This window comes from Falco biarmicus, chromosome 1, assembly GCF_023638135.1.
Source record: "Falco biarmicus isolate bFalBia1 chromosome 1, bFalBia1.pri, whole genome shotgun sequence".
Classification (NCBI taxonomy): domain Eukaryota; kingdom Metazoa; phylum Chordata; class Aves; order Falconiformes; family Falconidae; genus Falco; species Falco biarmicus.
In genome coordinates, this window is record NC_079288.1 from 112981788 (window position 1) to 113125966 (window position 144179).

Here is a 144179-nt window from a genome sequence, read left to right on the forward strand (position 1 = left end):
GCTGAACACATGCAAGAAATTCTATGGGGTTAGCTTTGCGCTGCTGGTACAATTTATCTTTTCTTTCTAACACAGGATGACAAAACGTCTTAATTTAAAAAAAAAAAAAGCTTCTTGTTATTATTTTCTTTCCCACCAGAAATAAGGCAGTTACGCTGCGAATGGTCGAGACAACACCCCCACCCCCCTTTTTTTTTTTAAGAGCGAATTAGGAGCGGGTGCAGGACTGGGGCAGCGCATCCTCCGCCCGCACCCCGCCGGCGCGCAGCGGGGGCACCTTCCCCTTTGCTCTGCCCGGCCGCGCGTGTGTGTGTGCGTGTGTGCGCGTGTGCCCGTGCCCGCCCGCCGGGGTGTGTGTGTGTGCCCGTGTCCCTGCCTGCCTCCCGCCGCCTGCCTGCCTGCCGCCCGCGGGCGAGCCGTGAGCGCCGCCGCCGCCGCCCTTTGATCCCGCCGTTAGTGTTAGTTAGGGGCCGGGAGGCGCGCGGGGCGCAGCCCTCGGCACCGCCGCGCCAGCCCTCGCCCCGGCACGGCGCCCGGCGCCCGCCCGCCCGCCGGGAACACATCCCCGGCCGCTGAGGGATACTGCGACCGGGGACAAGCCAGGTGCACGACCGGGTTGGGGGGGGGGGGAGGGGGGGGGGAGAGAGAGGAAAAAGAAAGAGGGGGAGAGGGAGCCCTTCGCGGTGGCTCCGGGAAAGCTGGCTTCAGCCCCCTTTACCCCGGCGAAGAGGGAAAACCCGCCCCGGTTAGCAGCTCCCCCGGGGGGCCCGGCTTTGTGCCTGTCTGTGCCCCCCCCCTCCCGGTCTTATTTGATCTCCCGTTAAACCAAGGAGGAGAATGTGAAAAAAGGGGGAAAATGCCCAGGAGGAAGCAGGAGCAGCCCAAGCGCCTCTCTTCACGTAAGTGCCCCCTCTTTTTGCCATTTTCTCCTTCCTCCTCTCCCCGTCTCCTTCCCCTCTGCAGCCGCCTCCGTCGTTTCGTGCATTAGTTTAGGGTTACAGAGGTGAAACTGACAAAGACACAGCCTGGGTTATTCCCTTTTAGGTCTGAGCTAAGGCAGCCATGTTGGTGATGAACAGCCTTGTGCCCTTTTAATTTTTCCTCTCTCTCCTTTCCCCCCTTCTTTCTTCGCGTCTCTCGCCCTTTCCTCCCTCTCCCTCCCCTCGCCCGTGATTGTGCATTTGTGTTGGGGGGGCGGTGTGGGGGGGGGGGGGGCGGTGTGGGTTTCTCTTTGGGGCCGGAGGGGGGGGTGTCTGTTTTATTGGGGTGGGGAGGGGGGCTAGCACCGGAGGGGAGGGCGGCGAGAGGGGAAGCGGCTGCTGGCGTCTTGTGCGGAACCAGCCGAGAGGTCCGTCCCCGGCTAAAGGTTGCGGCGGGGCTGGGCGGCCCGGGAGCGGGGGGAGGCGGGCAGCAGCCGCGGCGGGGGCCGGCAGCGGCGGGGGGCGCCCCCACACCGACCCCACGGCCACCCCGCAGGGGGCTGGGGCCGCCGGCGGCGGCGGGGGAGGGGGCGGCGGGGAGGCAGACCGTGGCAGGCGAGGTCCCTGCAGAGCAGGGAGAGGCGGCGGCGGGCTCCGGGCTCCTCCTGGCCGCAGTGAAATGAAGGGTCAGGCGAGCCAGGCGAGACTCGGGCTTCGGCGGCGCTGCCCCAGACGAGAGCAGCAGAGCACAGGGCTAAAGTGCATCCCGATCCTCCGCCTGCGGGCACCCCGTGCGCACACGCACACATCCCCTGACACAGCTCACCCTGCCCTGCTCCTTCGCGCTCCCTCCCCCCTCCCTGCCTATTTTCTCCCCTCTTTGCAAAACAGTTAACTTTTCTCCCGCTCGCCCCCCCGCCCCCCCCCCCCCCCCTTGTATTAAGTGCGAGGCAGCTGTTGAGAGGGAGGCGGAGGGGAGGGGTAGGGACCTAAAAATACCCTGCCCCTGCTTGGCCCCAGGGTTGGTTTAAGGAGAGCGGGGGGTGGATGGAGGGGTCATTTGTCTGCCTCCGGCACATCTGCTCCGAGCGTGCCTGCAGCCCCTCCGCGCTGGGCTCGGGGCAGGGCGAGAGCTGAGCCGCCGGTGCCGGAGCCGTGCTCGGTCACCGGGAGTTCACCAGGGCAGCCCCGGCCTCTGCCCCCGCGGGGGGGGGGGGGGGGGGGGGACACCACCGCTGCAGGCGGAGCGCAGCCCGGCTCCCCCCCCGCTCCGCTATGCGGGCGAAGGGGCTGAGGCAGCGCTCCCCCCCGCCCTTCCAGCACCGCCACACGGGCCGGGGATGGGGGGACGGCGCGGGGGGGCGGCACTTGCAGACCCGCAGATATTTCTCTCTCCTTTTCCTTTCCGCCGGAGTCAAGGGCCTGAGTTGCGGTGGGGTTTGGGGGGGGGGTGTGTGTGTGTCGATGGTGGGTTTTTTGGTTTGTTTTTTGCCCGCCTTCCCCCCCCCCCCCCCCCTTCCCCTTTCCTTTGCTCTCGCCGTTTGCCCCCGCTCAGCCCTTTCGCAGTCCGCCCGCTAGAGGAGACGAGCCGGCCGCCCCGGCGCTCCTTCCCCGCGCAGGGCGCCGGCCGGGGCGGCTGGCACAGGGAAGGCGGCGGGGAGCGCGGCGGCCGCCTCTGCAGCGCCCCGGCCCCGGCGCGGCGGGCGGGGGCAGGGGCCAAGCCCGGGCGCGCAGGGCCTTGCGTGGCCGTGGAGGGGCGCTTCGGGGCGGGAGGGGGGGCGAGCGCCGCCGCCCCGGTTTGGCAGGAGCCCTGCGGGAGCGGGGAGGCGAAAAGGGGCTGGCGGGGCGGGAGGAGGCGGTGGGGCGGGCGCTGCGGCCGGCCCGGCGGCTGACCTTGCCCTCGCCCCCGCCCCGGTGCGGCTGCCCTCCGCCTGCCTCTCGGGCTGACATCAAACCTGGGTTCCATTTTAGCTCGGTCGGGCGTGCCGCTCCGGGCTGGGCTTCGGGGGCTGGGCTCCGGGGGCTCGGCTCCGGCGCCGGGCTCCCGCCTGCCCCTGCCTCCGGGTTGCGGCCGAGGCTCCCCTCGGCCCCGACCTCCTGACCGCCCGCGCCGGGGGAAGTCACGGCTTCTCCTGGGCCAAGGAACAATTGCCTTCATTGTGCAAATGGAGTTGTGCATGTGCTGGTGGGGGGTGTTGTTTTGGGGTTTTTTGTTTGTTTGGTTTTCGTGGGTTTTTTTTCTTTTTTTTTTTCCTTTTTTTTTTTTTTAATTTTTAAACGCACGGCCTAATTTGCAGTTCTTTTGGATAATTTTTAAGTTCAATTCATGGGATTGTTTTTCCCTGATGTGCAAAACATGCACATGCTATATGTCCCACACGAATGCTACTTTTTAATGGGATTTGTTTATTTTAATTTCTTGTACAACTAGATTGCACTAGATCAAAAAAGCTATTATTTGACAACAATAATATATTAAATAATTCAGGAAGAATTGCAGGAATAGTGTTCTAGTCTGCAGTCCTGCAGATTCAGAAAATGCCTTGGAATCCATTGTATTCAGTGTACAAACGCTATAAATAGTGATTTGGATTTTTTTTAGCGACATGTTGCTTTAATGGGTACTCAGTATCAAATACATTTTTATTCTACGGTTCTTGCTGATTTTAGCAGTACGTTTCTTAGAGGCACAGTGTGTGTATTTTTTTTTTTTGTATTAATGATGGCAGAAGAATGTAAAGTGCACCATACGCAACTGGGAAGAAGATGGCTAATACTGTATTCACCTTTAACTCTGCCCTGTTGTGGGTATGGCGCTGTGCTTTGCCCCTAAGTTACACTACAGGTTGCTGCTGGTGCCTGGATGCTCTCCAGTACACCTAAATGATGTAGCATCTTCCTGAACCACCCTGTGATATTTTGGATTCTGTTGCAATTGTTTGGGAAATAAGTAGCAAGATGTTGATATACAGAATCATTTACCAGTGTTACATTGTAACTGAGCAAACTTAAGTTAGTCTGGCAAGTCCCGTGGAGCCTAGCATAGCTTAGGCAGGAAGCTGTGTTCTCAGGATCACTAGGCCTTAATTAGTTTCTTCTAAATTGTTACATACCCTGAAACACACCTGAAGAACACTGTCATGCTATTTGACGCAACAGTATGCAGCTGCTGCTTGGCACCCTGATTTTATACTTCTGTTTGTTGACTTCATTGGATAAGCCCTAGTGTAAATTTAGAGATCATTTCAGAAGAGAAGACTGTGCCACCAAAATGCATGCTGTGGTGAAGAAGTTATTTGTCCAAGAGTTTGCTAGAGATATATCAGGCTGTTGCAACACTTCAGTTTCAAGGGAGTTGCTAGATACTGATACTTCAGCGACTGAAGAAAGAAAGGCTTGATATTATTAGATGCAACAATACTGTGTTTTGGTGGCATCTGCTTAAAAGGGCAGAGCTAAGGTTGAGCTTTTAGTCGTTGGATTTGTTTACAACATAATATGGTTTGGAAGGGTCCTTTGGAGGTCCACTGGCCTGGCCCCCTGCTCAAAACAGGATGAACTTCAGGACTGAGTCAGATGGATGGGCCCTTGAGACTCCAGCGTTAACATGTATTGTAAATGGAGTTTCTGTGTAAAGAAGTTAGGTTTTGAGAACTGTTTAGCACAGATGTCAGTAGAATGTCTTCTTTCACACTTGGTGAAATACAAGAGAAAGTGCGTTCTTTTAAATTTAAGATATGAGTGAATGAGGAAAGGCCTTCAGGAGTTCCTGGATAGACAGTGGGTAATCCATATCCAGACTAAATACTGTGGCAGTGTAGACTCAGTTTACGATGACAGAGTTAGGTCCATAAGTTAAAAAATTGGCCAGTGCACATGTGACTTATGACTACTTTTGGATGTGACTGACTCAGACAAATCAATTCATTTTCACTGGAATGTTTAAAGGAATTTTGCTAATTCCTTAGCGTGTGTGTGTGTTAGGGGTTTTTTTCCCCCTTCCAGCTACTTAAAAATTTCATTTTTTTCCCTCATCTATTCAGTTATCATCAGAATCTTTAAAAATACATGTATAAATACAGTTTTACTCTGTTTTTCTTCTTGTTGTTGCCTTACTTTCTATCCCACTTCACACTATTATTTTCTTTTCTGAGAATTCCTGAAAGTCTGTTTCCTCTGAACTGCACAAATGTGACTTGGAAGAGTTCAGCCTGAAAAGTAAAGGTTTTGGGGAGTTTTGAGGCATTTAAATAGAAGTTTAAAACTTAGACCACTGCATTGCCTTAAGTGTAGCAATCAATACTACTTGGGGTTTGATTCTGTCTCAGAGGCTTGTAAGCAATGCAGTTTGTGAATGAATGCCACAATACCATTTATACAAAGCTTGCATTTGTTATAGAGTATCAGGCAGAATTAGATGCTACACTGAGAAGTTTGAACTACTACCGCTTTCTGAAGAATGTGTTTAATGCAGGACAAACTGCAGTGTTTTTTTCTGTTGGATTTATTTTGTTAAAGGAGATGCAGAATTGATAGAATATTAGTTTCAGTATCAAAAACTAGATATGTGATAATGAGGAGGGCGTAACTCTTCTTGCTTTCATGGTCAGGTATAGGGTTAGAAATTCCAGATACTGTGTTGGCATGTTTAGCTGTTTCTATACAGTAAAAAAACCAAACCACACACCAACAAAAAACCACCACCACAAAAAAAAAAATCACCCTTAAACTTTGTGACTCTTTTTATTATTTTGGGTTTTATTGCTGGATTATATCATCAGAGTGTAAAGAAAATAATGTCAAACAGGTAAATTAACAGTGATTCAGAGCTTCCTTCTTTTTTTTTATTTTTGCAGCTTGCTTCATTTGATACTTTCTGATAGGAAGACAGGATGTGTTGGATGGTTTTTCCAAAAATTTTCCCAATGTTAGAAAGCCCTTTACTATCATTTGGTATTGAAGAGTTGCCTTCAAGACAAAAGGCTTTTGCCAGGAACAGGAATCTTTCTCTTTTAGTAGAGTTTATTACCTTACTAGCAGACATTGCATGTACAAGGGGAAGCTTTTAACATATTTTCTATTTACTATTTTTAACCTCTTACCACTGCAGGGATCATGATATAGCTCACTGTAGACAAGAGGATCCACGTAGGGAAAATGACTATTCTTAGTATGATTAGGTTAATAATTTCATTGCTATCATCATGGTTGTCCTGGTGGTTCTGTAATGTACTCTCAAACGAACAGCAGCCTTTTGGTGGATGGAGTAACATCCACATTATTCCACCTGAAAACACTGTTCTTATTTTGTCCCTCTCATGATAGTGAGTCCTCGTAGGCTTTTCAGAGACACCTTCTCCCTTGCTGGGGATTCTCACTGACATGTAAAGTCTCTGTCTCTTTAATATTCCAAACCCCCTTATATAGACTAAGTCACTTGTATAAAATCATTTAATGATCAACGTCTAAAGCTATTCAATGGTAGGCTAAGTCTTAGTGTTGTCTGGTAGTACAAAATATGAATAAATCACAATGGGGTATAAATTGGACTACTGAAGAGTCAGTGTTGTGCTCATTAAGCTATTTAAGTCTTTAGGATCTTATGAATTAGATTTTAGAGGGGGTGGGGGTACAAAAGAATATAGAGCAAACCCACAAACTTTTTAGCTGGCCAAACAGGAAAACCTGCAGGTAGAGCAATGGAATGGGTAATGTGAGAACATGCAGACAGAATGCATTTTTACTTTTAAATTTTAAAATGGATGAAGAAAGAGTATGATTTAATCTTTGTAACAGAGTAGTTGTTGTCTTTTTCATATGTAAGAAGGCAGGAGGAGGAGGAATTAAGTTTGGGGAAGAAAAAAAAAGAAAAGCCAGGAGGAGCTGGCTGTTCAAAGTGAAGTATTAGTAATTTCCTATAATTTAATCAGACCAGATCCCAGAGCAAGATAATGAGAGCATGACCTACAAAAGAGGACTTTTTGGAAGTTAAAAGGATTTCTAACATGTAGCTTCACAAGGCATGTGATTTGTCATGAAGCACCATATAGAGAGGACTTTTTTTTTTTTTTCTTTCAAATTGCTAAGAAATCATAATACAGGCATTAGTTCAGATGGTTAGGGAGAGCTAATGTGGCTTGTGCCTGGAATCCTGTTACTGTTACAGCTGTTAAAGTACTCCAGGGTCGTGCTTGAAGAGTGTATCTTCTAAAGAATATTTTGTCCTGGTTTGTAGTATACCATTTTTTGTTGGTTAGTTTGCCTGCAGGATGTATGGAGGCTGAAGTATTGTGTGTTTTACAAAAAAATAATATGCAAAAAATCTGGACCACAAAGTAGCTAGCAGTATGTAATAGAATCCAGTTTTCAAGGGGGTTGGGGGAATTCTCTTCCTCTCTCTTTCTGCCCCCCCAAAGTAAAACTTTATTTTTATTCTACTTAAAAAAAAATATTTTCTATGAAGAATAATAAATTATATGGGCTGATATAGGCTTGAAGAATAATAAGTGATATTGGGTTGAATGAAAAAAAACCCACAACCTTCAGAAAGGTGGATAATATCCCTTTCTTTAAGCATTATTATTTTTTTTAATGTAGGTAAATAATAAAAACTGTGACTTGACCCATACTTCAGTTGAAACGATCAATGCCTCAGGGTGCAGTCAGCATTGGTTCTACACATATACACTGCATTGTGGCTACTTTAACGAAGGATTCAGCAACATGTATCCATAAGCTCACATGAGAGCTTGTCTTTCAGTTTTTCTTTTTTACAGACTAACTTAGGGTCACAATTATGGAAGGCTATGGTCCCAAAGACAATTTCTCTTTTCCTCACACACCTTCAGTAGCGTTTACAGGCTGGTATACTCTTTGGTCTAGACTCCAAATATTTTGACTGTTCGGTCTGAACCTGTTGGCTTAGTAGTTAGTTATTCCTTAAAGTTTCTCCTGCCTTTCAAGGGATTTCCTGCTTGTGGTGTAATTACACTGAGTAGTAGAATCCCAAGTTAAGCCTAACAGTAAGACAAGCCTGTTCCGTTTTGCAAGTGAAGAATTTGCACAGCACCCAAGTTTCATTAATTTGGAATCATGAAAGAGTTACGAGGGACATTTTTTCAGAGGCGTGCAGTAAGGAGAGAAAAACTGGACTGCAGAAATAGTCCTTTCCTTCATTCTTTTCAGTCCTTTCCTTCATTCTTTAGGCAGCAGAGATGGAAGCTAGGGGGAAAGAATGACTAGTACTGATGGTACAGTAGACCAAGAGAGAGAAGTTTTTATACAAGACTGATGATTTAGCTGCTGTTTAGAACAAATTGTGTTAAAAATGAAAGGGTTACCAAGTGGTCTTGTAATGAATAGTTTAATCAGCCATTTCAGAAAGTGAAATTAAGTTCCAAACATCTGCACTGTTTGGTTTCTTTTATATGGGACGCTCTCTCACTAGGGCAGAAATAACATTTTTTAAGCAACTCAAAGCGAGCTATTGTCATCATCCCTTTGAATTCTGCGTGGTCCTACCTCTAGGGATTCCTTTCCTCAAGGAAGGTTTATAGCTCTGCTGGCCCTCATCTGGGGTTTGCTGCTTGGATGTGTTTTTCCTCTGTTGGGGAGCTTTCTATGCAGGTACGAAGAATTCTTCCCTGCATGTTCTTAAGTTTTTTTCTGAAAGATTCTGTAAGGAAGGAGATTTGGCACAAGCTTACTTTAAAATTACAACTTCCTATTTTAAGTGAAAGTTTTGGACGTATCCTGAATCTTGGTGCCTGTTAGAATTTGTAAGATGCTGTATCGGGGCAAAAAGGAGAATTCTGGTAAATTCTTAAAAATAAATGGCAAGTAGCTTTTAGAAAAACACAGTAAAAAAAATCAATGGCTTTAACAAGTATGTATTTAGCTTAATGAGTGATCCCCATGTGTGACTTCATTAATGAACACAGATGCTTTGGAAGATACTTCTAGACTTCACTTTGACTTGTGTAGTAGTACAAATAATTACTTATCAAAAAAAAATAAAAATAAACCACCCTCAAAAGTTAAGATAAGAACAGATCTTCAGATAATCATGTAGTGAAAAGTAGGTAAGGAATAGAGGTGGTGGCAGGCAAGCGGATTTAGATAGCAGTTGGTGGTCGTGGCTGTTTGTTTGCTTACTTTCCTGAAGCACAGCCAGAGTCTCTCCCCTTATAGACCACTGTGCCAAATCAAGACCTGGCAACTAATGACTAAGGATGCGTTTCTTTATCTGTGTTTGGAGCAGAACTTCCCCTTATCTACCTCTATATTTCTAGCACTTTGAGTCCATGAAGAGCCCTTCTCAGGTACCAGTGTAAGCGTAACAGCCTAGAGCTGCTCTAATTTCTGCTGTCTCTAGGCTCTCACCCTGCTCCTTGTTCTGGAAAGGAAGGGCTGACATAATCCTTTTGTCAATTCTGCATTGCCAAAGGGAGTTCTTTGTACAGCGAATAACTCTGAAGGGAGCTCTTCTGCCCACCTTGAGGTACTTTTACATTGCCCATAAGGTCTAAATAGACTTCACCATAATTGCTTATATTGTCTTCCTGCACAGTGCTGGGCCACGTTGAGATAACAAAGCAAGCTCTAAATAAGCTACCTTGTGTACAGGAGGCAGTTATCACAGCAGTCTACCCAGGTTAATTCAGCTATAATACTTGTGGGTATACTCAAACTGGCTCAGATATCACTACATAGCATTGCGTTATTTAGTATAGACATAATCTCATGAGAATCAGAGTTGTTGTCTTTGAAAGCATTTACTGGCCTGCATAAAAAGTGTTGGTAAAGCCCAGAGTTTTCAGCCAGGAAATGCACTTTGGAAAAATAAAATCAAATCCTACTGCCATTGGCACACTTTGTTTGTTCAGCAGAAAAGCCAGCAATGGACATGAACACAAAACTTCCTCTTAGTGTCTAGCTATTTCTCTGCATCTGGATTTTAGGTGAATTTTTAGGCAGAATGTAGAAATAGGTTGCTGCCATTTATGCTGTGTCTGTGCCCTAAGTAGCCATAGCATTAGTTTCTTGTACCAGGAGCTTGGCACAGAATCCTAAATCTCTTTAAAATAAGATAAGGTTTGAGGAATGTCCACTTTTTATTCAGTACTTGCACATTAATTATATGACCTCTGACTTTCCTCAAGGTTGAAAGCTGAGGCAGTGCCTTAAGCAGTGTGTCTAGGAGAGAGGAGTGCCTGTTCCACATGGAAAGGTCTGCTTCTGTGTGTTCACCTACCACTACGAGTAGCTTCCTAATCCTCTCTCATTTGGCTTTGCTTGTTAACCCCAAGCAATCCTCTCAGGGACAGAGAAAGCTGCTGTCTTTGGTAGCAAACACAGCATGACAAAACAAACACTTCTTGAAGCTTCCCTTAGATGCGTTACTGTAATATCGTCCTTGTGGGAGAAATTAGAAACACAGAGAATATAATTTGCCATGTTTTAATCTGACTTTGGGAGAGAAAAAAAATACATTATAGGGAACTAGATTCCTGTGACACAGGAAGGAATAATTTCAGTATCTGAAACCTAAACCTTTTGTTTCTGAACCAGTCGGGAAGCTAATGTGCATAAAGCACCTCAGGTGAGTAACAGGGCATGGTAAATCAAGAGCACATTATTTACCAAAAATAGAACAGGAGAAGCTGCATGTAGCAAAAATAAATAGAAAGTAGTAAAAAACAAAGGAGACCTTTGTTAAAGCAGGTATGTTGGTCTGATGTCACTTGCTATGGTTGAATATTGTCCCACATAAGGTTTGTGAGCTCTTCCCTTCACTTTGTGACCCCTTGATAGAGGTTGTAAACACAGTTGGGATAATTAAAGGCACCGTAGCGGCTTGATCTGAGGCTTCCTATGTTTTGTTTATTGCATCCTACAAACTAAGGCAACAGGAATTTCTGGTTGATTTTGTGGTTTCTTTTGCTTTATTGATCACTGGAACAACCTTCATAAATGTGTTCTAAAGTGGCAATTCCATATATTTTAAGTCTTTTTCTATGAGTCAATGTTTTGAGTGGTTAGTGTTGGGTTTTCTCTTTCTGTATGTTAATAAAAGGGAAAGTTCACAGTATTTGCTGTCACTACCTTTCCAACTTCAATATTTAGAATAATTTAAGGTGATTTCACTCAGTTCCACTTGACATTATTTTTAAACCAGGACTTAATGTTTATTGTCATCAATGGGCCAATTTTGCAGCCATCCTCGGATCTCCCTTGTGCTGCTAGGGTGATGCAAATATTATGGAAGCTGCCTTGGCCTTCCCAGACAGGGATTCTCATTGCATGGGGATTCTAGGAGAGAAATAATACTGTTGTTTAATACATCTTCATATCACTGCAACTTAGAATAGACTCTGCATCAGAAATGGAAAGGGTCAGAGATGAAGCCACAGCTGGAATGCACTTGGATCTACTTCTTGCTAGTTAACAGCCATTTCCAGCTGCTATTGATAAGCCAGTCTCCAGGCTGAGTCTACATTAGAAAACGCAAGGGAGAACCGGAGCACTGTAAAGGTTCATGCTGTGTTCTTCCTTTGCCAAGCACTCATATCACACAGGAGAGAACATGTAAACTGAACGGAAGTTCTGGATTATTTGAATATGTAGCGGTAGTGATTCGTCTGAGTGAAGTGAACCAAATTGCTTTTGCCAGAATGCCACTGGGGCTATTGGGAAGTTGAGATGTCTTATTTGTGCTCAGAGAAGGAAATAATGAGTTGACCAAAAAAGTCAATGTAAGCATAAGTCAGAATGTACAACAGTACATCATATCATCAAGGCAGGCAAATGAAGCCACTTCTTTGACAGGTTTTCAAACTCCTCCAGTGTGTCCTTTATATGAAAAACAGCCAGCCAGCCTCCTGCAGCAATAAAGAGATAGAGACACGGAGGGAGAAGCTGTGTTCTTCCTTCCTTCCTTAGAAGCTAGCTGGGCTAACTTTGTGCTCAGGAGATGAAAACCTCTCTTTGGCAAGGAAGAATTTTTCTTTTACTATTTTACTGGTGCTGTAAGTTATAATTGTTCCTTGGAACAGTTTTTGTGTGCGAGAGTTCTAGATTGCAATGGCAGAGCTATTGAGTTGTATGATATTTGTGGAGGTGTTTGGAGGCTTGGCAGGACAGTTTACAGACATGAAATCTCCCAGCTTTTTTGGGTTCTTTTTTCCTGTGGCTCAACAGGAACTTCTCTTCAGAGATTCTTCACACCTATTGGGAGAGCTTCGCACAGCTTTTTTTCCAGCTTTAATCATTGTGTAGTGCTACTATACTGAAGACTAGTTTTCTTCCTTTTTCTCCAAAACCACTTGTGATATAATCACTGCTTTTATCACTGATAATTCTTCTCTTTTTTCACTCTTTGCCAGTCAATATTTGTGGTAATTTTTCTGACCAGCTGGAGAAAATAATTAGGAAAGGTAGGAAAGTAGAGTAATACCTGTTTTTCATTTTGGTGACATCACTGCTTTATCAGTGTCACTCCCTGAAGACTACTGGCAGTTTCAGAAGTTGATAGAATGAGAAGTTATTTGGAACTGGTTCAAGAGAAGACACAGCATGTCTTTAATCCATTGGAGAGAAGAGGAAAAGTGAAGGTTGCCATTTTATCCTCAACGTTGTTGGCCTGGCTTGGGAAATTAGAGCCGGTACATCAGAAATGCCATGTTCTTCTGTAGGATTTCTGATTACCCTTTCAGCTGAATGTCTCCGGGACTTCTGTTTTCTACAGTAGTGATTAGACATCAGAAAGTGCTCTCAAGGATTAACTTGTGCATGAGGGAAACAAGGAAATATTGTTTCTATCTCCTTTGTTATATTTGTATAGTGCATAGGAGTACAAGCCAGGAAGTCAGCCTGCTGTCTTAGGCACGTGTGATCCAACAAAAGATAGTTTCGGCCTGAAAAAGAGCCTATATTCTGATTAGATGTCCTGTAGGAAAGATGGACTTGGCAGTTTCTCAGGGAAACCAAGGTAACAGTGGTTGAGGTTGTGCATCTGTAGTGCAGTTGTCCCTTGGAAGAACAGAGGTAAGTGCGGAAAGAGATGGAAAACATGCTTCTTGAAATGACTAGATATGTTCTGGATGTTGCTGTACGTTTTTACAGTGCTGCTGAAACCTTCTTAAGAGCTTTCCTCGAGTACTGATGCTATGTTGGGCTTACATTAGTCTGCCCCTGTACAAACCTTGGTGGGAGTTCTCTGCTTCTCAGTTCCAAAGTTTGACTATACCTTTGAAGAGATACAGGAAACCAGGTCTATTGCACAGTCTTTCGTATTTAATAATTTCTGTGTGTAGAGGAAGCATGATGATACATCATTATCCTTTTGGTTTCAGCTTCTGTGTCATCAGTCAGGTATTTTCTGGAAATCCTTTGCTATTACCAGTGAGAGAAGTATGGAAAGGGAGATCTTACCTGAGATCATGTGCATCGACCATGCCATAGATTTAATGTTCCATTTTGAGCCCAAACCAGCTTGCTGGCAAGGACAATGGCCACTGTGGTTTTCCCATACTCTCTTGGCATCTGTGAGGATTGGACTGTTCTTTAGATTCTCACCAGCAGTACTAAAGCATCTGTGCTTTGAAGATGAAGTAAGTAACTGCAGTGCTTCAGTAATATTTGCTTATCTTATCTTATTCTGTATGTTATTTTTTTCTATTTTATAGGAGTTGGGGGAGTGTGTGGCTTGGGGAGGAAGGTGGTTTGGACTTGATAGGAGAAGCTGAGGGTAGACTGGGAACTTCAGGCCCAGCGTATATGCTTGGCCATGCAGGTGGTATCGATGGAGAGAGAGCAGGTGCTCTTGCTGTGGCATTCAGGTAGGCTGAGGGAGCACTGAGAGTCATGCATGGAGTAGGAGTAAACATGGAGACAGCATCCTCAAATAGTGACAGCAAGGGAGCTTTATCTTCTGGAGTTATCACTTTGGTGTTTAGAAACCTTTTTTAAATAAGCCTGCTGTAATCTTGTTTATAGTAATTAAGGATTTGCTAGTAATTTAAATAGTTGGTTTTGGCAACATACAGACTGTCTTCTCATAGGTACTGGTAATGTAAGCATGAAAACATTTACACAAGAATAAAAGTCAAGGAAGCAGGTAATTGACTGATTTATCAACCTTAGCAGACAATTTTTTCTGATACATCGTGGTAGCTATAGTAAATTTACTCTGGATTGCTTAAGGGCATGATCCTATACAGTGTGTGCAACACATGAGGGCAACTTCTTGAAATGAATGGATGAAGGAGGAAGTAATCAGCCAATGTGGTTTTGGTGCCTTGGTTAGCCTTTTGGTCAATGCTTTGTCCCCTAGGAAAGTTTGGAATTGCCCTGCATAGCACAGCTCACAGTATAGGTGATTTATGGCATTTTCCTGGAGCTTTTAGATCAATTGTAGTGTTTCAGGTAATATAAGAACTTTTTGTAAACTTATGGCTGTTCCCAGGCCATAACGCTAAATTGCAGTTGTGATCAGGGAGTTATTTATTTTAATTGCAAATTGTTTGTATGCAACAATGTAGCATGTTTGAACACTTTTCTCACTTTAGTCAGTCCCTTTTGCCAGCTGAATTGACACTTGCAACTTCTCATCCGCTTCCTTTCCGAGTGTAAGGGTGACTAAAATCATGTTTCTGTGGTGACCCTGTCAGTTTTAAATGGCTGGCCACACTAAAATGAGTTGTGTGTGTTGAGGGTAAATCAGTGTTACAATAATCTATAGCATAAACAGATCACTTTATTCTTGGCTGCTGTAAATTGTGAGGAACATGTGAGGATTCTTGTGCCTACTTTTTACTGTTGGGATTGTGACTGTGGCTTGCAGTGCATTTTTGGCAATTAAGATGCTTTTTTTTCTCAGTAAAGAATTGAGACAGTTATCACTGCAGCCAGTTCTGGGGAGGTGGCATGTCAGGTGCAGGCCTTAATTAGGATGTTAGCTGATGAAGGCACTAAGTATGAGCAGGCAGTTTATAGATGTAGCTCAAAACCAGAGAACGTAGGTAGGCAAAATAGAGAGTGGACCACCAATTTTTGTTACCAAGTTAAATAAAGATTAGAAAGCAAAGCTTTCCTGCATTTTTTGGCACCTAGATCATACAAAATGTGATGTAACAGACTGAACTATTCATGTTTAATGCCTTCAGTTTTGCGATTGAGGCTTCTTTTCTTTCAAAGTGCTTGCTATATAGAAGTGATATCATTAAGCGTGCTTCTCCCAGTTTTCTTCCGGTGTCTTCCAAAGCCTTGTGGATACCACTGACAGCCAAAAAGCAGATAATCACTTTAAAATGCCTTGAACCACCCGGTCAGCAAATAGATTCTCTAAACCTTGTCTTATGCTTAGTCTTTGTCTTGGAGACTGGTCATCACAGCACCAAAAACAATTGTAGGGTATGCAGAAGGAAATTCTGCTTGTCTTGCTTGAGCTGTTCAAGGCATAGGCTTACCTCTCTGAAAATGGAAACATTTCCTTTATTTGTGAGCCTTTTATTCCAGGTCATAGGTCAAGTTTTTGTCTAGTTCCATGATCATTCACGTGTGCCAGCCTCCTTTCTTGAAATCCATTGCTTTTTAAGGGATGAAAGGTATAAAGAACTGACGTTGGTTTTTTTCTTTTAGATATCTTAATAACATTGTATGATCTTTCCATTTTCTCAAGTAGAATTGTCCAAGTGAATAGATCTTGTCTTCCATAACACCTGAACAGAACCATATGATGATGGATTGAGAGTGCTGAGTTACTTCATTGCTTGAGCTCATAGTGATTGTAGTCTGACCATGGTTTTCCTTCCATCTCTTTTTCTTTTGTAAGTCAGGGATAATTGCAGTCTGAGATTTCATCAGAAAAAAAAAATCTGTATTTTTAAGTCTTCTACCTCAGATATACGATAGAAGACTATGACCTAGAATCCAACTACTACAAAGCAACTAGCCATTTGGAAATGAGTAACCGAGCCTCCGGTTTGCAGATAGAGGATGTTTAAGATAAGGCAGTTTTGTGTTTCTGCTTTGAATTTCCTAATAGAGACATTAGTTCTGTGTTCCAGCCATTTTTCAAAGAAGACTTCATTAATGACATGCCAAAGGAATAAAATCTCCTCTCATTCATGGAGTTAATTGTAATTCAAGGATGACTTTGAAATATTATGGATTCCTATATTGACCATTTGACATTCATGTGATTATCTTCCACAACAATTTGATCTTTAGTGGAAACTTAGTTCTCTCATTTAGGTATCTTCTGGTTGTAGCCAGCTTTTCCAAATTGTTTGCTAGAATTGTTTGGGGTTTCCTTTCTAATGAAGGCCCATGGTGGGAAATCTTGAAATATTTCCCCTCCTTTATGAAGCAGATGGAGATGAAAGGTCTTGACTCTGTATGCTAAGGATAATAGAAGTCTTGAGAATAATGTTTAACTCTTCTTATTTTTGGAGATGCCAGCATCCCTTTTTGGCATTTGATGCTTTTTACTGCATCAGCCTATTGCCATAGACATCTATCTAGAGCAAAACAAGTGAACAATGAAAGTGAATTTTGGCTAACTAGGAATAATCTTAAGGAGTTTCTAAACTTCCTTATAACTAAGAAAAAGTAGAATTTCTAATCACTGCACTGAACTTAACATGTTAAGTGAGGTCACAGTGGTAAATGTGCATTGATGTAAATGATACACGGCCACTCCAGGTAGAAGTTACAGAAGAAGGTGCAGGGAATCTCTTTGGGTTGACTTGCACGTGGACCACTTGAACCATCAACGTTTGATAAAGTTGATTCCTATTTCAAATAGAGCTGTAGGAATAATGGTTGAGCTCCCACATACTTAGTTTAGCCTCAAATTTATAATACTCTATCAGAGTCTTAATGTGATATTATAGCTAGTTTTAAAAGACCCAGGGAAGCCTGAAATTCCTGGTAAGAGATCTAGCTCAGAAGCTGCTGCTTTAAAAAGTGTTTAGTTTTATAGCAAGTAGTTTATCACATTCATTGTTTTCATCAGGCAAAAGAGGTGTACACCTTTGATATGTTAATGTACAGACTTGAAGTTTTCAGTTGGCCATATTCCTTTAGTGTCAGTCTGATCACCATCTTGTGCTTTGTGAAAGGTATGCCCAAACTCAGCTATAGGTCATTATAGGATGTTCACAAGGGCCTGTAGGAAGAACTTTCAATAAGGCTGGCTGTGGTGTTTTGCTAAGTCTCTGTTAAAGTCTTACAAGAGCAACATTGGTACCATAAAATACGTCCTGTAAGGAACATGATTTTCTATTGTTATACTGACACTTTGTGCGCTTTATGAATCTGTCATGGGGCTACTAGTCAACCTTTGCAGCATAAGCCGACCAGAAATATCCGTTTATTCTGAAAACCTCAAACACAAAAATTAACTGCCTTTGTCTATCTTCTCTCCAGGAATTTTAGGTAAGTCAGCTGATGAAAGCTTTTTGTGTAGGATGCTCTTTTGTGGCATACTAGTTGAGACATGGTCTTCAAAAATATTCTCCTCCTCTAAGGCCGTGTGTGTTCCATTTTTTCATGTGCATACCTCAAGTACTTCACCTCACTGAGCTTCAAATAGTGGCAAAATCCAGCTAGAACAAAGTAATTCTAAATTGTAGTGAGATAAATATTATACATGTATTATTATACACATATATGCGTACCTATGTATGTATATCTAACATTGTTATACATAAGTATTATGTATTAAATGTAATAGTACATATTACAATATTATCTGTATTACACTATAAGACATACTGCTCTGCCCATCTACTTTTCACAGTTGTTGATTACTGGGCCTCACTGGTAAGGTATTATTTCTGGGTCTTTAGGGCTTTTCCTCTCCCATGAAGACACTGACAATCAATTCTAGAGGAGATTTTTTTTTTTTTTTTTTTAATTAGCATCAAAAGAGTTGATGGTGTCCAACCCAGCTGCAGATGTCCCAGATAAGGCTTCTAAAGCAGCCTGCATGATACTGACTGTGTGGCCATCCTGACTGCACAGACCAGCTCTTCTGTGAGAGGTGTAGTACATTGTTGAGATTTGGGATGGGAGGGGAGAATCCTCTGGTCTTTTTCATTGACAAGACATGATATATTTTGCACCCTAGAAGACCTCAGGAGATAGGTGGCTTAGATTGTTGACTCCTCCTTGTGCTTCCCCATTCCTGCCTCTTTCGCATCAGTTTTGTTCTGATTTCTTGGCAGAGTGAGTAGTTTTATGCCAGATGAGCAAGTTGAAATTGGCTCACCAAGCAGTCAAACAACAGAGCAAATGTAAGGGAGGGCACAGGACCACCACTTCCGTCAGTCTTGAGCTTTGAGCTTAACAGTGTCTTCTGACTGCGCTTTAAGGCAACACCTGTTTGTTTGGTGCTCAAGATCTCTGAGTCATAGTGGAAGCAACACTCCTCAAACACTGATTCCACAGCTACTAACTATAACCTCTTGCCTAGAACAGAAGAACAGTTAATCCTTCTTGGAGGCAAGATGTCCAACATCCATCGTACTAGAATTTATCTTTTGAAGAACTTGTTTTGGGGAAGATCAGACTTGTTGCTATAAGGTCCTATCTTGTGATCTTTCAATGGCCCTGATAACCTTCATCAAGTAGTGACTGCTCATCTCAGGAGAAACCATGTATTTCAGTCCTCTTAGCTAGTAAAGGAAGGGTCTTTTTGGCAGGTAATGAAACCTACTTGACACATTTATTCTGGGGCTTGTGGCTGAAAGAAAAAGGCCACTGTCTCTGTTTCTTATCTACCAAAAAATTCTTGTCCTTTGAGGGAAAGGAAATAAAGGCAGATCTGTGGTGTCTGTGACAAGCTTTTTCAGTAATCTATCCTGCTTCCCTTCTTCCTCAGAAGAGTCCATCACACCTGGATTCTGCCTTTGAGAGGAAACGGAGGTGCTGTACATGCATTTTGACCTTCTATGGTTGTCTAGCAGTTGGCTCACCTGAATGCATGGTACTTCTGCACATTCACAGTTGCCTGTGTATATGGGCAAAGCATCTTGAAGAGTTCTAGTTATTGCAAGGTAATTAACTTTCTCTAATCTTGTTAGACTTGGAGCCCTTTTTTAAAAAAACAGTATTAGAGAGATTGCTGGGTGAATATTCTGGGGGTTTCTTGTAAGTGGATTTTTTTCAAAGTCACTTTAAGTTAGGGATAAAAGTAGAGGATATATGGCTTGTCTTTAAAAGCTGTGTCTTTCCTTTCCCCTCTCCTCCTTCCCTCCAGTTAGGAAAATCATTATTTTAGAAGATGTGGAGATGAAATACCGAGTCCTACCTAGGGCTTCTTTTCCTGTCTAATTGTGTGAGTACTTTCACACATCTTAAACACAGGGGAGAAGGACAGAACAGAAGAGCTATGGCTTTTTGGCAGTTCCTTTTTGCAGCTGTGCTGCTCTCTCTAGGTCAGCCTGCAGTACAGAAATTTGGTTCAAGCACCAGCAACACTGCTAAACCATTTTGTGAAGAGGTCAAGAGTTGAATAATCATCCCGTTGATAAGTGAGCGAGCCAGAAATTCTATTCAAAGAGGACAGTGACTTCCTGTGCTGCTTACCTATTATAGGTCACAGAAATCATGAAGGGAAAATGGGGGATTGAGAGTTCTCTAGCACATGACTGTTTATGTAACTGTGACTTTTAAGTTTTATTTGCTGCTATTGGTATAATAAAAGGAGTTAAGGCAGGCATTCGTGTCTTTATTAAAATTATTTTTTTACAAGCATCCCTATTGGAAAATCAACATAGTTGCTGCTATGGGTATATAGTCTAATTGGATGTGGCTGTAGGTGCTTTTTAGTGGTGGACCCTGTGGGGTGTCAGCGGTCAGTGTGCCCAGCTTCTCAGAGGTAGTCCTACAGCACACACATCCGTGTGGCGCTGTGGGTGTGGGAACCCGTGGAAGTTGTTCAGCCCAAAGAAAGGGCTCAGCCCAAACATTCACTCTTTTTTATTTGAAATGCTTAAAACCCAGCCTGAATACAAAACAGATAGTTTGTAGGCAGCTAGACTGAGCAGTTTATATAGGATACCACAGAATAGACTTTCCAGATATGACTGCCATTTTTAGGCCTGTGCATGTTGCTTTCTGTAGTGCCTCATGAAATCAGCAAGGGCTTATGTGAAGCTGACACCCAGAGACAGTGTGAATTAGAAAGTGATGTGATATTAGCAAGTGATCTTTTGTAATTATTTTTTACCATTGCTGAAATGATGCACTTACACAGTGTACATAGTTTACCTAAAGGTATCTACTGTATTCAGTCCTTAGCTCCTTCATTATTTTCTCCTCTGTATTATGGTCAGCACTAAATTCTGATGTGACACTCTTGTGGCTGGTAATTCTCACTGAATGTGCCATTTGCAGTTAGGACTTCAAGTTCCTTTCCTCTAATTTCATCATGGAGCTTCTCCGGTATGGCTTCTGCTTTCCTTGTTCCACTAAAACTGTTCTGCCCAGAGTGGCTAGCAACCAGTGTCTGGAAAGTTTCAAGGCTTCTGTGCCAGTGGTACTTATGGGGCTCAGCTGAAGGAAGTGAGCATCCTTCCATATTGCATTTCTAAAGGGTGTAAGTTGACTCACTGTTGCTGAGCTAAGACGGAGACATTGTGGGCCTGTGTTCTTTTCCTGGATGCACAGCCATTGGCGGTGATGGGAAGCTCCTCTTACCTGGATATGATGCTGATGGTAATAGCCATGATGGAACCTGGATTACAGCACCTGTAAAGAGAGAGTATTCTGAAATGAACTGCCACAAAAGCAAATTTTGGCTGTGGCCTGATCCCTAACGTCGTTTGAGGGTTCTGAGAAAGCAGGCAGGAGGGAGTAAGACATGAGAAGCCACCCTGGAGGCCAAATATGAGCACACCTCTTCCTTGTCCATGACTAGTTGAATGCCTTTATAATTGTCCATGCCTTCTTGGTTAATGCCTTTGTAGTTGTCCATGCCTTCTCAGTTGTCAGCTGCTGCTTCTTCTCATTCACTTGCCTTGTCTTACAAGTCTTGCTAAAAGTCACACAAGGCTAAGTTCTAGGTTGCTCAGGTGTTGTCTCTGCCTTAGTTTTGATGCATCTGCCTATTTACTTGGCCTTAAACTGATGGCTGCTCTGAGTCAGTCTGTGTTTCCTCGGAACTTATGGGTGGCTTACTGCTTCATTTAAGTTTAATGCATCTTTTTAAATTCTTTAGGTATCTTTGCAGAGCTCCTCAGTTCCATAGCGTAAACATATTACTTAATCCTAGCTCTTTCAGTAGCCCTAGGTATAGTGTTTAGTATAAGATAATACGGAGAGAATTGTTTATGGTGGGCATTAGAGATGGAATAAGATAAGCTGTTGGGACAACAAATTAGGAAGATGACCTGGGTGCCAAATAGTCAACAAATGCAACTGTAACTTTATTTAGATTGACACAAACTTGAATGATCATATCTGAAATCCTTATATAGATGAAATCATTTGATATCAAGATAATAAAAATGAGGTTTGCTCTCCTATCCCTTTAAATCCTGGTACTGTAGATTCCCAGATTTTTCTTGAAATGTAACTGCTGAGGTTAGGGTAATCTTACTTAATTCATCTCATCAGCAATTTTTCTGTATGCATTTCTTTGATATTATTTGACTTCTACCTGCTTTATATTTGTTTCAATTTTCATTCTGTAATCCCATAATTACAACTTCCTTATGTTTCATATCAATGTAGCATATGGATTTGCAATGTTTATTTTGTATTGAAGTTCTTTAATTATTACAGTGAATGATTAAAGTGAAATTTTATCCCTCTTAGTATGAAAATTCGGTCTCTTTAGGGTGGGTTCATTAGTTGTAGCCTCTTCTCAGACAGTCTCTGGTGATCCAAATGGTGTTCTTTCAACCATGTTCTCATTGTCTATGTCTGTCACTCAGTGCCACAATTTGGAGACTTCCCTTTTACATGTGCTGCACAGGCTGTTTCTAGATCTAGCCTGCTACATTCCTGTTTCTCCACTCCAAGTCCTATGAAGTGGAACTGTGGATCATTTCACACTTGCCGCTTTGAGGAATAGCATGTGTACATTATTTTGCATACAGTTAAAGTTTCCAGCATCTGAATTGGGTGGCTCAGTATATGAATCAACAAACATGTTAGTCCTTTTCAGTTTTCAGATATAAGTAGTTTGGGCAAGTTAATATTTACATTTCTATTGATATCAGGGTCAAATTCTAATCACCACTCCTAGTAAAAGGGCAGATGCTCGCAAAGTGAAATAACATACTTTGGGATCAATAAACTTTGTCTGCCAAACTGATCTCTTGAAGAGGAAAGAGAACTTTTCCATATTTGAAAACAAGCAGATGAGTGGGTGAGCAAGGGAAACTGGCGCTTCTTTGAACAGTGCTTCTGCACACATTTGGGACTTTGCCAGAGATTGTCTGCTACTGGACTACATCAGTGGCAGCAATCACCCAACAGTACCTTGGTGCCTTTTGTCATTGCTGACAAGAGCATGTAGTGCTTGTGTGAGGCTCCTGGATGTGTGTGGTGGGGCAGTCCCAGATCATGCAGGGCACCTGTAACTTCCACCAGCATCTGCCAGTGGCAAATGGTTTGGGAAGCTGTTCTCCTTCTAGAACTGCCAAGGAAATCAGGGAAGTGCTGACAGGTCTTGACCCTTGAATCATGTTGAGAAGAGGCAATGTGATGAGTGGGTACTCAGTAAAAGCTGGTGAAATTTCCAGCCAGGTCTTGTTCCAGATGAAGTCAGTGATAATTTGCCTCGAACTCTGAAGTTACCTTTTCCTGCTTTGCAACTTCCACGTTGTTTCTTACCCATGTTTAGCATTTTGGACTGTAATAGAAATGAAATGCCGGTAGCTTAGTGTTCATAAATAATTCTGCAATAACAAACTATGGTATGTTTATGGTGGAGAGAAGAAATTTAAATGTGGCATTACGTTTCTGTTCCTAGCTTTCAAGGGCTTCTCACTGGAGCTTCTTAGCTGTATTGCAAGAGAAAGGAAAAACATGTCATGCGGATCTTCTGCCACAGATGTGAAATACAGCTGAAGCTTCTTGACAGACATGGAGGTTGACTCCTGTTTCTGACAAACCTGATCTGGGTGTCCCATGAACCATAAGAGTTGTGAGGGAAGGTTTTATTTAATTCAAAATCATAAGGAAGTTGGTGGATTGGGCTGATTTCTTCTGGAGTTCTCAAGCTTGTTCAAACTCACAGGCTCACAAATCAATGGGAATTAAAGTCCTGCCTTGAAGGCTTTGGATGGCAGCTTAGCTTAGAAATGAAATTGCCAGGCTTCACCATTATGCTTCTAAACCAATTCACCACTGTTTAAAAGGATGCTTGACTGAGCACATGATAAGACACTGATGCTGCTTTTTTTGGCATTAACCTTACAGCCTGCAAATACAGTGGGCTTGATACTGCAGCAACTGAGGGAATTACTGAGAAGAGGAAAATTAGAACTGTGTCAGCAGTTAAAGGTCTGGTTTCTGGTTACAGAAAGAAACTGCACTGGTGGGGGAAAAAAATCCAGCTGGCTTTTGGGATAGAGATGCTGCAAAGGAAATTTGCCCTTTGTCATGGAGACTGCTTGGAGATTTGAGCATCTGAGTGGTTACAGGTAGACTAATAACAGGAGGGGGAGCTCTCACTGCATTACCCAAAGAGACGGGAACTTCTGGACTTGGTTGCAAGCCTTTAAATGAAGAATACTGCACTTCTGCGGCTCCCTGTCAATAAAATGTCGTGACTGCTCTTCATATAGGCAAGACCAATGGAGAGTGTGCATGTCTGGAAAAAGAAAGGCAATTTGTGTCCTGTCCCTATTTCTTCTTCTATTGCTACCTTATTTTTTTTGGTTCTGTGCATAATATAGTTGAGCTGTGTTACTTTCAAAGAAAGCTGTATTGCAGTTCTGCCACAGCAGATGTAGTTCCTTTCCCTGCATCCTTACCATCAACTTCGAATACTAGCGTCCTGTTCCTCAGCTACTGTGAGTGTTCCCTGAGATGTCAGCTTTAGAGAGGAGGGATACATAGTGGAAATATATGTGGGACATAACTTTTATGGTTAGAGCAAAAACTGGTTCAGGTGAGAATGAAGACTCCATTTCCAGTGCAAGTAGGATGAACAAGATTGAGAGATTTGTAAAACAGTGTTGTTTAACTGGTGTTTTAAAGGCCAGTTACAACTAGGAAACATATCAACATTAAGAAATTGAGGTACATGGCAAGGAACAGAGAAGTTTGGGGGTTTAGTAAGCTGGAGATTTCTCTAAAACAGAAACCCACTTCCTTTTGTAACCATTTACACTTAAATATCTCTCAAACTGTAATTTTTGGATGACATGCTGACTGAAGGGCAATGCAATTCTCGCTCCCTATTTATGGATGGGGAGCAGACACTCAGAGAGAGAGTAGGATTTGGGGGGTGGGGTGTGGGAGGAGGTGTTGTTTAACACAAAGAGATGTCAACAGACATATGGATGTAAGTGGTAGGATGCAGGCTAGCTGTGGCTCAGGAGCTGTATTGTGGTGTCAACTCTAGGCTGTGTCCCAGAGGGTGTTCACTGCTCTTGGTGTATTGGTTTGGGCAAAATGCCAGCAAGACGCTTTGTTGGCTTCCAATCTAGAACTTGCTTGCATCTGGGATGAGTGGACGGATCTCTCATCTGAGTGCACCCAACTGTACAGATATGCCTCAAGTTACTTTTTAATGTTCAAGGGTGAAAAGGGAATACATTCAGTTCTCCTTTAACCTGCGTAAGTGCTGGTTCAACTGATAAGCACCTATCTTCTTTATTTGAATGTGCATGGTATTGGCCTTTATGCACATGTTATTGTTAATAACTGTGTCTATGATGTTAACTTTGATAACGTAAAAATAATTCTAGGTAAGTGCTTTGGGTTTTGCTTGGCTTTTGTTTGTTTTGAATAGGAAAGATGAAAGATGCTAGCCCTCTTCTGCTTGAATTACTAATCTAAGGTAGCTGAGTGGTTTTACTGTGGGCTCTTAAAACATTGGTGAATTCTTTTCTGAAGGGTTTTGAGTAAAAGGAACTTACTGTGACAGACTATTCCTCATATTCTGTACAACATTAAAGAAATAAATCTTTGCTTTCAGTGTATGTTGGTATCTCTACACTCATGATACATTTGGCTGTGTTTTTCCTCCTTAAATTCATTGGATCAAAGCAATAATATAAATCTAAGTTTTTATTCATCAACTTCTCTCCAGGTTTTGTAATTTGCTGGAATTAAATAGGGAACCTGGGAATAATACATTATTATAGATACAATACATATCATGCAGCCTTATTTCCAGAATGTCAGTGGAGGGTTATATTAAATCCTTTTGTTTTGCTGTAGTATGATTACAAAGATTCTTTTGTAGCTTGGGACATGGAGTCTAAAAGCAAGAAATGTGAGAGGTATCTGTCAAGTGAAGATAACATGACCTTAATTTGAGCATTGCTGCTGCTGTTAACTACGTTCTGGTTGGTCAGCAAGATCTGCAAAAAAAGTCTTGGTCATGTCTGTATGACTCTGAATACCTATCAGGAAGAAGAGCAATGCAGGGTCACAGTGCTTTAAACACTGTAAGTTAGGTCTCGGGAGAGACTAAGACGTGTTGCAGTTACTGGAGAGGAGAAAACATAACTAACTGCATTGAGAACAACACTTTTTTTTTTTTTCCTGCTGAACTAAGTTCAATTTAGGATGGTCTTTAAAACTTTAACGAAGAGTGACAAGCAAATGACAAGCTAGTAGTGTCTATATAAGAAGAAAAAAACCCCAAAGTTTAGTGCTGTGTGTATATTCCTTTCCCAAATAGCTGGAGAGATGAGAGCTTTAGCCTGCATTAATGTATTAGTCGTTTCAGCTGTTCAGGAATGAATTGTGTATTATTGGTGCAAATTTTATTTTATTTTAGATAGGGGTTACTGCAGGACTGGGCTGAGATTTGAAGTGACTGGAAGAAACTACTTTGAGTAGCTACCCACCTGACTGAATTTTGAAGCATGCCTGTGCTAGCTGTACAAAGACACAAGTATCCAGTAATTTTTGGGCCTGTTAAATCTCTGCTCTACACTACAGAGTTTGTAATATTTTGCAGGTGTACAGACTATACCAATAATGAAATATTTTCAATATATGAACATGTGTTATGTATATTTCTATTGTTGCAGTTTTAGCTGTTTTAGTTATGCTGAAAGATGACAGGCCTGTCATGATTTTGTCTTCAAAGAAAGACTGACTTATGCTCCAAAAACTCTTTCCTGGTCGTTCAATCCAGGCTGATGCCAAGTCTGTGCACTTTAGAGAGATGTTAGGTGACTGTTCAGGAGGGTCTCACAGATTTACACAAATTTGGGAATAATACTGTTGTTCTTGGTTCCACACAGATGGTACCAGACAGGAAGAAGTGGAAGGTGAACTTAGTGAAGAAGAACGCTGGTTTGGAAATTCTTCAGAAACTCCTTCAGAAGCATCATATGGAGAAGTCCAGGAGAACTTTAAGTTGTCTCTTGAGGACAGAATCCAAGAGCAGTCCACTTCCCCAGATACTTCTTTGGGAAGTGCGACTCCTAGCAGCAACACAGCAGAGCTGGGATCCATTGAAAGTGAGGCGCAAAGAGACACATTACAGAGCAAAGAGCACCTTTCTCCTGATGTGTCATCTCTGTGTGAAGAAGAACCTCCTGGTCCAAATAAGCCACTGAGTAGTAACCTGAGGCGGCTGCTGGAGGCTGGCTCCCTCAAGCTGGATGCTGCTGTTACAGTCAATGGCAGAGTCGAGTCCCCTGTAAATCTTGGCTCAAACCTCTCCTTCTCTCCACCTGCTCATCATGCCCAGCAGCTAAGTGTTCTTGCCAGAAAGCTTGCTGAGAAACAGGAACAAAGTGACCAATACAATGCAGGTAGTCACTTTATATGGAATCAAGGTAAGTGGTTGCCAAACTCAACCGCTACCTGTGGTTTGTCCCCTGATTCAGCTATCCTGAAACTGAAAGCTGCAGCCAATGCCGTTCTGCAGGACAAATCTCTCTCAAGGACTGAAGACACTATAAGGTTTGAATCCTTTTCCTCACCTTTTAGTTCTCAGTCAGCCAGCTCCACGTTAGCAGCTTTATCTAAGAAAGTGAGTGAAAGAAGCATGACTCCTGGGCAGGAGCACCCACCTCCGGCTAGTTCTTTCCTTTCTCTGGCTTCCATGACCTCTTCAGCTGCCCTTCTCAAGGAAGTTGCTGCAAGGGCTGCAGGCACCCTGTTGGCTGAGAAAAAGAAATCGCTGGTTGCTGAGGATCCCCTGCAGCTTTCAGAGATGAAGCAAGAGAAAGCAACTCCACCACAGTCTTTGGAATTATTGTTACTTCCAGTCCCTAAGGGAAGAGCATCCAAACCCACTAGTACAGGTATGGGTAAAGTTTAAGTCACTAAGTAGAATGTATTTGTTTTGCTACAGGCTTATATAACATCTCTTCAATGGATCCGGATTTGGTTTGATTCCATGTGTTATGTGAATAAGAAATAGGTACTTTAGGTAAATAATAGAAAAGCTTCTTAAAATACCACTTGAAGACCAAACCATCACAACTGTTTCCATATTTGAAAGATATGGGTGTGTACAGTTCAGTGCTTTTTTTTTTTTTTGTTCCATACAATGATATTTCCCCCTCTTACCAAGTTCAGAATAAGTCCACAAAAAATATTTAATGGAGAAGATCAAACAATCTCTGTTAGGAAGCTCACAGTATCAGTGAGCCTGTACAAAACTAGTGCTTTTGAAATATTGGACAAGGGAGAATTCTCCTTCCTGCTGTCTCTGTCACAAATAGACTTTTGTATAATCGCTTACTACCCTGTCCTAATTTACTAGAGTATGTTATTATGTTGTCACTTTTCATTAAATTTTTTTGCAGCAGTTTGGTATTTTACAATCCTTTGTCATTAAAAAAAAAAAAAGTGAACTGAATTTCTCTAATTTCCTCAACAAGAGCCATTTTACACTTCTGACTTCCCTCCACCAGTTCCAGCTGTTGGCAGTCAGGGAATCAGGCTTATAGGGAATAAGAAGAAATAGTCTTGGTAACAAAAGCTTTCAAAAGCAGGCAAGCCATGCAGGGAAATTTAAATGATCCATCTTCAAAATAAGGAAAAATAAGGTTTCTTTCATCTATTTCTATACAAAGTTCTCATCATGGATTCTTATTTCTGGTAGAACGTACAGCTTCAGGTGTTGTCAGTGTTCTCCCTTGAGTGGCATTCTGATGCAGAGGGGAAGGACATGTCAGCTATCCTCACAATACACACAAAGTCTTTCAGTATATTAGAGCTGAGTTTTTACATTAGTTTTTGAGTATTTTATCAGGAATAGTAGCTTGACTGTACAGGTGTAGCAAGCCAGTGTACAGATATGAAGCCTGACATGTTGTATAATTGCACTGCTGTCTTTCTGACCTAACCTTTTTGTTTAGGGATATTATGAGGTCTGATCTGTCCCTGTGCAGCTTTTGGTAAAAGCTCATAGGGTAGAAGCTATTAGATGGACAGCAATACTCATTCCTCCCTTGGAGGAGGAGGGAGAGGGATGTGATGAGATGCAGCCAGTAGCAGTTTTTTTGCTCTGAGTTACATGTGTTCTACAAATGCTTTGCTGGTGTGTTTTGCAAAGGCAATTAAAGTGGCAAACAATTCTTGGCATGTGTCTGGCCTAAGGTTTTCATTAGTTCAGATAAAGTCCTTTTTGGAGAAGCATAAGCTAAACCAAAAAAAAGGTCCTTTTGTTTGGGAAAGGAGTACCCACACTGGTTATGCCAGTGTGACTGTGGGCATTAATTTAATCTAACTTTCCCCGTGAAGACTGGCTTTCACATAAGAAAAGCAGCAATGTATAGAAAAGGAGTAAGATTAAAATTTATTTGAAGTTATTAGTTTATTTTCTGCTAGAGGAAAAGCTGTTCACATCATAAGTTTTTACTGGGGAAAGGTTGTAGTAAAGTCCAGGTTCTGTGTTTTACCAACAAACTGGGGATTTTTCTGTGTAGCTTGTACTAGGGGAGTGCTCTGTACCAGCGTGAGAGTGTGCTGGTAATACTGGCACTTTATAAACTAGCTCTCATGCAGCAAATTTCTAGCAACTATTCTCTTTGCTGAAGGCTCAAGCATAGTGTGCTGCTAAAAGATAACAATGGGGGCCGACTGCCTCAGGTCCTTGGTAACCAAGGAACAAGTATTCATTTTTTATAATATATGAGACTAGTATCCCAAGAGGAAGGGTGTTTCCTTTCAGTTTATACGCGCTGGGCCAATGCCAGTTGGCATCCAAATAAACTTTATAGTGTAATGTTCATAACAAAAGTTACTTTAAGTCCATTTTCTGATATACTATTAAGCTTTATTATTATTTATTTATTATTAACTGACTGAAAATAAAAAGCAAGCTGTTGGTTAGCATATCTGGATGTTGATTATGGAAAGCCAGACTCCTTGGTTCCTTCAGCCATGGAGAAAAGCAGCTTACAAAAACAGGTCACTGTTTAGTGACCTTTGATTGAAGACTTCACTTTTGTAAAAGTTGAGTAGGGCAGCTGAGTGTGTATATTTGCCATGAAAATAAATGTCACACATTCCTGATTCCTTTTGCACATACAACCTTATGGCACTAAAAGCAAAAAGCAGTATTTCATTTGATAATGTTTTGTCTTTTTATGTCTGTGTGATTGCTCCTTGAGTCATGGGTTTTTTTCTGTCTTGTTCCTGGAGAGAGACACATTTTCCCAGTAGGCGCAGCTTGAGAAGTGGGGTGTTTTATTTCCCCTCTCATACTTTGAACTTTTAAAGACACTGGTGAGTTTACTTTATTGTTAGGAATCTGATTCACCCACCAACAACATCTAGCTTTGGTTATGAGATCAATACTCTGTGAGATTAATTAGATGTCGACAAGTAAGGAACAGCAAAGATGGAGTCTATTTAAAGAGGAATAAGTTAATAACAAGAGTATGCCTCAGCTCTTTTGTCCACCATGCTGAACTATTTGCTCAGAATTATTTCAGGCAAGAAGCTGGAGCCATGGCTTATCTGAACAGTCACCTCTGAAACTGCATGTCAGGTTTGGTGGACCTAATCATTACTTGCATAGGTTATAGTAAAGTGATACAGAGAAGATTAACTTTTCTAGCAATCTGTTAATAATGCCAGTTTTATACAGAGCTCATGTGTTTGGAATGAAATTTAGAAGGAAGCCTGGAATCTCTGTTAAGCTTCTGATGTCGTTTTTGAAAGCGTGTGGTGGCAGACCCTTCTTTTACTGACTAAATGCTTGTTTGGTGTAACTTTTTTGCCTGTGATGCTTGCAGTTTTGTTCCTGGAGCTTCTTTGGGAAACACTGGCTGATTCCTTGCTGAAGTCGCTCTTTCCAACTAATTGACATCATGTGACATAAAATAGACATCAATATAAATGAAGGAAAGCTGAAGCCCATGATTTTGTGGGCTGAGGTTTATGTAGTATAGTAAAGAGCTAACATGTTTCAGCTTTGGAGAGCGCTGACAAATTCCTGTGTACCATTCATTGTCATTGTTACTGGTGAAGTCACATGCATTCAGTCCAGTTCTTTGCATATTTTTTAATGTGCTAAATTACTGTTGATCCATCTTGTTTGCAGATTTATTTTTAATGGGGCAGAAAACGGGTAATAGCTTGGTTACATGTTACTTTTCTGGATCCTTTGTGATGATAACCAGAGACTGGAGAAAAGCTGTGATAGAAGGAAAAGAAATGATATGTAAAAATACTACCAGTATTTTTTTTCTGTGGTTTATCTTTCTCCTGCCTTTTGTGAAGAAGTAAGTAAAGATATTTAAAAACTGGAACACAAGCAAATAGAGCGTCTTAGAGGTACAGAGGGGAACAATTCGATAATACATATAATACATTAAGTGTGATAGAATATTTCACAAGGAGAATTTCTGAACTTGCAGAAGTGCATGCTTTGACAATGTGTCCTTTTTTGTACTTACAAAATGACTACATAATCAGTTGAATTACGGTGGTTTTGTTTCCTATCTAATAACAAGAAATATATTTTAGGATATGACAAATATTTCTGGAGGTTTTTATCATTTAGTTCCTCATCAAGGGAATTTGATGTTTGCTATATCCTTATCAGTAGGAAATACCTGATAATAATGAGATTAAATATTCTGAGAATTTCTAAGTAGCAGGATGCACATTGCTGAGGTCTGGATATTTGAAAATAGTCTGTCTTTTACAGTGAGGAGGAAGGCTTCCAGTTTCACAGTAACACTAGGCCTGTCTTTATAATAAGCAGAAGAAATCCTGGTGAGAGGATGGATGGATGGATGGATGGATGGTTAGTTGTTTAAAGTCAGCAGCAAGGAATTTCTCTTTTCTTCACCCTTATGATGATTCCACGCTCAGCAGACTAACCATATTTGCTTGATAAATGCATCAAATCCTTTTCTTTTCTTAGGTGAATTGGGCAGTAAAGCAGAATGCAAACATTTAGGAAGGCAGTAGATTTAAAGCCCTGGCAGCTAGAGGAGCAGAAGGAAATCCATGACCCAAAGACCCCTGATGGCTGAAGTTGCAGCAGCATCTGCTTAAGCCATAACTAAACAGTTTCAGCAGCAGGGGTTCTGAAGTCATTCACTTCTGGAGTTAAATATATCTGATACACAATACTAGCATGCTTTTCAGTTAAGCTGTGGATTGTTCTATGCTTTATATCCTGCTTCTCTGCTTGCTAACTATCAGAATACAGGACCAACAGATACAGGAAATGTATCATTTTTTCAACAGTTTAGCTTATTTTCCATACCCTGCTACAACTGGCCTTTGATAGGAAATGAAGCTGTGAAGTGATGATTATGAGAGACATCCATCTCAGTTCAGTTAAATTATGAGGAACATTAGAACCAGGTGAGATAGAGTACCATCCCCTACTGATTAGCCAAAGGATGTTTGGGACATTAACCTTTATAAATTATGGTGACCTTTCTCAAAGGGAGAATAACTAGATTAAGGGGAAAAGGGATATGCAGAGGGGAGGAACTGAAATTTCTGGTACATGTTGTTTAACTGATGTGTCTCTTTGCAGATTAAATTCTAGCACTGAAAAATGGTATCTTGAGTGTGTTTACAAGGGGAAAGTATTCAACAACTAGCTATAAAGGATCCTCTCTTTTTCTTCCCTCTTCTGCAAAGCTTCAGAAGAAGAAGGAGGAAAACCTTTCCAGTGTCCGATCTGTGGTTTGGTTATCAAGAGGAAGAGTTACTGGAAACGGCACATGGTGATTCATACAGGTTTAAAAAGTCATCAGTGTCCACTCTGTCCATTTCGCTGTGCACGCAAGGACAATCTCAAATCACACATGAAGGTAAGGGAAGTGTCTACTGACAACCAAAACACTTTAATCATCAATCAGAAAATGATAGTATAACAAACCTATTTACTTGCAAGAACAAAATTTCCTTAGTTGTACTACCAGTGATGCCTCTATTTAAATAAAGAGACCGTAAAAAGAGAAAGAAGAAGCTTTTTTCCCTTTGCTTCCTTTTCCATTTTATACAATGTGGAAACTACCTTGGGTTGTGTCAACTTAATGCAGCACAAGCTGTCTGTGACTGGTCTAGTTCTAGACCTGGAACCACCAAAGCAGGGATGTTAGCTGAGATGTGACATCATGCAAACACAGCAGTGCTGCTTTTCAGGGTGCCAGCTAGTGTCACTGCATCACACTAAGTGGGCATACCAACGTGGCCAGCACTAGCAGGGGATGTCTCCATTAATTTCTGCAGATAGGCCTGCAGTTTTAACTCTTCTTGCTTTAGTTTTTAACTGCAGCACCTCAGCGGTGAAGCATCCAAACCAAAATGAATGACACATTATACTGTAATGTTTCATTTTCAAGTGTTTCCATTAAGTTTAAAGTGTGCTTTTAACTCACCCTAAGTTTTAGGCTCAAATTGAAGATGACCTTTTGAAGGAAGCAACATCTGTGTTGATACAGAAAAATATATGAATGTAAAGAAACTCTTTGCTTAGCTAAAGTGCTACATGGTTACATCATACAAAGTGCCTGGTTTTGCAAGCTGTAGAACATACTTGAAGTAAAAATGGTACCTGTCCCATTAGCCCATGGATGAAGAAGCTGAAGTGCAAAAAGTTTCCCTTGTTAATGCAGTTGAGTTTTATAATAACAGTGAAATATTTGATTATAGTTAGTATTTTGTCTATTTTAGACAGATGTGTGTAAGAGTACCAGACTGGTGTGGAGGGGGACAGAATGCCTGTTCAGCTTTTATGTGTGCTATTGCAGAATTGGAGATCGCTAGACAAGAGTCTAACATTGCTTCTTATACCCAAGTAGCTATTTGCTTCACTGTAAATGATTCAGATGATTCCACTGATCACAACAGCAGATCTTGCTGTATTTCAGGTCTTTGCTAGGTCTGAAATCATCCCCTTAAAGTCTGAAGGCTCATCCCTTAATGCTCCTACTGTGGATCAATGCGCTATTCCCAGGCATCCTTGGTGTATCATGCTAATCCTTATCAGGTACAAGTAGGTTTGGTGTATATGGCTCCCGCTTTTAAGATTTGGTGTTCCATGTTGACTGCGGGGCACAGATTGCCATTTCCAAGCAGAAGATGAGTACAAAGAATTGGAACACAGCATGCTAAGAATGGTTTTTAGTTTTCAGTTGTTGACAGCCTGCACAGAAGCATGCATCACCTAAAAACTTGCTATTCCTTGGCGAAGACCTGTTGTCATCCCCTGCTTTGTAAAGGACATCCCTATTATTCCCTGCAGAAATTCTTGCTGTCTGCTTTTTTTGCTTTTTTTTTGGAAGAATTATTTGCAGGTTGAGGGCCTATCTCTTCCTTTTTGGCATGGTGATTTCCATAGGTGGCCACAGGTAGGATATTGGAGAAAATTAGGGACTTTTTCACTGTCTCTGTGTGCTATCAGGCTGATGGTTATCTGAAGCCATTGTGCTCTTTTTTGCTCCTCACTTAACATAAACCCCTTCCTTAACTGAGCCCATGTAATCTCAAAAACAGACTCCTTGTACAAACGTAATATGTAGTGTTAATTATTTGGTAATATACTAATTATTATCAAGTAATGCTCATTTAGACATCACTGAGATCAGAGTCAGGCCCAGAGCTGCTTGACACAGTGTAAGAGATTGCAGCCTCCTTTAGCCTATGGAGATAAGATTTGATGTCTCCCCAGTCAATGCAGCCCAGTCATGCAGGTCATGATGGACTTGGTTGGTAGCGTTTGCTGGTAAAGCTGCTGCCTATTTAAGATGAAGGCAATTGTCTTACAAAATTAGATGGCCAGTATTTGGTCTTTTGCCCTTGTTATAGTCTTATGGACAGATGTAAAGAATCACAAGCATGAGAATCTGAAAGATAACGTTTTACCTTAATTTCAATGGGTTTCATATATTTTTCTCAATTGAGTAAGCCATATGTAAGAATACTTTCTATCACATAAAATTGAAGCAGGTGAATAAGGGGGTGTGTTAGTCATGTGTCCAACAGTATCAGACATAATCAGAATTCCCTTTCGTGAAAGTATAAATTGATAACAAGATTAAAAATAAAAACCATCAGATTTCTAATTATAGAAAAGTGCTGCTTTTAAATCTGTGTGTAAGTAAGTATGAGATTATAATAACTGACACATACACAAGCCAACAGTGTTCGAATTGGAATGAATATACATCAGAAATGATACTGCACAGCTGGGACTTACTTAGGATGCAGCATTCTGGTTATGCCAGTTGGATGTTTCAGTTCTCTTCATTGTCCTAGGATCCTTTGGGAGCTACCTGGCCATATCTGCTTCCTGGTGGGCAACCCACGTAGGTAGAGCTGCTCTAGCTCTCCACCCCTCTCTTACTCCCTGTGAGTCAGCTGTGGCTACAGGTGAAGACATGTCTTTTAAAGCTAAAAATGCTACTCAAAATTAGGGTACTAGGCTGGTGTCTGTCATTCATTATAAACCAATTTTTATTCTAGGATATTATCACAAGCCAAGCTTTTTTCCTTTTATGCTGCTGGTGCTCTTTGGTTTTCATGTTTTAAGTTCTATTGGTAAGGATCACAGACAAAACCTGTTGGGGTGTTTTGTCCAGCTGCAGTCCTCAAAATCTAATAGTGTTGCCTTTTTTCCTCCTAGGCAGCATAGCTGTGAGCTGAAGCACCTCCTCTTTTTTTTTCTCTAGGTTCTTGTACACATTTTCCATTGAAACTGGTCATTTAGAGAATTAATTTCCATGACTGGTTTGTGTGTGTCCATATGGATCTTCCTTATTGTGTGTATCTTTAGGTTAATGAATAATAACTATATAATACAAATAATGTGTAATTTTATGGTAATTATAACATGTCAAACTGATTGACCCAGAACGCAACATTGCCAGCATTTTTGGTGTCTTGTCCTCCCCTGCTAGATAAAATCTTTAGAGAGCTGGATTAATTCCAGCCCTGACCCATATTCAGATCTACATGTGCTACCCACCATGTTGATGAAGCATTCTTCCAGTAAGGGCACTTTGCCAGGACCGACTCACAACTGGAGGCAAGGAAGTGAAAGGCAAGAAGGGAAGCAGAAGGAAAGTTTCCACACAGGCACACAATGAACAAGGGAGGCTGAGTAGACTGCCTTTTAAGGCACGCAGTGTTATCTATAATTGTTACATTGCGTTTAGATTTCACAGTGGTAGGCACCTTATAAAAATCCTAAAATAGACACAGTATGGAGTTTTATTATTCTGGTTTGGAGACAAATTATAGTACATGCATAACCACAAGTTTTGGCCCTTATTCCCAGGACTCTGGGGGTACCATTTCAGGACTTTATTCTGGTATCATAGCTTGGTTTCCAAGGGTGCTGAGAATACTGAAAATGAAGCTGGACAAAATGAATGGGTAACTGAGACAGGTGTCCTGTCCAAGCAGGCAGCAAGGGTTGTGCCTGAGTCCTTCTCTGTGTTTATCTAAACATACATTCAGTTGGAATATGTTGGTTTCTTCTTGAGCGGGAGAGTCTCTTACGTACTACTTCTGCAGAAAGCAACAGAAAGGGGTGGTATAATCCAGTAAGATGTATTCAGGCTTTCCTATTTTTCCTGCTAGGGAGGTAGGGATTGAATTTACCTCGGAGCAATACCACAAGCATCAGTCAGATATGGCCAATTGGTGTCTTTGGATCATGCACATATATTCCTCAGCAATCGGTGGACGGCTAGGCTGTGAGATCATACAGATATGTTCCAAGAAAGCAACAGGATATTAGCCTGAGCGCTTGGAAGGGGGAATGAGGAAGAGGAGCATATGGCCAAAAATAATATCTATAAATGTTCCTTGTGCTGCTATATAGACATAAGGCAGAAATGGGTGAGCCAGCTTTTCTAGCAGTGGAAAAGTTTGGCATTGTGAACACATGCTGAAGCATGATGGTATGACAGAAAATGAGGAAAGGGAAGATTAAGCTTAGCAGAAAAGTTAGATGCAATGGCAGACAGGTCATGTGATGGGCAACCATAGGATCTTCCTGCTTCTATTGCTTACGAAGAGCAACCATGTAGCGAGATCTCAGGGTAATGTTCCTCTGTAATATGAAGAGTGTTATAATCAGCCTCCTGATTAGGGAGAGGCTATTAATTACGTGACAGTGGGAATAAAGAAGGGGCTTGAAGAATGTAGCCTGGTGCTTGCTACCTCTTATGATTTGCTTTTCCCTCTTTCTTCCTCAGCTAGGGTCAGACAACAGAATAAGCATTCCTAATCCGTTTTGGTGAAGTACAAGACAGGTTATTTTAAAGCATCTTCACCATATTGGGAGAAGGAGGTTGACTGTATTTTATGGGAGGGGTTTTTATTTAGTTTGGTTTAAGCTAACCCTTAAGAGCCCTGGGAGGCACCTGTGATTCCATTCTCTCTTCTCAGCGGAGGGGAGGTAATGCAAACTTGCACAGCTTTTCAACAAGTGAAATCTGTACCCTGCATCTAAAGACAGGTACCACAAGTGACTTCAAGTATCTGCCTTTTAATCTTGTCACTTTTCGCATATGAGACAAGGATAATAAGGGCTATGCATTGATACCTTAAATCTTAAAGAAAAAAGAAAAAAATATTTTTTTTGGAACACTAGTCCAGTCCAGCCCTGCAGAGAGGCTTTTTTTCCTCTTTGCTTTCAAGCAAAGCAAGGAAATAGTTTCAAAAAGAAAATACTATATAAATAATGTATGTATCCTGAGGGTGAGGATCATATCAAAACTAGCACTGTAGCACTAAACTTTTGAAAGTGCAGTATTTTAAAAATGAGGGAACTTGTAAGAAAAGAGCATGGAATAAAAAAGCAAAGGGCACAAAATAGGTGCAAAATGGAGACTTCTCAAGTGTGCTCAAATGCAGTTGCAGAAGAAGGCATTTTACTTAGAGATTTAAAAAACAACAACAAAACAAAACAAAAGCCACATCAAACCAAAACCCAGAAATTAGTGGCTACACAGGTTTGACACAGGTATGCCTAAGTGGCCAGGTTGTAGTAGTGGTTGATTGTAGTAGTTGCTTAAACAGATGCCCCTCATGGAAATGTTAATCTACTTGAAAGTTGGTGAGAAAAATAAAACCTACAGTAGGCAAAGAAAAAAGTGATAATTAGGTCATAGAAAGTAAGTAAAGAGTGAGTAGCCAGAGGCAAATTAGCAGTGAATGGATTCAGCCCTCTAACCCTCTTATGTTCTGATTTTGCTTAGGGATGAAGTTTCTCAGAAAAAAAACACAAACAAAACGAACAACTTTCCTCTTATTCTGAGTGTTTAAAAAATAATAGCAAAAAACCCCTGCTAAGCCCCACAAAAGAAAGGTGAATGCCAGTCCTTCCTTTCCTGTGCCTCATAACTGGAAGGAAGAGTCTGTGCAAAGCATTACCCCAACTTTAAGGGAGGGGAAAAGAAAAGACCTACCTTAACAGTACTACAAAATTGCAGGACGTACCTGTATCACTGTTGCCCTCACCCTACTCTCCATTGTATCCTGTTAGGTGAGATCACGTGTATTTGTAACTGTGGTACATCTGTATGGGCCAGTGTGTACTTCCCATGACTTAAATTTCCTGGTAAATAAGCAGAGATGTTACTTTTAAGTATGAAATGTTGATTTAAGAAACTGATTATGATACCAGAAATGTTAGTATGTCAATACAAAACATAACAGAAAAAAAATGCAATGATACAAATTATGTGGTATGATAGGGACGTGTGGTTTCTGTAAAAGAAAATCATGTGTTCTTCGACTAAGATGTTTTGAGCATGTCAGGAAAATCATGGACTTAAGAATCAGTTTAAATTTATTTGGTCTTTAAAAAAGCCTTTGGCAAAGCTTCTCACTGAGAAGCTGCCAAATAAATTAAGCAATGTGATGTACTATGGCACATTAGAAATTCACCAAGAGACAGTAAAACAAAGGGTAGGATGGAATTAGCAATTTTAAGCATGACAAAAGGCTAACAGAGGAGTGTTCCATTACTAAGGGTAGAATTGTGTATGTTTTAGCAAATACAATCTGCACAAAATGATGACTGTACGTAAGAAAATTGTAGATGATACAACCTTATGTGCGTGAATTGAGATTAGAAAAGGCAAAGCTTGAAAGGGAATAAAAAGACGCTGGCTGACAGGTAAACAAGGGGGCAAATGAAGTTATTGTTGACAAATGCAAGGTACTGCACTTTGGAAACAGGAGTCTAATAATAATAAAGCACCTGGCTGTCTGATATAATGAACTGTAACTACTCAGGGAAAATATCTGGGTATCATTGAAGACAGTTAAATGAAAACCTTTACTTGGCATGTGCAGCAGTGATTAAAAAGTACAATTAGATACTTGAATGTCTGTAGAATAAAACAGTGATAATACTGAAAATATTACAATGCTTTTATTAACATATGGTATGCTGCCAGTTATGATAGTCACTTCTGGTCACTGCATCAAAAAAGGTGTATCAGAAATAGAAGGGATTTTAAAAGCTGGCAATGAAAATGATTAGTGGGATGGCAAGAACTCCCTTTGAAGAAAGAAGCTGTAAAGAATGGGACTGCCAGATATAGAAAGGAGGTGTGATCAAAATAAGGTATGTGATAGAGAACATAAATTGAATGGCCTCTTTTTTTCTTTCTTGTAATGTAAGAATGAGGAGGCAGTAAGAGAAACTGAAAGAAACAAGTAAAAAAATAAATAAATTTGACCAATAGATAATTTGTATGCAAGTCCTCAAACTAGGCCTAAGGTTTGTAAGTATTATGTAGTTCTATTGAAAATTATTGTGTACGTCATATCAAGCACACACTGAAAAGAAACTGTAGAACCACAAAATACTATGAGACTGGGAAGACTGTATGGTTAAGAGAAAGGTGTTACAAGCACTTTGCACAGTCAAGGAGAACATCCACAGTTAAATGAAATAACTCAGAAGGCAGAAGTCCTTAGTGTTTCTGACATAAGTCAAACAGTAATTTTGTAAGATTTTGAAAGAACCGTTCGGTATGAGCAGGTTATGTGCTGTGTTTGGTTGCAGCATAATTCAGAGACCTGAATCTGGCAGCAGCTGGGCTCAGACTAGGACTTTGGAGAAAACTGGTTAGCTGTCCTCTTATCTCTTCCTGCCTGTGGTTCCTGCAGGAACATCCTAGCAGAGTCTGAAGAGGGCATCTGCCAGTTTCGGTAGCATTAGCACAGTGTAAGAGCCATTCTCTGTCTCATGGAGGGAGAAGGCAGCTTTTTGGACTGCAACATTGCATGATCTGGATTTACCCTGTGGCTTTCTGTGTAGCTCTACAGGGTTTCTTGTTTCTTATTCTGTGCAAATAGTTGCTGCCTTGACTTTCCCTCCAAACATCATAGAATGGCAATTCTTGGCCCTTTTAGCTGCTGTCAAGTGAGAAAACAAGGGATAGTTTTCCCTTTAAAGGGACTTTAATTCTTAGCTTCTATTTCTAATAGTGTTCAAATTTTAAAATAAATATTATTATTTATTTATGTGAATTAAAAAAATATTAATAATCTTGTGGTGAAACTGGACCCAGGATTTTGGGGGGGCTAAGTACTAGGCTTGATGTTGTTTCATATGGATTTTTTGTAGGTCTAAAATTCTTCTTTTCAAAACTGTAAATATTTGGGTTTGAATTCTATCATTTCTTGGTTGCAAGTTATAAGTGTACTTTATTTTGTGAGAAATCTATTGGTGATTCTGCTATTGTCTTTGGGCAGGAGAAGAATCCAAATCAGGTGAATCACACCACACACACCCCTTCTCATCCATTCTCAAAAGATATTACAGGGGTGGCAGTATCTCTTCTGGGGAGAGAAGGGTTCACACACAGACTTTGCCACCTGACTGCAGCAGTGACAGCCTTCAGAAGGCATCGTATTGATGATTGTGATAAGGGGCTTCTAGAAGAGATGGTTAAATATGTAGGCAGGGAAGTGTTGATTGAAGGGGATCCTGGAGAGAAACCCTGGCACACAGAATCTCGGTGGGTGTAAGAGATAAAGTTGCCATGGTGAGAGTGCTTGCTACCATTAGTACATCTCAGTGCTCTTCATGAAGAAGAGTGCTTACATACTGCTGTGCTCACAGACCATCCTGTTTCCAGTAACGTAGACAGGCAATCTGGTTGGCATTTTTGTTGTAACCTCTTAATATTTAGAATTTATTGGGCTGCTATTCTTCTGCAAGCAACAATGCTTTAAAACTGTCTTAGGTTAGCATTAGCTTCTAATGTTTTTTGTCATCAGGTGCAATTATAAGATTCCAGGATTGCTTTGTCTGCAAATATCATATTTATATGATACTGAGAATGTCATTCTGTAAAGCAGCCGAGCAAGAGAAATTCTTTCTTGCTATCTGTTTGTTTAGTAACTGATCTCCAGAACCCTTGAAGAATGACTGAATGAGAAGTTATACAGCACTAATGAAATGAGTCTTCACTGAATGCAAAATGAACTAAAAGAGGGACATCTCCCATCTTCACATTTTAGCAGACCTGAATTCAGGTCCTGTGTATGTAGAGCTGGGAATGCTGATATGAGCTTGTGACTGAATTCCTCTTACTATATAGAAAACTAATCAGACCAAATCTACAATCATGGGAAACCCCAACCTGAATTTTGACAGAGCTGTGTTTGGGAAATGCCACTGTTATCCTAGAGCTTTGCAGTGTCTGCACCAGGACTCTCAGGATCTAGATCTCAGCTCTGCAGGAAACTGGAAAGTGCTGAAAGCCTTAGCTAAATCTAGTTTTTCCAGGCTCCCTGGTGTAGAGCTGAGCTTTGATTAGAGCTGGAGCTCTCAGGGCTTTTGGACTCCCAGGCTGTAGCAGTGAGCCTTGGATCCCTAGCACAGCTGACTGCTTCTGAGCCAAGCCCAGGGAGCAGGGGGTAGAATGCCACTCAGTAGGGTAGGGGAGTCACACCTCGTTTGCCAAGAGTTCATCAAACCTCTCCATGTTTCAGGTGAAATGTTTTGTGTTCAACAAATTGCCTTTTTCCAACAAAAATCTGTCTCACTGAAATGTTTCCAACCAACTCGAGTCACAAGTGAAAGTGAATGTGTGGAGCTCAGTCTGGTTCCAGTTTGTCCTGATCACATGTTCATCAATTAGTAAGGAGCAAATGTATGTATTTGCCAGTCTTTCTACAGGGAGTAGCCTGGGGTGTGCTACTGTCAGGATTTAAAAATCATTTGTGAAGCTACAGCAAAATATTTTTCAATATATCTGTCACTATTATGCTAAGCTCAATTATTCCTCCTCTTTCACAAGTATTGTGTTAAACAAGAAATTGTATAGTTATAAGTATAGAGTTCATATTAATGAATGTTTCTGTTCAAATAATTGTAAACCATTAGATATGGATGGATAGGTAGAGTTCTTTTTTTAAAAGTAATCAGAATCGGGCCTGAACATGCTAGGCGTTGTAGTCATACTGGACCATACCATCTCTATGAGAAAGAGCCTGCAGGCAAAATACGAGAGTACAGTAACTATGATCATTAATTCACTGATGAAATAGAATAAATGGCAACACCATCTCTCATGTTTGTATTTTATTGTAATGGAACTGTTTATTTTCTGGTAGAATTAATTTGCAACAAGCTGTTTCAATAGTGCCTTGGTATTGCCAGGTGCTGTGTTTTTACTCTAATGATACTTGAATCAATGCAGTTTGGTGTTTTGCTGGGTTGCTCTAAACAATTGTTATTTATGAGGTTGCACAGAATGATGATGCTTAGTAGATCATGTAATAGATGGGGGGTGTGTGTGTGCTTGTTTTTTTAATCAAGCAAGCTACTAGTTATAGCTTGGAAGTCTTTTTATGCACTGGCAGGTCATCAGGATCTGGTTGTAAGGACTGTTTGATCCAAAGCAGGCTTCATTATTTCCATGATGTAGAAACTGATTTTCCTGATACTTCTTTTTTCTGTAGTTGAGTCTGATGTTTATGTTCTTTGACTTATGTGTGAAAGAATCTGACTGCCCTTAGTGTCTGACCTCTTTCCAAGTGGTCAGAATGAAGAGTTCACTCATTAGTTAACATTTTTTTTAAAACAGTGTGAGAAGTGTGGAGTTGGAATTTCTATAATGCTGGTAGACTGTTTTGCTTAATACGTGCTTTTGTCTTTCACTTCCTCAACCAGGTTCATCAGCACCAAGACAGGGGTGAGACCTTTCAATGCCAGCTATGCCCTTTTACCTCCTCCCGCCACTTCAGCCTGAAACTCCATATGCGTTGCCATCAACATTTCCTCAGGACAGAATCCAAAGTGAAGGAGGAAATACCAGAAACTGATGTGAAGGGGTCACCACAGCTAAATAGTGACTCCTGCCCAGGACCACAGAGGGAAGGAGGTGGACCTGACCTTACGGGATCAGCATCTGTATCTAAAACACCTGATGCAGCTGGGCAGCCTAGTGGAGGCATTCCACCTTTACTAGTGAAAGAAGAGCCCAAAGATGACAATGGCATTTCAGCTGCACCTTTTGCTCTTAGCACTGTTGACAGAGCCCCCAACAACACAAAGCTGAAAGACTCCTCTGACTTTGTGGCCAGTACAGCATCAGCCCTATTCAACCAAGACATCTCTGTCAAGATGGCATCAGATTTTCTTATGAAGCTGTCAGGTAATTGAACAGCAAGCAGCAGCTGCTCCTTTCTGGGCTAAGAAATGTTTTGCTTTGGGTTTGCTAAGTCATGGAATTGCAGGGAGAAAAGCGTTGCAACTTCCTTAACTTGTCATTTCTTGTTTGTTTTGATAAGGAGAGGTGCACGATGGAGGGAAGAGAGGAAATGGTGAGAGAAGAGAGGGATTTTGCTGTTTAATTGCTGTAATTGGGAGTGAGAACCTTTTCTGCAGGCTTTCATGTTCATTGACAATTACTTTGGCAAATCCCATTTGGTGTTTTTTTTCAGGTATGCTGAATACCTGTAGTTCTGGTTTGAAATCACTGAGGGTCACAAGAGCATAGCAAGTTAGACAATTCAGTTCTTAAGTTCTCTGCCTTAACTCTTCTATTAAATAGGACCAATAAAGTATTGGTCACCTTCCTTTCAGAGTAGTATTTGAGGTCCAACTAGTAGATACATGTGAAGTATGAATGTTACTGCATTTCTTGATTATTAACACTTAAAAAAAGGTAGTCCTGGAGATTCATGAACAGCTTTTGAATTGTTTTACTATTTTAATGGAAATCCATATCTAATGCAAAGCATGTGTGTGTTGTGATTTCTTTCATTGTGAGATTGTTGCTGTAAGAATGGTATTTGTATGTGAGACTGAAGCAGATGATGTGTTTAGGGTGAATCTATTATATTTTATGTGCTTTTCTATTGAGTTGACTGAACGCTTCAGAATTGTGGACGTGCTGAAGGAATGTTGTATACTAAATGTTTTCAAAATTGACCTTAATTTTTAAAGATAAAGAAGCCAGGAAAAATTTCACTTAAGAAACTTCTGTTTCACAAGGACTTGGCAGTTCCTATGGCAAGTTTTAGACTTTGGAGATAGTGCATACTCTTTTCAAAAGAGAATAATTGGTCACCTTTTTCCTTTAAATGGAATGTAAGTTGCATTTTAGCAAATTTTATTGTCAGTTAAACTAAGGAATTAGCTCTATCCTAATGCCATTGCCTCAGTGTAACCACAGCCATTTATTTTGAAAAGGCTTGTGGTCCCCGTCTGCCCAGGCTTTTATACCTCTGGGATTGCAGTTCTGTGGGGAGTCAAGTAGAATGGGTAAAGGCAAGAAGTCATGTCTGAGGGTTCATGGAGCCAACCAGTTAAACGGAAGAGAACTGAGGGCAAGCAGGAGATGAAATGGGCTGGCATAAATGGTTTGCTGTGTGGGCTGGAAGAAGCCACAGAAATCTCCTCTTTTAAAAATAATCTGTTGATACAAGTTGTTATTATGCTCAATGAAAAAATGAACAACATTGAATGTTGAGTCTGTTTTGATTTGCTTGTACTTTTTTTAAATTGAGTTTCAAATTTGGACTCAATATGAAATCCATTTTTTTTATGTTGCCTGACAGCTGTCCCATACGTGTTGTCATTCTGATGTCTATCTTAAATTTGCGTTGCTGCGATCTAAGTGGCTCTACACATCAACTGTACTGACCCATAGATGGTAGCGCTCAGGATGGCTGCATGTAGCAGAATGAGAGCAGAAAGCAGGAGGTGGGGAAAGACTGAAAGCTGAAAAAACAAATAACATTTTGATGTGTTGTTTTCATGTAGCAGTTGATGGGGAACTGTTTATAGTTTGGCAGACGGTCATGTTGTCAATGTCTAATCTATTGGCATCAGAAAAAGGATACAAATGTACATTATTCATGCAAAAGGCCTATGCAGTTATTTTATGGTGACTTACTAAAGGTCTTGAAACCTGACTTGTATGCACTGTTACCTAGCAACATGTTATAAAGTCACTGGGGGAGTGAGATGTATCTGTAATTTTGTATGTGTGCATATTTGGATGAAAATGTGCTGCCAGTCACCAAGTTTACTACACAAGAAAGGCAATGTTAGAAGGAAAGGAATTTCTTTTCTCCTGAGATTTATATCGTGTTATATACATTTAGCTCATGCTTTCCTCCATACACCGTGCATAAATTTAGAGTAGAAGTAGTTCTCTTTTAGCAAGTTGGCTAAGTATTAGCTGCGTTTTTTGACTGCTTGCTGTGCTGAACCCAGTTCCTTTGAGTGATTTCTTTATTATGACACTCTCGTTAGGCCCATTGGAACTTCAATTATTGGCCCTACCTTTTCAAGGATATAAATCTTTTGACATCTCAAATTGTATATGCCAATTGTAACAGCCAACACAGATTTGTTGAGACCAAATTATGTCAAAATAATCTAATTTTCTTCTCTGATGGGCCTTGTGGCTAAGAAAGAAGCAATAGATAGATATATAGACTTAGAATTTGGCATTTATTCTTATTGAATATTGATGGTTTAAATGAACATTTATTTTTGCTTGCCAATGTTTATTGCTCGTCTTCTTCTTGGTTGGTATCAGTTTGTATGCCTCCAGTTTCATAGTAGACCTCAGAGCCTGTTGGTTTTCACTTCTGTGCAGTTTCAGCCTTTTGTTTTTCCATGTGTGGAACTCAAAGAAGTGCTTCAGACCTAAGAGTTATAGTGTCCAAAGTTTAACTGGTGCACCTAGGGTGAAAGGTGGTACAAAATTGGTGGTTATTAACTATTATGAATTTGAAAATGGAATCTTAATAAGCATGTTATATAATCTGGGCTCTCAGCATTATTTCTCATTGTGCAGTGCAGTACCTTTCTAGTCTAGATGAAGTGGATATCAGATGGTTGGAAAAGAGTACATTGAAAGTAGTTCACAGTCAAAAGAGAAGAGTTGCAGTCAAAGGAGATCTGTAAAAAATGTGCAAATGTTCAACAAACAGTTGCACAAATACAAACCCAGGAACAACTAGCTGTATACAGAGAGAAATGGCCTCAAGGAAGGGGGAAACAATCCTGCTGTTCTCAGTTTTGCTGAAGTCCAAGATTTTGGCACTATAGTTTATGAAGAGTGTGGACAGTTGGAAAGACTTTGAAGGAGGAGAGCAGCAGAAATGACCAGAGGTTTAGAAAACATGTCCAGTGAGGATGGATAAAAGGGGTGAGGTTGTGAAGGCTATACAGAAGACTAAGGTGAGTCATTAATAAGTGTTTAATGCATTAAAAGGTTTGCCTTGGGGAGAAGGAAATAAACTCTGGTTGTTCATTGTAATTAGGCCAAAAAATAACAGGTTTATATTGCTGTAGGGTTTAAGTTGGCATTAGGAAAACCTTTCCAAAAGTTGGGGTCGTTAAACCTCTATGATAGTATGGCTGGAGAGATTGTGGCATCTCTGCCACCGGACAATTTTAAAAACGGATTAGATAACTACCTGTCAGATGTGGTTGTTCACATATTAGACAGTAGGATGGACTAGATCTGTCTATCTCAGTCAGTGAACCATAGGACATGAGAAGCAGTTGAAAGAAATTTCAGCTGAACAAAAACAAGCAGCCAGCTGTAAAGAAGCAAAGTGGGGAAAAAATTTATAGGTGTTCAAAGTTAGACCTGATTTTGGCTGGGCCAGGCATGAATTGTGATGACGCTGCTCAAAGTGGCCTCTGAATTTTTTCAGAAAGGCTTAGGGAGGCCTTAGATTTAAAAAGGATGAGAAATACTGGTATGGGTGACTTTTTGAGATCCATTCAGCCCTAATTCTGTGCCATTGCTTGCCAGAAAGATTTTTAGTTACATGTTTTATGAAATAAAGCATAACACAAATCGCCCAATATAAATCTAAAAATAAGAACAAATCTTGATTTTTTTTCCAGATTCCATTCTCTAGACCCTAGTTTAAGGTAGGAGATGCTTTTAAATTCATAAGAAATTCAAAAGGATTCTCCAAAATGCTATTTAAATTTGGAAAGGGCTATTGTTTGTAAAGTTAGTTAGCAGATGTCTCTTTAACATATAAACAGAAGAATATTTAAGCATTGGCATGTTTTTACCTTCAGATCTTCCCCCTCTTACTTCAGTAGGACTGTTTGTATGCTTCAAGTTGCAGAGTACTTTGCTGGATCTGTGCTTTGCCAGAATGTTTTCTTCCCCCAGTCCTTTATTTTTGCTTTGAAACTTTATAACTGCATTCATATCTTAATTTGCAGAGTATTTGCTTTTCCTGTTTCAGTGGCAGACATTATACAATGCATCTTTTTAAATACTAATGGCCTTCCACCCACTTCTAAGGCTTGCTTTCTTTTGTAATAAAACCTGAATTTCACAGTGGTCCAAATTACAATGGCTGGTGTTACTCTAGTGAAGTTATTACTGTGGCTGTGTTATGTGCTGCAGTTACTTTTCATAACATTCGAAAATAAATTAATCCCATCAAAATGAATGGGATTCTTGCACTATTGATCTCAAAGGAATTCTGCGCAGGAACAGTAATTGTAAAGTGTAATTCAGTGCTGGCCTCTCTCCCCTACCTCTCTGTGTTCACCAAGTGCATTACTCTAGAAAGCATCTCTTCATCTTGTGACAGTGTATATTACCACGTGTGCCCTGCTTCTGCAGTTCTTTTTATGTCCCCCAAGTTACTTGCATGGAAAAACTTTAAAATAGAGAGGAGGAATGAAAGAGAATGTACTGAGGGTTTGGGGCTGGCCATGTTAAATAAATGAGAAACTATGTTTCTCCCAGTTGAAGTCCTATCTGTTGTCACTATCACATGAGGAGTCAAATCTTTGTTTTGGAAAATAATGCCACCATGGGATTCTGGTGACTGTCCAAAGTACTTGGACTTTGCATTCATGTTTTATTAGCTGATTCCATTAATGGAATAATGACATAGTAAATCATCAGACAGCTACATACAAAATATTAGTAGATAAGCTAAGTAATCACTTAGATTATTTGTTCTGTTTGGCTCTTGAAAATTACTACACTCCTTAAAGGTAACACAAGTAATTTGAAATGTTTTAGCATTTGCCATTGACAGTACTAAACTGACTGGCTTTAAGTCTTCAAACAGCTATTTTTAATAAAATAAAAGCATGTCCAATTAAATTGTCATAATTGATGTATTTGTATAGCAAGTTCCAAAGAAAAGACCATGCTGCCTATATTTAGGATTCATTGCTTATGCAGAATGTAAAATTTCAATTAGAAGATGTAAATGCACAGGACTAGCAATTATTGAGCCATATCCTTAGTTTTCAAATACTGTGAATTCCGTAGTGCTTCTGTCGGTGTAAATACCCTGATGTCATCAAGATCTCCATTTGAAGTGTCTATCTAGATTCACGTTTTCGTAATTTCGTTATAGACCTTTAATTTAAAATAAAACTGAAAAGGGGCAATAGCATGGCTAATTAAAACCTGGGCAAATAAAAGCCTGTACTAATCTTTGCCACTGATTTATCACCACCCTTACAATCTTTTTTCAGCAATTGCTAGTCTTACATCCACAATTATCTGACATCCTTAAAATCATATCCATCATGTTTTAAACCTTGAAAGAATATGGAGAATTTAGCAAGATAAAACAGTGTAGACTCTGTTTTAATTCAGTCATTTAAAATGCAAGATAACAAACTGCTTTTTTGTGTACTCAACCCAATACAACTTAAAAGAAGACATGAATACGATTCTGGACCAGCTCTCTGCTTACTATTTAGCTTTAATACTTGCATGAACGCTTACATTTGGAGTATAAGACTAGACTAGACTGATGGCTCTTTTGCGTCCCTGATTACACCATTACTCTGGGCAGAAGTCCTAGCTCATGAGCCTTCTCTCACATCTGTCCAAAATGGGAATTGAACACATTGGTAGTTCAATCATCTCTGATTGTTTGTTTTGGTTTTTGTTTTCTTAAACAAATACAGAGGTCAGTCTGGTCCTGTTTCTGTTCCTTTGTAGAGAGAAGAAATTTCTATACTGCAAACAATTATTTCCTATCAGCAGCAAATTTCCCTTTGCTCCTCTCACTCTCCTCCCCCTCTTTGCTCCAGCTTCCCCAGAGTTTTACCTATGCTGTTGTTTTGATTTTTACCCTGAAAGGAGAAGATGGTCTTGGGAGACAGTGCAACCTTGTTTAGCAGGTGGGACTTTGGCTGTATAACAGACATCTTGGGGTGTGTGTGGATGTATGGTCCTACAGGTGCCCTAGTAATTTGCCTAATTCCTCCATTTCACTTGAACTGGAACATTGTGATTTTTGAGAGAACAGTGGCAGGACTGTGCTGTGTCTCATTTTGCTTGACTACAGCTCCTTAAAAGCAAAGCGGCTTTAGAGACGATCAGGATAGTTAGCTGGACTTTTCTTAACCTCTGCTTACACACTTTTAATGTACTTCAGCAAGATGGTTTGGAAGCCCTCATATTTTAAGTGATCTTTGGAAGCCCACTGGTGGCAAGTCTTGGCATCATCATGCTTTTCATGATTGTATATCCTGCCATTCCACTGCTTTGATAAAAAAGAAACATTTCAATTCTGAGCACCCTTGAGTCATAGGTAGCTTTTTACGTTGATAGTTCCCATCCTCTTCCTTGTAGCCCTATAGGTTGGTTTATTTGGTTGAGGGCAGGGTAGAGGACTTTGAAAATGAGATGTAATTGAGTTAGCACTCCCAGGAGGGTTAGGTAACATGAGGTGCTCTGGGACAGATTAATACTCCAGGGCAGAAGGCGCTAAAAAAAACCTGAGACACCAGCTAGACTGTCCTGCCAGAACAACAGTATTTCTCCTTTTGGGCCACTTACAGTGTAGACAGCTTCTGTGTTTTATAAGTTGGACATAATTTATCAGACCAATTGGATTTTAATCTGGAGATTCTCCGATAGGTTCCAGTGGCATAGATTTTTCTTGCAAGCAATTAGCTCACCAGTGGTGGCTTCTGCGGTGTTTGTACCCCTTACTTAGCTCTTGAATGTCACCAGATTCAAGCCATTGTCGCTGTGCAGGACACCAACACCTACCTGCACGTTTCAATTACTAGAGCGAAAACAGTGGATGACTCAATGCATACCCTTCACTGACCGCAGCTGCCTTCAGGACGATGAAGCTCAGTGTTGGGGAAACGTGTCTTCCAAATACTGTAGAACTGATCTGGCAAAGGTCCTTGGTTTCTTTTAACTACGCCAGCTCACAACTTACCACCTGGAATGGAAGGCTCCCTGTGTCATTCAGGTGCTCTTGCTCCAGTAGGACCTGGATAAAACACTGTCCATTCTTCCTTAGGTAAAAGTCATACTAGGGTTCTCTTACCGTGGTGGCTCTGAGGAGAATCGCAAGGAGGTTCTCCTGCAAGATCTCAAGGACACCAGTTCAATTTGCAGTGCCTTTTTGGAATGTGTCCTTACTTTCCCTTTTTCCTTCAGCCTTGACTGGCTTGCTCTTTCTCATCTTTGAAGCTGTAGTCAGGTATCACTTGTAAAATAATAAGATGGTGCAGCGGTGTACTGCAGCATTTTCAGCACAGTTCCTTTTGACTCAAACTCTGTAGATGCTTTTTCTTATGGCCTGTTTCATGGCAGCATTTTTGTGGTGGATTCTTTTTTCTTTCTCACGTTCTTTGCTCATGAAGATGGAATGGTGACCAACTCCTTGCAGATGGTGACTTGTAACATTGAGCTTGGTTTGAAGCAATCGGCCCATTTTTCCTTTTTTAATTATAAACATTATGAGCATTTGGAAAACCTTGTAAGTGGACTGGTGCAGTTAGCAGCTTCTATCAGAGTGTTTCAGATTAGTGGCAGATGCCCAAAGCTTTTCTTGTGGCATTTGGCAGCTTGAGGAAAGTGTTATAACTTTCATCATCTACTTTCACCAAATGGATCAAATGATTCCAGTTGCCAGAAAGATAAAAATCAGCAGTCTGGAATCTTCTTTGATATGTTTTGTTGGGTTTTTTTCTGGATATGGAATGGAACAAATGGAGAATTATCAACCCTGCTTGAGAGACTGCTGCCTGTTGGTTGCGTTTGCTGGGTGGGTTTTTGTGTTGTTTGTTTGGGTTTTTTTCTTTGCTGTATATTTCAAAATTTATTTGCTGGGGGTTTTTTTTGATTCAGTCTGCAGGCAACACATCCTTCAGTCTGTTCTCATTGCAGTTCAGAATGAATGTAAATTAAATATAAATTAAGTATATGTATGTTTATCTATTTTTGTATGTAGATAGATGTTATTCCTTCTGGGGACTAATAATTTGTTGTTCAAGTAGACTGTGATAGATGTCAACACCATCTTTTTAATCCTTGTCTAGTTATAATTTTTCAAAGATTCTTCAATCATAGGTTTTAAAAACTGGTCTCAGTCAACTTTTTTTTCACCTTATTTGAAAAGTTATTTCTTACATCTGTTTATTGTTCTCCCTAATATGACTAGTGGACACGTCATTGTTGCTATTTCCCATGTGTTAGCAATTTTACCCATGATTGTGGATCCAAAATGGGACAGAGGCAAGAGTGATGAGGATTATTTTTGGGTGGTTTTTTTTTCCCCCTGTAGTTTTAATGCATGCATCTGATAGACTGGACAGCCTCCTCTTTTTTTTAATTCGTCCTTCTATTTAGGCTAAATTTATACTGGTATCTGCTTTACTATATTTCAATAAAAAGTGAAAGCCCTATTAATTGAAGCAGTAGGGGATTAAAACTGACCCAGTAGTTGTCTGATTTTAATTGGTTTTGTTTTCTAGGGGAAGAAAATGAAGATAAATAACTCTTCCATTTTTGTGATATGCCTACAATTAAAATGTTTGATTTTTTGAAAGTATGGTTGGTTCAAAGGATGTGCTGTCTGTTAAAGAAAGAAAACTTTAATTAATATATTAATTCTATCTCCTGTCCAAAGCAAAGCAGCTAGAGTAGGCAGAACCAGCAACATAGGTAAGAACAGTAGTCTGGGTTTCTTTTCTGCTTGATGTAATACCGCCAAATGCATGTCTTCAGGACTTCCTCTGGATTGTGGGACCCCAACCATGTTTTATATTTCTCATAGGTGATGTCTTGTAGACACACAGGGACAAACTGAGTATACTGATCTCATGAAGAGCTTGTTTAGATTATGTCTGATGTTGTGCTCATGGATTTGTTCTCAACATAGTTTTGGCATTGTTATCCCATGTGGCAGCTCTGAAGTGTGAGGGAGCAATGGCTTATAGCAGCATGTGCTGTCACAGTAGGAGAGTTAATGTGTGAGGTAGGGAAAGAAAGGGAAAGTGAGACATAAGAAAGAAGGGAAACTTGACGGATACCCTGTTCAACTCATTCTGGATGTGTCGCTGTCATGAAGCTATTTAAACTCTGATGTGACCTACCTTGCATTTTTAGTTCTCTGAGCTATTAGAACTTGGCTTCATCTCAGTAGAGTTTGAGAATATCCTGAGATGAAGAGCACAGAGGTGCTGCTTAACACCTGCCCTTGGATTAGGTCAAATTGACTGCTGAGTTTTGGCATGGTGATAAAAGCGTTTAATAAATGCTAATTTCTTCTAAAAGCACCCCTTTTGATCCTCCTCTTTGTGGTAGGGGAATCCATAAGGCATCTCCCACTGCATACTGTAGCGTCTGACTCTGAAAAAAGTTCATAGTTTGACTGTGATATTACATGGATTCTGTTACAGTGCTTCTATTTGTTTATCGATGTTCTTACATTGTTCTTTATCTGGTTTATCATGGACCATGGTGTATGGTAGCAAGCTTACACTGATCTGTGTATGTGAGTTTAATATCACTCTATCTTAAATGGTAAAAGTGTATGCTGGACCTTGTTGATAGTGCTTCTACCTGGTTCATTTTCTGCCCTCGTTCATCGGCAGAAACATAGCTGGCTTCACAGCTTAATGATTGTTTTCAGTGGATCATCTTTACCTCTTCACTCAGACTCATGTTTCCTTTATTTTCTGGGACAATTTGAATTAATACCTTCTTGAAATTAATAAATAAGAAAGATTATTTTAATTATTTATTTATTCTCCTCCAGGTTCTCTGAAAGTTCAGGCAGAATGTTCTGTATCAGTTGTACTCAGCTCCTGGTGAAAGTATTTTTCATATCAGTAGCAGCTAGAGCGGCATGTTTTAAAAGAGAAGGAATGTAGAAGGTAGTGTGGCATAGAAGGTATGGGCTTTTTTTATGTTTTTTTTTTTTGGCTGACCATTCATCACCTCAGGTCAAACCTCAGAATAGACTGAGGTAGAAAGATGTAGACCTGGATAAAGAAGACAGATGGAAGTTTTTTTCAAAGTACCTTGGTAAAGTTAAGATTGGTTTGAGAGCCTTAACCTGTATTTTGATGAATTAAAACATGCTTTAATGTTTCATTTTTCTGCTTTTACTCTTTTTTGTAAAAAGGAAAAAGCAACTCCTGATACTTATAAAAGTGCTTATAGGTCATATTAAAAATTACACATATAAGCTAATTTAATTTCTGAAGTAGTGAAAAGCACCAATGTGTATGTACATGCTGCTTATGTGTACACTGTTTATACCACTTGCTTTAATCTTGTTCTTTGGTAATGGCTTGCCAACCAATAAGAAAGGAGAAAAATCAAACAACCCTGGAATATAAACTGAAAAGATGCAAGTATTGTGTTACAGGGTAATGTAGTAACTTTAAAAAATAAAAAGAAAACCACAAACCAGTGGACTGTGTGAAAATGAACAAAGCTCAAAGTAGCAAATGGAAACATCTGTGGTAAAGATGACAGTTGTACCCTGTATTTTAGGGCTGAAGTCTCTGGGAGATGGTGAGCTCACAGTGGGATGCAGGAATTCACATTCTTTAGGAGTCAGATTTTGAGGGAATTGCTGAGGAGAATATCTGTTGTCAACATTGTTTTTAGCATTGTTATCCTGGGTGGCAGCTCTGAAGTGTGAGGGAGCAATGGCTCCCTGTGATGTGCCGGTTCCTTGGCTTTTCCTGTTTGTGTAATGGGTTTGTAAAGCAGTTCTCTGCAGCAGGCAAGGCACATCAGCTTCTAATGCTGATTCTTATGCATGATTCTTATGGGGTCCGAATGAGATTTGACAGAGCTCATCTGCAAGAGTCATGAGGGTAGGCAGGGGATTGTCATGTGGAAGGAGGAAAATATGTAGGAGAGGTAGTGAGGTAAATGGTGAGGGAGCTCAGAAAGATAACTAAATGGGGACAAGGCTCTATCTTTCATATTTGTGGAGACAGAGGTTTAGAGAGGTAAGAAAGATGTAAACTCATCAAAGTTTAGGGCACTGAACGAGTCATCTGCTGTGTGTTACTGGGAATTTAAAGTGAAATTTTGAACAAGAAAAAGCCGCTAAGAGACAGGGAAGGAACTGTGTCTTACTGGACCAACCTAAAAAATTACAAGAAGAGCTGCTGAAAAATAGTTTGTCGTGTAGTCTGCCTGTGGAATTATATTGCTTGGGGTTTGGAAGTGTTGTTTAAGAGGTGTTCTTGGTTTTATCCCTTCAACCAAATGCAGTGCCAAGGATCTACTGCTGTCAAGGGGTATTGGAAAGACCATTCAAGAACAGCATTTTTCAGTGCGTAAATTTTAAGCAGCCCCAAGGTCACTGTACCCTTCTCTGAGGCTGTGCAGCTGCTTACATGGAGTATTTGAAAGGATTATTTTAAACTTTCTTTTTTATGGGTGTTGAACCTGAAATGGTGTCTTCTGAAAATACCAACTTTTAGGACCTAAGAATTTGCTGTCTTATCCCTTTTACTCCCTTCTTAGTTTCCTCTTTCTAGTCTTCATCTCTTGCTTCTTTTCCATGCTCAAAGAACTCAGTATGTAGTACCCACGGCTTTGCCAAATTTGCCCTTACGTGAAATGATGTTTTAAACTTCTGTCGAGCCTATAGAAGACCTACAAACCAATGATCAGGGTAATGCTCTTAGGAGGAGTAGAGGCAAAAACATAAGAGAAGGACGGTTTCTTGAGCTCTGGTACATGCAGGTTTTGTGTTTCAAAACTGTCCCTTTGTACAAAAGATGGAGAAGTTTGTTTACTTCTTGAAGCATCTTTGAATGCTGTTTGACATGCTCACTTTCAGTACCTGCTCTAACATTTCTTGGGTTATGGTTTCTTCCTGTTACTAGCTGCTCTGTGATTATATATTACATACCTCATTAAGTCTCACTTCTTTCCTTCTCTTGACAGCTGCAAATCAAAAAGAGCCCTTGACTCCTAAATTTAAAGTGAAAGAGGAGCCTAAGGATGAAGAAGCTGCAAGTTCAGCCTTGTCTCAGTCCAGCTATGTGTTCAGCCACGAATCCGAAGCCTCAGCTCCAAACATCCCTGAGGAGAAACTCAAGCCACCGGAAGTGCAGGCAAATGTGATGAGGCAGGACATGTCAGTCAAGGCAGCATCTGAGCTCCTCATGAAGCTCTCAGGTAGATATTTAATAATATTAAACTTTTTTTTTTTTTTTTTTTTTTTTTTTTTTGTGTGTCTGCTAGCAAGGTTACCTTGCAGAGGGAATGTTTAGCTTTAGTAGCAAGTGAAGGAACAATTGAAAAGGTCTGTCTGCACAGGTTCATATATGTAATACATCTCAGTTTGGTCTGTTGCCATAGTATCTAATTGTCTGTGCTCTGGTTTTCAAATTAATGACTGTAGGATAAGTCAAAAGAAATGATGCCTTAAAGCTTTTAGATGTTGTCATTTTTAAAATCTACCAGACTATGTTAATACCGATTTATTGATGTGTCACTTCATTAACATCATAAGAAAGTGTGTCTGTACTGAACTACACCTGATACAACTTTAGAAATGACGACTTTTAAAACCTTTTATTTTTTCTGACAGTATCACAAAATTATAGGATACGCTATTAAACAAATAATGTAAACTGTGTCAACTTTCTGCTGTTAGGGAGATCACTTGAACTCGCCCACATTGGCTTAGTGATACATCCTTCTGCCAGAGAAGTAGACAGTGTGCATGTGTATACACATATGTACTGTTACTACTGGAGGGAGTCAAATAAAAATGTAGGTTCTGCTAATTATTCTTTGCCTGTCAGAATTAGGGTTTAACTTTAAGGGAAAGTAAAAGGGTTGAATTCTCCCTGCTGGGAACAGTTTGAGTGACGAAAAGGCTTTGAACTTTATTTAATGGACTTCAGTTTTTAGGACCAAGGCGTGAAAGTAAGTCTGAGTTTTGTACTTCCACGCCTGAAGTGAATCATTTCATTTTTAAGTCTTCTCCAAAACTGGACAAGACTTCTTTTTTTAAGTATGCCAAAGTCACACAAGAGGTGCCATTTGAAATGCTTAGAAGTCTATTAACTTCTGAAATTCCTGCCAGACTATCTGAAATTATTTGGCTTGATTGGATACTGTCAAAATTGAATTTGAGCTCAAATTTCTACTTCAAAGACTTCAACTGGCTGGGATCTCTCCCATAAATTCTAACGTGTAATTGATTTCTTTTCATACCTGCACAGTTTAATTTGCAGAAGAATTTGAATTATTGTTTTGCAAGCCTTCCATGTTAATGGTGCAAAAAGTGCTTCCCAGGTACAAGAGTTGATCAGAGAAGTTTTCCAGTTTTTCACAGGCTCCCAAATACTAAACATTTGGTTATTGATATAGTGCACTGTTGCTGCTGGTAACTGATACAAGTATGGTGTTCTAGTAACAGAACTTTACAGCCTAGTGAATATTAACCCGTGACTTTATTTTTCTTGGTGCATATAAATGGATATAGCTATTTTCATAAAGAAAAAGCTCTGTAACTTAATGATTTCTCATGTACTTCAGAAACACTAGGGTTATTGTTTGTGAATCTTGAGTTCAGCACCAGCAGTCTGTGTTTAAATAGTTTTATTGAAGACTATTATATTAGAATATTTGTGCCTTAAGTATCTGTTTATACGAGTAAAATCTGGTATGTATAAAATCTTGGTCAAGTCTTCAGTCACTGTTGTTGGGAATTACCAGTCTTTGAAGGCTGTAGTAAGAAATACACTAGTTTAACATTTCCCTTGTGACTCCTAGTGATTGAGCAGTTTTTGCTGGTAGTGGTCTTTTTGGTTAATCTGTACATTAGAAGGCAAAGAATTACTCTAGGATTTACTTAGCCAGAATTGCTGCAGTTGGTATTCCTGAATCAGCCAGTGGGTGGGGTTATACCAAGTTTATCACATAGGCTATTTTCAACTTGCACTTTTCTGGTTTATCAACTAAGGCAGAAACTATAAAGGAGAAAAACACAAAGGTACAGTTTAATGTAGGACAAATATAGGAGGAATATCAAAGTTCAGTAGCCTCTAGTGTTTTTGAATGTTTACTTTATCTGGTAGAATACTCTGAGATCACTATTGACTTCCCAACTTACCTTAAGCAATTCTGCGCTCTGGTTTTGGTGATTTAGAACTTAAACAGTTAAGCCACTTATTCAGAATAAAGTAAAAAGAAGACCAAACTTGCTCCTTTTTTCCTAGTACTGAAAGGAGAAGAAAAAAAAAAAAAAAGGAAAGGGATGAGTAGTCTGGATGTTGTACCGTCTGAGGGAAATCTTCAGTCAAGTGCCCTTATTAGATTTGATATATTATATAATTGGGTTTAAGTCAGGTCCTTCCGGGCTCTATATATTCTTGGTAAAGACTGAATGGATTACATCCTCACTTCCCCGCCCCCCCCCCCCCCCCCCCCAACCCCTTACTTCTGTGTAATACTAATTACCAAAACCTGTACTGCATACAAATTCAGCAAGGGATTTCCGGCATAATAATATTTTGCTTTTTGCATTCTTGACATACATGCTTCTGTTATTCCCCGAGCAATAATATTGCTGATTGTTGCAGCTCATGGGAACCTCTTGGGATTTAGGCCTAGACCTTGCTGTCTCCTTTCATGTGAAGGATACACTGGTTTATATTTTTCACTGGGAAATCTCTTTTCCCAAATGGAGATGCTGTGTTGCTAGCTCTTAGCTGAGCCTGTATAGTGTAGCAGAAGGCCTTTCCATCTCTGCAGCCTAGCTTGCACTGGTGCATACTGAGAGACTTACTGCAAATCACCAGCCCTTATAATGGAGGGACTTCTCAGCCACTCAGAAACTAAACCTAGGAAAATTAGAAGAATAAATATATTTTACTGTAGTAGAGCATTAACATTTACTAGTTGTCATGGTAAAGACAGATGTACAAAACCAAGAGAAAATCACATGCAGCTGTCTATTTTAGTTCTGCTGTGCAAGGTGTGCTCTTTTCTCACTAGGTTAAAAAGTTGTCAGGACACTTGCATGCTTTTAGCAGCACTCACCCAGTCTTGAAGATAAGGCCCTTACCTTGCATATTACTTTGGTGGAGCTGGACCTTACCTGGAGATGCTAAGCCCTTTTATACCATTTTTTTTCTCCACTGTGTTCCACTTGGATTCAGATCTTCCACCTCTCAGTACACAAACTTGATACCTAGTCACTTGATACCTAGTTGTACTTCTTCCAGAGAATTATTCAAGCTAAGAAGCTCAATGTCTCTTGGGCACATTTAGGTGGAACCCATTTCCATCCAGACAGTCAAAACAAAACTTCCTAATAAGTGATCTGCTATTTAAAAATAAATGAAACTCCCATTTGGAAGAAATGGTCTTTGGGGGTTAATGGGCAAAGTTCAAGCATCAGTGCAGACTTTCAACCTACATTTTACGGAACTCAAAATGACTATCATGATTTATATGAATGTACAAAGGTGAGTTGTGAATTCTGTCCATTACTAAGACTTGACTGAAACAAGGTCCAACGGTAAGCAAACAGATTTGAGGAGATAATGGAGTGGGCCAGATCACTCTCATCTCTGTCTGGAAGGGTGCCATACGTGCAAGATTTTAAATTCCTGTTAAATATTGCATGGAATTACTTGTAAGAAGTAGAAGTAATATTCCAAATACACCTGTACCAGTTTTCTACATTCTTACTAGTTCTTTTTCATGGAAAAGCTAATTTCATTCTCAAATTGTTTAATTAAGTGTGCACCCAGTGATCCCTGGTCAGTTTTACACACTCAGTCTTGTAAATTGAAAGGTAGGTTTCAGAGGAGACTGAAATTTAAAATAAATGTTTGCATTTACATGCTAATTTTTGAATCTAAACCCTCATTTTCTACTGACATAGTCATGCTGCTAATATGTTTGGGGCATGTATTATCTTTCAGAAGTGTACAGTGTTTTGCCGCCTTGTCCAACAATGAATACATAGCTGGAGGTGTATAAAATCTATTCCAGATACTAGCATTTTAAAAGTAGTGTTTTACCCTGGTGCCTTGAACTATGACATTAATATGTCCCTGTCTTTCCTAGAAATGTTGTCTGAATCACGTTTGCCTTTATTTCAGCTATATCTTATTTGTGAAATGTAGTCATTTTGCATTTCAGTAGTAACTCAGGTTGTTTTCCCTCTCTCTTTTTTCAGTGGATTGATTCCCCTTGTATTGCGCATATCCTTGTTATGACTAGCAAATGCATGACCTTTGTACTATTTGGTTCCTTTGGATTTTTTTTACTTCAATCCTCAGGTCACAGTGCTTCTTGTAATACGCCGATTCCCCAGTACCAGCAATGTATCATAATTTAGGGTTATCAGCAGATGCAATTAGTGCATACTTACTTTTTGTGCCAAGGTCATGAAGTAAAATGTTGCATACAATTGATTCCAAAAGCATTCTTGATCAACTCCATTTATTATCACCTAATTACATGACAATTTCTCTTCCAGCACAGCTGGTTATTACAGGGTTTGGGGTTTTTTTTTCCTTTTTTGATTAAGTCTTTATCCACTTGAAAATGTTGATACTAATTTCCTATTTCATACCTTGTAGTTAATTTTTTTGACACTGTATCTTACATTTTAACTGATGCCACATGGATTACAACTTCTATTTAAAAAGAGGAGGAAAAGGAAAAGAAGAATTATAGTAGAATTCTAGCATAAGATGAAGGCCAGAATACCTCAGTGCTACTCCTATTCCAAAAACGGCACATCGTGCATTAGGGAACGGCGAGAGGAAGGGCTATCTGAGAAGGCTTTAAATTACCTCATACCAAAACCAGTCCAGTCACAACAGCATAGACTTCCAGAGGAACTGAATAACAGTATCAGTTAAAAAAGTTTGCTAACTAGGAGTGCTATCTGTGTGTGTGTGGCTGGACAGCTGTTGTCAGATTTACCTCATTTTAAGGCTGGGGTGGCTTTAGGTTTGGCTGTCATCAGCAGTGTGAATTGACAACAAAAACAAGTCCATGGTTAGTAAGCTATTATTCTTGGCAGTCACAAAATATTTTCAGGGGTTGTGTTAGCAGACTTTTTAGTTTATTGTTACTATGGTGAAGAAAAAGTACATTACTACGTTCTTTGAGTGAGGTGGGGGACAGAGAAACTAACCTTCCTACATATTTTTTTTTTCGTAACATCATGGACTGTTCTGGGAAGAGCTTGTATGGATCCAGGCTGCTGTCGTTGCAGGTTGCTGTTGTCAGGACCTCATAAGAGTCTCTGTACCTAGATTGCAGGGGAGCTGTCAAGTTCTTTCATCCCTGCTTAAAGAGCCTTGATAATGGGCAGAGGAGTGAAAATACAAGGAAGTCTTTTGTTCCTTGGTCTCTAAATAGCTCATTAGAAAGCTCTGGGCAGCAGCAGGTGCTTCTGTAGAAGCTCAGGAAAGTAAGTGGGGAAGTGTAGGACTCAAAATAAGACTCTCTTGAAGGGAACTGAAGAGATAGCAAGCCATGGCAAGTCACATAACCAGATTAAATCCTGCTATTAGCCAAGTGGTTTTTGTTTTTTTAACCATCAGAAATGTGAAATTGATTGTGAATGGATAGAGTGAAGCTGTGATTTAATTACATATAGAAAAAGATACAAACTTCTAGATAGCTAGATTTACTATTGCAATGTGTCAGCTTCCAGATTTGGAAAAAAAGAAATCTTGAGGAAAAAAAAGACTCTGAGACTCATCTGCCAATGCTGTACTACGTGAAGTTCCTGTCAGGCCATAGTATGTTCATTCAGTTTAATAAGCTTTTCCATGACATCTGCAAAGTAACATAATCCAAAAGAACTCAACTAGTAATGGATTTGTAGCTACTGATAGTTTTTACCATGTTTCAAGACAACACTTAATGTCTAAACCCAGAAGCAGTGGAAATGTAAAAAAATTCTGCCCATTCACAGAGAAATATAGGGTGGGGATTATAGAAGTCTGCAAAGTCTTTTTCAATTATAGATCTTAAAAAACCCTCACAAAACAACAAAAATCACAGAAAAACAAGTACCTTACAACAGAGCCTAGCTTTTAGTTCAGTTGATGCTATACTGTACCTTTAAGTTATTGCAGATCACCTTTTTCCTTTTTTCCATGTCAGGGTGATCTTGACATTTAATGAAAACCATGTTAATTTAAAAGATTAGGAAATCTGCAATAATAAGAAGTCATAATGCCTGTGGCTCAAATGTGTTTCTTTTGGTGTTCTGGATTTATTTTATTTTATTTTATTTAGGAATTGTCACCAAAGATTTTAAACAACCCCGATCCTTTGCTTTACCGCTGTTCCTTGATGATATTCAGCCAGGTGGGAGTTGCCACAGAGCTATGGAAAGTGGGCAGTGTCAAGTTTTTTCCGTGTGTCAGGGCCTTGTGGATGCACAATATTTGCAGAGGGGCCTCTTGCAGTCCCCCTTGCCTTTAGAGAGCCAGCTTGTAAAGACAGGAGAACTGGAGTCAGGCTCTCTGCAAAGGTACAGCTTGCTGCAGAAATGCTAGACTAGAATTTTCTTGAACTGGGAGACTTACATGGACTTAGATGGAATATATTGTAAAATAACAATTCCCTGCACGTGTAGACTTTTTATCAAATTCTTCTTGATCTGTTTTGAGGGATTGGCTGTGTTCTGCAAGTAGGGTCTTTCAGGTAAGCATGATAATCCTACCATTTAAAAGGAGGGAGTAGCAGATGTGTATCATAACTCAAATTAGTCTATTGCTTTAATTTGCTCTTTTTTTCTGTTGTTGGTGTTTGCATTTTTATGAAACTAAACCTGTAGTTGCAAAATTCTGTAACATGGGAGTTCAGATGTTCCACTACAACAAATATAAGCCATTTTATGATTTATTTTTTTTTTACGTGCAGGATCCTGTTACATTGATTCAAGGCCCATTGACATTGTCTTATATAAAACAGCAGTTTGAAAAAAATACTAGCAAAATAAAGCATCAAGCACAGGGCCCTAGGGAACATCAGATGTTACTTGTTGTGTCTGTAGCAGAACCTTCAGGGCTTGCCAACTGTTCACTACCTCTGAGATTTTATTTAAGCTGTTTTAGGGCATGTTTATTTCTAGCAAATCAAAACAATTAGCATAACAAAATGCCTGATTCTCCATACTGAAAGCTTTTGAAGTCAGTACAAGTTGACCCACTAGTTAGCCCTGTCTACTTGATTGTGAAAACTAGTGCATGAGTCCAATTTATGAGACATATGGGAAAGGCTTTATTTTCTATGTTGATTCATAAAGTTGATCTGTAAAGCTGATGGGCATTTCAGCAAATATGAGCAACTTAGAATTTTAGTTGCAGGATGAAGTTTTAAATAAAATGGTGGTAAGAAGTTTGAGTAATTTAACAAGAATTCATTTGATTTCAGCAATGGAAGGTCACTGGACAGTTACTGTATCAGAAAAGCAGTATATTTACTACATGACTTACACTTTTTATTAAATCTATGCACTTGATTTTGACTTTCATCTCAAATAAAGTGAAAAGTAGACTGTGCTCTATTAGAAGAGCGTGTTCAGTGTGTCCCCTCTAGAGCAGGCAAGTGCTTCATAAAATCATAGAATGGTTTGGCTTGGAAGGGACCTTTAAAGGTCACCTAGTCCAACCCCCCAGCAATGAGCAGGGACATCTTCAACTAGATCAGGTTGCTCAGAGCCCGGTCTAACTTGACCTTGAATGTTTCCAGGGATGGGGCATTTACCACTGATCTGTGCAACCTGTTCCAGTGTGTCACCACCCTCATTGTAAAATATTTCTGCCTTATGTCTAGTCTAAGTCTGCCCTCTTTCAGTTTAGAACCATTACCCTTTGTCCTATTACAACAGGCCCTGCTAAAAGTTTGTCCTCATCTTTCTTACAAGCCCTCTTTAAGTGCTGGAAGGCCGCTATAAGGTTCTTCCTGGAGCTTTCTCTTCTCCAGGCTGAGCAATTCTCAACTCTCTCAGCCTTTCTTCATAAGACAGGTGTTCCAGCCCTCTGAACATTTTTGTGTCTCTCCTCTGGACCCGCTCCAACAGGTCCTTTAGTTCCTTTGAGGAATTCCATTGGTGTTTCCCCCTCATCTCCTGTTACCTCAGGACCCCCTGGCTCACCTTGGTAAGACCTGAAGTGTGCTGCAGGGTAGCCAGCATGTCTCACAGAAACGGGCTGAGGGCCCTCACTGGCACCCCGTCTTGGCAATCTCTGTCCTAGGCTGTAGAGAGGCATTGTCTAAGATTAAATTACACTCTTAGTGTTACACCTTCTGGAGGTGACACTGTCAGTCCTTCAGGGCTGAATGCTGTACCCTGTGCTTTTAGGTAGCATGAGTATTGTTCTTCTGTAATGTTTGGGGTTTTTTTTTTTAGCAAGTGCCACTACTTTGCAGTTCCTTGAACTTGTGAATGCCAGAGAACCTGAAAGCTGTGGAAGAAACTGCTTTCTCCTGGAACAAGCCTGTCCGATGCTGCATTTTTCATATCTGATGTGGAAAATTGTCTCACTTGATGTGAACAGAATGTAATTGAGGCTTTTATAGATCAGCTGATTAAAAGTTATACTGCCCTGTAAAGAAAAAAACAGTATCTCTGTGGCTTGATGATAGTACATCTGTGTATGCAATAATTTTCTTTTGTTTTGTTAAGCTGTTTCCATATCACAAAGTTAACAGCAGGAAAAGGCGTATTAGGTGATTTAGTTCATTTTCTGCCAGATGAGCAATGTTCACTGCTGTGCTGTTGTTCTGAGCTTCATCCAGATTAGTTTGGAATGAAGAGCAGCCCTAACTTTGTGTTCTGATATGTTGCAGTTTATTTAACCTAGCTCACCTACTGAAGGAGAAATGAAAAATTGAAAAAAACCTAAAGCTATTATGATTTTAATTATTTGAACTAGGAGACCTTTTGGTGTACCAGTCCTTCCTTGACTTGAAAAACTTCAGCTATGCTATGACCATGTGAGATACCTACGTAAGGAAATAAGGGATATCACCTTACTCCACAAATGAATAGTTTGTAGCACAGAAAGGAAAATAAATCTTCAAGAAATTACAGTTTGACTGCTGGTATGGTGAGATGGCTGTGGGTACAACCTTAACTGCTTTAACTGCTGTCTTTTACCAGCCCAAGATCTGTTACAGATGGGTTGTGTGTCTGTGGTTGCTGCTCATGGGACACACTTGACTGTGTTTCCCTGTCGTTACCTCTTGTAAAATTATTATAGGGACCTTCCTTCAGTCTTCTGTGTGTGTTTGCTTTTGGCAGTCGGAGTATGACAGGATTCACATTTGCAGGGACATTCTGTCAGATCATAGGGTGCAGCTGTGGTGATAAAGGTCAAAGGAAATGATCAAATATGTAAATTTAGTTAGGACAATTTGCCTGCCAGCTGATTGTGAGGGAGAGAAGGTCATCGGTATTGCTTGACTCTTGCCTTAGTTGGGGTCATATCAGTCTGTCTGATTCAAAAGCATCTGCTGGACAGGGAATTAAACTGTGTGGAGCAGGAACAGAAATAGAAAGAATATTTTAAAAGCAGAGAGAGCAGCAAAGGTCAGCTTGACTCTGCACCTAAATTTGGCAGTTGGGTGCAGAGCTCGGTCTGTCAGACATCTGAAGAACTCATTTGTTTGCAGTTACCTGAGCTTTTGATTGACAGTGTTACCTGATGTGTTCCTTTGCTGTTCTGTGTTCACTTTCAATGCACAGCATGCTATTTTTACACTTTTCAACACAGATGCAACATTCTGTGGTTTTATAATACAAGGATAATGGAAGCTTTAAATAAAAAAAAAATTAAAAAAAATCTGCTTAACAGGACAAAAAAGGCATTATATGGTACTTCTAACTTGTCTTCAGTTGAGAAGGCACTATGAAATTTTCCAAAGTCTGAAAAGTATCTTGTAGATCATAAAGATTTTTATCAATGTTTATATATTTCTTTTAAAGTTCAAGAAATGTCATAAGAAAAGACTGAAAGCACTTCATGTAAATTGTTCCTGGAACATATCCAAGTGGCTTTTATCTTTTGGCTTTGATTTTTTATTTATTTTTATTTTAAAGAGCTGTAGGCAGCAAAGCCACTTTTTTTCCACTTAAGAACAGGAATGTGGGGAGAGGGAGAAACCAGGGGAATGAAAAAGGACTTCATGACACATACCAGTTTAATTTTAGGTGGAATGCTTATGTCTTCTTGCTAAAGGGATTCTGTTCGTCTTGGCTAGAGACTACAGGATGACACCAACCAGTTGACTAGCTTAAGGATGCTACCAGAGATGACCAAACCTCTGACATTCATTGTAATATTGGGTAATGGAAAACAAAAGGCCTGGTGGTGTTTGAAACATTCACACTTGGAATAAAATCTGTGAGGCTGACACAATCATATGTGAGTTAGAAAGGAGGAGAGCAGCAACAGATTAATTTATCAAGTGAAGTTAGTGGATCCCCCCACCCCCCATTTTTTTTCCTCTCTGACCTGAATTTAATAGAAAGTATTGTTTGTGTTTGGGCTTTTTCTTATGAACTGGTATTCATTTATTTATTTTAAACATCAGAGTCTTCCAAGTAGTAAAATTTGACAAATGGCAAAAAGAAACTTCCATGTGAGGAAACTCATTGCGCAGTGCCTCCATCTCCACCTAATGCTATCAGGATGGCCAGCCTCCATCTGTACCAGTTAGCATGCTGTCCCACAGTCACAGATCTGATCATGTTCCCCCAGTCTGGACAAGGGCCAGACTACTCTCTCAGTTCCTAATCCACTCAGCATCTAAGCTTTCTGCTTCTCTGGCTCTGTGTGCTGCAGTGTGCCTGTCCCTGACCTCTACCATGGCCTCTTGCTGGGTGCTAGGGTGGCCTTTTCCTCCTTTGGCTCATGAGCAATTCAAACTCATGCTTTCCCTTGACTCCAGCTGTGGAGGATACATAGGTGACAATTTGGGGCATGTGCTAAATATCTTGCAGTATCTTGGCTAGTACCAGAAGTATGTGTACAGGTTTAGGCAAAATTAATAAAACCCATGTACCTTGTTGTTGTTGGAATGATTCCTTACCTGGATGGCACTTCTGATATTTAACTGTGTCATGCATTTATTTATTTTCTTGATTCTCCTAGGCATATTGCCCATCTTAGGCTGCCTGTTTCTGGAGTCAGCATCCAGCCAGCAGAGGCAACACCTAGTTGGGCAGTTCTGCTATGATACCAGTGTCTTTTCAGGAGTGCTCTTGAATGAAAATCTTTACAAAAACCTCATTGTCATTCTCTGAAACTAAATTGAGAATAAATTCTACAGGTCTTTAACTTCTCTTTTCACAGCAGAAAGTCTGAATCAAAAAGGCTGTATAGGTATTTGGGGTGTGGTAGGGAAACCACCTTGGGGCCTTGATTTTGAGGTTTCAGAGCTTTTACTCTAAAGGAAAAATGATCACTTACCTTGCAGCCAAATCAGAGCATTCAGTAACACCCAGGGCATCTGAAGTGTAGAGAGTGAACTACAAATCAGGTTCTCGACTACGTTTTTGTTTGCTAGACCTAGGACACTGGAGAAGGCAGCAGGGAAGGAAGGATAGGGGCTTATGGAAACTGGTTATTAAGGTCACTGGATCTTGTAACGTATGAGGGAATATCTATGCTTGTTACAAAATCAGACTTCAGAAGAGCATGGGCCCCAGAATACTCCTCTCGTCTGGAAAGCATATGCAGATATAACAAACTGGTTCTTCACGTAGTTGTCTCCATAAAAGAGAAAGTGCAGGAGAGGAGCAGATGAGGTTTTCTCCCCCACCCCTAGCCCCATACCAATACTTCTGACTGTCTGTGCTGTTACTTCTGCTGATAAAGAGTAATTTAGAGTTTGTAAGAGGTCTTCCGTGCCCACCTTTGGAGAGCTGGTGTGTAGTTGCAAGTTCTATTTAATAAAACTTCACTAACTGATGTGTGATCACCCAGTATTCAGAGAAAGTGATGTAACTCTTATATTTACAAATTTGCAACTATTTTCTGCTCTGTAGTTTGAAAAATTATTTTCAAGAGATTGCCTTCTATTTATAACCCCCAGGAGAATACCGTAGCAGTCAGCTGCTCACTTCCCTTACCATTTGCAGTGATATGGTATACAAATTATAACTTTGTAATTGTGATTCCTGCTTTGAGTACTCTGAAAAATCGTAGCCTAATTAAATAACTGTGATGGTTGTTTATTTTTTTCAATACATATTTGCAGCTGAGAGTTACAAGGATACCCAGATGGTAAAGATAAAGGAAGAACCAATGGAAGTTGACATTCATGATTCGCAGGCTTCAGTGTCACCCAGCCAACCCAGCCAAAATGTTGGCTACAGCACTTTATTAGGGCGAGACATTAGTGAACACATACAGAAGACACCAGAAGGTCGTGTGCTCCCAGAAAGAAATCTATTCAGCCAAGATATATCGGTGAAGATGGCATCTGAGCTGCTCTTCCAGTTATCAGGTAAAAGCAGTGGAAATAGTTGATAGTTGAATTTAAAGAACAAAAAGAGATTGTGTATAAACTGTTAAAGTGCTATGAAAGTGTGAAATTGCTAAGGCTGAAAAATAATAGGAGTTAGAGCCCTTCTACCCTCACATTTGGAACACAAAAGCTTTACCAAACATCCTGCATAGTTAGCATATGCTTTAGAGCACTGTGACAGTCAGGTCAGGTTCACAATATTTGAACTGAATTGGAAAAGCCGGAGTTCAACTCTCGTGTTTTTGAAGGCTAATTAAATAATTTGTGCCAATGGGTTGATCCAGGCCTTGGAGTATAGGGGAACTTATAGTTACTGGCATTAAGTGGCCAGTGGCTGCAGCATGCTGTGCTCCTGGGGCTGCAATGTCCATTTCTCTTGACAAAGAAGGTGAACCTCAGCTATTACATAAAGACAACGATATCAGAACTGTGTTTAATGAATGCTTGTATTGCACACTTTACACGGAGCACTAACACTGAAATATGAACCTCAAAAAATTTGTTGGGTGTTAGTTTAAATAGTCATGCCCATTTGCTAATCATGCTGTAATTTACCCCAAATTACTCCATATTACATGTCAGAAAGCACTAAAATAGTTCTGCTGAATAAAACCTGATAGGGGAAATGTGATATATGCTAATCACAAAAAAACCCCATGTATATTCCTCTGCAGAAAAGGTGAGCAAAGAGCACAACCACAATAAAGATAATGCCCTCAGAACGACAGCCAGGTAAGTACAGTCCATTGTTATCTACAAAGCTGTAGCGTAAATGGCATTGCTTCATTTTGCCTTGTGAACTCAAACGTGTCTGCCTCCTGCAAATGTGACCAGATATTACAAGTGTAAGATATTTTCATGAGTAACTAACCCATATCTGAAAAATTACACCTATAGATCTGATTGCTTAGAGTTCATGAGACAAAAGGCCTTTGGGCCAAAATGACTGTTCTCTGATGATGTATTCACACATCATTTTAAGAATTTTTTTCTACAAAAACTGAAATGTAAAAGAAACTGTACATAGTACATGCGGTGCTTGGGGGAAGAACAGGCTGACAACTGGATTTTAAGAAGTGGACCAATGTAAGAAGAGGTGATTTTGATTCAGTGTTCTGTCAAACTTGGGTTTCTTTAATAAATTTTCAGTTTAGTATTTCTATCATCTCAATGCCTTCTAGAGGTGAATTTTTAAGTCAGACTGAGATAATGCTAATGAAACATTTAGTCTCATTAGTACAATGAATGAAATTATCCAGGAATTAAAAATATGATCCAGTTACAGCATGTGCTGTTAGAGATACGCACTTTACAGTACTGTGGCTGAGAACAAGCCCACAAGTTGTTTACATACATATGACCCCCCTATGGGGGCTCTTCAAAGCTCTTCCATAATAAGTGGTAGCTAGACTTGGTAAAACCTTAGGAGCCCGTGGTGAGGGGAAGGTAAGAATTGGCAAGGGTACATTTATTTCCTACCTGAAAGTTCCCTGATCGGTGTGGATGGGTTGGAGACTGAGCACACTGAAGTGACAGAGATTTCCTTCAAAGACAGAGTAAAACCTTCTGTGATTCTGCAGCCCCTTCTGCAGAAGTTCCCAGCATGTTCAGTGCCTGCTAGCTAAGACAGCTTTGCCCAGACAGAAAATGAAAAGCATTTCATTTGCAGAAGAGGAGATCTCTAAAGTATGTTGTTCTTAAATTCCTAGGCCTATCCCATTCATTCATGGTAACTGTAATAAGTAAATAATTTGTTTTTAATAAACTGACCAGCTCAGTAAATGTACATTAGGGACCTTTTGGTGTTACAAGTTGAAAGATAATTAAATTCAGCTTTTAACTTCTGGCTACTGTGAATGCTTCCCATGTTTGCTAGTTTGGGAATTTGTGGGATATGCAGCCTGCATAGCCTTCCTGTGACTACTTTAAAAGCATAAGCCTGAGAGATACATATGGAGATAAATGCACATGTATTGCCCAACTACTCATTAACCATCCAGCGAGCACAGCAGGGAGGGGGTGACAAACAGTCAGTTGAAAATAGATTTCAGTGTTCTCATGACGTTACCGGCAGGACTGGCGTGAGAATCCAGAGCTACTTTTGGATCTATCAAAGATACTCAAACTGGAAAAGTTGAGGCCAGTTCAAAGATAACTTCCCCTTCTTCTGGCTGCCAACTTTTAAGAGGATAGGACAATTGGCCGTTGTCAAAGTTGCAGTGAGTTTTACTGAGAAGTCCTGATAATGACTGCTACCCATCAGGGCATGAAATGCTGAGTGCCTGGTTCAGTTCTTCCGGGTGCTTTTCTTATCTTACCTCTCTATCAACAGAAGAAGACATGAATGAGAAGAGCTTCTTAAGGGGAAGTGAGTCAGTCTACTAAATCCTGCGAGTTCGAACAGATTGACTTGAAAGAACCTTGCAAAAAAAACCCCACCCAAAACCAAACAAACAGCTGGAAGTCTTTACTGGTAAGGGTATGATGCCTTCTCAAAAATAGAATGTGATGGAGCAGCCAGTGGAGGATAGAGGCACTCAGACTGCATTAAGAAAACGTGTGGTGTTGCAGTTTGGCTCACCAGCCTACATCTGGAGCACTGACAGAAAGGCATTTGAATCACAATTGTTATGTGAAGTTTGCCGACAGCTGCAGAGAGCCAAGGTGAGGTCAGTATTGTCCACCTGTGAGTAGCTGGGGAGCAAAGACATTAAGCTGTGTCATTGGTGAGAATTTTAAATCAGCAAAGCCCAGCAAGGTGGGGTACGCAGGCACTTTTTGCTGTCTTATTCCATATTAACATTTCTAACTGTCGCGTATCTGTTGCCATTTCTCCTGTGAGTATTCCTGGACTTTTATACTTCCATATGACTTTGCTTAAGTAGCTGAAACTGGCAAGGATTCCTCACAGTTCAATGGCTGAGTGAGATGGTACAGCCTGCCATCTGTGATATGAAGACAAAAAGTGGAGAAGCAAATGATCTGGAAGTGAGTACGCCAACATAAGATGCCAAGATAAGTTTCTTTCATCTAGAGAACTGTGTAGCCATAAAACTGGAGAAAGTGCAGCCAGAAAAAAAAAATAATCCTAAAGCTTTATCTTCATCAGAAGGGGCTTTGCACGGCGATTGAGAACAATTTATGTAATTTCTTACTATGAAGCAGGAGCTCCTCCCTCCATACTTTGCACTGGAAACTGGAGGATGCATCTGCTGAAATAAAAATATTAATAGGGCCAACACTGAAGAGACTCAGCTGCCATTCTAGAGGAAGGCAGAAAAAAAGGTATCCAAGGATGGTTCTGTAATTCACTGGAGGATGATGACGGAGAGGGGAATCCTTGGGACACAATACAATGCAGTCTTCAACAGCAGCCTGCTCATGATAGATGGCCTAGCCTGAAATAGATAAGCTCTGCATCATCCATTTTGCTTAGAACCAGCAATAAGCAGTGTTCCAGTGACTGAATCTAAGGCACAAGCAGGAAGGCCAATGTGGAAACCAGAGCGGATTACAAGATTTTGAAGAGTTTCAACAGTAATAAAACTTTTTTTATTGGTGTTTTTCTTTCAAATCGTTATTAAACCAGTGAGAGGAATGTTGCAATAAACGATGCCATATTTTTATACAGCGTCAGTCTGTTTTATATTATGTCACCCCTGAGTGGAAATGTGAGTCTTGGAAAAAGTTGTTTTGCACATGTGGGCCAGAGCTGGTTTGCTTTATCCTGATTGCTTGTTTTCTTGAGCATTACACATTGTTCAGCCACCTGCATACATTGAACTGTTCAGGTTTGAGGCAGCTTCATGCCTTACCCTTCAGCACAACTGAATGTTGACAGTGTTTAAGGTTATGTTCAAACTTCTGTAGAAATACCAAAATATGCCATTAACTGTCACATATGGAACAGCACAAAATGAATAATGGCCAAAAAACTTGGTGAGAAGCTAAATGATTACCAAAAGTGTTACCAGTGTCTCAGTGGAGAACACCTTGTTCACTCTCTGCAGAAAAACTGTATGAGGGAACACGTACACAACTGCTGTTGTTTAGACTGACACGCTGGGTATCTGGACTGGTAGGGTCAACTTGGTTGGTGCTGCTGGCACGTACTTTCTGGGTATGGACTACCCACTGTGCAAGGCTTTGTGAGATCTCATGGTATATTCTTTATCCTGAAAAGGTTCTTGGATTTTATCACTGAATAAGAACAGGCTGCAGAAACGAGCTGGTCTCCCGTTCTGCACCTTTGAAACACGTACTACCAGTCTGTTAAGGATTCTCAATATGAGAGAGATCAGATTTAATGTAATTCTCATTTGGTTTGTAAGAAATCAATAGTTTGCATGCAAATGGAATACACCACCTTAGAAAAGTTTTCCAATGAAGACTGTCCTTTTCCATTTTGAATTTTTTTATGTACCTCTTACTGATAACTGTGTTGTAGACAAGGAATTCTTGTTTCTGTTACGATCTTTAATTAAGCAGAAAACAAAGTATGTTGGCAGAAATGCCAATTCACTATTGAAATTGACTTTTTACTACCTATTAATTAAAACCAAAGCATGACTTTTTGGAGTCAAGTAGCTGATAATTTTTGCACTTAATAAATACTCTTTGAGAAGTAGCCATTCATTAGCTTATATGAATTGTTTCCTGCTTTAAAAATCGAATTCCTGGAGTTAATTGCAGTCATGAAATTCCATGTCAAAAGAGAACTATTTAGCATCTTAACCTACATTTTGAAAAAGTTTAGTTTAAAAACCAATTACAATATACCTTATTATTAAATAATAATATTTTCCACCTTTCCTGATTGTCCTTTCCAGATGTGACAGTAGAATATGATTTTTTAAAGTATCAATATTAATGATCCATATAGTATTGTGATATAGCAAATCTGAGATGTTGAAATGTACTTTAAAGCCATTTGGGAAGAAGGACTTCAGTTTTCACTCTGAGATGCAGTTTTACCAAAGTATGTCTCTTGTGCACACCTTGTCTTATGGTCTGCATATCTTTCAACATGAATTCTGTAAATGAAATAGGGTTTTTAACAAGATGGTATTTGTTACAATGTTAAGATGATAGGGTCAAAACTCATATTTACTTCTTCCATTAACTGCTATTTTGTTTACAAAAAGACATCTTATTTTTTCCTATAGCCCTTTCTTTTCTGAAGACACATTTAGACAATCACCATTCACTTCCAACTCAAAAGATCTCCTGCCTAATGAAACTACTCTTCATGGAAGGACATCTGCACCAGGTCAGATACCTTTCTATTTCATTACTTCCCATTAATATATCTGTTTAAAATTTTCTTACTGACTCCGCCACCTGACAAATGCTCTTAAAATGTAGTTTGCTTTGTGAAAAGGCAGCTATCTCTCCATCACAGTAAGTGCTTATTAAGAAGGGAAAGAAAAAAGTTAAATATTACTGAAGCATTTGTATTAATAGCTTTTAAACTACTGTTTCTGTGAATTGTACAAGAGTGCTTAACAGATAGAACTCAGCAGTATTAACAGAGGTGTGTTTTTCTCTGCATGTCTCTCCCATATGTAAAGGAACTTTACTGATGTCAGATTAATATCTGCTATTTTCCTGTTACTGGCCATTTCCATCTCTCGGGGTACAGATGAAATGTTTGCAGTACGTGTATCGGAGTGGAGTAGTTGAGCTGGCTTGGCAATACAATTTTCCTGCCTTTAACAGTAACTAAGTAATTTAGAAATCCTTTTGGAAGGATGCAGAGTTCTTATACTGAAAGGCCTCAGCATCTGTGGGTACACTTGCACAGACCTTCTGAACTACTTGATAGGTATTTGATGTCCAGATGTAGCTTGGGTTATATTCTGCGTTAAAATAAAAAAAAAAAGGCATGTAACAATACTGTTAAAAGGCACTGAACATGTGCAAAAACTTGATACGTGCCTTTACTGTCCTACTGCAAAATAACTCACTTGCTAGTTCACTGCTATCTGTTCTTAAATTAATAGCTCTTGGGTTCTAAAGGTCAGTAATTACACAGCCAGCTGTAGGGGGGGGTTATTCACCTTTTCTTAGCAATCAATAAAGTTTTGGGTACGTTACTGCTAATTTTCAGCTATAGACTGTCATTTAATTTACAACTTAACAGACCCTTCATTCTTTTTAATGCTTGAGTAGTCATTTGACAGCTTGTGAAGTGGCAGATAAGGGTAAGAGCTAGATGTTGTCTAAGGTTAATATGCATAGCAGGAAGAAGAAGAAAATTTGCAGCGTAAGGACAAGGGTCTTTAGGCTAGCCTCAGCCACACTTCTGCAAGCAAGTAGTGGATTTTGTAACTCTGAGCAAGGAGAACAAGATCAGGTGTGGTGCTTTAAAGTATTAAAATGTAAACCAGGTTAGCACTTCAGTCCTGGCTTTTGACCTTGGCATAACATGGAATATTCATATACCCAGATGAAAGATAAGAACTCTCAGACTCCTCAGGCAGTCCTCAGTACCTCAGAGGACATGGCCTCTAGCAGCAATACTCTTACATCATACCTAGATTAATATATAAGAATTTTAATTCTCTGTAAGGCCTCATTTTAAGTGAGGCCACTAGAACTATAGACGGGTTTTGGTGACATGTTTCATCTTCTGCTTAAAAGATGTAAAGTATCTAGTTGGTTAGGACATCCTGGAGTGTTACGATGGCTTCTGAGGATCTGGGATTTGTATGTTCATGCTGCCCCGTATTCTGCCTTATGGAATAAGTATTATTTTGATAGGTCTGTGTGTTGTAATACATATTGTTCTGTGGTTATAAGACTCTGATATGTAATAGCAGCACGTACACTGAAATAAAAAATGTTGGTGTCTGCTTCAATTTTATTTTTGGAACAACCCTATCATTCAAAATAGGTTGATTTTTCTCAGCTTCATAATAAATTCTTGGACCTGAAGCACAACTTCACAGTAGCACCAGGAATGTGATTTAAATTTTTAATCCATTACAAATGTGATATTCATGTAAAAGAACAGCAGAATACCCACAGGTAGATTTCCTGCTAGTTTCAGCCTTGTGAGAAGAAATAGTCTATGTAGTGCTATGGATAGCTCAGAAGAAACTTCATCCCTGCAGAGAGTAGCATAAAGGAACAGTAACAAACCAATGTAAAGGTCAACAGGATGTAACAGAAAATGGTGTGGAAATGTGTACGTGGTGTCCCATGGATAAATGGTATTTATGCTTTCACTTGAGATTTGTTTTGGGTTACTTCATCCTCGAAACAGGATAGTAAGAAGTAGAAAAGAACAGCATAAGAAAATGACAGGAAATTCCCAGTCCAGTCTCATCTTCAAGAGATCAACTAAAATCCAAGCAGATGAACTGCTAATGGTCAAGAGTGTTCATTAAGCAGTGCCAATATCCAAAAATGTGATTACGTGCCACTGCCACCACAGTTAGCAGGGTCTGATTGATGGACAGGCATGGGGTCTGAGCTGCTGCTCTGTGCTGGCTCTCTGCAACCAGGCTTGACTCAGGCAGACAAAGTGGCATGAGGATGCCTTCACTGCCAGTTGGTTTGGGTGGCCTTGGTGGAACCCGATGTACATAGTGCTTCTTTCCAAAAGAACACCAATATGGGCTGTTGTATCCCCAGACTCCTGCCAACTTTCTGTCTGCAAGGCTTCTTGGCACCCTAGCTGCAGAAGAATTGGGAAGAGTGACAGGAACATAGGACAGTAAGATACCTCATGTGTCAAATTCAATTCTTTTCTATAATAGGTAACCACATTATGTAATCTCATTCGTTAACAAGATTTATCTTAAACCTGTCATCCTTATTATTTGTATGAGGACACTGTTTGAGAAACTCACCCCTTTGAAGGGCTGAGACCACTCTCTTTTCACCCCGGATTTATTCACAGCAAGTTCTACTTCTGTTGTTTCACCAATGCTGTTCTTCATCTTTGATAATTCTTCCTTGTGATGTTCACCATCTAAATGTGCCACCTTACATCCCCCCAATTCTGTCTTCATTTTGGGAAAGTAAGCCAGTTAACATCTCTTAGTCTCTTTTAGTGTGATAAGGTTTCCATTTCCTGACCAATATCGTAGCCTTTTTCTGCTTCTGTTCAGGGAGATCAATTTCTGCAAATACAAGTAGTCAGAACTATATATGCTATTTTACAGGTCTTACCAATGAGTTTTTCAGCAGCATGCAATGTTCCAATATATATATATTGGAAATACACATATATTGTCTCTCCTGATTAATCACTATCTTTGTAACTACAGCATGATGATGACTCTCAGTTCATTTACTAATCAAATAGTAACATGTTTTTGCTTTTCCTTTACAATTTCAGCTAATGATTTCAGCATGCAACAGAAATTCTTGTTCCTACTTTCTAGACCATCTGACCTTGTAATTTCAATTGTTTCACTTGTTACTCTAGCTTTCAAGATAATTTTTTTAATACTCTGAAATTTCTGCATATGGATGATATTGCTTTCATTAATGCAGTGCTGGGATTTTTTTTTGTGTTGAAGGTATTAAAGATGATTAAGTAATGGTTGATCCAAAGTTCAGTCCTTGAGACTTCAGCTTAGTGGCCTCCTCAGCACAAAACACTTCTCCTCATAGCCAGTTTATAAGAAAATTGCAAGATCAGGTATTTAAGAGGAAGAACATTTTGTAGGATATCAAGTATGTAAGTTCTCTAAGGAGCATGAAATAATTAGGAAAGATGTATTAAAAATGTGTGAGAGCGGTGCACTTGATTGGGGCATTAATTGGGGGAAAAAAAACCCAAACCAAAACTAAATAATGACATAGTGATGGATTTGGTCTGAAATAAAGGTGAAGGAATCCTGATCAGCAGCAGTACCACAGGCAGAAGAGGTTCTCATGTAGCAGCTTTTAAGTCTGGTACCCAAGGAAATAACAATGAAATCGCCAACAGCAATCAGAAGGGGACACAACAGCCCTGCACAAGTCATGGTAACTCCCTGGTAAATCTGTGGTGAATTAATATTCTGAGAAGGGAAGAAAATAATTTCCTATAGTATGTAGTTCAAAAGTGTTGGATAGATTTGGGGAACTATTTCCCTTCCTTTTTTAAGGTATTTTGTGCATTAATAACCACACCAAGTTAATTGTAGTTACATTACACTTTTTGTTATCTATTACAAATAGTCCAACTAAGCTCATTTACTGAAAAATGGAAATAAAATAAAACAGTATTGATGTCCACATCAAACACACTTCACTCAAAAATTACCATAGCATCAAAGTCATATCTAAGACAAAGTCATATCCAAAACAATAATTTCGGCTTTCCCCCATAAGAATAGCAAAATGACCTTTTTTGGCCTAGCAAAAGGTAGGGAGAAGAAATAAAAAATTTCATTTCAAACAGTCACTTTAAAAGTGCATTTTTGTCTTCTGTTTTGTAAGACTCTTCTTTTGACAGAACAGAGTTTTATGTCAGACTATGTAGTTCAGTCCAGATCACTAGATAAATTAAAAACTTGATATTATGCTCGTGTTCCTGACCCTCAGCCAATCTTTAATGTGTTTTAATAGTTTTCCACTATCTCACTGACTCATTCTGTAAATCAAACTTGCCTTCATGAAACGCAGATGAGTGATATCCACTGTTCCTCTTCTGGTCAGTTCATTAATATCGGTGAAGACCTCAGCCATGGGGTTTTGGGAGTATTTTTTCTACATGCGTATCTGTGTGTAGTATAATAATAGTTCATTATTTTTCCTCCTGTTCACTAAGAACCTGGTATTCTCCTTCATTTACATTGACAGTGTCAAATACTGAAACACTTTTATCTGTAGAGGATTAAGTTTAAAAAAAGATAAAAATCCATCTTTTTGTGAAAATTTACTACTTCCTGCAAAACTGTGATTTTGATTGTGATAAGTGAAATTTTACATGGCTAAAATAGACCTTTGGAACTGGAGGATGTAGGGTTTGGGGAGTTGTACTCCGTGAATAGCCCTGGCTTTTTAAATTTTGTCCATTGGTGCCAGAGCTAAATTTACCGGTGTTACTTATTTCAGTGAAATAAAGCAAATAAAGCTTCTGCCCTCAAGTACCTTTTCGAAAATGCATCAGAAAATGCATTTCGAAAATGCAATCCTGTCACTGTGTCTCTACACCCTTTACTGACCTGTAAGGTGACAGGCAGGCCATGCTTCCTCTCCAGAAGTGTCCAGAAGCCAATGTTGAATCAGTAGTGTGATACTTAGTTCAGTAGAAAACTCGAAACATAGTGCAAAAATTTTGGGTCTTGGTACCATTAGTAGTATTTTTATTGACAACGAAATCAGTGGCATTTCCCATATTTATGTTTATCAAACTAAGGTAATATTTGTAACAGATTCTTGTATCTTTGGAACTACAGAACTATTCAGGAGACGTACATGTTTGTTCTGTTACTGTTCATACGCCCTCCTTCGAATTCTTCTCTTTAAAGCAGTAATTCCACTGTAACTTTAATATACTTGAATAGGAAAATCTGCCGGCTCCCTGGGCCTCATCTTTGCACGTTCTCCAACACAACAGTACCAACATTTGTGTGGCCACATTTTAAACCAGATCAGGGGAAGCAGTGAACTAATTTTATTTTATTTTTTTCCTAATAGTTTGTAGGAATGTTGGGATGTGAGTAGGCTAAAGGCAAGGCTGTATCTTTCGGCCATGTGAAATTTCAGCATTTGTGTGAGACTGATGTGGCTGTGGCCACACATAATTTGGTTTACTTTCTTCTGTGACTGCAGTTGAAAAATACCTCCTGATGGTTTAGAGTTTTAACTTGGAACCTGATAAATGATCAAGCTGTTCATGTTGCACAGATACCACACACTTCAGTATGAAGTATTTTGCATGTGTCTTCTCCTTCCCAATCTGTTTTTAAAGACACTTTAAGGTCAATACACCTCTTGATGTTGTAATTTTGTATGGCTTAAAGCATCTTAAAGCATCTGGTCCAACCTGCAGATGTGCTCATTCATATATACTTTTTTCCGGCAGTATTTCTGCTTGATTCTGATCTCCTGTGCTCCACAGCAAACTAAACATCTGCAACCAGCTCTGAATTGTGGGGCATCACTAGGTTAGTTAAGAAAGTCAGGACCTTAATAAATTGAATATGAGGTTAGAGTAAATCCAACTATAGTTTCTGTTTCTTCACAAGTTGCCAGTGACAATTTTCCTTCTTTCCTCTTTCAGCCTGCTGCCAGACTTGCTACTTTTAACGTACCTTACACTGACCCTGAGACTGCTGTTACTGCACTGCAGAAATGCAGGGACACCTTGAGGGTTTGATTTCTGTGTAGGGGACTGTTGGCACTCTTGTCACCCTGGAAAATGTCCTTAGGCCTTAAGGGACTGTGAAAGCACAAGCCCCGAGGATTTCTGCTAAACTGATCAGCGATGAAATGTTGGCATTTAAATTGCCCTTTTATAGCTTCCCAGCTATGTACCCATGGAGTTAATTAGAACAATTCACACCTTACTGTGGTTGTTGTTTGCTTACACCTGCCAAAACCCCTTCAACTTCACATTGTGGGTAATCCTCTGTTTACTTTAGGAAGACTTTCTTCACAGTCCTAAATGCTAGAAAGCTGGGATTTAAGAGCACAGTTACAAGCAACTGATTTCTAATTCATTCAGGACACCAGAACCTGTGGATTATTATTTTTGAGAGAGTTTCAGAATGGTTGATATAGGAAGTCTAGTTCCACCCCCTTCCTCAGAGCAGAGTCAAGCTTGTTGCTGAAGACTTCGTCCAGTCAGGTTTTGACTATCTTCAGGGATGGAGAGTCTCTGGGCAACCTGCGCCAGTGCCAGACCACACTCAACAGTAAAAAAAGCATTTTCTTATATTTAAATGGAATTTCCTGCGTGTTAATTTGTTCCCTTGCCTCCTCTCTGTTGGGCATCACTGAAAAGACACTGGTTTCATCTCGTTCCTGCCCCCATCAGGTATTTATGCAGATTGGAAAGATCCCATCAAGCCTTCTCTTCTCCAGGCTGAACAGTCCTAGCTCTCTCAGGCTCTCCTTCTATGAAGCTCCACTCCCTTAATTATGTTTGTGGGACTTCAGACTTCTTTAAAAGTCTAAAATAATATTTCAAGATCCTGGCAGCTTTTCTGTCCCTGTGGTGGAACAGCAATTTTTATTGCCAATATAGATGCCGACGGAGTGCATGTGCATGTGAATTGACTTTTATATACTGCATTTTCCCCGTCCCTCCACTTTATCCCATTATTAGCGTGTTTGGTCATTTTATTTTCTTTCAGTTTTGGTCGGAGTTATGAGCTCTGCCCACCCAGGACATTAGATAACCCCTTCAGTTTCTTGATGATGAGAGTGCCTGACCCCTATTGGCTTCCGGGCAGGGTAGAAAAGCGTAGTGGCACTTAATTCAGCACGCAAGGCATGCTCCATCAGGAACTTGGTCCTGTTCATTTCTATTTTAGTATTTCTGTGGAATGTGCTTGTTGAAAGCAGAGCTGGAGGTGGGTGCCACACTGCTGTAACTGCTGCCTGGAGAACTCAATGGTAGGTACTCACTAAGCCCTGCAGTGTCTGGTTCTCTTGGTCCTTAAAAACACCCATTTAATTTTATTCCTCTTCTGATACCTGTCTGGGGTAGGATTCAACCAGATACTCTTCTTTTTGTGTATGTGTATGCATGTGTGTGCATATGTGTTTGTGTAAAAATCCATGCAGATGCATGAAAAAGAATACTGGAGAGATCCCTCTGACAAATCCAACCTGTATGACAGCTTCATAGATGGTTGGAAAATTTCTGTGACAGAGTGGCAGATTGATTTGAGTAACTGATTTTAGTTCCTTAACTCCAACGTGCATTTTTCTTTCATTCTTCACACAAAAAGAATGTCTTTTGGGTACACATTGACTGGTTTACACTCTGTCTTTGCACTCTCTAGAAGGCTAAGGACTGTAAGTCACCGTGGTTGCTCTCTGAAGTCTGATAACAAGAGACGGATAGCTGGCAAGTGGTGGGAAGTGATTCTAGGAAGGAGAGTGAGTTGGACAGCTATAGAAGTGGGCTGTGCTTGGCATAGTTCTCCAAACCAAGGCAGACATTGAGAATTTGTTCAACATAATTCAGTGCTAAACTGTGTGACAGTGGCTCTGGCTCTAGGATGGTTTTTATCTATTGCATCCTGTCTTCAGATTCCCATGATTGTCTGCCTGGATGCAGCCTTCTTTCGTTACACACCCAGCTGCCTTGACAACCACTTTGCACTACGGTCATCAAGTGGAGGGTTCCAAATTTCTGATTCATTTAATGGGATCGTGACCAACACAGTTGCAACCGATTACAGCATCACATTTCCCTTGCAGCTTTTTCTGGGTCTGTTGCCAAACAGGTTTGCATCTAGTGCATGTGTGTTGCAGATCTGTGATAGAGTAATAGCGACTGTTCTGAGCAGCCACGCAGTCTTCATAACTAACCAAGTCCCTCTCAGAACTGAAAATATTATTCTGCAGAACAGACCATTTCAAATCAGCAAATCGCCTTTTGCTCAAACATGCATGGTGCATTCTTTGGCTAAAGTAGGACAAGTGAAACGTGCAGCATGTGCATAGTTGTACATGTTTTAATTTTTCTCAACAAGCTGTATTTATCGGCCATTCCCACAGCAACTAAGGTGAATGTGATCAGATCCTTCTGAAGCACACATGAAACTCCTGCTGAATCAGCCAGTCCCCCTCTCAATACAACACATCCTAAATAGCAGGACTTTGCATGAATTGTTATGGGCACACAGAGTTCACTTCTTTTCCTTGTGAAGTTACTGCACTAATTATTTTGTCAATTATTTACAGGACCTTTGAGATGAAAGGTGTTAATTAAAATAGACAAACAGAAAGCTACACATTCAGGCTCATGTCTAGTGGCTGTCCTGAAAAGACACCACCTGGCAATTTGTGATCCTTGTTTTATGATGGGCTACCTTTATACAGAGTAACTTTTTTCCCCTCTAATACTGTGCAGTCTTTTCATAGAGGCAAAAATATTTATTTTTATTTCATTTCCCTTTTATGTTTGTTCCTCCTAGAGTAGGATCAACCTCATGGTAAAAGACAGAAGAACAAAGTAACTTCGCTCAGAATTAACTCAAACTAGACCCCATTCATTAAACGCAGCAAACCAAAAGCTGTTAAGAAATGTCATCAACATCAAAATCCAAAGCAAAATGACCAAAGGTAACTGTTTGATCCCACATGGAAACCCAAAACTTAGCAACTGGGTTTTATACTTTTTCAAACAGGGCAGGTTTTGGCATCTCTTAGCATTATTTTTTTTTATATATGTCTTCGGAGTCTCATAGTTACTCAACAGCAAGTGATTTTTTAAAAAACTAAAATAATTGTCACTATCAGTATTTTAAAATAAATGCGTAGCACAAGTGGAGGTCAAATTTGAGAAGGGCTTCCTGAGCAATTGCACTCATCCAAAGTACAGGATGAGATGTGGGATTTTATCTACCTTGTCTTCTGCTGGCAAGTGAATTCAGGACAACACAAGGCTGTCCAGCAAGTTCTTGGGACCTGTGTTTTGATGCAGGTGATGGAAAGCAGCTCGGTGAAGAATGACCATGAAGTGATAGAATATGTTTTTCGGGAAAGGAAGAAGGGAAAACAGCCAAATAACAGCAGTTGACTTCAAGAAGGACAACTGTAACCAAATAGGAGATTTGTATGGAAAGAAGCCTAACAATAGCTGTTACCAGTCCTTAAAGAGACTTGACCTCTTGAGTTGAGTGAGGCTTTTGGCACTGCTTCCTACCACATGCTCATAGTAAGCAGGGAAACCGAGAGTAGGTCTACCTGTAATTAAGTGGTTAAGTGTAGCTGTAAAACCCCAAGGACCATGTGTGGTTCTGCAGGGGTCTGTGCTTGCTCTGGCATTAATTAGTTCTTTTATTAATGTTGTGGATGATGGAAGAGAAAGCGTGTTTATTGCATGTCCTGGTGACCATGCATGGACATGCTGTAAGCACTTCAGAGGACAAAATTAAGAGTTCAGTCTTATCTGGAGGAACTGAAGAAAATGTCTGGTAAATGGTAACCAGTTCAGTGAGGACAAAATTCTGTGTCTGGAGTGGAGGGATGAATGCCCAGGCAGTGCAGCTTAAGGGGGGGATCTGGATTAGTCCTGGTCAGATATTATGTAGAGCTGACATTGTATGCATTGAAGAAAGGGCAAACAGCCAGCTGAGATATTGGGAATGTTGTCTGTAAGGCACACGTGGCAATTCTGCTCTACAGCTGGAGCCCTAAATTCCGTTTTGGCCTCTGTAATCCAAAAGCAATGTGGAGGACAGTGGTGATCAGAGGTTTAGAAAACATGAGCTGTGCATAAAAGTTGAAGAATTCATGTTTATTTAGTTTGGAGGAGAAAAGAGGGGAGACAAGATAATGATATTCAAATATGTAAAATGACAGATTTGAGAGAAAAAGAATAAACCTCGCCTATGTTCACATGAGCAGAATAGGGAATGACAGGCTTAAATGACAGCAGAGGAGATTTAAGCTAAGCACCAAGTAAAACTTTCTAGCAGTGGGATGGTTTTGCACTGGCACAACTGTCACAGGAGGCTGTGGAACCTCTCTCACAGGAGGGTTTTTTAAAAAGTTAGACAAGCACCTCTTGGGACTGACAGGTATGTTTGGTGTGCCTCTGGGTGAGAGAGATGATGGCCTCCTGAGGTCCCTTCCAGCTCTTATTCTGTGATATAAACGCCGTAGCAAAGCTATAGTGTTGATAAAATAACCTCTTGAAGGAGACCTGGTAGATGAGGCATTTGGTTTATAAATACTCGGCATGGTGTGGTTTAGACTCTGCATCTTACTCGATACTTTCATATCCTCCTTTGCCTCTCTTAATATCGGAATCTTTTGTGAAAGTGAACATCAACCCTGAGTCAGACTGTTTCCTGAATATGAATTTTTTCCAAATACAAGCTCAACATGAAACAGAAAGATAGGTTTTAAAACTACTTTTCTCACACTCCAAAGAGAATTGGAACACATCATTCCTGACATCTCTTTTTAGAGTTACCTTGGGACTCACCAGTCCTCACCTATCTTATCTTGGACAAGGTTGTCTTCTATAATATTTGTCTGCCTAAGAGTAAATTAAATGCAAAATTCATCAGGCTGCTTGCACAGTTAATATTAAAAAAGAGACCACTGCTTAAAAATAGTCTAAGCAAAGCTGAAGAGGGGTTCTTTTTTCTTCTACAGGATGATTTCAGTCTGGGTACACGTTTGCCCTGCTGGTTGCTGGGTGTTTTAGTTGAGTTTGGGGCAGTTGTGGTGCTGACTAGTGCCCTGCAAATGCAACCTGAGCAGAAGACAGATGGGAGAGCAATGCAGAAGGAAGAGAGGATGGTTTGCAGGTAGATGCATGCGGTTGTGATGACAGAGAGCAAGGAGAGAGGTACATCTTTAGAAGAGTGAGTTTCTGTACAAGGAAATGGCAGATTCGCTGCTTATCACTTGGTGAATCTCCAATAAAAGCAGTAAGAACGTTTTCTTTTACAGCAGCCACTTACTGTGAAGGGTGGTGCCCTTCCCTGTCAGCTTACTGAAACATGGAAAGGTGGATCTGGCCGAATGTTCCCAGTTGCTTTCATCTAGTTTTGACTCTTTTGTGTTAAGTCAGTCAGCTCAGGAAGAGGGATTCCGTCAGGCTTTATTTTGCATTCTCCCACTGAGGTTGCTGGTCACTAGCTTACAGTTTCTCTAGTACAGCAGCATTTGCTTCACTAAAAAGGATGCAGAAGGCTGAAAAGAAAAATGTAGTCTAAAGGCCGATTTGTCTTTAATTTGTATCAGAATTCTGGATGGGGAGTACTACTGTTAGCCTCTGCAAAGTGCCCTAGATGTGTCATTACCTTCTCTCTATGAAAGAAAAAACCCTATTTCAGGTGGACTTGCAAGTAGAAACTGGCATAGTGACAAAAACAAAAGAAAAAAAGGAAAATTTATACACACACCATAATGGTCCTTAGGAAGTGTGTCTTAAGCAGAAATGTAGGAAAGAAATTAAAAGGGTAGCAACATATCAGCATTGTGGAAATTAATTTGTTGTGGTTTAAAAATAACAATATGAACAAATCATAGTTTCATAAATTCATAGGAGCTCAGTGTTGTAAAACCCAAACTGAACGTTACAAGCAGTGTAAATGGTTGAGCTAAATGTGAGAGCCACCTGCTTGGCAGTGAATTAGAGGCAGCTTATGTAAATTCATTATGGCACACCTTACGGTTATCCTGAAGGTATTTACAGGAGGATATTCCAGCCTTATATTGAAATAAAATATATTGTACATATATAAAGATAACAGAGAGCATAGTATCAGGTTTTTCTCTGACAACAGATGCAGAACTTAACTTTTATTTGCAATAGCTATTATTTCTAAACAAGTAAAAAAAGTGAAGTTACGATGATGGAGCTCTTTCCTACTAAAAGGACTGATTGATTATTCACTTGGCTGACAAAGATCAGGTAAGCTTTTAAAAACACTTTGGGGGGAGCGGATTTGTTGGTGCTTCCTTCCTATCCCTTTCTTGCAATGTCTCAACTCCCTCAGTGAAAAAAATTAACCCGTTTCCATCTGGGCCATATTGCATTACTTCATCTATAGTCACGAAACCCAACTGACCTTCTTCACTGTGGTTGTCATGTGAATGATTGAGGAAATCACTGTGCAGTGAGCTACAGGGGCTTTTCCAGGACTCCTCCTCTCTGGCCAGTAAATTCACAGCTCAGGGCCTTACTTTGCTATATGTCAGGAATTTTATATTGTTCTATTCTTTCTTATTGTGTAAGGAATGAAGTTACCACCGAGACAATCCTGTTCATGCTTTATGCTAAAGCAGTACAGTGGGTAATACAAGTTGGGGAGAATAGAGGGTGTTGTCCAGTGTTATCCTCAACTTGATGTCACAGTGTAAATGTTGTAAAAATAATTTTCAAGAAAAGACTGCAATGTTATTGCAGCTTTAGGGTTCCTTAAAAATCTACAACTCCAGCCATCTTGCACAGAATTTACATAGGCTGATTTAAGTTTTGAACTGGGGATTTTCTCTCTTGGATGTTTCTTACATTTTGAGCTTAATACAGACACTAAAAGCAAGTTTAAAGGCTTTATAATGCAGATGAAGGTTATCTTGGTGTTTACTCAGAAGTCTTGGGTTTTGAGTGAAGTTAAAATAGGTGTTAAGTTTTGATACAAAGGTGCAAGGTTGGGATTTGCCTTGTGTTTTGAAGTCAGTGTGTCCCTTCCTTGTCTTTGCCCTGACTCAGGTTTTGCTTTTCTCACCCAGCTTCTGACTCTCCTTTTTTGAGCAATGGGCTCAGTCTTGGCAGTGAAGTGAGCTTCACTGTTTTGCCCATGTTCCTCTATGGAGGCACCTTTAAAGTTCATCTTTTATTTGTTTTTATTCTTTTCACAAACCTGAACATCTTTATCATTTCTCGGTGACCTTTTTGAGTGTTGTTGCCTATCATTGCATACTTGGAGAACTTCCCACACAATACTAATGTTTCTTTTTGTGGGTTATTCAAGCTCTTTATTGAAATATTTCCAGCTTTCATGGTTGATGTTTTTAGACAGAGCAACTTAAGCACCATGCTACTGATACCTAAAATCACTTGGGTTATATTTTCTTCCATGTCAAGGATTTTAAATGATCATAACATTACTGCTTTTTACCATACTCTGTAGTAATATTAGATATTGGCAAAAGTATTTGAGAAAAAAATTAAGAGCATTAGTTGGCAAAGCTTTTATTTAGCAAGGAGACTTTCTCTGCTTCCTCTGTGCTCTGTTGTTCTGTCATTCAGACTGTCTATTTGATAAAGTGCAGTTTTTCAGGACATAAGAAACCAAAAGTACATGCCCCCTTCACAAGCGGAACTTGGGTTCTGTTATTTGAGCATTAATTAATCTTTTTTAAAAAAATTATTACAGCATTATTAAATCCCTTCTAATAACTTCTCATACCAGACACATGTTGTGACTGAGAGCATGGCTACGTAGACCTTTCCTTTGTTCATGCTTCAAACATGCTAGCTTGGGCACAGGGCTCTGCTTACAGTCCTTTTACAGGACTTGGGTTTGTCTGAACAGATGTCCCGGAATTGATATTAGAGGGGATAGCACTGACTGCTTTTAATAGCTGCAAAAAGGCATTAAAAAAACACCACAAAGGGGTCAGGCAAAAAGGGCCTCAAAGGTCAGCTTGCAATTTCAGCTGAGCTTGAGTTTATCTTACTTCTTTTTATTTTTGTGAGGAATATAGAAAATTTTTATGGCAAAAAAGCAGTGGCTTGTCACTGCCTAATAGTGAATGAGTCTGCTTTCAGTAAAAGATACATCCTAAAATAAGACCGGACAGGTTGCCGTGATGCTGGCAGTGACAAATGAAGACTGCAGGACCACTCAGGATCACAGATACCTTGGGTAAGTCACAAGACCTATCTTATTTGGGAACTACAGTATCTAGAAGGATTCCACCGTTTATTTTAACTGACTTACTAGAAATAAGAATTCTGGTGCTACAGATAAAACCTTTGTGAAAGTAAGTTAGGAAGGGAGTAAGATATATAGTATTTGGAGCACTGCAATTTCATAGAGTCAATGTATTTTTGAGCTTGTGAGCTTTTCGCAGGCTTTTGGCAAACAAGCTTGCAGCAAAGCCTTAATCACATATTTCACAAATACGTTCTCATATTGTGAAAAAGGAGTTCTCAATTTTTAGATACAGGGTGCTTGCCAGAGCTGATAGATGAACATGTAAGTGGAAGGCTCCAAAGCATTAAAATGTATCTTAGATGATGTAGATGTATCCAGAAAGTAGGAAGACATTATAATAACATAGATGAATGCAGACAGAAGCAGGGGGCGGGGGGGGGGGGGGAACTTGACCAACTGACTTTCTAAAGCAGTGTTTGCAGGATTGCCTGACCTGAATACCTTGTTTCTGAACAGATCGTTTCTTGAACTTTTTTGCTTTTAGACATAACAAAATAGAGATAACCTCACAAATGGAATAATTTTTTATGACATTCATATAGAGCTGCATACAGTATATTTACCTCTTGGGTAAATATACTTGGTTGCAAAAGGACAGGCTAGCGGCAGCCCACTTCAGGCTGTAAATCTGATGACTGTTTAATGTCCCAAGTCTTTCTGAGCAAAGGGAGGTGCCTTGCTGTGGGATGTCTGCACTACTGGTGGTGTTCATCCTCTTGCCATAAGCTCACACAAACCTGGTTACCTCATTCGTTTTCTGGTTTGGTGGAATTTTTTTAGATGCATTCTCCCATGGGAGCTTCCTTCTGCATCTTGTATTCTTTGCATCAAGTTTTATCCCCGGGAATATGAGGGAGGTACTGCAAACATTCTTTCCACCTTTTTCTACATCAGCTATCCTCTACCTTTACCCAGTTCACCTCCTGTTCTAAGTTTGGACACCCCTCCTTCTTAGCTCTCAGCCTGACACCGGGTGGCTGTTCTGTCATCAGATCCTCTAGACATCTAACTTCATCGCATTTGGCTTGCAAGCAGGAGCAATTGAAAATAGTCTAACACCACTCTCTGTTTTCTGCCTTCACAGGATTTCTGTTCATTTCATTTTCAAAATTACTTACCTAATTTCTTCTTGACCATCTGTGTGGTGTCAAACTGTCTAAATAACCCAATGTATAAATATGACACACACTTCCAGAAGAATGGAGATAATAAATTTTGACCTTCCTTGTTAAGGCTCATCAGCACCTCTCACTTCCACCCCTGTAAGGAATACTTATTGCAAAGGACAATCTATTTAATTTGTATTTGTAGGATTCTCTGTGACCATAAGGATTTGCCCTTGTGGATTTTGTTGCTTCCAAGGTCTATGGAGGTCTGAAGATGAAACAGAGAAGCAGCTGTTTAAGTGAGTTATAGGATGTGAGAGCAGTCAGTAAATCAGCAAAGGTTATAAACACGAATTATCTTCTTTGAATGACACTTTGGCATGCTTTTTGTTTGTTTTCTTAGCTTTGTCTTTTTCAGTTAAATAGTGGTTTAATTCTTTCAGTTATTAGTAGAAAGATATAAAGGTAAGCATGGTATTGAACAACAGATTAAAACATAATGTAGTATAAACCACCATGAAGCAGTAATGGAAAAATGTGTAAGCTAGGTAAAAAAAAAAAAGTTATCAGAGTACCACATGTCAGAGTCCACAGCCAGTCCCGGAGGAACTTTTTGTGCATGACAGCTACTAGCAGTCACAAGGCTGATGTGGTGACTCTGGGCAGTTACTCATGTATTCAGGTCACACTCTTCTCTTCTTCAGTTACAGCTTCAACCAGATATACAGTATCCTCTCTAAACATTTCTTGACAAAAGTTAGGCTGAAGGCTTTTTAGAAGGGGTGGTTAAAGCACTTTCCATGTTAATATTACCAGTTTGAGAATGAGAGAAAAAAAATTAATCGCTAAATGTGAAAACTGAGAATACATACATGTTCAGAATTATGCCCGACAGCTTAGGAAAGGGGTAAATAGTAACTGTCTCAAGCTGCTGCGCTTTGTTTGCCAGGAATTAATCTATTTGGAGGGGCAAGAGGAGGACAAAATATTTGTGCAGTTGATGTCCACTTTATTCTCACCTCAGGGGAAATACAGATGGTGACGGTCCCAGCAGTTTCTAACCCCAGCCTGGATGATCAGCTTTACACAGCTACTTGTTATGACGTTGACTTGGGGTTAGTAGGGAAATGACACCAGGTGACACAGAAGGGCAGGAAAGGTGTCCCTAAAGATATATTTCACTAATTTTCATGGAGAATTAAGTTTTACGTTTACATAGAATTTTTAGCTCTTAAGACTTCTATGCTAAATGATTTCAAAATAAGTTTATAACTAGCCTGTGATAGACTGAGTCTTAATCTATTAGCTTTTAATGATGTACTGGAGAACTTAGAGGCTTTCCATTTTACTAAGCTTATTTGGTTTTAAACTCCAGAACCCACACAGAAATGCGGTCTATTACTTAATAATTTCAATATTATTTTGTCATGTATGCTAACATAGAAGTTTTGGAATTTAGTGTGGAGTATTTGTTTAAAGCAGAAGTCTTATATCAAGTCTTTTTTTTTTTTTTTTTTTCTTCTTCTTAATTTTAGTATAAGGATGTCATAGTGAAAGATGGATTTCTATGGGACATCTCTCACAATGGTGATTTATTACTTAACATTAGATGGTCTCAGTCCAACTTCTTCCTGGCCATTGTGTAAAGTGTTCTTAAAGGATAACGGTGCTGACTGTCTTGGTAGCACGCTTTGGGATACGCAGAGAACACCGTGCACAAACCAATATTACAGTCTCAGAGTCGCTGGACTCGTACTCACTTTGCAGAAAACACCATTCCCTGGCATTCCTTAGAGACAGAGCCCAAAGATTGAATGTGGATGTTGACTCACCTGATTCTTCAGGTCACGGGCGAGGTCAGTTGCTGGGTATATTCTGGGAAGATTTCTGGACCAGGGACGCAGACAAAGCTGGCCAGAGGGTAAGGTGGGTGGACGTAGGTAGTTTCCCTAGGGGTTGAGAAGTCTCTCAGAAGGTGCTGAGGGTCGTTGCATCAGAGACCAGCTCTGGTTTGCCACTGAACAAGGTAAGAAGCTTGCTGAATAGAAAAAGCTCTTCGCTACACAGAAAAGACTCAGCTGAAAGAGAAGAAAGAAGCACTGTAGTTAGGACTCCAGGAATAAATCTTTAAATAGAAGTACTTTCGAAACACCTGTGGTACCCTCTTCTGCATCAATGAAAGATACGCAGCTGCTTTGCAAGGGGCTGGCTTTCACCAGGTCAATATAATCAGAAAGCTGATATTTTTCCAGCTTCCCATGAGCTTCCCAGAACTGATAGCTATAAATTCACCATAGGGAAAGGGATATCATATTTCTTCTTAAGAGATAAAAGAAGGCTGATGACTAATGCTGAAGTGAATTGTTAAGAGACTTATTTACTTAATTGGGCCTGCTTGTTTGGTATGCGTCACAATTAATTCATTTTTGTTGTGACCGTATTGAAGCAACCTACACCCTTGTGACCTTCTCTTACAATTATTACCATATTCCTCTTTTGAAGCACTGTTTTGATGATGTACTCAAAAAGCTCTGCTAAAACATCTGTAGCATTAGTAGAGAGTCAGATTTTTCCATTGTTTTGAACTCAAAGATAGTAACACTGAAAGAATCATTCTTTATTGAAGTTCTTGGAGGCTGTGGGTCACTTACAGCCCTAGGGTATGGGGGGTCTTCCTTTTTAATTTCACAAAATTACTATTTTGAGTAGGCAGAACTTGTTCTCTAACTAGAAATTCTTTTAAGAAAAATGTGTCGTTGGGTGGTAGCACTCAGAGGCGCCTTGTAATTCCTCTGGTGTGCTGAATACTGTACATATTACAGGGTCACAGGAGAAAGTAAGCAGCTGAAAAGGGGCTGGCAAGTATGACCATTCCTAAACTTGCTGAGATTGCTAGGTGGAATCTCTGCCCCAAATAAGGCATTTTTTTTATTATTGCTTGAATTAGCTACAGTATTTGACAGCTTTTTGCCTAAACCCCAATGGAGCCGTCTGGACACCTATCTGTGAAGGAGAGACCCTTTCAGACATGGCGGTCAGATTTGCAGTGGTAAGTGACTCTGTCAGTGGGGGGCTGCCTGTACAACGGGGGTTTTTATTCCTCAGTGCTCGATCGGATGAAGACTTTGCTGAATGCTAGCCTCCATGATAGTAACATACACTCAATAACCATTTTTGTACTCCTGTCCTCGGCTCCTTTCCCCTGTTTACCTGAAAATCCCAGCCAAATGGTTTTCCTCCGTCACGGTATGCACACAGGCACTGGTGGCACTAGTTCTGGGCAGCAGTCCCAGAGGCGGTGTTCGTTTGGAGGAAGGCGCTCTGCGTGCTGCATCTTTCATTCCAGTGAAAACAGAAGATCTTTTACCAGAAGTAAGTTTTAAACCAAGCCCCCTCAACACTGGTTATTGTATTTGGAAAGCTGCTGAGTGCGCTTCCAGTTTTGTGCACCTCTTACAACAGCGGTGCCTTCTCCTCAGGGAACAGGACCCTTGTGGAGAGTATTTCTTTACACAGGGCTTGCCGATACTGTTTCTCTTGAGCTGAGTAGTACTACTGCTATCCCCAGTCTCCATCGGCTGTCTGCTCCCTTCTGTCCAGATCAAAACTGGCCATGCTTTTAACTTCTTGAAGTACCATGTACCTTTTTTCCTCTTCCTTATTCCCAGTCCTTTTCTCTCTACTTCCGTACAGAGTGCCTTCATGTCTGTGTTTTATGCTGCGGGGAGTTTCTCTTTTGTATGGCAGACTCTCTCAGTTCTCAAAACAATTAAACCCACTTTTTTAAAGATAACGGCTTGCTCTGGGTCTCAGGTTTTTCAGTGGGTAGCCCCGTAAGCTGCTGGGGATTGTAATGCCTGAGGACAGCAGGTGCTGGGTAGAGCTTATCCCAGATGCCAGCCACTCACTGGCGTGCTGCGTCCTCTTGGTTTAACGTTTGTCTGAGCAATCTTCTGTTCTCCTTCAATGTATTAGTGCTCATGTAGCAAAAATTCCTGTGTCAGTAGAAAAGAAAAGGTTTGGAAATCTTCCTTCAGCCGTGATAATAATAATAATCCAGTATAAAACAGACCACCATCTCAGACCAGGCCTTATTCATGCACCACGCAAAGCTGGGTGATTGAAAAAGCCAAAGGAACGGTCTCTCCACAAAAAGAGAATTAGAGGTTAATGCTTTGCCTTGCTCACTCTTGACTTTCTTTACATAATTTGGTTTAACTCCTTGACTATGTCTATGTCTAGAACACTTTGATAAGTGTTCTGCTTTAGAGTACGTATGAAAGATGCTGTATGAAAGATTAATTTCCTTTCCTATCATTGGAGTTTCCTTTCCACATGAACTCATGTGCCAGATCACACAGCATGCAGCCGAGAGGTTGCATTTTATGTGACACCTACAGGACTCTCTTAATGAAATCTGCAAGTCTTCAGAGTTCTTAAACTGTTACTTTCTTGTTTATATGTTTTTTGGCATAGAAACAGAAAAGCTGGGGCTGGAGGTGGGAAATGGATTGCCCTCTTGGAAATTTAATGACCAGCTCTTTCCCTGTGACGTGTGTGGAAAAGTGTTTGGTCGACAGCAGACTCTGTCCCGGCATCTCTCACTGCACACAGGTAAGCCAATTGCTTGTTACAGCACTGAGGAAATCTGTGTGCTTGTCATGGTTTGTTTAAGTGGAGGGGGAAGAAGGTAAGCAGAAGAGTGTGTGAGCCATCCTCAGCTCCTTGCACTTAGAGCAGAGCCAAGCACGGAAACAGGAAAGAATGTCAGACTGGTGTTCAGGGAGTTAACTAACTTCTGGTTCCTTTACAGCCTACTTGTAATTTATTTTTACAAAATGTGTAATTTCAAGTTTGTCCAGTTTCTGGTAGACCAGCCTGTAGATACCAACCGGTTAACTAAGCCTGTGAATGGAGTTCTGAAGAGAAGGCACAGCCTTTCTTACACTCCCCTGATAAGCTTTTTAAACATCACTAACAACACAAGATTTGGCTTTGGTGTTTCAGATCTGGTAAAACTGAAAGGATTGAATATCTGTCATTCAGCTTTGCTCTCATCATCCAGTTCTGAGAGGAACAGGGGCTGTTCTACCCCATACCAACTTAAAGTGAACCAGCTTCAAATCAACTGAGACTAACAGTTTTTATATAGAAGATACACCTTGTCAGCCTGCTGAGGTGCACTGCACGAAATAACACTTGAAAGCAAGAATTTCTGATGCAGTGCTGAAAAATATTGTTGGTATAATGCCAGTGTATGTTGTACCATCTAGTAAAGCCATGCTGAAAAGGCTCAAAATGCTCTGATCTGTGGTGGTGTGGGGTTTTCCTACTCCTCAGCTGCTCTACTGAATGCCTTTCCCTTAACACTTGTACCGTTATATTTCAGATTTAGAGCAGCTCCTCAGAGGGAAAGGTTGTAAAAGCTGATGTAATGTTTGGTTATTTTAATCAACTCTTTGCAAAATAAAGCCAGGCATGTACAAAAATGTGCTGCCAGGATTTAGAAATGTTTAATTTAAAACAAAATCATTTTTACTTTAAGTTGTTTTAAGTTGTGTAGCATCAGAAATGTGTGACGAATTTCTTTAATTTCTTCAACTGTTCTCTGAGTGAGGTTTTTTCCTTAGTTTGTGTTCGGAACTGGCCTAATGATACAGCATTCCCTTTCCTCCCCATCGTCAGATTTTAATACAAAATCATCAACCATCAACTCTCTGCAAGTGTGATCACATGGGCAACCTCAAGAATAACTGGGCCCAAAACTCAAGTCAAGGAAGTAGTTGTAGATTATTGACCTGTTTCTCTCCTGGCTCTGCTGCAGCTCTCAGAGTAGCAGTTACCCCAGTTTTCCAGTTTATAAAGTTTTATATTATCTGACTACAAATGGTAGAGCAAGTTAAAACTACCCCTAAACTACCTCCAACTTAGTTTCTTTCTGAGTAATTGCTGTGAGCTCCTTTAAGTTTCCAAAATGTCGAGCTTCCAAGGTACCTCATTCTGAAAGCTGCTGAGAGAAACCCAAAGGAATGCATACTTGCTTATTGGCAGCTTTAAAAATAGCTTGCTTCAAAATGAAGTATACATTTAAGGTTTCCTGTTTCATTTTCAGAAGAAAGAAAATACAAATGCCACTTGTGCCCCTATGCTGCTAAGTGCCGTGCTAATCTGAACCAGCACCTGACCGTCCATTCTGTGAAGCTGGTGAGTACAGACACTGAGGACATTGTCAGTGCTGTCACTTCTGAAGGCAGCGATGGAAAGAAGCACCCTTATTACTACAGGTGAGGACCCAGACAAGGGCTGTGCACCAGGCACTGGAATCTGAATGTCTTATCTGCCTGCTAAGGACGTGTTACAGAACCACCCTTCTGGTGTTGCAGGGTGGAACTGCCATGAAAGTATTTGCCTTGCCCTATCTGACTTAAGCTAAGCAGCAAAACCCAGCTAGCTGCCTCATGCTGTTTGACTTGGCTAGCCGTTGGGAAAAGCTCTGGTGTTTGGTGTGGGGTTGTTTTTTTAAAATGGCTTTGTGAGGCAGCTGGGCTCTTAGAAGCCTCTCTACCTTTTTATGCAGTGTTCATTTCAGTTTCGTGTTTGAAAACATCCCATCACGTAGAGAGATTCACAGCAAATCTAAAGCGCTGTGCTTCCAGTTGCCTCCGACAGCTCCGTTGTTTTCAGCCAAATCTATGAAATCAAATAGTGAAGTGTAATAAGAATTGTTATATCGATGTAAGTTTCCTCCATTTGCTAGGGGTATATACATTCAGTGAACAACATGATCAAAGAAGGAAAACCTTTAGGAGAATCTACCTGAAAAATTAAAAGGAATTCCCCAGATAAAATGGTTATTTGGACATTCTCCTTGTCGTATGCACTGCTGTGCGCTCTGCAAACTGATATGCACTCTAGTGGCCAAGCAGATTAGCAAATCACTCTTAGTTTTATTCAAAGTGTCAAGAGCAGATTTAATTACAAAATCATAGAAGTAAGAAATAAATGAGACCTGCTGGATTAGATTATCTAGTCCATCCTCCTGGGAAAGCAAAATAGTGCCCTAGAGTATACGCCTTTTAAAATGTTTTTGGCTTGTTTTAAATGTTAATGGCCTAATCAAAGCAAGAGGAGGGACTCTGCAAAGAAAGTTAAATTAAAGGGCCCTTTCCATTGCCTCTCAGTATCACTCTGTTTATGCACTGGCTGTGAAATCTGTATCGCTGCTAATTATTTGCATAGCTGATGACTGCTGTTTTGCAGTCAAGCATAAGAAATGTTTGAAGCCATTTTTACTTGCTTACACTGAAACTGCCAGGCAGTTTTGCACAAGATCCCAGTTTGGCATGGGAACCATTCCAGGGCTTGAAAATAACTCCTGGAGTGTGCAGCAAGCTCTCCGTTTGTCAGTGTATCAGCCGTACTAAACATCTTGGCAAAGCTGCAATGCCTTTTATTGCCCAAAGGAATCAGCTAGGTGATGCGCAGCATCTGGAATCTGTAGTTTTTAATTAACTTTATGATTATTTAGCATCATTATAGCATGTACGGGATTGTTGCATTGTGCCTGCCCTTAATCACATTGGCATGGCCACCAGTTCAAAGGCAGTTCAGCAGACAAAAGTGAACACGCAACAGTGAGGAAGAGAAGAAATCTGTGTAGTGAGTTTTTCTTGCAAATTCAGGGAAAGGCAATACGCTTATGTTTGTGGTTTGTCTATTAATGTTTCTTACTCTTGAATTCCCTTCTGCCTGCAGCTGTCACGTGTGTGGGTTTGAGACGGAGATGAATGTCCAGTTTGTCAGTCATATGTCCCTCCATGTGGATAAAGAGCAGTGGATGTTCTCCATTTGCTGCACAGCATGTGACTTCGTCACTATGGAAGAGGCAGATATGAAGGCTCATGTCAACAGCAAGCACACAGGTGATGATCCCTCTCTCCCAGCTGCAACGATCTCTCTCTTCCTTGCTTTTTAGGTGCAACCTTCACACTTCCCATTAGCACTCTACTTTCACTGAAATGCTTGCTAATTAAGGCCTGATCTCTCAAAGTTGAAGTGAACTGGACTCCAGCCAGGCAAATAATCTGGTAGTGCAGATCAATTTTCAAGCTTAGCAAAATAAATGAAGGACTGCTTGGTCCTCCTCCTTCCTATTTTCCCCTTATCCCCCAAATACCCTCCCCTCTTGAAGTCAGCATACTTTGTTTTTTTCTGACTGGTTTACTGTTTCATCAAAACCCTGGCTTGACTTTAGCACTGATAAGGTGACTTTGAGTGCTAATTGTGCATACCTGGCTATAAGTTTGAAATACACAGTACGTTGAGCTTTGCTCTTCAGTATGTTTGCCTCCACAGGCTATCAGTTTGGAATTTCACGCTGATGTTTAGTTGACACTGTGATTCAGCAATACCATAAAAGTAATTTTATATTAAATAACTGAACAAGTCATGTGTTCTCTCCCTGGTCCTGTTCACTTAATAGCCAAAGATAAGAGCAATAGCAGTTTTCAAACAAGTGCCATATGCTTAGTCCGACTAATGAAGTCTGGCATAATTTAAAGAGAAGAAAATGAGAATCCTAATTAATTTCTCTTATAACACCAGAAGCATTTTGCTGCCACAAACTACTAACAATTGTGTTGACAATACTGAACCTGAACTGCATCCAGCACAATTTTTCCATTGCTAAATTGCTTTTCCTGTCCTACCAGGAATAAAATTGGGAAAACAGGGAGGGGCGAAGGAGGGTAAAGGAGAAGAAGAATACAGTTGTTTGTGCTCATAGATAGAGAAGTTAAATGTAACTACAGAAATACAAACTACTGGAAAGTTCTCAAGGGATTTTATGCCAGCGTAACTCTCAGCACTACTCCACATTATCTGAGGTGTTTGCATCTAATTGCACTTCAGTCAAGGCAAATGAGCCACGTGAAAAGCTTGCACCGGAGCTGAAAACTGAGGTGTACTCTACTATATCTTCCTATTGTGGCTGCTACTTGTCTTTTAAAGACAAAAATACCCCTTGTTCTTCCTTCACCCTGTTAAACTAAGCCGTTCAGCTGGTGATTCAGCCAAATGCTTACACATATGGCAAATACAGAGAGTAAAAAATAGAATGGATCTTCTGGGTCGCTTGACTCCAGTCCCTTATCCTGTGATGTTACCAAGTCATAAAAGGCCTGTTTGTAAGGATGTTGGTGTATGTCTTCAAACAAGTGTAATTGTTTTAAACCAACTACTTCTACAGCCAGGCAGCTGCAGCTTTTCCTGTATTAAAGATTAGGGACCTTTTTAAAATCTCCAGCCTGTCTTACTGACAGTCAGAATACGCATACATTGTTCTTGTGCCAGAACTGTCCTTTATCTGAAACAGCAACCCACCTCTTGCTCCCTCCACCTTTCTTCCCTCCTTCCACTGTATTTATTCCCTTAGTGTATTTGTGAGAACAACCCTCTCCCCTCTACACGTACGTTGAGCCTCTTCTTATACAAAACATAGTTTTCCCACTGTACCAATCCCTTACTGCATATGTTCTTGCTAGAACCCCTGCTCTTGACATATGCAATCACCGCTGTACATGGTGAAATGAAATAAGTAGTGGTGGCAGTGTAAAACAGCAGCAGCTACTGGGAATAGCTCACACAATAACATTCTGTGCTCATATTCACCTTCCTTGAAGGCTCCCACACACCGTGATTGCTCATATTCATCCCATGTTCTGCTCAAATTCCTCTTTTGTTTTCCTTGACTGTTTCCAACTTAAGCGCTCCTCATTCGTAGCAAAAATTCTTGTTACTGGCCTTTCAGGTCATAACCTTTCAGTCTGTACTATTAAATTTCATTCCATTTCTATTACTCTGGTCCCCAAGGTCAGTGAATCTTTCTGTATGATATTCTAGTCATCCTCCCGATTGACAGCTTCAGTCATCAGGTTAGCGCACCCCTACGTTTTTACCTTAGGCTTAAAGGTGCTGCTCCTCAGTTTAAAGCTAGGCACACAGGTCCCGGTATCTGCAGAGGCCTTGATCAGGGCCTTTATCACACAGAGAATATGCAGTTTTAGTAAAGTTTCTTGTAATGATTTGCCCATCCTTGCTTCATTGGCTCACGGCAGTTCTCATACGAGAACTCTCACTCTTGTTCATTTCTAGTGTGTGACAGAGTTTGGGATTTGAATTTCACACATTTATTGCACACATAAGGAAACTCTAATGGGCTTCAGCTTTAGATCCCGTTAAACAACGTCTTTTTAAATCAATTACCTTCAATAAGTTCCTAATAAAAATGGTAAGTTTTGAGACTACGCTGTCACCTCTTACAGTCATTCCTGAGGGTGCTCCTCAGTACAATGAGTGAGATTATTGCCCTTCCTGCCAATTTTACCACCAGAAAGGTGGGGGAACTTTAGCCTGGACCAGCAGGCACTTTTGGTTTCCGCAACCCAAACCTACAGAAGCTCTGTTTCCTTTTTAAGTGACAAGTTCTTAATTATTTTTGAACCCTGAGCTAATCAAGGTGTTTTCTTGGGATTTTTTCAGCCTGGGAATGAGGTACAGCTGCACGCTTACTTCCTGCTGCCGTTACAGACACACACAATTCTAGGATAAACTGAGAGATGTACTGTTGTAAATACTAGTAAAAAGGAAGGAGGTGCAACTATGATTTCTCAACAGATCAATTAATTTCAGACTTGTTCATAAGCATGTTTGAATTAAATTTGAATACAGGTATTTTTTCCTGAAATCTAAACCAGGATCATTGAGATTCCATCTAATCTGCTGTACTAGTTATTGCTGTTTATTCCTGTTTTTCAGCTGAAGAGAGGAAGACACCCAGTGAATCTAACAGTCCATCTTCATCTTCGCTGTCAGCACTAAGCGACTCCGCCAACAGCAAAGAAGATGCAGATATAACCCCAAAAAACAAGGGTTCAAACAACCTGCTAGTCATTTCTGTAGTGCCTGGTACTCAGACCTCAGTGAACACTGAAGAGAAGTCAGAGAAAGGTATGACGCTTAAATAAATACAGACTGTGACCTTCTACGCAGTCGATCTGGCCACGATGTAAGGAATATGTTTTCCTGTTTTATTTTTCAGGCTTTGAATGTGTTTTCTGTAACTTTGTCTGCAAAACAAAAAATATGTTTGAGCGCCATCTGCAAATCCACCTGATCACACGGATGTTCGAGTGTGATGTGTGCCACAAGTTCATGAAGACACCTGAACAATTACTGGAGCACAAGAAATGCCACACAGTCCCCACCGGTGGGCTCAAGTAAGGAAAGCAAGTACACAAACTTTTACTGTGTTAAGTACCTCTAATACTGTAGGGGTAGGACAAAAGGAAGTCAATTAGAAAGGGTTAGTTAAATGTCTGATAATCCAGATTTGGGGCTTCCCTCTATTTAGATGACTCAAGCCCAGTCCTTTAGTGTAGGCTTGCATCATGATAGCAGACCAGTAAAACCTGGCAGCAATTGTAGTATCCACTGGTTTTAGAGCTGTAACAAACTATGATCCTTTCCCTTTTCAAGTCAAATAGGAGGCACTATGTGATAGGTCCTACAGGGAATAAGGCAGCACTACACAGAGGTGCTGGCAAACTAAGAGGGGGTTTTCTCAAGGCATCAGAGCAAAGGAGAGCACACAGCACAGGCTCTGGTCTGCACCTGGCTCAAAGAAACTTAAACCCTGTACAGTCCCTGCAACTAGGTATGACATTATAAAAGTTATAACCTTTGTAGACTCTAATGCAAAGTCAGTCCCCTTCAAGAATTAGTAACTTCAGTGCTTTCTGCTTTGGTTTGCACACCCCAGAACGATCACTTGTATAAACTGGCATGTAATGAGTAATACACTCTTTTAAGGAAAAAGCCCTTTGGCTTTGGCTAAGGTGGTGTCCTTTAAGGTCTGTTGGTGCAGAGCAGTGTTTCTAGAGAATGAACAAGCCCTTCTGTCAAAGTTGGACCCCTGAGGGAAGGAGTGACTGCTGGGGCCATATGCTTGCTCTCTGTGGGCGGGCAATGTGACATTATGCAAGATGTACGTACATCCCTGGTCTCTGTTTGTTCCAGCTGCTGCAGGAAAAGAGGCTGGAACCGCTTTGAGCCTCGCTAGGGTTCAGCACAGGACTCCTGCTTCTGTTGCTCTTGCTAAGCAAACTAGTGTTTTCAGTGACAAGCACACCATGTTTAACGTTATCACGAGCAGCATTATCAGATAGTTTGCACTGCAGTTTTTTAAAACTGGTTCTGTTTGCCAGGCAGCGTCTGGTCTCCAGCTCAGTAGTTCCATGAACTGGCATCTGTGGTCACTTGAGATGCGACGACTGAATCTGGGAAGAAGACCAGACTGAGACACAAGTAGTGTGCCAGAACGACGGGATGTCTGTCTTGGACGTACAGACTGAGTTGTCTAACACATTTGGGTTTAAGCTGCACAGAATCTGTTCTATTTACCAAGGAAAAACCATGACCTATGACTCAGGCCTTCCTGACAGAATAGCTTTCTCAGTCTGCATAAGTTATTCCTGTTCAACTCAAGTAATAATTAGGCACCTTGAAAGCTGCACCTAAGAAAAAGCTCTGATTTATCTTTTTTTTAAGGCATCCAGAAAAGCCTGAAGATATCTAAGTAAATTGTATTTTTCTGTTTCCTGTTTGCTGTGGGGGAAGAGAAAAAAACATGATTCCTCCAGCTCCAGGTCAAAACTTGAGATTCTGATCCAAAGAGCACCCAGCCCAGGAGAGGTATGTGTGCACAGACAGCCGAGTCCTCTGTTGCGATAGAGCTAATCACGTTAGTGGCCTCAGTGCCAGGCTCCCTCTCTGGATCAGAGTACTTGATGAGCATCAGTAAAAGTGTCTGGATGTTTTAGTATCCGCTTGTCCTCCTGTATTACTCACTGTGCTCAAAAGTCTCGTCATTAGCAGGTATACTAACGTTAAACCTGTATGTGCAACCAGTTGTAGCAAGGGAAAACGCACAGGGAGAGAAAGGCTCTCTGCTTAGAAATTATCTGAAAGCTGGAACACAATCGGCAGACCTGCTAAACGGTGAACGCAGGTCAGTGGCACGTGGAGACGTCTGTAAGGCAGTGGCCACGTGCCTTGGTCGTATCTGTTTGTCTAGACCCGCTCTTTTAGCTGCCCGGTTCCATCCGGAAGGGAGTGTGCTTTGCTTCATGCAGCAGAGGTTGCTGGCACGTAGCTGTCCTCACCAGCTTCCTCTCAGCTACATAAAAGCAAAAGCGGGTGTGTTTTGGGGTTGTTAGTGGCCAGGCTTGTTCAGCTCAGGCTTCCTTCCAAGCTTTCACGATTCCCTCCTCCAGCCTTCTCAGCCCTTTCAGGTCCAGGAACCGGGGGTGAGGGCCTTTGCCATGTCCACCCCGGTCCGGACGCTTGCTGCTGTGAGTAAGCGGAGCCCACATCCTGTTCCCACACAGGAACAATTCCTGCTGCGGCAGAGGCGGCTGTAGGCAAACGCTGCCAAACACACGCCCCCTTGGAGCATGGCTAGCTCATCTCCCAGAAACGGGAATCCCTACAAATCTTCCTAACACTGGCTTTCAGCTGCTGCTAGCAGGATACCCAGCAAGCTTGTTGTTCAGGGTCACATAAAAGGAATTTCCTAAGCTTTTGCTGTACATGTGGTATTACAAGTTTATTCCATCTTTACTTAAACAGCTGTTTCATACTCAACTGTAAACACTCACTTTAAACTACTTCTTAATGGAAAAAATGGCCAAAGCGACTTCGTGCAAACACTAGGAATGTCGTTACACAAAGTACCTGTGAATCAGTCACCCACTCTGCACTACCCAGCCTGCTTTGCAGAATCTTCCCCGTCAAGGTAAGCCAGAAGATTACAGAGATGCTCCTTCAGAGGGAATCAGTGTTTTCCTAGGAATGCGTGAGCTCTACTGCCACTAAATGGGCAACCCTCCTCTAAGTAGAGACGTGTCAAGGTGAACCAAGTATTCGACAGAGGCTTCACAGGGAGAACTAAGTGCCTTTTTCTCCTCTTTAAGTAGGTGAGAGAGGGGTTGAATGACAGGGTTAAACCAGGTCTGCGGGTCTTCCAGCCGAGTGACTTCTCTTTCCTCTGTCCCTGCCTTTCCTTGCTGTGTTACCAGGTGCCCGTTCTGCATCTACTCCACTAACCGCCCCGCAGCAATGGAGTGCCACCTGAAGACTCACTACAAGATGGAGTACAAGTGCCGGATCTGCCAGACAGTGAAAGCGAATCAGCTGGAGCTGGAGATGCACATCCGAGAACACCGCCTTGGCAACCATTACAAGTGTGACCAGTGTGGCTACCTGTCCAAGACCGCCAACAAGCTGATCGAACATGTGCGTGTCCACACCGGTGAGCGCCCTTTTCACTGTGACCAGTGCAGCTACAGCTGCAAACGCAAAGACAATCTCAACTTGCACAAGAAACTGAAGCATGCTCCACGCCAGACTTTCAGCTGCGATGAGTGCCTGTTCAAGACTACCCACCCTTTTGTCTTCAGCCGCCATGTGAAGAAGCACCAGAACGGGGACTGCTCCGAAGAGGAGAAGAAGGGCCAGTATTCAACCTCCAAGGAAGCCAGTCCGCTCCTACCCGTGAACAGCTCCAGAAACCTCCTGTCACCCCTCTCAGTTATGTCTGCCTCCCAGGCTCTGCAAACAGTGGCTATGTCGGCTGCACATGGCGGCGGGGCAGAGCCAAACTTGGCAGTGAAAGCCTTGGCCATCAACGGCACTTCCCTGTGCTTTGATAAATACTGGAACTCAGAGTTTGCCCATCTTATTCCTTTAACAATGTTTTTCCCAAAAAACCACTACGATCTCACATTCCATCCACCCAGACCTCAGACTGCACCGGGAGGTGCCTCTTCACCTAAACACTCCTTCCTTGCCTACCTTGGACTAACAGAAAGGGCAGAAACTGTCTGAGGGCAGTTACATTCTGTACCAAAAATACCCCAACAAACCCAGCAGGTATACATTGCTGCAACACGTAGACCGAAGAAGTAACGAACACTTGTACTATATCATTAGTAAGGTTTAGAAAATGGCTCTGTGTGTATACTTATTGCATTGACATGAAAGCTGCTTTATTAAATCTTCAAGAGGTGACCTACTGCATACTTCTACCTTCAGAGGCATGTTCCCAGTACTCTTATCTAAGAAACTATTTTGTCTTGTTAAGCTGAAAAAGAGTGTCCTTAACGGCAATCAGCACTTGTAAGATTACATATTGATGCATTTTATTTTTGGGCTTTGTGTGCGTGCGGGTGCGTGAAAGAGAGTCTGCCTGTAGCGTGCCATGACATTGCTTTTGCACATCCCTTGTATTGGCTTATTTAATTATTATTCCTTTCCCTTTTTCACACATTTGCTCCCTCCTTTCCCTCCATCTCCCTCTGAACTTTAGAGCTGTGGAAGGAGTAACGCTTGGTTCAGGGTGGACCGGTGTATTATTTCAGTGCTGTTTGCAGCTTCCTTTAATTGTTTGATGCCTTGCACTCAGTTGTCAAGGTTTGAGGATTTGGGGTAGAACTGATGAGGAAAAGGTTGCTTTCAGCACTGCAGGATGAGAGTATGACAATGAGAAGCGTGTGTATGTACACACACACACACACACACACACACATGCAGTGTGTGCAGTCTACACACCCACGCAGCAGGCCCAAGGCTTAACTGTTACACAGGTGTAACAAACACCTGCATCTGGGCCATAGCATACATCTTTTGTTTTAAAAGGGCATATATATATATATATACACACACACACTTTTTTTTATATATATATATACTGTGTTATGCAGCGGTTACCTTTTAGTTTGCAGGAACAACTTGTGTAACTAGAATGCTATGGTGGAAAAAAAAAATCCGACAAGGGGATTAAAAAAAGGGTATGGATAAATTCTGGGTATAAATACTCAGACTAAAAAAAAAAAAAGGCAGTTTTGCACAGTGCTTTAGTCTTGCACTAGTTTGTTTCTCACTTGCAAAAAAAAAAAAAGAAAAAAAACAAACTGTGGGCTGAAGGTAAGACGACTGTTTATTTGAAAAGGTACTAGTAACTTCTTTGAACTAGAAAGCTATAAAAAGATGCTGTTTGAATCATACAGTTCTCTTTTATACCCTCAGTATTTAAATTGTACTTGCAAATTCTACAGTCCTATTGATAACCTCCATGTTATTAGTAATACTTTATTCCTTTTTGTTAATGGCGGATAGAGCATACACTGCTAGGAAGCTAACTTTATACTTATTTAACGCTCCTACTTGTGGTCATTAAAATGACATGTTATATGTAGCACTTTATTGCAGGAAGAAGCAAAAGCGGATTGGTTGTGTAACCTTTGTTAATCTCAAAATGCCAAGAGTGATCTTAATTTAAGAGAAGCTAACTGACTGTTAATTGCATTGTGTTTCTTAGATGATGTAATATCCAGGAAGAAAGATCAGGAGTAAAAGTACTCTGCATTAAAATTGGAAGTATAAAATATGAAACATTTCAAAATTATCATTGACTTACAGGAATGCTTTCTTACTGGATTGTTTTCCACAGTGTCTCTTCAATTCGGATCTTGCTGTCTTTCACCAGGTATTAGAAATGTCTGACCTAGTTTTTGTCAGTCCCCTCTCTGTCCCTTGGCCAAGCCACTGTAGGAGGTGCCCTGAGTCACATCTAACTTACTATCCACCCACCATCATGCTATCCTGAAGGAGCAACTTCTGCAGGTTGTTGGGAGGTGGGGGGATCCGACCGGCCAGTTGGAGCCAAGCCCTTGTGAGTGACAGCACTAAAGCAACACCCAGGTCAGGAAGGCATTTCTGGTCCACAAGCGCTCTTCGCCATATGCACAACTAGAAACATAACTCAGTCTTCATTAGTTCTTAAATGAAGCTTGTGTAGAAATACTTTTTTGATGCAAAACCTGCATCATTGAACATAGTTGCAGATTCCTACATTTGTTCTGCACTGAGATGGCCAAACATTCTCCACTGTCATGACCAAACTCTTCCTGTTCGTGTTGGGGGATGATATCCTAATCTGTGCACTCCTGTTAACATACTGGAAGCTATTTACAAGGGGGAAATATCCAAAACAGTAGCAGGTTCTCATTGCAAATTATTAATTGACAGAGAAGTCCCACCATTTTGTTTACATTCCAGCAGACAGTTTTGGTTCTAATGGGCATGTGGCAGTTCTGTCTGTCTATGCAGTAAAGAAAAGCCATCTGTTCCAAAGTATGTAGAAACCTTTGTAAACAACCTACGTAACTCAGGGCCCTGTTTGCCATGCTTTACTCCGTCAGAACTCCGGGTAACACCACCACACACACCCCCTGCCTGGAGTACAGACAAAATAGGAAATGCTGTATTAGCAAATACTCAAAGCATAAAGAATTGAGTATCCCAACAGCATGAAATACGCAATCTGCATCCACAAACTGTATCGGTTCTTTAAAATAGACTCAATGCATATATCTCCGACCCCACCATAGATGAGCAAACACTCCCAAATTAAAAAGCTTGTTTTTCAGACCGACAGGTAAAGCACAGCTGTCTAAGGAGGAAGAAATAGGAATATTAGTAGGACACTATGTAAGCCAAATGGCAGTTTAAATAGGGCTGGAACTTCCAAGGATGAGCTGTCAGCATGCGAACGCCATGTGTTCGACGATGTTCCACTGTACCAGTATCTGACATAGTAATGTTTAATGTACCTGGGAAATTTATTTAGCACTTTGGAAAGGATAAACTAATTCTTTCTGGCAAGTTATAGAAGTTTTCTCTGTAAGGAAAGGTGTGTTAGGAGGTTTTTATTTTTTTAAGAAAAAAATACAGTATTTATCAGAGCTCATGCATATTAAGATGATTGGTTTGCAGTTCAAGGCTAAAGAAAGGAATGTTCTCCAGAGGTTTCCCAGACTGACTAATGACCAACAGTTCTGATAAATTCCGCCCCCCCTCCCCCCTCAAAGGTAATTTCATACTGGTTTTCACTATGCATTCTTTAATGAAAGCTAGCATGTTTTTCCATTTGGTAATTCAGTTAAAGTTCTCAGCAGTTTTTTTCTTTCTCCTGTCTTTTTTTTTTTTTAACTTGTATTTTTTTCAAATATCATTCTGTCAAGGTTTGTGTACATTAATAAAAATTTGTATTGTATAAAGCTTTTTGCATTATAAGGCTGTACAGGGTCATTTTGACAGTAACTGGTATATTTCTTTGCATCTTATGTTGCATTGCCAATTTCTAGTGTATCCAGTTTGGAAGTACAATATACTCTAATTAAAAAGGTTGGCTATATTCTTGTTTCTTTTTGGTTTTCCTTCCTCTCTTTATTTTTTACCTTAAATATATTTAGGCTTGATTTGGAGGGACAGCAAAAGAGTTCTCCAACAAGATGAGAAGATAGAAACTAAAAAGGGAAGATGTTATCAATGGTTGAAATGGAAAAGGAAAGCTCTGGTTATTACTGCTGATGAAAAAATATAGCAAATGCTCCTAGGATGGCTGCAGGACTTCTCTCTGTGGGCTCTGGACAGGTACCACCCCTCCAGGGCAATTCTGCAAGGGGGATAACGCCTCTTCTGAGGGGTCTGCTCAGTTGTGAGGATGGTGGAGCGCCCTGGCCCTACTCTCCTCAGCCCTGCAGGTCAAAACTCAGACCCTTAAGCAGTAGTTTGATGAACCTGACCTTGCCTGACAGCAGCCCCAATGAAATCAGGTGAACTTGTAAAAAGGAGTTACACAGTGAGTAAAGGAACATCGTGCATTAAGAGATTCTAATGGAAATCTATGTTTTTAAATTGTAAAAATACCATGTACGCATTTTGTCAGCATTTTAGAAAAAGCTATTGTTTTTCACCAAAGATTAATGAAATAATTAAAATGCACAGAGGAGGCTAAAGATGGATAGCCTAAGAGCAGACAGATTTCCAAGAAGCAAAGATATTATTGGTTCCACTCAACAAGAAAAGATACTTAACATCCTAAAAAGAAGTTGGAGTATTTAAACACTAGCCAAGAAAAAAAAAATCCGGGTATTCATTAGATGAAAATTATCCTCAGATAAATTAATGTTAACATTAAATACAGCTGGATTGCCCTGTGCCCTCAGTTAGACAGTGTTAAGGTCTAATCAACTGAAAAATAGTTATGGTTATTTCTGCTGGGGTATGGACACTTAATTTTCAGAGCCTTTGTCAGTACCTTGTTGAAGTACATGGTGCTCTTAACAGCTCGTGTGTTGAACCCACTACTCCTTTCGCCGGTGACTAGTTAGGTGAAGGGAAGGCAGCCTGAGCTTTGCCATAGGGTTGGTAAGTCATGTTCAAGAAGATGTGGTCTTCCTCTCCTCTTGCACAGTATCTGTAATGGAAAATACACAGTGATCGTCTGTGTGGTGGGGTTTTGGGTTGGTTTTTTGGTTTGGTTTTTTTTGCCAGACACAAATAGTTATCCTAGCAATTAAAAGACAGTCATGCAAATATTCTAATTTGAACGGTATTTCAGAGGTTGATCTACCAAGCCCTGATTATTTCTTGATGGTTTTAAAACAGACCTCTGCTGCGTAAATTGCTTCAGTTCTGTTGTAAATTATTATAAGCATTCGCTTAATTGAGGTAACGGTTTAAGATGTAGGTTCAAATGTTCAGTCAAAACAAGCAGAGACAGTGCAGAGGGTGAGCCGAAGAGCACCTTGGCTGGCAAAGTGGCCGTGGCTGCCTCTGCACGAGGAAGAAGCACTGTGCCCTATTTCACAGCGCTGCAATGGCCCTAGGAGGGGGCTGAGCAGAGGGCTGAAGTATCCCACCCGCGTAAGCAGTCAGCTAGCAGTTAAGAGCAAGTCTTGTAGCAGCTCCAGACCTGGAGTCTTACTCTAAGCTTTTGTCTAAAAGCTCAGACTCAATGTCAACTGAAGGACCAACCATCCTCCTGTACTCCCCTCTCTAGCTTTACCAAAACCGTATGTCTGACAGCAGAACCCCATGCGTACCCATGTAGGCGTATTACTGCCACATGCTGATGTGTGATAAAGAGCCACTGTCCTTTGCAGCAGGCGGCCGTAACACGCTAATTGTAGACCTGCACAATTTTAGCCAATTAACTCAACCTTCCCTAACCTGTCCTTTCCCTAATCTGTCTTTTCTGACACGTACACCAATACACAGGTGTGGTGATGGAAAACATCTCGGTTTGTGTATTGACCCTCAGGACAGCAAGAACTGCCCTGCTCTCATTGCGCATGTGCCATATATGTTAAAAAAAAAATTACCTTAAAAGTGGACATTTCTTCAAGCAGAATTATTCTTATACTCCTACACCCGCCACAGTGATCATGAGCCCAGCAGAACAAGGCCTTGGGAAAAAACCCAACCCTGAAGTTTTCTGTAATACTTGACTGTAGAGTGACATTCTTCTGCAGGGTATGGCATCATTTATGGAGAGCCAAGTTTTAAAATACAAGTTTTATGCGTTAGAAATTTATCAGTCCTGCTCCTAACAAACAGGCGTCTGCATTATATCATCCACCCTTCTATCTGTTGCTAATTGGCCTCCTTGTTGACAAGTCTCAGCAGCAAGGTTAAGTACTGGCTGTAAAAGCAATCTAGCCTCTTGCCCGAGGGGGTCAGAGCTCAGGCAGACTGTGCAGGAGCCCGCACAGCCTCTTCTCTGCTATATATTTTCTGGGAGCTAATAAAACACCAGCGCAATCACTCCTACCCAGAGGTCTGCCAACCGCTACAACGTCTGCGGAGCTGCACTGAGCGGTATGTCAGCTTCTCATCGCAGAGGCACTCAAGCAGTCCGCACGGGAAAAGGCATCATCTTTTGCGTCGAAGTTTTGCAGACTACCAGTGAAGCAGCTAAAACTTCCAGAAGCGACAGCCAACCTTGGGCGCGGGGTAGCCGAGGCCCAACTGCCCAGCAGGAGCCCCTGGAGAAGGGATGGGGCTGTGCTTAGTGCCCCGAGTTCGATGCCCACTGAAAGGGGAGTGTCTTCAAGGTGATTCATCTTGATCTAACAAATCCACTAGCTGCTTTTTAAAATCTTGGCCAAAAAATCCTGGTGGGAGGCCACAGGGATCAACCAGCTGCCTGTTTCCCAGGAGCGTGCACCAGCTGGTGTACGGCACCGCTGGCATCGAGCCCAGCGGGGCAGCTCAGATGTCGCACGTGTCATGGCAAATCCAGGCGCGGTTAACAGGTTACATCAGAGCCAAAGACCAGAACTTGGATAGTGGGCTTGTGGCACAGTGCTCGGGAACACGCTGCTGTGTGCACTAGGAAGCCATCCAGTTGCTAGGTACCAGGCAGTGCATCAGAAGTGCAGCTGTTGCTGTTGTGCTTTCACATGTGCACAACAGCTGTCTGACCAGCGCAGCAGTGGCTATATCTACCTGTACGACTCTCTTAAGTATCCACCATCTTAAAAAGGAAAAGGGGTAGGGGGGTGAGGGGGGAAGAAAGAAAAGGAAAAAAAAGGTAATTCAGAGCTGGAGCTGAGTAGTAGCAGGGGTGGAGGACGGGGACACACATGAACTCAAAATGTGTTATTAAGTTAAAAAAACCAAAAAAAAAAAACCAATGAAGGAAAAAACCCAACACACACGCACCCACTTCCAAATAAAAACCCAACAACTGTACAGCAGAAGAGCACAAAGTGACACTCTGGCACTGCTTTGCAGCCTTGTGAAGCCTCTCTGACCTGCTTCCCTACCTTTAAGATGGGTAGGGAGGGCATTCCAGGCTAGGAGGTGGGTTTGCTTTGTTTTGTTTTGTTTTTCAGTTGCTCCATTTCCCTCCCCCTCAACTGTAATTAAAACGCAACATATGGCACAACTCTGAAAAAACCCTCACAAAACCAACAGGTTTTCCAATTTAGGCAATAGTCAATGAAAAGAGGCTTTGAGTTCCTGTACTGTCCTCTGTTGTTTGCATGTAGTTCTGCTCTACTTTCCTTTTCAAATCTCTACATTCTATCACATACCTTTTTTTTTCTCCAGCGCTTCTCAGACAGCATTTCACTGGAACTGCAGACTTTGGATTGTTACTGTTCCGGAAGGTGCCTGTTTAAATAGAGAACAGAAACACGGTCTCTACCACTGGGCCCCTAGACCTTCGTGCCAGTGTTCGCAGCGCAGCCTCCTGTGATCAAACCCCAAACCAGGCCCCGCTTTCTGGCCGGGCGACAAAATAGCAAATACTTTGTTGGTTCTGTCCCTGTTACTGCATGTTCATTCACATGCCAGGACTGAAGAATTTGCTTTTTAACAGATTCAACAGGAAGCCAGTTGGGAGGGTCAAAGCTCGTAATTGATGTGCTCACGCGTAGCAGAGTAGGACTTCAGACCCTATTTATGCATAACTGCGGGAATGACTACGAGCACGCTCTCCCCAGCTTGCTCTCGCTGCCTCCTTAAGCATTTTGCCCCAGATAACCATGTGAGCCCGGTCTAGCCCCTACTCAGGAAAGGCTGGCTTCTCTCTGCCCGAACACCCACAACAGCAGCACTACCACTGCAATGCCCAACACCGACTCATTTGCCAAAAACGGCAGACCTAAGGGCTGGAGCACAGCCCTGCCCGGCCAGCAGTGCTGGGGTGCTGTGCAGCGTCACGCACACATGGTTTGTCTGGGTACTGACAGCGAGTGTTGCTTGAGGAGAAAGCAAAAAAGTCATTTGGCTTCCTTGTAGGACTAACTTTGTTAAAACTATGTGGGTAGATTAATGCAGAACTTCTTGCTAGAACCAGAAAAATAAATTATGATAAACTATAAATGTCTTTTATTTCTTGTATTGCAGGGATGAATGCTTTCCTGATACCCAGACTTTCCAGTACACAGTGTGCAACTGCGTTCCATTACAGTCAGAGGCACTAGTTATTTTAGCAAGAAAATCATAGTGGTTTTTTGTCCAGAAATTGAGAAAAAAAGTTTAAAAGGCACAGGAATATAAGTAAAGGTAAACAGTTGCAGGAGTGCCATCTCCATATGATTCTGAAATAATATGCATACATTGGTGGCTGTCACGCATGCCAGTGACACTTTTAAGACATACCAGAATAGCTCTAGCTGCAGGTGTTATCAGAGCAATGCCTGTTTGCACTCTGAATATTTAGTAAGCAAGCACTAAGACTTCATGGCTTTATACCTAGCTACCTATTTTAGCAGGACTGCGCACCTAGAACTTAAAGGAAAGGTCTAAATATAATGTTAATGTGATTTAAAAGTACATACTGCATCTTTTAAATTGACATTTCAATTAAAAATAAGTAAGATCCAGTTGTTTAGTGACACTGCGACTAAGATTGCATTTTTACCAGTCAAGTTTCATTCTTATTCAGTGACAGACTTCTCTTAAGATAGACAGAGTCAGGAAGAACAGTTCTCCAGTCACTCAAACCAGGAATATATAATTAAGGGTGCACTTAATCACTTCCCAAAATTGGGAAATCACATCTTATGGATAAACACATTTACAATAGACATGTTTCATGATAAACACATTGTTACTTTCCTGTGGCTCGTCATTAAAGTGAGTAATGGTGTAATAAAATTTCATTCACATGTGATTTTAACAGGAAAACAACGCCATGTGCGCTGCAACAGGTTATTATGTACATCTACGCGTGCATACCTGCCATCTCTAAAGCTCTCCCAAGTACTTCTTCAGCTTGGTTTCGGCAGCTCTGCTGCACGGCAGTGAGCCCATCGGCACGTACAGGTTTGGCAGTGCTCAGCTGCGGGGGCATGGTCGCAGCACGCCCCACACATCACCTACTGGCCCAACGCTCGTTTGGTGCTGAGCTCCAGCTGCTTGGCAGGCGTGCTGCAGTCATGGTAGCGTCTGTACCTGGAACGGCACCCCTTCCACGGCATTCCCAGTGTGCTGTCCCGGCTCAACTGATGTAACAAGGAATTAAACCGGGAAAAAAAAGAATCCACTCATGTTTTCTTCTAAACTCTGTTTAATTAACCAAGGTCCCTTCGGTGCTGCCATAGTAAATCACACCTGACATACTCCTAACGCGACTGCCCAAGACGTGAGTACTTAGATACAGAGGCAGAGCTGACCTGCTGCCACCAAACCGGGTCCTTTCTTTAAACCTATTTGTATCTCCGGCACCGCGTTGTTCCCCAAGTTACATGTAACGACACTATGTAAAAAAGCACTTTCTTTGCTGCTGTGACACACTAAATACCCGCTCACTACTTACACTGCAAAGCAGCCCCTGAGTAGTCTTCCCCAAGCACTGCTATGGCCCGCAGCAGGCCCCTGAGCTGGACAGAGTCCCACGCTGCTCTCGCCACAAGCAGGGGCCACTTTGTACTGGTGACCATTGTGTCACCCTCCTCTGGCCCTCTCCGCTGACATGAAAAGCTCATTCTGCTCACGGCTCACGCCCATACGTGGTAAAAGGACTGACCCTGCCAGACTGGCCCACTCATTCCTCAGTTCCAGCCAGTGTCCTGCTTCAGGGTAAATGCAACTGGCCAATGCTGCAGAAAGAAGAATTACACAACAACAACAACAAAAAAATAGCCAGAAGTTGGGATCGCTCAGAGGTTTCTTCCAGTGGAATGTTTTCCTGTCAGACAAGTTTTAAAAGAAGTTTCTTGTGGAGAATTGTGGCTCCTGGCAGTGAACGCCACTGGCCATGTTCTGACCCGCTGCCTCCGGATCTGTAAATCCTTTACAAAGAGGCTCTCCCGAGCATTCTTTAGAAACTGGATGTTTTCCATCAGGATTTTTGGTTCTGTCACTCTGACAGCCAGTTCCTCAACTTTTACATTTGCCATTGGCAGCACAAGTCATGTGAGTAATGCCGTTGGTTTTTTGTCACCTGATCAGTAGCTTGGTGAGATCCAGGCTCTTATCTGGTGGTAAAGACCAAGAATCCTCCACCTTTCAGGAGCCAAAATGAAATGGGTGGGTGGTTTTTTTCTGTAATTCAGAAAATTTGTTTCCTGTGCAATCTTTTTTAGACTAGACTAGGGCTAGACTAACAGACGAACTGAGACACCTAACTTACTTTTAATAACCAAATAAAGCAGATCACCAAAATCATCACTGGCAGCGAAAGCAAGGCCAGGACTCTGAAGTCTCTCATGTGAACGTTCCCTAGCTGCCAAAAGCTTGCATGGTTCAAAGCTCGCTCTTGGCACTGCCAAATGACCAGGGACTACCTCCTCCCAAGTCATCTGTTGGTTTGTGACAGGCCAAAAATTCAAAGAAATCCCACAGCTCTGTAGCTCTTTCTAGAAACCTCAAAAAGAAAGGCAATTTACCTCTCCTCTGAGATCTGCTGTCTTTACTTATGTTGACATTGAATTTACAGCGTAAACACTGAAAGCCAGAGAACTTCCACCCCAGCAGTACTCACAGCAGTGCACGTACTTGGCTCCTCTCACTCTATCCTTGCAGAGGGTGGCCCACTCGTCGGAACGAGTTGCAGCGTCCGAACGTATTATTTATCCTTATTCTACAGTAAGATTGCAAAGTCCCTTCAATCTTCTCATCACAGGCCCAGTGACGCAAGGGGTCTTTCTGAAGACTGCTTTCCTGTTAACATAAAAGGAAAAATCACCTGCAAACACCCCATAACACAACACATATTGTCATTCAAGTGAAATCTGAAAACTTACGCCATCCCAGGGAAGCACTCGGCTTGAATTCTGACGGGAGCCTTGCTCCCCCTCTCCTTCCTGGCAATAAATAGCACAGCCAACAAAGAAAGCAACCTTCAAGGAAAGATCCCTTCCCACCTATTCAAAGGTCTTTGAAAGATCTCCTGGGAAGGTGGGAGAAAACAGAGAAACCTCCCACCCACGGCCACAGCCCGCAGGCAGCTGCTCCGTACTCTGAGGCTGCAGGGAAGAAAGCCTCAGCCTTTCCAGACCCAGCAGGCACTCTGGGGCGCTGGGAAGGCACGGCCCGTGAGAGGGCAGCGGCCTGTCCACACACCGTCCATTTGCCCGCGCTGCTACATCTCACCGTGCTCCTGACAGTAACCACCGTTTCTTTTACCGATGGACAATCCAGCACGTGCCAGACCCCCCCGGTCGGCAGGTCACTGAAGGGAGGACCTAAGGCTTGGGTGGCAACACCTGAGGTTGGCAATACAGCCCTGCAGGAACGCAGGGGCAGGAGGCCAAGGCTCTAACCAAGGAGCTGCAGGAAGGCCCGAAACCAACACTTTGTCACCGGCAGGCCCCAGGTGGCTGTGCTCCGAGCGAGCCTGCGGGTTACCCTGGACAGGAGAGGTGCCAGGAAAGAGATTCATGCAGCTTAACTTGCTCTTTGGGGGGGATGCATCCACCATCGCTCACAGGCTGGCCCTGAAACAAAACAACTGTTTTTTCTTAATTTATAAGGCATGGAAGTTAACCTTGAGGTACTTCCACAGTTCAAAACGTGGCTCTTTTTTCCCTGTTCACGATCAAACAGTACAGTGTAATTCAAACCCACGTCCTGGCAAGGTGAACCGCAGCCAGCCATACCAGCTGCTCAGGGCACCCGCTTCCAATGATCTACCCTCTTTCCTGCTCAAATAATGTCAGAAGATTAAGTCACCTGACTTAAGTAATTACCCATCCTCAACCCCTGGCTGCACATGTTTCCTTGCCTGTGTTGCCACTATATCACATGTCCCTTCAACTATACAAGATTTCTTTTACAGAAAATGTGAAATAATGCAAACACACTAAATACCACAGTGCACTGACTTTTTTTGAACACTTTAGATACAGTATTTTCTGTACCACAGTGCACTGACTTTTTTTGAACACTTTAGATACAGTATTTTCTGTACCACAGTGCACTGACTTTTTTTGAACACTTTAGATACAGTATTTTCTGTACCACAGTGCACTGACTTTTTTTGAACACTTTAGATACAGTATTTTCTGTACCACAGTGCACTGACTTTTTTTGAACACTTTAGATACAGTATTTTCTGTACCACAGTGCACTGACTTTTTTTGAACACTTTAGATACAGTATTTTCTGTACCACAGTGCACTGACTTTTTTTGAACACTTTAGATACAGTATTTTCTGTACCACAGTGCACTGACTTTTTTTGAACACCTTAGATACAGTATTTTCTGTACCACAGTGCACTGACTTTTTTTGAACACCTTAGATACAGTATTTTCTGTACCACAGTGCACTGACTTTTTTTGAACACTTTAGATACAGTATTTTCTGTACCACAGTGCAGTGACTTTTTTTGAACACCTTAGATACAGTACTTTGTTTTCTGTTCGAGTTTTGTGGTTGGTTTTTTTCAGGAAGAAACTGCAGACAATCCACGTCAGCAGCCATATTAAAACAAACAAGTCTTTCTGAACAAAAGGTGCTCTTTCTAGAGACTCAGGCTCACTCATTAACTCCAGAGTTAATGGACTGCAGATTCTTCAGCTTTTGGAACATACAATTTGAAAATTTTTAGAGGAAGATTGATCTTTATTTATATACATCTATAAATAAAGACTTCATACTGTGACACCAGCCACTGAGATGCACGATAGGAGTTCAGCGTCTTTTGAAGAGAAACAGTCAGGATTTTGGGCAAGGGACTACAAGCATGGATCCTCTTCTAACTCCAGCTGCAAAATGCATTTTCCCTTTTCAAATCCCTTGCTGGTGAAGAGGGCTGCATCTGTCAGGTGCCTCTTACTGCCAGGATTGCCACCTGCCCTCTCAGGCTAGAGAAGGGTCTGTCAGCCTCTGCCAAATGAATCAGAAGACAGTGACGCAAAGATACGGCGTGGAAGGAAATGACAGAGAAGAGCTTTGCAAAACTGGGATTTTGCTCTTAGTAACAATAAGTAGCACGAATTTGACACTGGCTCTAGCAGCTTGCCATCTATGAACAGAAGCAAGGAAAAAGGGAACAATACACAGTGCAATCCACTGCCATAAAGATTGCAGAAATACACCTTCATGGGAATCTTAAAATATGAAGAGAAGGAAAACTTGAGGGATGAATAGTTTTAGGAAGGCCAAACCATGTAAACAAAAGGTATCAAGAACAAATACGGGGGTGGGAGCGGCAAGGATCCAAACGGAGTGGAATGTGTTTGGGCTACAGAACCCAGGTATCCTGACTAGGAGCGATGCCTTGAACTACTTAACCACAAACAGGTCTCTTGAAAAATGTTATGCCCCTAAAGGTATTTACACAACAGCTGGGGGTCCTGATCTTCTCTCCATCAGCTGCAAAACATTTCATACCCTCAGCAGTTCTGGCCCATCACAAAGCAGTGAAAAAGCCCTGGTCAGAAACAAGTCAGAAATGCAAAAACCCAGAAGGAAATGAGACCAGAGGCAACTGATTTAGGACTGTTCGCTGTTTTCTTTAGCATGTTTTCCCTGGGTCTGAGTAGTCCGATACACTTCTGAAGGCGCATGGAGCAATTTGACATATTGAAGAGCGGGAAAAAAATAAAAAGACAGTAACAAGTGGTTGTTCCTTTTACCTTAGCTGTAAATCTGAGAACAACACCCAGTCTGCTGCATCAATCCCAAACAAGCGCAGGCAGATATACAGCATGCTGCTTGCCCTGACCAAGCCATAGAGCAGCAGAGAGAAAAATAAGGCTCTCTAGCAAGACATAAAAACACTCCAATCTGTTGTAAATAAGAGTCCAGTTTGAAGGAGGTCTGAACTCTCCTAATTCCAGAAAAACACCGCTACTGCCTAGACAGAAGGAGCCTACGCACAGAGGCCCAACAGCCCTGTAGCAGATGCAGATTTCAGCTGGTAGTGTGAACGCTTTCAGGGAGCAGTGTGGCGCAAGAACACTATTCACCGGGATTAAAAAAAACAAAACCAAAACCAAACCCCAAACATTTCAATCAGCTCAAACTAAATCTTTGACAGGGGCAAGCACCATCTTGGTGGGTTTTCTAGGGGGAGATAAAGAATTTCTGAGGAAGTACAACTACCCTTAGGGGAGGCAATCTGATCACCAACGCCACGACCACCTTGCTGTAAGTCCAGCGGATCTGCTGATGGGTCACAAAATCTCTAGGTTGTTTCACGTCATGCCTGGTGTTAAAATACTATATGTTTTGACAGGTTTGTAGGAAGAAAATTAAAGACCGACAGCAGTTCCTCTAGCTTCTGGAAAGGATTCATACCAAGAGGAACCACTAAGCCATCTGGTGCCAGAAACACAAGCCACACAGCTGCTGGAACCTCCCTTTCTGCTACAAGGGCTCAAGCTTTGCACTGCCCAAAAGGCGAGCCCATGAGCATGAACTGAGAGACTCTCTAAAGAGAGAATTTGTCTTTTTTTTTTTGTAGGATGTTTTACTCTGGTCTCTCTGGAGCTCCCTAGTAGGGAAGGCAGATGTACTCAATGCTGAGATCATGTAGCTATCACCATTTACCATGAATCATTCAGCATCAATTACAAGAGACTATTTATTTTGTCTCCCTTGCTGAACCTACGCTGTTTTTCCTATGTGGGACTGTTTGACTATGTCTGGCTGACTTGATCACCAGGAAGAATGAAAGCAGGACGCCTGATCAAGTACCAAAACGTCACTCAAAACCACTAACATTTACAGTTCAATCTCTGATCAGTTATTTAACCAACTTCAGTTGTGAAAACTTATTTGTGGTTTTAAAAAAAACAAGCCTCAAAAAGTCTGAATCCACTTGAAAATAGTTGAAGAGATGAATTAGTAAAAAAAAAAAACCAACCAAGAAAACAACAAAACAAACACCACCAAAAAACCCCACACTGCTATTCAGTACAAACAACAAACTAGATAGAGGCAGGGAACATCTACAGTGTTTTTTAAAAGCATAACTATTATGACTGGTACTTCTGAGAACTAAACAGAGCAAGCTCTCCAGTGTTTTGACCTCCAGAAGGTCACGTTCACAAGTCAGCGACCATCAGAGACAAGCTGGCATTTCCAGTGCCCACAACAATAGATCCAATTACTTCAACCAACAAGCATTAAAAAGCAAATGCAGCACATAAAGCTCCTATTGCTTTGTTAATTCAAATACACATATCCACAGATATAAAGATGAGAGAACAGCACCCTTGCCATTTCTGTATGCTATACATGCTCTGTTTTCTTAACTTTCCTTACACATACTTTTTTTCCCCCTCAGCGTTTGCCTGTTTGGAAACACTTCACCCAAACTCAAATGAAAACAGGGCTGAGTAAACTGATTCAATAACTATGTTTTGTGAATGTCATTCTTCCCACCATTATTCACTGCAATTTTTCAGACTCGGCTAAGAAAAAAGCACCCTTTTGTTCCTTTTTCAATTGCAGATGCATAGAACTAGGTGCTCAGTAAAAAAATAAACTCCAAACTTCATACTTACTACTCAGTGACTATTTTGAATTTGCCAAGTAACCTAGCAGTTCAAATAATTGATTTAGAGGAAAAACAAGGCACAGAAACCTTCAGTAAGTACAACTGCTGAAACTAGTAAGTTAAAGGGGATCAACAGTATTTCATAAAAGGCAGATTTTAAAAAAAAATATCCAGCAATACCTACCAGATACCCCAGCCCTGGGGACATTTGGGACCAAATCTCAATGAAAACCCCTTCACAAGTACTCAGCATCCTCTCCCCTGCCCCACCGGTGGGGTTTGCCTTGCCCCCTGGAAGGCCTAAAGACCATCGCCAAGTCTGGCACCTCTGTGGGCTCCCATGCTTGCACCTTGGCTCCTGCGCTGCCCAGCTGTGCTAGCACTGGCTCAGTCTCACACAACAGGGCGAGAACTTGGCCACCGAAATCCTCTAACACCTCTGTATTCTCCCCGGGCACAGAGCTCTGCTCAATGACTTCCAGGCGGCACAGGAAAGCACCCCGGCGGCTGCCCGTGGGCGCACAGGCACGTACTGATTGCAGAGAGGAGCTGCGCTGATCTGAAAGGTGAGATGAATATGCAGTTTAATGTGGCTGTTAATGGGGAGGCAATTTAAGCCTACTCTGTAAATGAATTTTTACTTTAAATAAAGTTGTTCCAGGAATGCCAAAACTAAAATACCTATCAGGAGTAGACAAAACTAACCGTGGAAGCAATATGGTCCCAGAAAAAGGCAACGTAGCTGATTGTAGTTGCTAATTATATATTATTAAGGACATTATACAGTGACCTATTAATTCACCTAGAGCCCTTTGTTGCTCTATTATCAATAACAAATGGGAACCTTCTGTACTATTTTGGGAAATGACCTTTCTCCACAGAGTAGTGTAGCAGGAGCCAGGAACCTCCAGAGCTGTAATTCCAGCTCCACCATTGACTTGCTGCATGATAAGGGAAAGTCGCTTTAACCTCTCAGGGGCCGTTTCTTTTTCTGTAAAGCTGTAGTGACACTCGCCTACCTCTCAGTTCAGTGGAGCGCTTTGCTCAGTTCAAATATTCGAGCCGAGCTTTGAGGATGCAAAATGCCAGATCAGTGTGACACACTGCTGCAGCTGCTTAAGGATTTTAACACAGCAGAAATTCAGCTGCAGCTGGAAGAACGTACTGCGCAGAGCTATAAGATTCCCTTCTCACAGGTGAGAACTTATCGCCACTGGCTTTAGGCTGCAAGTCACCACCTAGTAGCATTTAACCCATCAGCTACATATCAGCTACAGAGTTTCTGAACACGCAAGAATGAAAAGCTGAGTACTCTTCCCCACCTACATGCCAGCAGAATTCAGGGTAATGTTAACAACTCCCGTAATGGCAAAAGTAACACCATGCAGAGACCGCAGGGTGAAAATTATTGGGACGAGCAGAGTGCACAGTGGATACTCATTTTATATAGTCTGGTATGTTTCAAATGTAAAAAAAAAAATAATACATAGTTGGGTCATAGGAAGTTACAGAGATTAAAAATTAGAGCAGGGACTGTAACAACACCGGCTCTTTCTCTCTCTAAATAAATAACTAACTACATTAAAGTCACGACTAAATGAAGTCATTCTGAAAACATGAATTATTTAATTTGCTTTGGCAGAATATTCCCAGGCTTAACCCCCTCAAAAATGTGGTAAAAGGTGGGAAACAAGATGATCAGTTTACGAATTACTGGCAGGTACATAAGCACACAATAACGTTATAGCAAGGCTATACTCCCAACTTCGAACAAACCAATCACTTAACTCTTTTCCAAAGGGCAGAGATCAATTTATGTTCAACATCTTACTTCTCTCCCGCCTCACCACAAAAGAAAAGGTTGATTCTGAAACAGCATTTGAGTTGTCTAACTCCCTTTCATAATTTCACCAACAGCCTCCTAAATAGAACTGTGTGGCTTGAGACCCGTCCCTCTGGGGTCTGGAGGAGATTCCATTTCAGTTTCTTTGTAACTGACAGCACAACTCAAATTCCTAAATCTGCATCCCCAGTCCTTTGAAAACAAAGCAAGTCTCAGGGCATAGAAGACAACCTGAAAGCCATGTCACCACCCCCACATTTATGAGGACGCTCCCAGGGTGAACGCTGTTCCTCCATCACGACGATCCTCAAATGCCCTCAGAAACTCTTTAGCTATCATTTAAAAGCACTGTTTTACAGACAGATAGCAATATATTTGACACAGGCATGTAAGCATGACATGATTCAAGTTTTATAAGAATTAAATTCTAGCAGTTGCTGAAATCCAGATTGAACTACGGCAGAATTCTAGACCTCGGCTATGGATCCATGGATATACAGAAAACAAAGGACTTGAACACACGTTACTTGGCAGGCGGTCGGGTGTAACACTTCAGAAACAAAGGTGGGTGTTTCCTCTCCTGGGCAGAAAGGTTTGACTCGTGTGGAACACCATGACCCGAAGACACGGGCCCTTACGGTCACTTTTGATTCTACAGCTTACTCCTGCAACATTTTGAAATTGATTTTCTTTCACCCAGCAGCTTCATGAGAACAGTTTAAATTGCAGCAGCAGCCCAAGATCAGTAGGGGAAGAAATGAGGCAGTTGCTAAGAGAGCCTTTTACCGGTTTACGAAAGTGTACCCTCAGATGGGCAATCGCAGCCCTAAGGCGGACTGACCCCGCCTGGGCCAAGGACCGAGCGCCGGAGGGCTGCGCGCTGCTGCCCAGCCCATCTAAGGGCTCCCTGGGAGCACTGCAAGGGAGCTCCGAGGGCTGCGCCTGCTCCCAGCCACCCCTCGGGCTCCTGGGCACGTCGCTGCTGGTCCAGCAGTGTCATCAGAGACCTTTCTAAGCAGTTGTTTTCTCTGTGAATCACCGTCACTGTTTCATCGAGAATCATCTAGAAAATGAAGTTACTGAGAAGTTGGCTGAGGGGTAATTTTCAGAATCAAAAGATTCAACTTTGTCATCTGCAGCAATTTGTTTCTCTCCGTTGCAATTTCTTGGTATCCAAACAATGTGGTTTACTACAAACGCTCTGGATTAAGCACAGGAGGAGAGAAAATGTTATGGCATTTAGATTTAGAAACAAAAAAAACATGAGTAGCCTTAATTCTGTCCAGCTTGTGCAACATTTAAATCTCTATTTCAGCTTTCCAATGCAACATTATTTTTCTTTGTGAGTTATGCAAGTCTTGTTTGTGAAAATATTTCCTTTTGGCATGATTTTGTGATGCAACCTACCTAAGGAAATGCCACACTAACCCAAGGATCCACTTAGTCCAGCCTTAATCTGAAGCAACAGCCAATAAAGAAAAAAAATTATGAAACCAAAACACTTCAAACTGTCCCACAGAAATGTTTTCCTTTGAACTTCAGAAGAGACAGGACACCAGAGCAAAACAGGCTTGTGAAACACACCCTTACTGCCTAATGTGTTGACCTCTGCTGCTCTTAACAGGTACCAATGAGTCCTGCAGTGTGGATAGAGGGGAAGAGTCAGTAGCGGAGAAGGGGGGAAAGGAGCAAACCAGCAAACTGATAAGGCATTATTTTCCACATAATGTCCACAAGCTTACAGATATCTCAGGATCATAACATTTTTGGCAGAAGCAGTATACAAATCCTTAGCCGTTTCTTACTTAGACCTGGAAGTAAAAGACAAGCATCCGAGTAACAATAAAAGCTCCTAGTCTAAGCTTCCGACATCATAAAGCACATTAATTGTTGCAGTTCGTGATGTCACTAAAGATCCTTTGTCCAGTCAGACTAACCATATACAGTTTAGAAGTAAGGTGAAACGAGCAGCTTACTCTCTGCACTTATTTTACAGGCTTTGCCAGATTTCACCAGGCAAAAAATAAAGGAAACTTGTCCTTATACCTACATTCAGTGCAAATCCCTAATAATTTTCAAACACATTCAATATCCCTTCTAGTTCAGTTTGTGAAATCCCCCCTGTAAGATGCAAACCAGGAACTTCTTAGCACCCTTTCCTCTGTGGATTATTTTGCCTACTCCAAAACACTAAGAAACCTTCTCTAAATAAGAATAATCCTTACTGCGATGGGTGAACTCTGTTTCTCCTGCCATGAGAGGAGGGTCTGCCATCACAGCCTGGGAACCAGCTTGGCTCCTTTTCCCCATAAGCAGCAGGACGCATCTAAGCACAGTTGGCTTGTCTCTAAACTTCCCATCCTCCACACCTTCCTAGGATGGTGCCTGTTATGTTCTAAGACTTGATGAGAGAGAGAAAGAAGACTAAAGTGTAAAGGTAACAAAGGGGTCAAGAACAGATGGTTTCCCCCAGATGCTGCTAACAGACACGGAACAACATTTTCGCACGACTTCAGAAATCCTTGTCCTCTGCCGGTGAGCTCTGTCCGAGCCTGGGTTCACCAAGGTTACAGGAAAAGAAAAGGTTGTACTTCTGTTGATCAACGCTGCTAAGCAACAAGTCATAAAAACTAACATGACTCTTGTCTTCCGCTGGCTGCAATTAGAAAACTACAAACAGGATCTTTGTGTCACAGATTCAGGGCTCAGAGAAACCTTTAGCTGCGTGACTCGGTAATGCTGCCAGCCAGGCAGGCAGTGAGAGTACCTGCTCATCGCACATACATCTTGCATCCCCGGCCACTGCAGGCTGCCACAGTGCAGGTCAGCTCAGACATCTGAAGTTATCATACTCTTTAGGTTATAATGCTCACTTTCAACAGAAGAAACAGAGCAAAAAACCTGCTGATCCCTGATTAACTTTATAAATATTTGAGTAATTTAAAAAGGCGTGTTACTAAACTAAAGCTTTATTACACTACCAGTGAAAGAGAGCTAAACATAAGAGAAAATGGAAGACTTCGTAACTAACATACAGCAGGAACTCACTTTGCCGTAGTATTTTATGGAAAAATACAGAAATCTCATCATGCATTCTGAGAAGTGAAACTTCTTGGTTACAAATGAAAAAATAATTTACAAGGACTACAAGGACTTCTAGCTTCTCCCCACTCAGAGCACAACTGCAAACAAAACCAGCTAGTTCCAAAGGACAAGCATCTACATTAGACTAGTCCTACGCAACTTACAAATCCAAAAGATAGAAAAGGGAATTTAATTTATCATTTTTGTAAACCTCACGCAGCAAATGCTGCGGGTCACATCAGCTTCTGTGGCTTGCCAGTGAACTGTCATTCTATTATTAACTATTAACTATTAACATAAGATAATACTTATGTTCCCATGAGAGAAAAAAAAAAAAAGAGAAAAACAGACATTCTTCTTGTCACTCCATAACGTACCTTTTCCATAGACTACCATGAAGGTCAGGTCCCCTCTTCCCTGTTCGTTCACCAGCTGAACCATACCTTGCTACAGCAGCAGGGAACAGAATATGGCTATCATACTTCCATTCTAAGTATGTACTAGAACTGCTTGTAAGTTTTTCATTTTGAAATTGTTATTCTCTATTCTCGATCCACAGATTCTGTTAATGTTCTAACATGGGATGGGTGGGTTATTTTGAAATAAACAGTAAGGAATATGACCATGGAATTTCTGAACTAGTTTTCAGAAGAGGAACCCTGTTGTTAATCAACCTGTGCAACGCTGATCATCCAAATCGTAAGTTCCAGGGGAACACACTGATTTTTCTTTAAATACATGTTTCATCAACTTTTGTTCATTCTTAAAATTATCTATGTTTTAGAATAGTTCAGCAGGAATAATTATGAAGGCACACTAAGCTCTGTAACAATGTTTCTCATTTAACTCACGGATAATGTTACTCCTTGACTGTGCATCCAAGGGGGGAGCAATCGAGCACACTGAGTAAGGAAAAGGAGAAATAAATATGTTTACATGAGTAAGGAGCAAGCCAATAATTGAATCTTGCTGCATTACTTTAAGAAAGAAAACTTCAGGAAGGGAACTGCATAACGTTAAAAAAAATTAAAATAATCTATATTTATTACTTAGATTGGCTCAATGCCCATCCCCAAAAATCTCAAGACTCACAAACAGCCAACACTGCAGATTTCACAAATAAAGACGGAACAAGTGTGCATAACAGGAAGTAATGAATTTACAGAAGGCGAGGGCAGATTAGGTATCAAGGAAAAGTTTTCTATTACTTGAAGCAGGACATTACAACAGAACAGTAGTCAAGAAGGGGTCACTGGGTCCTGTCACTGAAAACAGAGAGATTAGATATGAAAGGAGTAAGTCACACTGGCAGCATGAACGTGCTAAGAGCATTTTTTCAACCTTAAGTAACACGGCTGTAAATATACATGGGGCTCAGAGTAAAGGCTACTGAACTGTAACCCTTATACCGTACCGACCTGTTCCAGAGTCCTGGGTAAATCACTTGATCTCACCACACTTGTTTTTCCAGCTGTGAAACACCAGCAACATCTATTACACAGGGACCTGGGGAAAAGTTTCACACTTACATACAGCTGCAAGCTCCTTCATAGGATATCAGTTTGTGTATCTGAAGAGTTTGTTCCTTACCTCCCATATCAATTTGACTAACAGTTTATCATACCTCTAGGTACAAACTTAATCTTGCTGTATTTTCTCATAGTTTTACTATTTTCTCATACTGTTCTGCAGTAGCTGTGGTTTTAAACGTTGAGAGCAACTTCACAGCTCTAGAAACAAAGAATTTGTCAACATCCTACTCAACAGATTTGTTTAATATCTTTTCTCAGAAGCCTGTTTACTCGAACGACTATGTTTTAATGCATTTTACCCCACTAAATCCCACAGAGCTAGAAATAATGAGCTGAAAACGCTCTTCTCTATCTTGGGAAATACTGGATTGTTGCTAAATTGTACCCTACCAGCTAAAGCTATGCGGTCCTTCTGAAGACAATACATTTCCCAGCCTGTGAGGACATAAACAAAACCGCACAATTAATTGAACAGCAGCTGACTCCAAAACATGTCACAGCAAAATTCTACAAGCTATAAACCAAACAATTTGACTCTCACATGTGAAGCTCGTTCGTAGTTTGCACAGTACAGCTTTTCAATTTGGTAAGGGAATCACTGAAACACAAAGCAGGGACCCCTTATCTACTGTGCCATTTCCAAAGACTCTTTTCAGTATAAGGTTATTTCTCTGTCTACTGAAGCATGAGGCACAAATGAACACATGAAAGCGGCAAATCTAATTTTCATTAAAGCTCTGCTTTAAGAGGAAAATACAGTTGAATAAAATATAGAACTTACTTAAGCCATTGTACCGTCTTCTGCTAAAAGTTCATTAGTAAATTAATGACACTTTAAAAGAAGGAACAAAACGAGAAAATGATGGCCCATGGCTCAAGTGGATTGACAGATCTGCGTCCAGAAAACAAATTGTGAAAATGTGGCAAAACATACTCTGCTTGAGCAGCCATCACTTAAACAAAGCTGCAGGTTCTGTTTTACTTGCTTGGCAGTTCACGTGTAACAGACAAGGAAAACAGCAGTCCCTGACAAAAGAAAAAGCAGTGACAATAATAAAGGTTTGATCTAACAGACAAGCACAAATGAGGTCACCTCAAAAACTATCACCTGATACAAATGGACTATCAAGACACTGAGAACTCACCAGTTAAAAATGCTGATTCTCTCATCGATTCATTTTCCACCTGACTGTCATTTCTTCTACTAGGTACCATAAAAAAAAGAGTTAATATTTAAAGCTGAAGGAATATAAGACATTGCTTTCAGTTTGGGGCACTTTCCGTCATATTCAATGGGGACTGTTTAAATAGAAAAGAAACTGTAAGTGCTGCATTTTTTTCACAGCTCAGCACAGCCATAACGAAGTTGCTGTGCTTCCGTCACCACCTGCATCCCTTCAGCTACTTCTACGTAACCGATTGCAGCAATCCCAAATTACTCAGCTGGGATGCAAAGTTTAAGGAATAGGAATAAGGGGGTCAGAGCACTGAAGTTCAGACAATTTATGTGGTGGAAACTGCTAATAACAGCTACACTGGTGCAAAATTTCTTAATAAAGAAATGCCTTGGCTGTATGTCCCACAAACCACCACAATGCTCTTTGTTAGTATTTCACTGCAAATATACATGGGGATCATTGCTTTTAATTACAAAGTATTTTTACTTTGCCTTGTGGTTTGTGTTTTACTTTCCAGTCATACTTCGTATTTTTAGAGTAAAAATACACGGACAATTACATAGACACTGTCATACACTGGAAAAAAACCAAACAACTGAAATGCTAGTCTTGAGGATGGAGGCTTCTTCTGCATTAATTTATGCCTCTCTGACAAACCAAAGGAAACAAAATCCTCAGCATTTTCAACAGTCAATCATCTTTTCTAATAGTTCCCAAATTATACCTGCACAGGAATGAAAATTCTGAAGCACAGAAGTCTAGCTGGAAAAAGTAAACTTAGCTGGGAACACAATATAACAACTGGGATGAGGAGAAGAAACAAAAAAAAAATTATTCCAGAGAAGAAAAAAAATGAAGGAAAAATGAAGAGGATCCAAGTACACCAGTTCATTGCTACCCTGGAATTCTCTCAAAAGTTCACTCAGGTTGCCAGAACAAAAATGCTGTGTGAAACACATACTTCTTTGGAAGTCAAACAGGTGAAACAAAGCTAAAATTAGAGACAACATACCTTTTATGTATGTGGCCAGAAAAACCAAAACTATAAAAATCATCACTTCCAAGTATTATTTTTTTAAAAGTCAAATTGTGGAAGCAACAGTAGACTTATAAAATCTCCTACTTTACTGGTCTTCAAAAATAAGCATTTTTTCACTTTAGCCTTCATATTTCACAGAATTACAGAATCACAGAATTGCTTAGGCTGGAAAAGACCTTCATCATCAGGTCCAACCATTAACCCAGGAGTGCCAAGTCGACCACTAAACCATGTCCATAAGCAGCGCATCTACACATTTTTTAAACACCTCCCAGGGATGGTGATCCCACCGCCTCCCTGGGCAGCCTGTTCCAATGCTTGACCACCCTTTCAGTGAAGAAATTTTTCCCAATACCCAATCTAAACCTCCCCTGGTGCAACTTGAGGCCCTTTGCTCTTGTCCTGTCACTCGTCACCTAGAAGAGACAGATCCCACCCGCCTACAGCCTCCAATCAGGCAGCTGCAGAGAGCAATAAGGTTCCCCTAAGCCTCCTTTTCTCCAGGCTAAACACCCCCAGTTCCCTCAGCTGCTCCTCACAAGACTTCTTCTCTAGACCCTCTAGATATTTAGTAAGTACAAGGTGAGCTCTGCTTTCTAGCTCATGGCTTAGGAAAATGCTTCCTCCAGATTTGTTCTCAAGGAAAATTAAAACAAAAGCCAAAAAGTACTTTTGGTTGTAAGCAGTCATGTCTTCTGCAGGACAGGGAACCCCAGACACAACTGGGCATTTTGTTTGAACCCCCAAAAATGAAGTCAGGTCAGAAAACCTCAAACCGTTATTACTACAGTTCAATTATTCTATTATAAAGGCATCATTTAAAACATCATGGGGGACATTTGTTCTGATGTCCACATTTAAGAGTCTAACTAAATCTTGCTTTAATGTAAAAACATCTATTTAGAAACCGAGATGGTTTAACTTCCTTTCTCCTAATGTATAGTGTATAATAACTGACTATAGCTTCCAAACACCACTATATTCTATTTATATGCATACAGTTTATTTAAAACTAAGAATGTTACCAGGTGCTGCCAGGGAGTCCAATATTCTTGTTGTCACTCAAGGTGAGGAAAGAAAAAGCAATCCATACTATCAACAACTGATGCTGTATTAGAATGGAAAGCTGCAGTGCCAAAAGCTCTGCAGAAGATCCCACGATTGGAATAAACCTCTGCACCACCACAAACCTTTCTCTCCCACCCACCCAAAACCAGTTACATTTTGACACAGGCATACACAGAGGTCTATGGCATTTTCAAATAGAAGATGTAGAAATGTGCTTTTTCCCAGTCTGTAGCAATCTCCGAGTAAAATCTGCTGTCATGATCTTCACATATACAGAATCCTACAGGATTTTTTTTCCAAGTACTAGATAGATATTCTGTTACTGTCTGCTGTAGTAAAACATTTGAATCCACACATGGAAAAACTGTATTTAATGTTCATGTTTACATAAATGACTTAACAAGAACAGAGTAGAATGTAATGCTTAGAGACCATCTTTGAAAGCTTTCAGTAGCAAGTCAGCTGCCAGCCCAGGAGACAACACACCACTAAGAACTTTTTCTTCTAGAAGTGGAATCTTATCCTTGACTGCCAAGTGACTCCGGAAATGTTCCAACATATTTTCTTGGATGAGATTCCACATCCACACTTTCTGCTGTCTCCGTCGTTTGGCAATCAACTCACCGCTTCTGAGCATGAGGTCATGAAATTCTGTCATTTTATCCCACATGTCCGAGATACCTTCTCCGGTTTTGGCAGAGATGCGCATTACCTGTTGGATTCAGAAGAATTTTTAAAGCCAAGTAACTACTGGGCTTGAGGGTTCAATTTTTGCATCAGGTAGATCGCATGAAAACTAAGAAATACGTAAGACAAGCTTCAGTACACTCACTTCATGAAGCTCTAAGCAAAAACTGGAATGCTACCAATTATAAACGGACCCTGAGACCCATAGTATTTGGGATAAATAGGCCTTGTCCAACTGCTGTTATAATGAGTGAGAATAACTTTTAACGATTCCTTTAGCTAAAAGGTACAGTGTTGCTGTTTTACTGAAATGTGCAGTTAATTACATATTCTAGAAGATATACTCTGGTGGCTACTCTTTTGCACTTAAAATATTCCAGAAAGGAAGTATAGCGACTAGTTTTTACATTTGCTTTCCAGACTAGGAATTCATTTTGCCAAAAGTATTTCAGACATCCAACATGATCTTTAAAATGGAACAGCTGTTTTTAAAAAAAAATAGGTCTCTCTCTTTCCCCAGTCTAATGGATAGGATACAGCACCTACACATCAATATTTTCTTTCTTCAGTTATCAGACACTGCCACCACTCAAAGAGACAGATTTCTGATAACCTGTTTAATTAACTGGCCTCAGTTCTTTTGGGTCATGTTTATCAGATGTGACCTCTCATCAGATCTAGAAACAAGAACTACAAAATTATGGCTAAGCCTCAAGCAGCCCAGCAGATTTAAACTTAATTCAATGTGTCAATTTTAATACTAGCGTAGAAAAACCCTCCTTTATATATACACGTATATAAATAAAGGGAGTGAGAGTGTGTGTGTGCGCTTGTTTTATATACCTATATTAAAGTTAGTACTGAATCTTTTCCTTAATAACTTAATAACCTTTTAATACATGGAATACTGCATTAAAACTAAAGGCCCACAGGATAAGAATTCCAATAATCTGGACATTGCATACACAAGTAGATGAGGGCTTTGCCCCAGAAATTTTATTATGTGAGAAATTTAAAAAAAAAAATAAAGCAATAAAGGAAACACATGAACAAGTGAAAGAACGAAGATAATCATAGGCTTCGGAGTTATAAAAGAGAGAGAGAAATAGTTTGTGGGACATTTCAAGATATGCATAGTTTACAAAAACCAAGACAAGTTTGTACCACTACTGATGTTAGTAATAGGTCTGCTAGTGCTGAGATTGTAGCTCAGGACAAAGAATCACAGGGAGCAGGACTGGCTTTGCAGTGTTTCCTGGAGCACACCTTGAGATCAGAGGTGAAACAGAAACAGAGGCACTCCAACTCTCTAGCACAATGTAAAACTAAACAACAGAACTGAAATGTTTATGAATGAGCTCAGGGGAGACTAGTATAGCTAGATGAGATGTTAACAATCCTAACTAATTCAGCACTTTTTCTGGGGGAGGAAAGAAAAAACAAACCCACCAACACACCAACAACACAAATCTGCAGCCAACCCCCCCACAAACCATAGTGAAATACACCAACCTTTGGTCTCCAAACCTTTGAACGTCTGCGAAGCAGCTTCAGAGCACTAACATATTCAGCCTGTATTCTTCGTGCAGGCACAACCAAATCACCATCAGCTTTATTTATAGCAACTAGATCTGCCATCTCAATTATACCTCGTTTGATACCCTAAACGGAACATGGGAGAGAAACCATGAATACCCAGAAGGAATGAGACGTGCTGAATTATCGCAAAAAGCAGGTCAAAATGCTTTGCTAGTTTCTCGTGGCTCTTAATGACTTTGTGTTTGTGTATGTGCTAGTCATGCAAGAGTAGTACCAACAGCCTCTGCCACTACTAGTTATTACTTTAACACAAGAACACTAAATATGGACATAAGTTTACATGATAACCTCTTTCATGTGTAGACTTAAGTTTAACCAAAACATGACCAAGTCTCCACACCTATTTATATTGATTTCTGTTTTCCTCTAATACAAAGCCACTCCCCAAAATCACATATAACTAGACAGGCCAAAGTCAGTCAGAGATTATCAAAATTTTACATTCCAATACTTCCAAAATCAAGGGGGAATATCAGATCCTAACTGTGCAATAAACTGGTAAGACACTGAAAAGACTTCAATAGTAGCAGCGTAATTTACAAAACACTATTGAGACAGACTTTCTGCACAGGTACTACACCCTGATTTAAGTTCCTCTCTCAAGTCCTAGGTAATACTTAGTAAGAGAATCCAACAAATACCTGTAATTCATCTCCACCCGCAGGTGGCAGCAGTAATATAAACATATCAACCATATCAGCCACAGCAAATTCCGACTGTCCCACACCTAAAAAATGAAATCCAGAGTTCACCATTTATTGCAAACTTTCAGTCACATTAATGACAGTAATCATGACAGACCCCAGTACTGCACCACGAACAAATCCCTCTAACAAAACAGAGACAACAGGAAACAACAGTTTTTTAAAACGTCGCTTTCACAAAACATACAGGACTAGAAAATTGACAGAATGGGCATACATTTTCAACCAGAGCTCATGAAAGCATGAGAAAAATCAAGGATGAAAGTATGCAGTTAGTAACACACCTTGTTTAGACATCTTAAGAAGATAAATAAAACCCTAAGCACATACCTACTGTTTCCACAAGCACAACGTTGTAGCCTCCTCCTTCACATAGCAGAATAGCTTCATTCGTCGTCCTTGTTACGCCTCCCAGTGTCCCTCTGGTTGGAGATGGTCTGATGTACGCATTCATGTCTCTTGACAACTCAGTCATCCGTGTTTTATCACCCAATAGAGAACCTTCAATGTTTAATGTTACATTATTTCAAAAGTGCAAAACAGCCAAACTTCCCTCTCTCCCCCACCCCCAATAAATTAGTGAGAAAAGACAGATCTCAGACACAGTCATTCTAATAAGAATATCCCAATAGTATCTGCTCAAGAGTTTGCTGAGGACTGGGAAGTTACTGCCTGGTTCTTCTGCCCATCAAAATTTGGAAAGGCCAGATATGCAGCAGACCTTGCTGCTATAAAACATGAAGAATTTGTTCTACGTCAGAATGAATTCTACAGTTCCTGATGGCTTTTTGAGGCCTATACACAGCAGGCCACACAATCAAATCTTTGCTGTTTCTGTCCAAAGCGACAAATCTCTGCCTTTGAATCTGATTATGTCCTGACGGTGGGTGTTTGTTTTTAAGAAAGCTGTCATGCATCCCTGCCTTCTTTCCATTCATACCAACTTTAAATCGGATTCAGTGAGATCTACATGCATGACGCACATTACAAAAGATCAGATGCTCAGTTCTTCCAACTGTGCAGTCTTGTTATCATACTTCGCTATTCTATTGATGTGCCCTGAATGTATGCATTTAAGAATGTATCTCTTAGCTCCAGGTCATTGCAATGCTGAAGGTTTGTTTTTTTCTTTATAAATAATTACACATTGCAACATCTTCTCTAACAGTATAGAAGCTGGAAAAAGGAATGCTGTTCCCTGGCAGCTGCCCATTAAAAAAAGATCAAAATCAAGGTTCTATTATTTATATCAGAGATGCCATTAAGCAAGCATGGCCAGTCTATAACTTCCCTACAATTTTTGATTTGAGTGTGACAGATTACAGCCACACAACTTTGAAGAATTTCAAATTTAGGGAAAAAAACCCTAAACCAAAAACATGCTGTGAGACAAATGGTCAATGGTACTGCATTAGGAGACCCTGAAACCAGTATAGTTGACAGAACTCCAAAAATTCCTACTGAGAAGAACTAATGAATGTTCTAAACTCCAACCAAATCTACATGCTCAGATTGCAGCATCCTCTAAGCAGTTTTAAATTAACATATGTCTCCTGCCCAGTGACCAGCATTACCATTGTGAAATTTAAGCAGAAATGAATGCCCTGATACTTCTTCATTTATAGGGAAATAAATAAATAAATAAATACAACTAGAGAGAGAAAACAGCATCCATCTAAAGTTTCAGACAAAGAAGTTGTAAGGCAATATTTGAATACTGGGGAAAAGAAAACATGACAAAATTAGGACACATATCTATTTCCCAATTTTGTATTACATGGGGGAAAAAATCAAAACATAATACAACAATTATTTTTAATAGTTAACTTTTACATGCCCCAATTTTTCCTTCATTTGGCCCAAAGAAATACTCCTATCATTGACAAGGTGTCAGAAACCTGACTTAAACTTTAATTCACACTCACCACCACTTGTACTAGAGGAAGGGTCTACAGCCAGCACAGACACTTTGTACTTTCTTTCTGTAAGCATTTTCCCAAAGCATTCTATGAAAGTTGATTTCCCAGCACCAGGAGGACCAGACAACCCTAAATCATATTAGAAAGAATAAAACATTTCATAAATCAAATAAATAACACAACACAGGAACATCTAAGTTGATAACAATTCATGCTTTAACACAGTATCACAACAAAGGCAAATGAAAGCTATGCCACAACCGCTAGATCCAGCTAAGATGGATCTATTTATAATTCTAAATCACTTGAAACACACTACCTTGGTTCACCCAACGCAGCAGCACTTACTTCACCACCCCTCATCCTACCCGTACCAACATAACATTGGCTTTACCCGTCTCTATTTCCATACTGACTTATCCTTCAGAACTTCAAATATCCTAAACCTGGATTTTTCAGATTTACTAACTATTTATAAAAGAAACACTCTAAAAGCAAAAGCCCTTACCTTGAAGGGCTAGTATTTCAAAAAATAAGGCGATTTACTTGCATGTCAAAGCACACCAACTAAGATTAGCACCAAACATTCCTCACTCCTGTGCCCAACTGCTTGTTCTTACTACCTCTGCACACACATAAGAGATAATAACTGGGCATGAAATACTTTAGTTGTCCATCTCTTTGTAAGCAAAAAACGTATTATAGTTCCCAAGATAACCAGGTTCAAGTCTCCTCAGCGGAACATTAGGCTGCTTTAAAGGCCATAAAACAGGAGGGTAAGTGGTTTTGCTTTTGTAAATTGAAGAACAGATTCAGAAAGTGTTCAAGAAAACACCTTCTTTGGGAAAAGATCGGGTCTGCTTAACTACATTCTTCCCTATCCAAGGGCATATAATAGCAGTACCAATCTGCAAACTACCTAACATTTCAGCTTGTAACAGTTATTCAAAAACCACCAAACAACAGCCCCACAAGAAGCAATAATAATTTCTACAGCTTTTTCAAAAGCATTTGCCAGCTCCAGCCATACTGATATTGGGCAAAAGAAGTGATCTAGATCGGCAATCCAAGTGACCCAAGAGATCCAAGATTACAGACCACGACACTTAACAGTAATGATAACAAAAAGTGAGGACTGTAATTCTGTCAAAGCAACTACTGGACAGACATAAAAGGACTAACCCACTCTAAAGGCAAGTGGCTTTCCTTGATTTAACTTTTCTTGTTCCCTGTGGTAGGATAATACCTTCTGAAGAAGCACCTGGGCTACTTTCTTCTTCCTACTCTGAGTTGATTCTACAAGTGTAATAGCTTCTGCTAAACAGGCTCTGTGACCCTGGGTTAGTCCATTGTAAAGTCTGTCTACAAGTCTTTGTTCTCTATCAGGAAGTCCCTCGATTTGCTGGTCAGGGGCCACTTGCTGACACAGTTCTCTCCTCAAACCGCTGGAGGAACATATCCATGAACATATCCATTTTGTAGGACAATGGTGCACTGGCCCAAGAGATTCAATATGCAGTAAATCTGCTCTGGAAGTGAAGTGACAGTTCACGAAGTAAGTTCTTCTAGAGAAATAACAATGAGGGAATCTCAGCAGCAAACTGGGGATCTTCATCTTGTTTGGAATTAAAAGTACCAGAGGTATCAGTTCACTTCCGTTTGCACATCCCCTAAACAGGAAAAAAAAAATTGTTTTTACTTCCTTCAAAGCATCTGTAAGGACTCAAATGAAACCTAGGTACGCAGGCAATCATCAGCTTTATTTTATCCATACCTACCATTTTAAATACAACAGCTCCCTCTTCCCATTAAAAAAAAAACAACAAACCAGAACTGAAAGAAGCTACAGAATCTTCAATAGCATAGCATCTCTCTATTATCATACTTAATAAACGAAAACATTGTAAGTAAGCAGGTAAATAAAAAAGTGCTTCAAAATAAGACAGCCTCTAAGAGCACACATAGTACCCTAAAAACCCAAGAACAAACCAACCTTTATGCTTACTGAAACTGCTGTATATTCCACTTTCAGGGCTGCAAGGTTTTTTCAAAACAATTATTCAGGATGAGCTTTTTATACCTTATTTCCAGAAGGAAAACACACACGCACCCCCCACCCCCCAAAAAAAACCCTCACCCCCCGACGAAGACACCAGAACATTCAGAAATGTGTCCAAGGAGCTGAAGGCTCCCAGCGGACCGCCACCGAGCAGCAGGCCCAGGCGCAGCCTCCACCTTCCCCAGGCCTGCTCCGACCCACCTCAGCGCCGCCAGCAGCCCGGGACGCCGGCCCACGGAGGCCGGGCAGGCCGCTCCCGAGGCCTCGGGGGAGAGGCTCACCCCGGCCGCCCCACCGCGCTCCCGGGACACCCCCACCTCACCCCGCGGGCCCCGGGCCCCACCGGCACCCACCGGCCGCCGCCGCGGGGAAGTGACGCCTTCCCGCCCAGCCGGAACCGCCCGGCCGCGGCCCCGCCGCGCATGCGCCGCCGGGCCCCGCCGCGGCCGTGAGGCGGCAGCGCTACCCGGCCGCGGGGCTGGCGGGTGGCGAGGGTGGCGGAGCCCGACCGGCTGGGTCGGAGCCGCCGCGTCCTGCTGCTCTTCGCCAGGCGTCCCTCCCCTCCTCGGCCTGGGCCGCGGCTGCCTGCGAGCCCCCAGCGCCTTCCCCGCTGCGCCCTCCTCGCCGGCAGCGCCTCGCCTCTGGGCGGCACGGCGGCCTACCGGGCCGCTGGCTGACACCACGGGCACCCCGAGCCGGGGCCGCCACCCCGGAGCGCGCCTGGAGCCGGGCCTTCCGCAGCACATGGGGCGAAACCTCGCCCTAGCCTCCAAAAGCGATCCCAAACCCTAATCCAGCATCCTGGTGGTCTCACAAACCAGCTAATGGACCCGCTCAGTGCGAAAAATAACCCCCTTGAAGGAACGTTAAAGACTAACGCAATACAGCACAGGGACGCGGTGCAGCAGTGGCGCCCAAGCCTCTTAAGCCCTCGCTCTGGACCCACTTCTCATCATTTCACAATGTAATTAACCGTTTCCCTGCCCTGCCCCTGTAAGGAAGGATGGTGCAGATCATCCTTTCTCTCCGACACAACAATTTACTATTCCATGCTTTCATTTCAGATATCAGAAGGGAGAAGAAATCCTTAAACCCACCCAAAACATGTTTATTTAATAATTTTCTTTTCAGTCTTCTGCCAAATTAAACCTGATTTTTAAGATTTCCTCTCGTTGAATGCTGGTTTGTTCTGTTAGTTTTTGTATTTTTTTTTAATTTTTTTTTATTTCTCTAGTCATCTTACCCTCCCTTTTCTGCACCTCTTCTTATTAAAGTACATGCATTTATTTCCAATAAACAGAAATGCACACAATCTGCTGTCTGAGCCGTTACTAGTGCCTTACAGCAATACTAGCACTTTCTAGAACACCTTAGCCTTGTTCACAGCCCTATCAGATTGGCAGTGCAACTGATGGACTGTATAAAATAACAAAAGTTTTGTTCTTAACTGCTGAATGCACAATTTTATCTCATTCCTATTATTCCGGTCTGCAAGATTATCATAGACAGAGAACGGAACAAACCACTCTTCAGAGTTGAAAAAACACACAAGTTTGCGTCCCTATCAGCATGCGATGAAACCACAGCAGAAAGAAAGAATTCCCACTTCAAAATAGCCTTGTGTAGTGTTTCTGTTTAACCAGATCTTTATTCATCAGTCAGCACACACCACTATCATCTCTTCCTTAAACAGGGTTTCTAAGGCTCTCCGTTTCAAGTGCTGTGCTTAAACCTAGGTAGCACATCCTCATAATTATTTTAATAACAGCGGCAACAACAAAAAAGCCGTTCTGCTGTGGTTTCATCACAGATCATTGATCCTGCATCGTATTCCACTCGCGTGCTTTCATCTTGAATACTTTTGTCGTTGACCTTGTTGCAAGAACTAAATGAACAAGTACACAAAATTGCACGTTTTGTCAACGCTGAGGAGGAGAGTGAATTGTTCAGTGCTGCGTCTATGATAATCTTGCAGACCGGAATAATAGGAATGAGATTAAATTGTACATTCAGCAGTTTAAGAACAAAACTTCTGCTATTTTATACAGTTCATCAGTTGCACTGCAAATCTGGTATGACAATGAACAAGCATGTTTTAGAGCAGTCTTCCTACAAGAACTCTTTTCAAGACCTTGCACACTGGTGAGGTGTGGAAATCCAAATTGTTCAGGTCCCCCCCTATCTCCTCAACTCCATTATTCAACAAGTTTGCTTTTCTCCAGTCACAGACTATAGTCCCCAAATGTCAGCTATAACAGGATGACATCCTATTGCATCGTCAATTACATATACTTCTTCTTTCAATATTCTGGCACACAGATTGCACCGGTCTCCTAGAACTGTGCACTCTTCTATCATCTCTGATTTTTACTCTAACCTCATCCAGAACAGGCAAAATATTTCCTTAGAAATTGGACCATATCTAGAGTCTCCTTAACCTATATTCTGTCATGTTATACAGTGCTTTTATGTTTCCCCTATGGTCTTTTAACGTATGTGACCAAACTTTTATTTTTTTGGTCTTTATTAAACACAGTCCAACGAAGTTTGGTCAGACTTGCTGGTTTTGTCTTTCTGATCTCCAACATACAGAGTTCTCTTGGCTCATGTGTTCATTTACCTGGTCATTATTAATTCGCTTAACATCCTAGCTCAGGTATTCAGGAGGGTACTTCAGTAGCTTTCCACATCAGCCTCTTTGTTTCTCTCTTTTTCTTTGTTATTTTTTAAATATTTTTTTTGGGGGGAGGGGTGGTGGTGGTTTGTTACTGTTGTGTTTTCTTGGGGGGGGGGGGGGGGGGGGGGTGTGTTTGCTGTTTAGGGTTTTTATTCCAAATGTAAGTCATCTTCCTTTTTGTGTTCTCTCCGCTTCTTCTCCCCAGGGGTGTCAGAAGAATAAAAATGTGCATCCCATAGTTATTCCATCACAGTCTGCAAATTTGTCCAAGATTTAAGGAAAATGATCTGGTTTAACCTCCTTGCTGAAAATCTACCCCAGGTGTTAAAGAAAACGGTACTGCTTGTTAGTCATGAAATGGCAGTCTTCCTTCTAAGCTGACACTAAAACATCCTGTAAAGCGTTATTAAGTGTTGTGCCATGGAGTAAGGGTGGAGGGAGGCACAAATCTTCAGACAAAATGTACAACTCAATCCTAATCGTTATAAAAATAATAGAAAAAGCCTTCTGTAACTTCTCACAGCAGAAACAGTATGAGCATTAGCATCTTTGCCAAATTCCACCATTCAAATTTACATGCTAACTGGCTTCCCTGTGCAATTTTAGTTGGATTTGTTTGTTCTTTCTTCCTCTGGCAGCACTATGATTTCCCTGTTCTGTTCACTTCCTCTTTAAGAAGTCCCAAAGTAATCTTTCTGCACATTATTATTACAATGGTACTTAACATGTTCATAAGACATAGCTATAAAGCAATGCCCTGCAAAGGCAAATACAAAACTAACAATCTCTATGATCTAAATGAAATCACAACAGGACAAATAATTGATGAAATTAAATAAGCAGCAGCATCTTGAAATTCACCAGCTTTTCCCTGAACATACAAAGGTGTACTTCTGCTAGAAACTCTATATTGGTCCCTCCCTCTGCACAGTAGGAGGTCTGACATATCTACAGTCAATACTAGTCACGGTTACAGAATTATGAAATTCACATCACTTACAAGGAAAAATTAGGATTTCTTAGAGATGACATTTTATTTCATCAGTTCTTTCTCCCCCTGTGAAGATGGGAAGGCAGTTAAAAAGGCTTTGCCATGCTCCCAAATGCCCTTCTGCACTATGCCTTATTGCAAAATGAACTTCTCATTCAGGAACACAAATTCAGTGGCAATTCTTAACACTGACCACTCACACTGTACTTGCAGCATAAGACCTAGTTGTCTTCACTCTCTCTCTTCCCCCAACATTTCTTCATTCTGCATGGAACAGTCCACCCTGCTCACTTGCAAATGCATGTTCTCGGCTAGTATGACCACAACTAGACTAGCAGTTTTATTGCTATCACAAGCAGCCCAAGAAAAAACCCCAAGATATTCCTTAAACTACATTAGAAATTTAGGCTGGTGTAACACAGATTGAAGTTCAGCATTCAAACTCTAGCAGGGTCGATCCTGCAATCACTACTTGCCTGTCCTCCAGCCCCCAGGAGCCATCACTGCAGTGCTCCCCCTTCTGCAGCTATGAATTAGACCCATTGCCTGCCAACACACAGGAGAAATGAGAAGTCTCCTCCATTGCAACCTACAACAGCTGACCAGAGCAGCAACAAGTGTCAATCTGTGGTGAGGATTAAATCCTACCTGCTTACCAGGTTTAGCCAAGTTACAGAACAACTTGAGCCCCTGCCATAGTACAAACTGAAACTATAGTGGCGGCTGAATGACCGTTTCTCCTTTATTTCACAGGACACTTCTCAACTCATTTCAGTTTTCACACAAGCGGAGAAGACTGAACTAATCTCCTCTTTGCAGCGCAACACTACGCAAAGTAACTGCTGTTTACAGCCTTATTTTCAGTAAGAAGCACTAACTAGCCTTTTAGGAAGAACAGTCTCAGCACTTTAGACAAAATATTTCTGCCTCATCTTAAAAGATAACCAGACACCTGAAATAAAAACAATACTATGCATATTCACAGCTGAAAGTTTGCCCGTTTAAATGCAACATGAACCCAGGCCTCAGGTTTTGCATCTGTGACTTCGACAAGGAAACAGCACAGAGGAAGCAAATCTCCCGAAGGCTCATTAACAGCTACACAAACAGGTGTTTGCTGCATACGGGCATTTGAAGGTTTTACTAACAAAGACCAGGATAGCGCAGCAAGCCAGCTCCCTGGCTAGGTCTGGAGACAAAAGCCTTACCACAGCTTTCCAGGTTCAGCAACCTACAACGAGGGGATGGCATGCTGGTGAGGAGCTGTAAGGTTGTCAGAGCTGTTAGAGCTGCCTAAGAACACGGAAAAAGAAATTTGCTTTTAGTCTCTTGTAAGTCTCAGCCAAAGCTCAATCTGAAGATAGAAGGGGGAAAATTCAACTTAAACAACTATGGTTTATATTTGTGTAACATTTTTATACACAAGGGAGCCGCAGGCTCTTGACAAAACCTTACTGCAGTGACTTCCAACATTTTGTTGTTGGTGTGAACTGAGCTATGACTGCACATTAGTGAGAAATTACATCAACCATTATAGGAAAGTTTTGTACTGCTTATGCACAAGCTTAATTGTCCATGATGAATTGCCTGATATAAAAGGACATATAAAGGGGACAGAAAAAAATATTTTCTTATAAAAGCAATTATCTTTTCTGCAAATGTTCACATTTCTTAGAAAATAAAAATAAAATTATTATATGGGCAACCCCCCCCAAACATTATTCATATAGACTATTGGTGTAAAAGCAAGTTAAATAATATTCTTTCTCCAAGACTGACTCGTTAAAATTATAAACCTGGAAGGCCAAGCCACTTGCCAGTAAAATACTAATTTTTTCTTTCAATTAAGAAAGTATTTAAAAGTTTGCCTTAAAGAGTATGTTTTCCTCCATGGCCACCAATGACTCATGATATCAAAACACTTCTCACATAGTTCATTATTGCACAGCTGAAACAGAAATCATTAATTGCCTCCTCCTGATTATTTTCAATATAGCAATGAAACCATAGCAAGTATATTAGTAAACACAGAAGTATAATACAATCCAACAGTTGACTATGACAAGGCACCCTCATTCCCAGCTACTTTTTGCTTAAGGAAAGGCTCGATTGGCTGCAATTGTAGGAGTTGACACAAGACAGGAGCAGAGTACTGACACTTACAAGTGACTAAATATAATCCTTCTTCCCCCCAGCTCAGTGTGCTAGAGATCTATTACGTTGGTATGATATCAGCACAGTCTTATACACCACAAAATTAATACCTCAGTTCACAAACTGAGGCATACATTGAGGCAAGGAATGAATGATGAATGCATACCTCAGTTTACCACTGTAGACAAATTGAACATTAAGAGTAAAGACATAATCTTTCATGCATTCAAGTCTTTTTCCCTGCATCTCCAAGAGCATCAGTGCTCAGAGGTCTTTGTCTCAGCATCCCTATGCTGAGTGCTTCAGAAGCAGGTGAAAACCACAACTGGCAGAAGCGAGATAGTGGGTAGAACTGTCCATTAGAAACATAACATTTCTGCAAAACATACCAAGACACATTTTCAGTTCCAGGATGACACATGGCCAAGATGAAGAGGAAGACCAAGCCCATGATAAATCTGATAATCAGGATTCAAGACTGAGGTACAGGAAAACCTGAATGTTTTCATTTCGGACCAAACCCGTGGTATGAACAGGGAAGCCTGTTCCCTGCAGTCCACCTAAACATCTTAAACATGAGGCTATCATTTATCATGCAGGAAGTTTGTTTCCCTGGCATGCATGTGCTGTGCACATTGTGTTTGCATGCTTACTCTCCAACATGCCCACAAAAGCAAGACTTTGGTGGTCTCATAACACAGAATTGTTTAGTGATTTAAATGTCCCATTTTTCCAGACAGCTGTAGCAGATGGCAGTGAAAATGACAAAGAGGAAAGATTCTGCTAAGGTTCAGTGTAATATGATCAACCCATCCAGAAATGCAGTAATACAACTTTGTAAATGACCAGCAAACTAACTTAGAAAGGGTTTGTTAAAAAGCATGTTGGATCATATAGTGTATTGTTGCTTTATACCACAAAATAAACCTTTATGCTAATACATTCTATATTTACAAAGCTTATGCTAATGCTACAAAATAGTATGCCATAGAATTAAAATGAAAGAAGAATCTTTAAATAAGACAAAAACGCAAGCAATAAAATTCCAAACTGACAAAAAAAAAAGAAGTTACAATCATAACCGATGCAGATGTGTGGGGAAAATTAGCATACAGAATACGAATAGTAGTAAAAGATTTGTTTCTAGCATCACCTAATAGGGTTCTAGAAGGGACACTGGGAATCCATCTATCTAGAAGTTAGTATTTTTATCTAATTTATTTCCAAATTGGGCCCAGGTTTAGAAAAGAATTCTATGTTCCAACAGCAACCCCATCTCCACACATCATTATATTATCTTGCAAGAAGCGAAAATGTTCCACCAGCACTTCCCGTCCTCACCCTCAGTGGCAGTTACACATTAATTTGTTCTCTGATAACTAGTGTTTATCTTTAGCACACAGAAATAAAATTGAGAAATAATTCATGCGAGTTCCCTTCAGGATCAGTTACTACTTCTGGCCAGAAGGGGAAGCTAGTGCTACGTACGTTTGTCACGCAGCTTGGAGGCATTCTGAACACAGGAATTTGGTATTACTTCATCATCACAATCGTAAATCTACCCTGTTTGGCCGTGGCAGACTTAACAACCTGAGGAACTTAAACACATGGAACATTTATTCGGAGTGCATTCAGTAGGCTTCAGAATGTAAAATATAAAGTCACACCTCTGACAGCATGAATTCCATCTGTTTTGTTTTGGAGAGTTACTCATGGAAGACTAGCAGCAAGTGGCTGTAACGCTATTTAGGAGTCATTTAAAGTGAGTTTCTAACTTTCCAGCAGAATTTTGCTGTTGCCTTCTCTATGGTCGCTGCAGTAAGTCAGGGATCTCCGTGTAACATGGGGCTTACATAGGAATGCCATCTTTTTTCCCCACCTAAACCAGAAACAAAATACTAAGCATAACAGTTTAACCAGGAGTTCTGTTCCTGTGTTGACACCTATTCAGAGTATCAGTGTGGGGAAAAAACTGAAAATGTCATATGAAAGGTATGAAAAGCTGCCTTGTTGCATAAATCAGTGTCCAAGGACTATATTTTATTGTTGAGAATGAAGAAACCTGCAGTACTCAGATGACTTGTGGTTGTCAGCATCCTTCATCCTTTTCAAACCAGATTCAACTGTATTTATGTTTTGCAATTTTAGCAGAGAGGAAGACAGACTGAACAACTGAGGGTTTTTTTTGATCAACTACTCTGTTTCAGCTTCTCAGCATTAAAAAGCCCACCTATTTGATCAAAGCTAATTATCGGTCTTACTAGATGGCCTTTCTCACAGTGCGGTGGAAACAAACAGCAGCAGTCTGATGTCAGAAGCTGTATCTAGTTTTGTATCTGTGTGTCCCTGATCTGGCCTAGGCTCAGCCTCCGCGCCCATTTCTGCTAACAGCTTTACCAACTTCCAGGAGTGCTCCAGCTCTCAACCCAGCTCGGCAGGAGGCAGACTATTCAAACCCTCAATGCACAGAACACTAACAAATGAACAGAGGAACACCCAAATACAAGGTTGTGTTACATATACATGCACACCATCCCTTGTCCTTGTTTGCCGCTTGTTCCGAGAGGATATATTACTGGTACTATTTCCTTCTCATGCAACAAGATTGATGCTAGAACACAATAAACGGATGCTGAGTTCTTCAATGAGGATGTCAGCCACCAATAGTGGAGGTCTGACAGCAGGCCTTACAAGCCCATCAGATCTTCAAAATGACCTAAAATGATAAGCAAAAATTGATAGTGTTGCATTAAATGTATTCAAGAAGGCCTCAT

General features: G+C 40.9%; 2 protein-coding genes and 1 long non-coding RNA gene across 8 annotated transcripts; 2 read left to right on the forward strand and 1 right to left on the reverse strand.

Moving 5' to 3' along the window:
• Nucleotides 1-630: 630 nt before the first annotated feature.
• Nucleotides 631-106818, forward strand: ZNF827 (zinc finger protein 827). Of its 5 annotated transcripts, none has more exons than XR_008825837.1 (15): nucleotides 631-899; nucleotides 26366-27376; nucleotides 32193-32365; nucleotides 42706-43189; nucleotides 55226-55459; nucleotides 67544-67792; nucleotides 68488-68545; nucleotides 72979-73082; nucleotides 92982-93119; nucleotides 94618-94789; nucleotides 96261-96427; nucleotides 99321-99512; nucleotides 99604-99781; nucleotides 100769-101255; nucleotides 102192-102783. XR_008825837.1 is itself a non-coding variant. In XM_056361731.1 (14 exons), exons 1-14 carry the CDS (start codon nucleotides 857-859, stop codon nucleotides 100800-100802), a joined length of 3237 nt encoding a protein of 1078 aa, XP_056217706.1. In that variant the 5' UTR covers nucleotides 631-856; the 3' UTR covers nucleotides 100803-102783. The 5 variants fall into 5 exon arrangements, 2 of the variants coding, with proteins under 2 accessions (XP_056217706.1, XP_056217692.1); XR_008825838.1 differs by having other exon boundaries at nucleotides 100769-102538; nucleotides 102641-102737; XR_008825840.1 differs by having other exon boundaries at nucleotides 100769-102357; nucleotides 102641-102728.
• Nucleotides 106819-128971: 22153 nt separating this feature from the next.
• MMAA (metabolism of cobalamin associated A) lies at nucleotides 128972-136000 on the reverse strand. Of its 2 annotated transcripts, none has more exons than XM_056322799.1 (7): nucleotides 135937-136000; nucleotides 134707-135194; nucleotides 133531-133653; nucleotides 131936-132106; nucleotides 131543-131628; nucleotides 130815-130964; nucleotides 128972-129327 (listed from the first exon to the last, which is right to left on the reverse strand). In XM_056322799.1, exons 2-7 carry the CDS (start codon nucleotides 135137-135139, stop codon nucleotides 129040-129042), a joined length of 1251 nt encoding a protein of 416 aa, XP_056178774.1. In that variant the 5' UTR covers nucleotides 135140-135194; nucleotides 135937-136000; the 3' UTR covers nucleotides 128972-129039. The 2 variants fall into 2 exon arrangements, with proteins under 2 accessions (XP_056178774.1, XP_056178783.1); XM_056322808.1 differs by lacking the exon at nucleotides 135937-136000 and adding an exon at nucleotides 135785-135898.
• A 235-nt stretch (nucleotides 136001-136235) lies between these two features.
• LOC130143818 (uncharacterized) lies at nucleotides 136236-138666 on the forward strand. Its single transcript, XR_008819882.1, has 2 exons — nucleotides 136236-136547; nucleotides 138466-138666. It is a non-coding gene; the product is annotated as an uncharacterized LOC130143818 (long non-coding RNA).
• Nucleotides 138667-144179: the final 5513 nt, after the last annotated feature.

Excerpts from the sequence above, each read along its gene's own strand:
- ZNF827 (XM_056361717.1), top strand. The coding sequence starts at position 857 with ATGCCCAGGAGGAAGCAGGAGCAGCCCAAGCGCCTCTCTTCAC. Across the intron at positions 96,428-99,320 it reads TGTCAACAGCAAGCACACAG|CTGAAGAGAGGAAGACACCC; the intron begins GTGATGATCCCT and ends CCTGTTTTTCAG. Across the intron at positions 99,513-99,603 it reads TGAAGAGAAGTCAGAGAAAG|GCTTTGAATGTGTTTTCTGT; the intron begins GTATGACGCTTA and ends TTTATTTTTCAG.
- MMAA (XM_056322799.1), bottom strand. The coding sequence starts at position 135,139 with ATGAAGATCCCCAGTTTGCTGCTGAGATTCCCTCATTGTTATTTCTCT. Across the intron at positions 131,629-131,935 it reads TGTGCTTGTGGAAACAGTAG|GTGTGGGACAGTCGGAATTT; the intron begins GTATGTGCTTAG and ends TTCATTTTTTAG. Across the intron at positions 130,965-131,542 it reads CGGGTGGAGATGAATTACAG|GGTATCAAACGAGGTATAAT; the intron begins GTATTTGTTGGA and ends TGTTCCGTTTAG.